This window comes from Garra rufa, chromosome 19 (genome assembly GCF_049309525.1).
Source record: "Garra rufa chromosome 19, GarRuf1.0, whole genome shotgun sequence".
Taxonomy (NCBI): domain Eukaryota; kingdom Metazoa; phylum Chordata; class Actinopteri; order Cypriniformes; family Cyprinidae; genus Garra; species Garra rufa.
This window is the reverse complement of record NC_133379.1, coordinates 30,707,026-30,851,204: the sequence shown is the minus strand read 5'-3', so window position 1 is coordinate 30,851,204 and position 144,179 is coordinate 30,707,026. Positions and strand designations below refer to the sequence as shown.

Genomic DNA, 144,179 nt, shown 5'->3' with positions numbered 1-144,179 from the left:
CGGATATCGAGTGAAAACTGCGCTGAGAAACTCTTTCAGTGGCTGCGGCGTCATGACAAGCATCTGCATGTTTATGCATGTCTAGCGTTTCTGGTCTCTGCCGTTTGTAAGCTCTTTCAGTAGCTGTGGTCTACTAAAAGCCTTAAAGACATCAGGGCTTAAGTGGAGAGAACAAAGATGCGGGATTTTAGGAAGTTTTTTTTATCCACAGGCATCTTCCAGTTATTTTCTCCTCTTCTTATTGCTATGAAAGCAGTGAAGACTTCCATTGCTTCTCTTGTTGCCCTTCGACTGAAAATTACAACTAAAAGCTGCACAATGTGGCATTGTATCAGTATTTTATTTTCCAAGTTGTGTCATGGTAAAAATAGCTCACTGAGTGCAACCACTTCACATTAAATGGAGAGCACAAATTCCTAGTATGGGTCACCATACTTGGCCTCACTTCACCTCCTTACATAATTGAAATAATGGTGCCCTCATTATTAGTCCAAAATATGTATACAATTTTTTAAAGTAACAACAATTTTTCATTAGTTTTCTACTATATATTTCAGTAAGAGACATAATTTATAATATTAAGCCATACATGTCGTAATACCCAGGGTTCCTTTTAACCATTGTTATTCGAACTCTAATGAAATCATTTTGTTTTTAAAGATTATTGAAGTACATTTTACAGGAAGATACTATTTACTTCTAATTTAATGTTTAATACTCTTTTTTGTATAATTGTGAAATTTACTAGCAAATTCTAAGTGAAAACTGTTTCTACACCAATTTTGTTTTTCAGAATGGCAATATTAAGACAAAATTGTGTTTTGATATTACAGACCATGTACTTGCAATTTAAATATAAAGTGAGCATATTAGCCAAAAAAATGCATGAATGCATACTTCAAAAATCCTCCTGAAAACATATCATCCTGGCTGTTCGCGGCATACTATAATTTGAGACACACTCTGACTACTGACTTTTGTTAGTATATCATGTAGCTTTCTATAACTAGCCAGATACATCTGAAACCAACAGGCAGTAGGCTATTTTTAAAGTTTTGGACAAGATTATGCTGCCACCTAGTGGTGACTATTCGAACCCTTTCCAACAATGACTGTATGACTCAGATCTTTTTTTACATTGAGGACAACTGAGGGACTCGTATGCAACTATTACAGAAGCTTCAGACGCTCACTGATGCTTCAGAAGTAAACACAATGCATTAAGAGCCTGGGGGTGAAAACTTTTGGAACTTCTTGATGAGGATTAATGTTATTTATTTTGTCTACTGGAAAACATGTAAGCATCTTCTGTAGCTTCTGAAGGGCAGTACTCAATGTTAAAATATGATATTTAGGCAAAATAAGAAAAATATACACATTCAAAAGTTTACACCCCCGGCTCTTAATGCATTGTTTTTCCATCTGAAGCATCAGTGAGTGTTTGAACCTTCTGTAATAGTTGCATATGAGTCCCTCAGTTGTCCTCAGTGTGAAAAGATGGATCTTAAAATCATACAGTCATTGCTGGAAAGGGTTCAAATACCTGACATCAATATCTCTGATTTCTGACTTCTGGTAGTATATCATGCAACTTTTTATAACTTCCCAGATACAACAGCTCTGACAGGCATCTGAAAACAATAGGCAGTATCTAGGCTATTTTTTAAGTTTTGAACACGATTATGTTGCCCTCTAGTGGTGACTTTACGAAGTGTTTTTGACAAAATTGAGTGCTCAAATAAAAAAATGTAGTGTTGGCACACAAAAACAACTCGCATCTAGTTATTATACAGGACAGTTATTGTAAATGATTCATTGACATGCAAGTTAACACTAAAATAGTGCTACTGGATGGTCTGTTTCAGTCAATATCATAATTAACAGTCATGTAAGAGTTCAAATCAGGCAGGTGTTTATCGACTGTCGTTCCTGTTCGCTGGTGTCTCTCTCTTTCCAATCAGTTCCGCCAAAATGCGTCTGCTGACCTACATAGACGGATGATGATTAGTCGCAGACACCACGGTTTAGCCGATGGCTGTTAAGTACCTTGTCAATGTGGCCCAAATTCAAGGGCAGGAAAAATCTGGATTTCCAATACATTCACTGGGATATAAAAATCCAAATGAATTTTACTGTTCTTTAAACCTCTAAATCCCCCAGTGTTGTTAACTCATAACAATATTAAAGCAAAGAGACTCTGGACTGTTTGATCAGTAAACTCTTTAACAGCAGGTTCCACCTTGGTCTAACATTCACTATCGCTTTAATTGTGCTCTTGGAATCTTTAAGACATCTCTGCAAAGGATTTCAAAAGGCCAGAGGTGATGGTGTAAGAGCAAAATGCTCTAAAAATTAAGGTAAACTAATAAGGAGAACACAGAACAGGCTAACATTTAATTACTATATCTCTGTTAATCAATAACGATGTAAAATACACTGGTAAACACTAAAAACATTCATACGCTCTTGTTTTTGAAGATATTTTTGGAAAGTAAAAGATCTATTTATACTTGACTATTTATAACCTGACACATGAAAAGCTACACTGTTATGCTGCACGTTTATGGTTTTAACATGTCAAATTCTTTTGTGCATGACTTCTGTGGTAATGGCGACTTTTCAGCTTATGTACAGTTGAGGTCAAAAGTTACTGTTAATTATTTTACCAAAATAAGAGGGATCATACAAAATGCATGCTATTTTTTATTTAATACTGACCTGAATAAGATACTTCACATAAAAGATGTTTACATATAGTCCACAAGAGAAAATAATAAAAATGACCCTGTTTAAAAGTTTGCATACACTTGATTCTTATTACTGTGTTATTACCTGAATGATCCGCAGCTTTTTTTTGTTTGTTTAGTGATCGTTGTTCACGAGTCCCTTGTTTGTCCTGAACAGTTAAAACTTTCTTCAGAAAAATCCCACAAATTGTTTGGTTTTCCAACATTTTTGTCTATTTGAACCCTTTCCAACAGTGAATGTATAATTTTGAGATCCATCTTTTCACACTGAGGAGAACTGAGGGACTCATACACAACTATTACAGAAGGTCCAAATGCTCACTGATGCTCCAGAAGGAAACATGCTTCATTAAGAGCTGGGGGTGAAAACCTTTGAACCGAATAAAAATGTGTAATGCATTTTTCTTATTTTGGCAAAATATCATCTTGTTTTCCCATTGCGTACTGCCCTTCAGAAGCTACTGAAGATACTTACATGTTTCCCAGAAGACAAAATAAGTCAAATTTACCCTGAACTTTAAATTTCAAAAGTTTTCACCCCCAGCTCTTAATGTATTGTGTTTCCTTCTGAAGCATCAGTGAGTGTCTGAACCTTCTGTAATAGTTGCATATGAGTCCCTCAGTTGTCCTCAGTGTGAAAAGATGGATCTCAAAATCATACAGTCATTTTTGGAAAGGGTTTGAATACACAAAAATGTTGAAAAACCAAAGAATTTGTGGGATGTTTCTGAAGAACAGCAAGCAGTTTAACTGTTCAGGACAAACAAGGGACTCGTGAACAACTATCACTAAACAAAAAAACACAGCAGGTCAGTAGTACATAAAAAACAATGTGCATTTTGTATGATCCCTCTTATTTTGTTAAAATAATTAACATTTTGCAGATTCTGTAAACTTTTGACTTCAACTGTATGTCGCTAAAGATCACACTTTAAAAACAAAACTCTACCTATGATTGCAGTATTACAATAGATTTGAAAAAAGACTGCTGTTCTTTCAGCTAGAGCAGCACTCACATGGAATTACATTAGAGCCAAGGCAGCACACAGACATACGCGTGCACGCTTCTCATCCATCTGATTAAATTTAGTCATGAGCCTCTGCCACACGAGGAGAGAGAGAGAGATTAAGCATTATGCTCCGACAAAACCAATAGAAATGGTGAGAGAGGAGAGAACCAAGAGCAAAAGCACATGAGAGATTTTATTTGATGAGAGAATCTGCGGTCTGAACCATCAACATCATCTCCTCTTTCATGACGGCATTAGTCACAGGCAGAGGGTTCGAGGGTTAATGAATGCACAGCATTTGGCTTGAGAAAACGGCTGTGTGTCACATGGCTCACAGTTTGTTGATGCACCAAAGCAAAGGCCAGATTAGACAATAGGTGCTAAATAAATCGTGACACAGTCGCCAGAAGGTTGGTAGGGTGGGTGCGTGACTGTGAAAGGCTTCATACCGTGGTGGTGGTGGTGATGGCGGGGGCTTGTCCTGTGAGCAACACAATGTCCTGCTTCGTCTTCCTCCAATGGGGAGAGGCAAGGGCCACAGTGGGAGGAGCCAGGCTTGCAGAAGTGCCGCCCCTTTCTGGCACAGTCGATGTGATCGGGACACTTGCTCGCTGAAAATATAGAAAAAACATGTTGAAAGAATAAAAAAAAATGTCTTAAGTAGCATGGGTATATTTGTTGCAATAGCCGAAAATACATTGTATGGCTCAAAATTTATGGCAAAAATCATTAAGATATTAAGTAAAGATCATGTTCCATGAAGATATTTTGTAAATTCCTACCGTAAATATATCAAAATGTAAATTTTGATTAGTAATATGCATTGCTAAGAACTTATTTTGGACAGCTTTAAAGGTGATTTTCTCAATATTTCGATTTTTTTGCACCCTCAGATTCTAGACTTTCAAATAGTTGTATCTCGGCCAAATATCGTCCTTCCTAACAACTTTGCCCTGAAGCAAGTCACATGTCATGTGTTTGAATATTAATGTGTCTTAAAATCATGCAGTAGTGGAGCAGGTGTTAATGGCAGGTGAAGGAAATGTTGTTCATTAAAAGTCATAATTTCCTCTGAAGGCACACCAGCATTTAGTCACCTGTGATGTTTTTTTAATGGTGGTGTTTTTTCCACAGGTAGAGAATATCATGTCCCTTTAAAAATTCATAATGATGTTCATTTGTCACTTCAAATTATGACAAAGATTCAGGAAAAAAAAAATACACAGTGAGGAAAAAAGGGGAAAATTTATATCACTAAACGTTATATAAAATACTTGCATTGTATGTATAGAACAAAAACAAGTCTCTTTAAAATGAAAAGAAAGCCTTTTACATCTGTTGTTTACCGAACAACAGAAATAATACTGATTAAAATGTATACTTTCTTTTTTCAACTTTATTACTTTTATTTAACAATTAAAGAGACATTTTATATAATTTTTTAAAAAAATCCATATTTTTTATTTTAACTTCTATTTAACAAAGAATCCTGAATTAACATTTTATTTACTAAAATATAAATCAGCACAACCATTTTCATTAAATTTCATATTTATAAATTAAAAATGAAATTTTAAAATATAATAATATAGAAAAACTGTTATTTTAAATAGTACAAATATTTCACAATATTACTGTTTTTACTACATTTTTGATCAAATAAATTCAAGCTTGGTGAACACAAGAAACACAAAAAAATAAAAAATAAAAAGACTAGTATACACTACCAGCCAAAAGTTTTTGCACAGTAGGATTTTTACTCACTCATCAAGCCTGCATTTATTTGATCCAAAGTCTAGCAAAAAACAGTACAATTTTGAAATATTTTTACTATTTAAAATAACTGTTTTCTTTTTTAACATATTTTAAAATGTAATTTATTCCTGAGGTTTCAAAGCTCAGTTTTTAGCATCATTACTCCAATCACATGATCCTTTAGAAATCATTCTAATATTCTGATTTGCTGCTCAAAAAACATTTACTATTATTCTTATGTTGACAACAGAGAGAACTTTTTCAGGTTTCTTTAATAAATAGAAAATGTATCTGAAATAGTAAACTTTTATAACATTATAAATGTCTTTATCATCACGTTTGATCAATTTAAAGCATCTTTAATAAAAAATTTTTATAATTTCAAATAAATAAAGTTACTTTATATTGTACAAATAACTCAAAAATGTACTGTTTTTACAGTACTTTAGTTCAAACAAATGATGGCTTACTGTTTTTTACTGTTTAAAAACTTTTGACTGTTAGTGTATATCCATATATTTATTTTTAACTTTAGCCAAACCTGAAAACTTTCACATCACACATACAAGGACAAAACCTAAGAACATGACGTAAAAGCATCCCGCAGATGCTGTCGATAGAGCTCAACTTGTATTAAACCTTAAAATTCCTTGAACCTTTGAAAACATTCAATGGTAACTTTAACTGAAGTACCGAATGACATCAATGCTATTGAATTCATTCTGCCTCATATCCTTGACTGACTCTCAATCGCTCGAGAGACTCTAAAGTCAGTCATCGGTACAAACACGCTTGAATGACTCAAATCGGTCCACAGACGCAATCATAATCTCAGCTCCTTCTCTTCAATGGTAATTTTTTATAATATGATCTCCTATTCTCCATAAATCCCTCAATTTTCTGTCTAATTCACCCTATGGGGGTGCAGAAGGAAACTGGGTCAGCAGCAGGTGTGTGTGCGCCGTGGCGGTGTTTGGGGATTTCATTGTGGATCAGAGTAATTTTAGTATCGTTCATATACTATTAGTTAGATTTTAATTTTTGCTTTTATTTTAATATTACTTTAAGTTTTGGTAATTATGTTGTGTTTTTGACATATTTATTTGTTCTTGTAGTTTTTATTAATTTTTTTAAAATTATTTTAGTATTTCAACTAAAATAAGAAATGTCGTATCGTTTTTTTATATATATAATTTGTAGGGCTGTCAAACGATTAATCACGATTAATCGCATCCGAAATAAAAGTTTATGTTTACATACTAAATGTGTGTTTACTGTGTATATTTATTATGTATATATAAATACACACACATACATGTGTAGATTAAAAAAATATATGTATGAATAGATATACTTGAATTTAATTTAGATTATATATAGAATTATAAATATTTTATATATAAATCTAAAATATTTAGCTTTAATAAACATGTATGTGTGTGTATTTACATATACATAATATATACACACACATATAGTATTTAATCATAAACTTTTATTTTGGATGCGATTAATCGTGATTAATTGTTTGACAGCCCTAATAATTTGTTTAGTTTATTAACATTTGTTTTTTTTATGATTATGTGATAGCTTTAGTCTTTAAAATAAAATAAAAACAAAAGAAAAAAGAAAAACTATACTTGATGGCAATTTGGCGATAAAATAAAACAAAACAAACCAATGAAATACAATAAAATCTACTTCATTGGGAATTTGGCAATAAAAAAATAAAATAAAATAAAATAAAATAAAATCTACTTCCCTGGGAATTTGGCAATAAAATAAAAATTAAAATAAAATCTACTTTATTGGGAAATATGGAAATAAAATGAAAAAAAGGAATAAAATAAAACAAAACAAAATCTACTTCACTGGGAATAAAATAATAAAACAAAATAAAAAAATAAAACTATACTTTACCAGGAATAGAATAGACCAGAATAGAATAGAATAGACTAGAATAAAAAAATAAAAAATAAATAAAATAAAATCTACTTCAATGGGAATTTGACAATAAAATAAAATGAAATAAAATAAAATGAAATAAAATAAAATAAAATAAAATAAAACTGGGAATTTGGCAATGAAATAAATAAAATCTACTTCTCAGTGAATTTGGCAAAAAAAACAAAAAACTACTTCACTGGGAATAAAACAAAATAAACTAAAAATAAAATAAAATCTACTTCACTAGGAATTTGGCAGTAAAATAAAATAAAATAAAATAAAAACACCTCAGGAATATTCCATTGCTTAACAACCTGTGAGCTCATGTCATTGTAGGAATTCCTTAAAATGCTATATATTAAAGCTAAAAAGCAATTTAGGTTTTTTTCTTCCAGAACCCTGGTGAGGCACTCCAAGCAAAACATCAAGTAATTTTTTTTTTAGCTGGCGAGAGTAAGCACTTCAGTGCTGTGTGCTGACTAGTTCTCTATCCGTCACTCTGACATCATCTGACAGACGTGAGCAGGAACTCAACCTTATGACACACGTTCAATCCGGTAGAATTTCAATGAGCGTGAAGCATCATCAAACAATCATTCACCATTCATCCCTAAAGGAGACTGCAGCTTAACTGGACTGTGAGACTGGACTAATGGTGTAAAACAAACGTGTCATTTTCAAATGGCTTTCAATGATGCTTTTTTTTTTTTATTATAGTGACATTTTTATATTCACAGGCCTCCTTGAGGACGATGTGTTTCCAGGCAACAATACTTTTTTAAAAGAGCTGTTATGAAAGCATAGAAGTGCCCTACCAAGGCAAATGCTTTCATACACCACAGCAGACATGAACATAGACACACATATGTTTTGGACAAAAGATTTTGGCCAAAAAAAATATATATATAATAAAATAAAATCTACTTTGCTGGTAATTAAGTAAAAATAAAGTAAAATCTACTTTGCTGGTTATTTTGCAATAAAATAAAATAAGATAGGATAAAATAATAATAATAATAATAATAATAAAAAATCTACTTCACTGGGAATTTGGCAATAAATTAAAATAAAAACAAATATAAAAAATAAAATAAAATAAAAATAAAATAAAATTAAATTAAATTAAATTAAATTAAATGAAAAAATAAATAAATAAAATTAAATTAAATGAAAAAATCTACTTAACTGGGAATTTGGCAATAAAATACAATAAATAAATAAATAAATAAAAAGAATAAATAAATAAATTAAATAAAAAAAATTAAATACAAATCTACTTCACTGAGAATTCGGCAATAAAATAAAATAAATAAATAAATAATATAAAATGAAAATAAATAAAACAAAATTTAAAAAAAAAAATCTACTTCACTGGGAATTTAGCAATAAAATAAGATAAAATAAAATGTCCACTTTACTGGAAATTTGGCAATAAAATAAAATAAAAAATCTACTTCACTGGACATTTGGGAATAAAATAAAATAAAATACAAAAAATTAAATTAAATAAAATCATTTCATTTGGGAACTTGGCAATAAAATAAAATAAAATACAAAAAATAAAATAAAATAAAAATGTACTTCACTGGGAATTTGGCAATAAAATAAAATAAAAGTAAATAAAATTTAGCAATAAAACAAATACAATTTAATTAAATAAATAAATAAAACTAAATTAAATTAAATAAAAATTACTTCACTGGAAATTTGCTAATAAAATAAAATAAAAATGTACTTCACTGGGAATTTGGCAATAAAATGAAATGAAATTAATGAAATAAAATAAAAAATAAAATAAAATAGAATAATAATTAAAAAACTACTGGGAATTTGGTAATAAAATAAAATAAAATAAAATAAAATAAAATAACTCCACTTTCAGTGTCACATGATCCTTCAGAAATCATTCTAATAGGCTGATTTGCTGTTCATTATAATTTGCTATGTATTATTACCAATGTTGAAAACAACTGTTTCTTTCTGTCAATTCCTGTTTATGTGACATTCTGCATATAAAAATCAATATTCTTATCTTCAGATGTGTGCTGGTGGCGTGGTTAAAGCTACGTGGTAGGCATTTAGATCGATCCATGAAAGGCCATTAGTTTAGACTATATCACCATTGTACCCTTTATCAGATGTTGCTGCTCAATATGCATTGATTTGTGCTCATCACTAGTCATAGACCTCATTACTCTCATTAGTCTTCATAAAACACCACCAGATTGCTTTTAAATCTGGACGAGGAGTCATGAGAACTGAGAATAACTGACTAATGAGGTGCAACTGTATGTGTGCATGTGAGAGATGCTCATTCCTCTAAACACCCCGCTGGGCCGCCCACCTCCAGCCGGTCATAGACATTAATTTACACAATCAGCCACAAGCTCAAGCTGCGCTTGGAAATAAGGAGGAAATTTGGAAGCAACAGGTTTTTTAAGCTACACTGCAGTAAATTGACTTCTATTTAAGTAACTACCTGTATTATTTAGCTCAATGTTTGTTCCCAAATTAACCAAAAGAAGATATTTTGAACTCTTTTGGCCAATCAAAGTCAGTGGGGTTTGAAAACAACATTGGGCACCATTGACTTACTGAATAGACAAAAAAAAAAAAAACACTAAGATCTCTTTTTAAAAAAATCTGTTTTTGTGTAGGATCCCATTCTTTTAGTCTACAGGGTTGCAGACTATCAAAGACAATAATGTTTCTGGTTGGAGAAGATGCTTTGATCGCCAGTCCTTTTCTGCTCATCAAAACATCAATGACATAACACTGATCAAAGTCAAACCTGACAGACCACTTATAATTATATTTGCACTCTTTGAAGAACCAGCTAACAGAAATAAGACTGCATTCATGAGGCAAGAGCACTAACCAGTGTATCCCACTGGAGACAGAGCCATTTCTAAAGCAAACTATATATGTGTATATTTTGTACTCATAAAGTTAAAAGACATTTGCACTTGGTTTTGAAATAAGAATTTGAAAAAAGAAAGAAAGTAATGTTTAAATTATTTAGGAAAAATTAATAAAATTACTGCATTACTGCATGTTTATGTAATACGACAGCGTCTTACTGCTATGTAAAAGGAAAAAAAAATGGAAGATTACAGGATTAAAGTCATAAATGTTCCGAGAATAAAGATTAAATTACGAGAATAAAGTCAAAATATTATGAGAATAAAGTCTGAATATTACGAGAATAAAGTCGGAAATGTTTTGAGAATAAAGTTGAAATTATGAGAATAAAGACAAAATATGATGAGAATAAAGTTGAAAATGTTTAGAGAGTAAAGTCGGAAATGTTTAGAGAATAAAGTCAAAATTACAAGAATAAAGTCATAATATTGTGAGAATAAAGTGTAAAATTTTTAGAGAATAAAGTCGGAAATTACGTGAATAAAATCAAAATTACGAGAATAAAGTTGGAAATTACGAGAATAAAGTTGAAATATTATGAGAGTAAAGTTGAAATATTAAGAGAATAAAGTGAGAAATTACGAGAATAAAGTCGAAATTACGAGAATAAAGTCGAAATATTACGAGAGTAAAGTTGAAATATTAAAGGAACCGTATGTAAGAAATTTATGTCAGTTAATCATAAAATGGCCCTGACATGTCACTAGACATTAAGAAATCATGTTCATTTCAAATACTTATAACACTGACAACAGTGGTCCGGCCAGGATATTGTCATTTAAAAGTGAGAGTTGCAGCCCTCAACTGATGTTATTGTTGTCATTTTGTGTTTTGGTCTGAGGCTCCACCCTCCAGCTATCTACCAATCACGAAGTCAGTAGAGTTTCGTGAGACGGGTTGCCAGCTATGCTCTAGTTAGTTACAGCTGCTGCTAAGAACGAGTCGGATAAAACATGTATAAAGTTACGAAACCTAAATGACCTCGTTATGAATCCGAAATACGTCGTGACAAAGTCTGAAATAAAACAAGGATTTGTATAGGAGATGCCTTTGAAAGATGGAGACGGCTGAAAACGGAGAAGAATTTGAAGATAGATGCCAACGTTGCTAATTTTCTCCTTGACAGGTAACGTAAAGATTCATCTATGTTTGGCTAACTTTGCTTCCGTAGGCTACACAGTGGATTTTCTGCGGTCGCCCGTGCTAAATGCGTTCATAAAAAGCTTTATATCGCACCACGAGCAGGGTATGAAAACATCTATGTTCCGACTGAAATGTGGTATTACAGTACATCTTTACGAAATATTTGGCTAATCGCCATCTGTAAATTTTTGCGATACATAATTACTTCGCAAAACATCTCTTGTGAAGCATAAACATAATTAACAGAAGAAAAACAAATTTCTGTGTAGGACTCGTCACTTGCCATTGGAAGCTCCTTGTAGCAGCCTACTCCTGCAGCTTAGCTGGCAACCTCGAGTCAGGGGGGAGCGGGAGGGGATAAACTGTTCTACAGTATTTTGAAAGTGATTGCAGTACCAGTTTTGGCCACAATCCTACATACGGTTCCTTTAAGAGAATAAAGTCAGAAATGAAGAGAATAAAGTTGGAAATGATGAGAATAAAGTTGGAAATGATGAGAATAAAGTTGGAAATGATGAGAATAAAGTCAGAAATGAAGAGAATAAAGTTGGAAATGATGAGAATAAAGTCAAAATGTTGAGAATAAAGTCGAAATTACGAGAATAAAGTGAGAAATTACGAGAATAAAGTTGGAAATGAGAATAAAGTTGGAAATGAGAATAAAGTTGGAAATGATGAGAATAAAATTGGAAATGATGAGAATAAAGTTGGAAATGTTGAGAATAAAGTCGAAATTACGAGAATAAAGTCGAAATATTACGAGTAAAGTTGGAAATGATGAGAATAAAGTTGAAAATGATGAGAATAAAGTCGAAATATTACGAGTAAAGTTGGAAATGATGAGAATAAAATTGGAAATGATGAGAATAAAGTTGGAAATGATGAGAATAAAGTTGAAATGTTTTGAGAATAAACACAATGTTTTGAGAAGAGTCTAAATGTTTTGAGAATAAAGACGAAATTACGAGAACAATGTCGAAATTTAGAGAACAAAATTGTAGTAATAAAAGTTATAATATCTGAGTATAGCTTGTGCATGCAAATAATTTTTTTTATTTGAAAATGAATAAATAAATAGATAATATAATAAATCAGCATTACTACAAGATTATTCAAAAGTATTTTAAAAGGTATAGGTATTTTCTATTTGTAAATGATTTAATTAAAATACTTATAAAAATGGCCTTTCTACATTTATGTTGTTATGTAATCTATAAAATAGTTACTTTTTTTGTAATAAAAATTTTACTAAATTTTAAAGTTGAAGTAAAGTCGAGCAAGTGCAAGATGAGCATTTGTGGTTAGAAAGTATATAAATTTGTATTTAAAAAAAAAAAAAGAAGACTGATTGTTTCGCTAGATAAGATGCTTATTCCTTGACTGGGATCATGTAGAGCCATTTGAAGCTGTATTAAAACTGCAATTTGGACCTTCAACCCGTTGTTTTCCTCAAAAACCTTCATTTGTTTTCGACTGAAGAAAAAAAGACATGAACATCTTGGATGACATGGGGGTGAGTACATTATCAGGAAATGTTCATTCTGCAAGTGAACTTCTCCTTTAAAATAACAGCAAAACCTCAAATCTTCTCAGTTGACTATGAAGAAACATTTTGCCAAAACATCTCTGGTCATTTGCTTGGCCAGGGAAAAAGCACACGATTACATAAGTAAGATCGACATATCATAAAGCTGGATTAAAAATGAAAATTTCTAACCATCTGCTGCTGGCACAGAAATCATTAACCGAGCTCTGAGCGGGAAGGAAGCCAACATCAGCACAGAAATGCAGCACGGGCGCTTACGTGGCAATATTGACAGTTGCCATTTACTTTGTGAGGTAGGATGCGACCACAAATGTTTAAAAAAAAAATCTGTTAAGAAGCCATAAAGTAAATCTAATATTTTCAACTGGTTAATAATTTTGAAGTTGTGACAGGAGATCTTATGAACAGGAAAGTGTGGATGGATAAAGGGAAACTCCCATTGTGTGGACTTCCTGTTGCTCCACTTAAAGTCAAGCTAAGTGCCAGTTCTTTTGCCTGTTTAATTTGGCTCTCTTCCATGACTGCAGATACCCATGCTTCAAATAAAGTCATGTTATCAACCCAGACTTGAATTTTCTGAGGATGCAATGCATTCAAAAGCAAAAGTCACAGCAGCAACAACACACAAGGGTGTGTAGGCACCAAGCGTTTGCTAAGGTGTTCAGTGTTTAGGGTGGTTGCTTTCTGGTCCAAGTCAAACAAACTCATCGGCAGGTTTCGATCACATTCAGGAATCTATTACAGCTTTTATATTTTTATAGGAATTTTCACCTGTTTTCATCATGTTTTCGTGATGTGATGCATCATTAAATACACCTACATTCTCATCTCAATATCCTTGATCTGAAAATAGACCTTAAGAGTTGATTCTGTGAGACACTCCTAGCTTATCCGTTTCCATCCATTTGGTGCTTTCTCACTCTTGGTACTTATTAACTTCATGGGAATGGGCTACAATCTCTGCTGCTATGGAAACTAGGTTGTCCGGCTAACACCCTCTATGTTGTAAGGTGCTAACATGATTACATCTGGATGGCACAGAACGGTAACTATAACTGGGTTACCTTTTAAATGCCAAATGAAAAAATCATGGTAAAAGAATATGATAATTCTCAAAGGGGGCACGAGATGAGAAATTAAATTTGCCTTGATCTTTTGGCATATAAGAGGTTTTTGTACTTTGTAACATCCTGCAAGTTTCGAAGCTTAAAACGTTGTCCTCATTATAAACAGAATTTACAATAGAAGTCAAAAGTTTACATACACCTTGCAGAATCTGCAAAATGTTAATTTTACCAAAATAAGAGGAATCATATAATCATATAATAATGCATGTTATTTTTTATTTAGCACTGACCTGAAAAAGATATTTCACATAAAAGACATTTACACAAAGTGCACAAGAAAAATGTAGATCATTCAGGTAACAACACAATATTAGGAATTACGCGTATGTAAACTTTTGAACGGGGTCATTTTTATAAATTCAACTATTATTTTCTCTTATGGACTACACTTTTGACTTCAACTTAGGGGTGAAATATCAGAAATCAAATTAGTCAGAAATATCACGATTTATGATTTTATCACGATCCTTTGTCATGTTGGTTTTACTATTTTGCAAGTTGTCTGAGCAGTACAGCCAAACTAATTTCCCTATTTTAAAACCAAAGCCTCACATGGTCACAAAATTAAATAAAAAGAATGGCAGATGTTTAGGCCAAATTGAGTGAAGATAAAATTCTGTCATTTTTTTAATCTCTGTTATTAAAAAATAAGAACAAAGATAAGCTACATGTTACAAATACACATAATATACAAATAAAATAAACTTTAATTTTCAGGTACCGTAGGTGTATTTAGCAGTAGCATTCAAGAAAATGAATTAACAAATATAAAAATAAAACACTATATATATAAATTATACACTGACTCTTATTAAAGCAACTGTATTAAAGTTCTTCAGTCAAGAGCAGTGAGTGACTTTTCTTTGTGTTTTATTAGCTTAGATCACCCAAAAATTATAATTCTGTCATCATTTACTCACTCTCGATTTTTTTAAACGTAAAAACTGTTGAACATAAAACTTATTTTAAAGAATGTAGGTAACCAAACAGTTCTGGGTCCCCAGTTACTTTCATAGTATTTTATTTATTTTTTCCCTCACTATCAAAATTTATTCTTTTGTGTTTAGCACAAGAAAAAAAAATTAGTAGAGGTTTGGGACAAGTGAGTGAGCAATTTTTTTGGTGAACTATTATATGTAATCCTTCTGTGAAGTCCAGTATTCGTGAGTCAAACGAGAAAGATAGCTTAGTCCAGTAATCAGGTGCTTAAAATAACTGTTTTCTGTTTTCACATATTTTAAAATGCAATTTATTAATTCATTACCCCAGTCTACAGTGTCACATGATCCTTCAGAAAACATTCTAATATGCTGATTTGGTCCTATTATTATCAACAGTTTAATAGTGTTGACTGTATTCTATGCAGTTTCTTAATTCTTTAAGTTAATAATTTGAATGAATATGTGTGATAGTGAAGAAGTGTAGTAGAGTGGGCACTAGGCAGGCTTCCACTCCACATTTGCACAGAGTAACTGATAGTGGCTGATTGTAGGATCATTTTAATACTTTAATTCTACAGCAATAAAATATCTGATTGTGGGATTTCTAGGTACAGCAAAAGGGACGTGTGAATATGCTGCAGATGGAAACTAACTAGAGACCCAAACCAGCCTATTAAAAAGATAGTTCACCTAGAAATTAAAAATTTTTCATCACCCTCCCTCATGTTGTTCCAAACCTGTAAGAACTTCGTTCATCTTCAGGGCACAATTTAAGACATTTTTGATGAAATCCGAAGAGCTTTCTGACTCTGCATAGAGGGTTTCTGACCATGTTCAAGGTTCGGAAAGGTAATAAGGACATTGTTAAAATAGTCCATGTGAAATCAGTGGTTTAACCTTAATGTTATGAAGCTACGAGAATACTTTTTGTGTGCAAAGGAAACCAAAATAATGACTTTACCCAACAATTTCTTCATAAAATGTAAAAAAGGTTGAACCACTGACGTCACACAAACTATTTTAATAATTCCCTTACTACCTTTCTGGGCCTTGAATGTGTCAGTTGCATTGCTGTCTATGCAGGGTCAGAAAGCTCTCAGATTTCATCAAAAATATCTTAAATTGTGTTCCGAAGATGAACGAAGGTCTAGAAGGTTTAGAAAGACATGAGGGTGAAAACTATTGACAGAATTTTCATTTTTGGATTAACTATACCTTTAAGTTTTAAAAATGAAAATTCAGCTTCACACATCCTTAGTGCTTAGTATCCTTACAAAATTATGAAATAAATACAGATCAGAAATTAATAAATGTATCTGGAAAAGTCTCAAGTATTGAACACAAAAGAGTTTGCGCTACATCAGACTGTGCTTCAAGAGTCTGAGGGTCTCGTCTAATCTGCCTGGCTTGGATCCTAATTATCATTAACGAAACCAAATAATGACACACACCCTCATTAGTGAGCGAAGTGCAGTGGACCACAGGAAATGAGAACCCAGATTTACACCCACATCTTTCAATAGCCACATTCAGACATTAAAGAGCCCTGCGATGAAAACCACCCATTTGGTCTACAGCACAGAAAGAACCTGGGTAGGTCCCAGCTGATTAAAATGTACCTTCCGCAACCAAGTTGCCACCTAAGTGTGTACTTAAATGGGTAGACTTAAGGGTGAATGTTTGCTTTGTGTTACTAAGCACTCAAAGGTGTGTTTGAATTTTATAGTGCATATTTAAACATGTAAACCATGTTTGTTTGTGCCTTAAGAAGTACACATTTTGAGTCTCACCCACCAGAAAGCAAGATAATATGGCCGCAGCTGCTTGGTTCTCACATGGTGGGGTTTGTATACAGTGCGTGGCCTCATTCAGGGATCTGCTGCAGAGATAAGCCGCCGCTCTAAAATGTGCGCTCTGCAAATCATCATTGTGGCAACAACAAGCTGCTTCCAGATCTCTGTTGAGCCTTCGATCCTCACGTTCCCCTGAGACAGCAAGTGCAGGGTCCAATTCTGCGGTTACCACAGCAACGCAGCTAACCTTTTCTCAATCCACTCCATCACCTCCGAAGAGAGCAATGCAGCACTCAGACACCTCACACGATCCAAACACTTCTTATGTAAGTGCATTACGAAGTGAGAACTGCAGCGTAATGGAAAGAGATTGTGAAACAGCAGGGTCCATTTTTATATCGCTTTTGCCCTGTGCTTTATGAGCAGCAGGGTTAAGGTGGCATTTTAAGGTTCGGGTTTCAAGTCTAAATGTCTGACAAAGAACTCAAGTGTTTATCAGATTGGTATGCTATTGTGCACCAACTAAAAGGCCTGTTTTCCAAAAGGCGGCAATTAACAGAGCTTAAAAATCTAAATAAAAGCGGGCTCAAGGCATAGCCTTGTTGTACCTCAAACCTTACACTTAAATGCAAAACACTTCCGTGTTCTGAGTGAGTTGTATGATTATAGGAGTTCAAATGTAACAAAATACACTTCATGGGCATAGACTAACTAGGAACATTTTCTTTAAAGAAAATAAATGTCTTTGTAGCACAATGTTTGGTTGAATACCCTGCCAATGTGATTAGCTGTTAGTAAAAGTTTTTGAACAGTAAGATTTCTAATGTTTTTAAAGAAGTCTCTTCTGTTCATCAAGCCTGCATTTATTTGATCCAAAGTACAGCAAAAACTTAAATATTTTTATTATTTAAATTAACTGTTTTCTATTTGATTAATTTATTCCTGTGATTTCACAGCTGAAATTTCAGCATCATTACTCCAGTCACATGATCCTTCAGAAATCATTCTAGTATTCTGATTTGCTACTCAAATTTTTTTTTGTTATTATTATTTTGTTGAAAACAGCTGCGCAGAATTTTTTAAAGGTTTTAGAAAGTTCGGAAGAAAAGCATTTATCTGAAATAGAAATCTTTTATAAATGATCACTTTTGACCAATTTAAAGCATCCTTGCTTAATAAAAGTGTTAGTTTCTAACCCCCCAAAAAATTTATAAACAATAAAAATTATTTTTAATCACTGACTCAAAACAGCATAGAGTATAATGTTACAAAAGTTTTTATTTCAGATAAACGCTGATCTTTGGATCTTTCTATTCATCAAAGAATCCTGAAAAAATTTCCTACTCATCTATTTTAAATATTAATAATAATAATAATAATAAAAGTTTCTTGAAATCAGCATATTAGAATGATTTCTGACGGATCACGTGACACTGAAGACGGGAGCAATGATGCTAAAAAAAAATTAAGATTTGATCACAGGAATAAATTACATTTTAAAATATATTCAAACAGAAAACAGTTATTTTAAATAGTAGAAATATTTCACAATATTACTGCTTTTGCTGTACTTTGGATCAAATAAATGCTTGGTGAGCAGAAGAGATTTCTTTAAAAAACATTACAAATCTTTTGATTTGACTTTTAACTGGTAGCGTATAATTTTAGCTGCTTGTTGGTTGTCCGAAGTGTAACTAAATGCTGTTTCATAGGCTTTATATACCAGAAAACTATGAAAACATAAAATGGAAATTAAACTTTGAATTTCCTTTGTATAAAAAAAAAAAATAATAATATCGCAAAGACAGAACTTATAGGACTACTTTGCCAAGTCCGAGATTATTATGGTAACTGCAAATGCACTCCTCAAACAAACACATCAATTGAGGGTTGCTTTTTTATAAACAGTCTCCAGGTTGCTTTGTTCACCTGCGTGAAACAAGCTTGATTATCACATGCTCTGGTCACCATCTGTGAAATGACTGCATGTCTAGCGGCTCTAACCACAGAGCTGTCTTTCTCTGTGTAGTATGACATGCTATTCTGTGGTGATCAGAACAACAGCCTGAGGGTGGACTTCAATGTGGCAGCTCCTTTCAGAAGTCACACGCTAGAGAACAACAAACAATCTAGTTTACAATGGAAAACATGCATAAACATGTTTAGGCACTAACACATGAGATAAGAGACTCTAAACATGTTACAGAACACTGAAAACCCTTAGAGCAATATAGCAGGTAAGAAAAGATAAAATTAGCACATATACAGTTGAAGTCAAAACTTTTTCAACTTGAACTTCTGGGAAATTCTGAAGGGTAGTACTAATTGAAAAAAAAAAATGATATTTAGGCAAAAAATGAAAAAATATACACATTTTCAATCTGTTCAAAAGTTTACACCCCCGGCTCTTAATGCATTGTTTTTCCTTTTGAAGCATCATTGAACGTTTGAACCTTCTGTAATAGTTGCATGAATAGTAATAACTGTAATAGTTGTCCCTCAGTTGTCCTCAGTGTGAAAAGATGGATCTCAAAATCATACAGTCATTGTTGGAAAGAGTTCAAATACACAACAATGTTGAAAAACCAAAAATTTGTTTTTGGGCCTGAAAGACTTTTCTGAAGAACAGCAGGCAGTTCAGTAACTGTTCAGGATAAACAAGGGACTCATGAACAACTATCACTAAACAAAAAAACAGACAAAAAAAACACAGCTGTGGATCATTCAGGTAACACAGTATTAAGAATCAAGTGTATGTAAACTTTTGAACGGAGTCATTTTTATAAATTCAACTATTATTTTCTCTTGTGGACTATATGTAAATGTCTTTAATGTGAAAAAACAACAACATACTTTGTATGATGATTTTGCAGATGCTGCAAGGTGTATGTAAACTTTTGACCTCAACTGTATATAATTTTAATTTTTATTCTTTGACATATACAATTATATCTAGCAGCTGAATGAGCTAGGGATGTTCACTGTGCAAATGTGTGTCAATGAGAAAGCGATTGCGAGAGTGTTGTGCCAATGTCCAGCTGTTGTCATTCCCACCGGGGTCTGAAAAAAAAAGCTTGGACAGATAATCTCTGCTCATGTTCTCCATAATTACTGCACTCGCATCTCACAGTCCAGCTCACACACAGCACACTATGAACCTCTTAGACTGATACAACGAACATTTGAGTCATCAATCAAGACACAGGATCGAAAAGCATAAAACAAAATATATGACTTCCTTCAATAATATTTACAATAAAGTGCAAACGAGTCACCAGATGCAGAATAAGAGAGGTATGGATCAAATTTTTTACATTTTAATTTCTAAAAATGTGTAAAATATAAAAAACAGCAAAACAATTGGGTGCTTGCCAAAATTCTAAAACTAGTTTTAGCGAAAAAAAGAAAGAAAAGAAAATATGTTCAAAAATGCAGATCCACCAAAACTAAAATTAAGAAGCTTAAGTTTACCTAAAAGGTACACCACTCTCCCACATTCAACTTAATTAAGTAAAATTAAAATGTAATTTACAAGTACAAGACTCTGCATATCAGTTATGAATATGTTAATGCTTCTGCAATGTAAGCATTATATTAAAACATGCAAATACATTGAGACATGATGGTTTTTATGCAATTGTATTTAATTTAAATATATATTAAGAGGTCCTTGGCCTTAAAATAGTTTTAAGCAATTGTAATAGGAGACCAAAACAGCCACAAGGAAATCCCATGGCATTTTCCTTTCCTCCTTCCACTTGTTTAACCAGATTAGGGTTGACAAAGTATAAAACCTGTTTTTTTCTGGCAAAAGTAATTTTCAAAAGTGTAATAAAGAATAACCCACATATATAAATTACAGAAATTCACAAACATAGATATTTAAACTCAAAATTAGCTTTGGAAATCAAGAATATAACATTTAAATACAAATTGAACCACTTTAAATAGTGTTTTCACACCATATACTATGAAGTCCATAGTAAATATTTAACAACAAACGGTCAATAATAAATAAAAAGCTCACAAAAGCTGTTGAGCCACTACCATATGTCAGACAGACAGACTCTTACCCGGCATACTCGCACCGACGGCGGCGAGGATTACGCAGATCAAGACCCCGGGCAGGAGGAGGGAGGCCCGGGCTCGCCGTGCGCTCCGGCTCGGGGAAAACAACATCCTTCACTGCGCTTCTCAAGTCCGGGACAGCAGATAAAAGCTCCGGAGTGTCATTCCCACATCTGTGTGGGTCGAATGGACGTACAAGACCGAGAGAGACACAAACCGGCCCGAATAAAGATGGGAGCGTCAACTCAAGAAGAGCGTTAAGCCGCTGCCAGTGTGATACAGAGCTAAAGATAGAGGAGAGAGATTGCGGCAGGAGGGAGGAGGAGGAGGAGGAAAGAAGGAGGACCTCCGTTGATAGACACGCTACAGGAGAGATTAGAGCAACTACGTTACATGCAGCAGCGGGAGGATGAATGAGGTCGTGACGCAATGACGCTGACGTGAGTGCTTCTCTCAGGTGAGGGAACATTTTGTTATCGAAATAAAAGATATTTAAGTTATAAATAAAGAATTAGGCTATTTGTTCAGGATTATCATACTATAATTTGTCATAGTAGAAATTTGCCATTAAAGGAGTAGTTCACTTTCAGAACAAAAATTCACAGATAATGTACTCACCCCCTTGTCATCCAAGATGTTCAAGTCTTTCTTTCTTCAGTCGTAAAGAAATGATGTTTTCTGAAAACATTTCAGGATTTCTCTCCATATAATGGACTTCTATGGTGCCCCCGAGTTTGAACTTCCAAAATGCAGTTTAAATGCAGCTTCAAAGGGCTCTAAATGAGCCGATGAAGAAGGGTCTTATCTAGCGAAACGATCGGGTATTTTCTAAAAACATTTACAATTTATATACTTATTAATCTCTACACAGAGTACACACAGAGCTAGACAAGACGAGCATTTGAGGTTAAAAAGTATAGCCTATAAACTGTCATTTTTTCTAGAAAATAACCGATCGTTTTGCTAGATAAGACCCTTCTTTCATCGGCTGGGATCGTTTAGAGCCATTTGAAGCTGCATTTTGGAAGTTCAAACTCGGGGGCACCATAGAGGTCCATTATATGGAGAGAAATCCTGAAATGTTTTCCTCAAAAAACATCATTTCCTTACGACTGAAGAAAGAAAGACATGGACATGGATGAGGGGGTGAGTATATTATCTGTACATTTTTGTTCTGAAAGTGAACTACTAGTTTAAAGGAATAATTCGTCCAAAAATTTAAATTTGCAGACATTTAGGCTACCCACCTGCAGGCCATCCAAGATGTAAATAAGTTTGTTTCTTCATCAGAACAGATTTAGCTCAGACTACTACTACTTAGCAGTGAATGGGTGCCACTGCCGTTAGAATGAGAGTCCAAACAGCTGATAAAAACATCACAATGATACACAAGTAATGCACATGACTTCAGTCCATCAGGTAATATCTTATGAAGTGAAAACCTGTAAATTTGTAAGAACCAACTCCATTATTAAGACATTTTTAACTTTAAAATGTTGCTTCTGACTAAAAAAGAGTCCATATCTAAAATATAGCTTTCTTCAGTAAAAAAAAACAAACAAAAAAACATCTGGTCTGAATCAGAAGAAAAATGTAATCATTTACTCATTTACAAGCAAAGTCCAAATTCTAAACAAATAGGTTCGTGGATTTTGACGAGAGAGGACAGCAGGGGATGGGCATTTTTGCTGGAGGAAGTGTTTTTATGGATTATGGACCACCAGAAGTGAAAGTTTAACATTTAGAATGCATTAATGATGGATTTGTTTCTTACAAACACGGCACCTTTTACTTCAAAAGATGTTCATTGTTGGACTGGAGTCGTAAATTATTATTTTGTTTATTATGGTTTTCTGCTATTTGAACTCATTCTCACGGCACCCATTCACTGCAAAAGATCCATTGGTGAGCAAGTGACGTAAAGCTACATTTCTGATCTGAGGGTGAATACATTTTTTCATTTTGGGGTGCATTGTTCCTTTTATTCCTACAGCCTTTAAAAAGTAAAAATGTTCAATGGCAAAAATGTACAAAAGTGTAAAATCCTTGTTTTGTAAATAATAAACTGTCTTAAAATTACAAATGTAAAACACATGGCAGCTTGCCCCAATCTGACATTTATGATAAATACTCTTGAGAGAAAACAGTTTACCTAAAAATTACATTGTTTATCAATTATTTATTATCATGTTTATGAAGCATGTAGAATTTATCCTTACTGATAGTGACACCTAGTGGCCAAAGTTACCACATGCAAATTGTTAGTTTTTTCCCTCATGCATTTGCCTCTTAAAGACATTTTTAAGGATGGATGGATAGATGTGAATAAGATAGTTCACATAAATGACGTTTACATATAGTCCACGAGAGAAAATAATGGTTGAATAAAAATAACTGTTGAAAAGTTTACATATGCAAATTAACATTTTGCAGATTCTGCAAGGTGTATGTAAACTTTTGACTTCAACTGTATGTACATACATACATGTACAGGCACAAAGGCATTTTTTTCTGCATTATTTATTATGCATTATTTTCTTGCTCCCAGTCTTGGGTATCCTGGGCTGTTGTCATCAGATAGCTCAAGGTCCTTGCCTGAATACTGACAGAGATAATAAATAGGTATTAAATGCTGGAGAGGTTTTTTATCACCTTCATATTCAGTGATCCACAACCTTCAAGAATCAAATGTAACACTAACAGTGAGACTTGCAAGTGTTCTGAGAAGTAGATTTCTCAGTTCTAAGGGACTTGTTCAAGGTGCGTGGTCTGGATGGAGGGAATTTATACTGAGGACGAGCCACTGCTAACCAAAGAGATTCAAGACAAAGCAGACATGAATTACTAAGGAGGAAATTAAAACTTACAAGGTGCATGAACATATTAAGAAGATTTGTGGGGCTTGCTTACCTGTGAATGAATCCAGTCCTCGGACAGAATGACAGGTAGGACGCATGTGGGAGGCCTGAGAGTTTTCTACAGGGGTTTCATAGGTCAGTTTTGGTAGTGTCAACTGCAAAAGCATGATGCCAGAAACAAAATCAATGCAACACTGCTAGTCAAGCAGACTGTAACTTTCACTGATAAACCAATAAAGATTTTTTTACCACTAAAGTGGGACCTGCAAGTGTTTTAAGATACCTCTGTTTTGCTTGGGAAAGACGTTAGATGTCTGGATGGTCGGAATTTGGCCAAAAAAGGAAGAGCCACTATGGATTAATTAAAAAAAGGAAAAGGAAATTAATAGGCTTTTTGCACCAAGTGCAACTCTAAATACTAAGGAGGCATACAGAATAGACACATTCATCCACCTTTTTCTTCCCTTAAGCGTGGGCACAGCCATTAGTAAATTTTATAGGTCTGGCTTCCGGTCTCATCCGTGTGCAGGTAATTTTAGCTGTACAAAACAACTTTTTTTGCTGCTTGATATTGCAAATTGGTGTGCCTTACTATATTAATTATGAGCACACTGGGTTGTAGTCCAAACAGTTTTACTGTTTACTCTACATGTTATTCTTCTCGTCGTTTCCCTATAGCGGCTAATGAACCGGTAGTCTCACCCATAAGCTTACTTCCGTCCTGAAGCAAAGGGTGAATAAATATGTTATATCTAACAGAGTGATGTTAAAATATAATTTTATAACTTAAGGAGATAATGTGGATCACACTCACCTCTGGGTTGCTCCAGACCTATGAAAGAAGGTCCAATAGGGGGCGCAGTTTTTGCTAATGTCAACTGCAAAAGCACAATACTATTGTAAGAGGATTCACTCAAAACATATCCCACTATATCAACGATATAAAATTGATCGGGTATTTTAGAAAGCACTTTTCAAGTTCAACTTTTTGCCTAACAGCACTAAAACTATCTTTAAACAATTAATTATATCCTGACTAAAATGTGAGAGGTGTGACTTCGTTTATCAAATACGCAAACATTTTCTTACCTTTTCGTTCCGACCTCCTCTCTCCACATCAGGCATTTTGTTAGCTAAACCAATAAGAAGTTACAAGTTTAAAATGTAACATATGGTCCTTAAAAAACAGGAAGAAGAAAAAAAAACTCACCTGAAGTTCTAATACTAACTCCGTAGCAAATCATTTCTCTGTAAGTAAAATTATACAAATATTTAATATGTACTACGAATGCGAGTCGAGAGATGTAGTTGATAGGCTTACAATTGTACCTGATGGACTCGTTTGCAAAAATATATGATTTCGATGAGAACGATAGATAGATCATAGATAGATAGATAGATAGATAGATAGATAGATAGATAGATAGATAGATGTTGATATTATCGAACATAATTTTTTAAATCCAGTTTAAAAGTTAATGTTTCCTTTTGACAGAAGAAGAAACTTACCTGAACTTTTGACTTATACTTAAAGCAAAATGAATTTATGCTGTTTGTGTGTTTGAGTAAAATATGTAGACAGACTCGTTTGTAAGACTAAAAAACAAATCTTCAGAATCAATTCTGTATGACGCCACAATGACTGAATACGTCGTTACCTCAGTGAAAACCTATTCAAAAACACACAAGAAATTGATTAAACAACTGATTAAAATACTGTTCATGTTATTAGTTTTGCTATAATTAATGCATGTAATTCTTGAATATAATTTTTAAATAGAGGGTTTGCACTTCCGTCACGATTTGGTCAGTTCACATGATGCGCGGCCATTTTTGCCATACTTGGATGTAAACAGCATGGATACCTTGACAAACTAAAGTTAATAGGTGGTAAGGATAATGTACAAGCAGTATTATTTAAGATATTAGCTTAATATTTCACCTACCTGACCGCAAAAGATAAGAACAAATACGAATGTTGTCAAGATTCTTGGTCTGAAAATCCTGGTTCAGTTTTATCAAGTCCACAGTCAATGGACCCACACCACATGCCCAAACCATCACTGACTGTGAAAACTTCACCCTGGACTTTAAGCAGCTTGACTTTTGTGCCTCTCCGGTCTTCCTCCAGACTCTGGGACCTTGATTTCCAAATGAAATGCAAAATTTGCTTTCATCTGAAAACAGGACTTGGGACCACTGGGCAACAGACCAGTACTTTTTCTCCTTAGCCCAGCACAGACGCTTCTGGTATTGTTTTTGGTTCAGGAGTGGCTTGACGCATAATCAAGCTTTTTGGAGATGATGATTTTATTTGCCAGCAGGATTTGGCACCTGCCCACAAAGCCAAAACTACCGGTATCTGGTTTAATAGCCATGGAATACCTGTACTTGATTGGCCGGCAAACTCGCCAAAAAAACAAAACAAAACATGACAATAATAGACCATTTTCAGCAGCAATAATCAGCAAAATATGCATTTCGTTTAGTTCAGTGCAGCCAATATGGCCGATTGATGTGTCGTGAAAACACTCTATATTCATATAGCAAAAAATAGACAATTTAGGGTCATAACCTTGATTTTAATGGCAGGTACTAACATGTCATCAGTCAATACAAAACAGCTATTAAAAAGACGCTATAAAAATCTCATTCTGTCACAGCAACAGAATATTACATCACTTTGGCCCTCGAGAAATGCTTCAGCTGACCCAGCGAACATCTTCATCTCAAGTAATGTATAGAAAATATCTTAAGAAATAAATATAATCCCATCTATTCTGTATTATACCCACACAATAAAGTGAATCAGTCATAAGCCCTTTGTGAAACAAGAGGTACACAGGTTGACATCCTTTTGAAAACAGCCATCAGTGAGGTGTACATTGTAATTAAGACTTGAAATGGAAAGGTCTGGGGCTGATATAACCATTCTTTTCAGATTGTATTACACTCTGAGCTACATTACAGCTGTGTGACACTCAACGCAAAGGCTAGTCTAATAACATTGATGCATTTGAAATATGCACAGATGACATGTAGAAAGCAATTAATCTAGTGGAAGCAGCACCTCTAGTGTGACAGTGAAGCTGTGGGACAACAGAGGCTGTTGGAAATTACAAAATCAGAGACAAATCTAAATCTATATGAATAATTGTCATCACCCCAACTGCAGAAATATATGTAAATATCACTATAATCTGCCTTTGTTAAAATGCCTTCAAGACAGATGCATGTTTTTGGTAGAGGAAAGGGCAACTCTCTCTCAAAAACATACAAACATACACAAATACACAGATTTAGTATTGGCACATGATGAGACATAATGATAAAGGCCACTGTACATGCCTTCCACACACGTGCAAACACGTTCAAGTCATATATCTTTGATTTCCCTGATGTTTCTGCATTGAAAACTGTTTTACTGGTCCATTCACTCTCATTTAAACACTGTTTTTGGGGTTTGGTCATAGAAGCCCTGTGTTAAGGATGTCCTGAAGACTTCAAGACATTTACACTTTAAGGATGAATAAAAACAAACACAAAAACGCACAGGACTGAGAACCAGTGATCCGCAGTGAAAGAAAAAGACAAGGAAAAACATTCAAATTAAGTCCACATAAAGTGGCGTGAGAGAATCTTGTACACCTCTTTAATACCCAAAAACAATTGCTTTTCAATTGTAGACAATTGAGAAGAATCTATTGCAACTACCACGATATCAGAGAGACCGCTTCACGCGTCGTACCATCTCACTCTGTGCAGATCAATATAGTTCCAACTAATGCAAGATAAGACCATCTTGAGCAGGGGAGGACTTGTGATTCCCCTGTGAGGAGCTCAGATGGTACAGTCCAGGCATTTTCCATAGCACAGCCTGCATTTTCTGATCCGAGGTTTGGGGACAGGGAGCGAAAGCCCTGTGTTTTGTGAAGCGGACCGTGGTCACGGCCGATCCCGCTGTCAGGGGTTGGTCTCTGGGTCTTTCTGCGGAGAGCTGCAGGTCTCCTGGATTTCCCCTGTCAATGATGTGGCTTCATTGTATGTCTCTGTGGCAGTGTCGCTTTGCTCCAGCACTAGCTGGATGGTAGTGCTTTCCAGCTCACCCTCAGTAAGCTCTCCTTCCTTAGCTAATCGGAACTTAATATTTAGCTTCTCAGGTTTTTCTAAATGGAAAGATAAAATAACAAAGAAAACAAAAATTTAAGGTCATCTCAAAAATTGGCTTGTATCTTTAATGTATAAATTGTACAAAGGTAAAAGAGAAATATTCATGTTATTTAGCAAATGGTTTGTGGGAAAATAAAATAAATGTATATATACTATAAATAAAACTGTTTTAAAAAAAATAATAATAAAAAATATTAAATAAATAAATAAATGTGTGTATTTATATATTATATATAAATAATAATCATATAATGCAATAATATAGGAACATTTCACAAATATAAATTTATACAATATAAATTTGATTTATTTTTATAAAATAAAAATGTAAAAAAAATTTTTTATAAGATATATATAAATATACAAAAGAAAATATTAATAAAAAGAAAATTAAATTTAAATTAAATAAATACATCATATATAATATATAAATTTACTAAATACATTTTTTATAAAATAAATAAAAATAAAATATTTATAAATAAACTTATAGTATATATTTTATAGGAAACAGAAATGTAAAAGAATTACAAATAATTTTTTTTTATTTATAGTATATATATTCTCATGTTATTTAAATAGATAAATAAAAAAAATTATTAAAAAAAAAATATTACAAATAAAAAAATGTAAAACAGTATATTTATATTTATTTATTTATTTGCTGACAAATGTGAACAATTTAAGAGTACAAGAGTAATCGATATTTGGTAGTTTTGGTCTAATCAAATACCTTTTCCTAGTTGTCTCTCTTTGGGCAGCAAAAGAACGTCCACATTGTGATGTTCTTGCAGAGCAGCAGTGAGTGTAGCTCCCTCTTTGCTGAAGAGGAACACCAGGGGAACTGTGATGTCATCTGTAGGTTCGCCATCTCCAACCATCTGGAACAGTGGCGTCTCAGCACTGCTGCTGCCCTCTCTGTGATCTGTGAGAACATTCAGGGTCCAGATTCTAAGACAGTACAGAGAAATCAGGTGCACAGTCTGCAGGTAACATCACACTAGATCTCACCAATGAAGATGACTCCGGTGGCTCCTGCTTCCTGAAGGCGCCGAGCTTTGGCAGCAAACATGCAGTCCCCTCTCAATGCCAGTGCTATGCGTCCCTGCAACTCTACTGCATTTTCGATTGGGCCACATGCCGTAAAGGGAACACTCTTTACAATGCTGCCTTTCACCTGAGAGAAAGACACAGAAGAGACAATTACTAATTGTGGTAAATATATGATATACCTGCAGGGAGCTCAAGAAGTTTGCATATGGTTGCTTACCCCATGCTCTTGTTTGGTAAGATCCACTCCAAACTTTGCTGGACCAGCCGTAAGGACCGTTCGACCCAAAAATGGAGGGGAAATGAGCTGCACAATTAATGGTACAACTTCCTCATGCTCAGGGGTTTGGCTCACCTCAGCAACCAGCTTTAACTTGTACACACCTTTCTGAAAGTCCTATGGAAAAAGAAACAGACAGATGAATAAACTGACACAGGAAAAAAAGGAAAAAAAAAATCAGTCCAACGGTTAGTCCCAGTCAGGGCTCTGAACCGGTTTAAGGAACGAAAACGAAAAACGAAAACAAATGACATTAAACAGGAACAGGAACAAAAACGAAAACAAAATCAATTTTAATCGTTCTGAACAGAAACAGAAACAGAAATTCCGAATTAACCGGTTAATAACGGTATTTTTATCGTTCTCCTTATTATATCAATTTGGCAGACCAAAAACATGAATTCAAATTGTGTGCGCAAATGAGACGGTGACGCATACACCATGAAATGCCCGCGAAGCAGACGTCATAAGCAGAGCCCTTTCTGATGCGACGAGCTTAAGGTTACCAAGCACCTGCTGTTTCATGTGCAAAGGTATGTTTAGGTTTAAGTTATTGTAGCCTAATTAAAACTTGTAGTTAAAATTGTCTATTGTTTTTAGTTCTCTTTTGTTTGAGTGAAAATAGCCTATAATAGGCTATGCATATTAGGTAAGGAATAATTAAGTCAACAGGTTTTTATCGCAGATTAAGCCGTGTGGTCAGAATGTGAAGCGGATGGTCTTGAAGGGGCTTATTTCGCTATAGTATTATCAAACAAGAAAATTGTTTAAAAAAAATGATTAGCTCATTTGTAACGCGTTTCCAGGCACGGCCGTAGCCAGCTATGAGGTCACCGAGGTCTGGCCATTGGTCATTTTTGTATATTCAAAAATAAAATGCCAAGCTCTCTGAATGATTATTAAGCCGTTTAAACCACCTCATATCGCATGAGTGTTTGCAATTCATGTTGATGCGAGAAGCTAGCGCAGTGAACGGGGCTTGAGAGCGCGTTGAGTGAGAGCGCGTGTGCAGCCTCCGTTTGTTGCCAGATCCACCTATTATACGTGTATTTTTCCAATTTAGTGTGACACTTTGGGACGTTTATAAAGTGGAAAGTGGAAAGTTGAACGTTAGTTTTACTGATATATTAATCTTGTTTAAAAAACACAAGCTTTGAACTTATTTCGGATATCTTTTTCTCTCTTTTTGTAATTGCTTGTTTTTCGTAGCAATATCTGGCAACATTGTACTTTCATGAAAAAAATCTTCTGACGCTAGGCTATATCAAAGACTATAGAATACCATCTTACCATTTTACCATTCTTAAAAGGACTTTGGCTATATGTAGTGCATTTGAGGGTGTTAATATAGCACAATTTTTTTAACACCTTACTTCGGACCGCGCTAATTTTCAAACCCTGGTTGTGAACTCGTTTACTTTCGGTTTTAAAGACAAGAAGTTCAAATGACACGAACACGGAATTTGGTTTAATCATTTGTAAACATAATGCCAAACATGTTATTAAAAGGCACACACTATCTATCTATCTATCTATCTATCTATCTATCTATCTATCTATCTATCTATCTATCTATCTATCTATCTATCGTGCTGTGCAATAAAATAACGTTATTAACCGGTATTTTTTCTAGAAAACCGTTCTCGGAACGTATTGTTTAATGAGGAACGCAAGAACAGAAACGTTATAATATCGATTCTGCTCGGAGTGAACCGAATGGATTTTTTTTCCGTTTTTAAGCCCTGGTCCCAGTGTTATTTTTTTTTTAAATACAGCTGAAATAAAAATAAAAACTGAACAAATAAAAAATTTAATTAGAAATAAAAAAAAACGTTTTTTAGTTGAAATATTAAAATAAATATTAAAACAAATAAATGAAAGCTCCGCTCAATAGAAAATTTAAAAGCACATTAAATGACTAAAACTAAAATTAAATATTATTCAAACTGTTAATAAATAATATAGTAGTATGTGTTATACTAAACTAATTTTTAGTTGAAATATTAAAATAAATATTAAAACAAATAAAAAGAAAAACTAATGAAAGCGCAATAAAAATAAAAAACACATGAAATTACTAAACCTAAAATTAAAAACAACTGAAAATATGAATTCAAACTAATACTAATAAACACTACATCAGTATATAAGTTGAGATAAAAAACTAAACTAGTTGAGATGAAATATTAAAATAAATTTTAAAACACAAATAAATTAAACTGTTAAAACTAAAACCAAAAGTAATATTTTTAATTAAAAAGACGATTAAAACCATTTATAAACACTACAATAGTATATGTTATACTAAACTAGTTTGTATTTTAGTTGAAATATCAAAATAAATATTAAACCATAAATCAAAGCTCAATATAAAAAATAAAGTACAAAATTAATAAAACTAAAATTAATTAAAACTGAAAAAATGAAATTAAAAGACAATACAACCTATTAATAAATACTACGATGGCATACGAGTTATACTAAACTAGTTAGTGACATACTTAGCTGAAATATTAAAATAAATATTATAAATATTCACCTGAGACGCTAAGCCTTGGCTAGCGGAGACCAGCTCAGTAAGGGGCGTTAGAGAAATGCCCATGCTTTTCAGAAACTCCACTGGCTCCAGGTTCGTGTCATGAAGAGGCAGTTCAATCCCCCTGTGTTGAACAACAAAAAAAAAGAAGTTAGGCCCTTTTCTCTCACATGCTGCTCTAAGATAAACCTGTAACATGTGACCTACCTGACAGGTGAGGCCTGCTGGGGTCTTCCCACACCAGTGAGGTATTTATAGCCATCCCTGATGGTCTTGGCAAAGGTGGGGTTGTTAGGGAACAAGGTCTGAGCACTGGGGCACGAGTATGAAAATAAATCGTCTTCACGAGCTTGAGGTTCCTGAAAAACGCACAATGATATTAAGACACATTTTTATGCTAAATCTAGGATATTGCATTAAAAAATCTAAATCAAAGTCCAGTTTGAGAATAAGGTGAGCTCTTACCGTGTTGTTAGTATGGCAGGGGGGTTGGGTCGTAGACAGAGATACTGGGAGCAAATGAGCCTCAGTAGTGAAAATATAATCATCAATGTCTATAGGCAACTGACTCTTCTCTGAGAAGAGCAGGTAGAGGTACTTAAACATCTCAGCCAGGAAGAAGGAATCCATCCTTGAATGAAAAAAACATAAAAATGAACATTTTCAAAATGAATCTACATAAACGAGGATGCAAACAATATGGAAGAATTACTAACCTGTCCTCATGCGTTCCTGTCCTCACATCCTGTACGGCGGCGAAGCCACAAGGGACCCGAGCGTGAGTGTTCAGCTTCTCCACTATAGACTGGCCTACTTTCAAATAGTAAGGATCACCTGTGGCCTGGAAATGAGGCAGAAAATGTTATTTCAGAACATTGAAGACAAAATAACTAGTCTGACAAGACAGTGCAAGTCAACTGTGACCTTAAGCTCTGTTCACACTGACAGCGAATAAATCATATTCAGCTGTATCAGGTGGTATACCTACTTTGTAAAGGAAATATGTGCTTTCAGCAAACTCCGGTCTCAACGGGTGCTGGCCCCAGTGAACTCTGAACTCTGTGGTAAAGGCCTGTTAGACAACATAAATTGTAGGGAAGGACGTGAAGGATTAGTATTGAAAATATTGTAATATATTGTATATAAATATAATATTGTAAGTAGTGAACGATAGTAGAGATTGAAAATGTTTAATTACCTCAGGGAGGAAATTGTGCTGTTTGGTCACTTGGTAAAGCATCTCATGGGTCTCTATGGCAGGTTTCAAGTCTCCTCTCAGAACCTGAAAGATTTTGGTATATTTTACTTATTTTAAACTTTATATTAAAATGCAACTTTAAATGTGGCTACTTGTGCTTTTTACTTGACAGAGAGTTGTCTAAATGTAACTTTGTCATGCCAACCAATGGCTTTTGTTGACAATAAACATTAGTCAACCTTGAAAATGTATTTCATAATTAATAATGGACAATATATTACTGGTTACCTTGTTGTCATTATACCAATCTGTATTGTCACACAAAATACCAATAAAAAATCTGGAGTAAAATGTATTTAATTAACAATGGAATTATTTTGCATTAAATATTTGACTACTGTGTCATTTTCAAAACGATATGCCATTTAATCTCTTGATAAATGGGCACTTATATGTTGTAAACTGTTTATTTTAGTATTATTTATATGTGATCATGGACCACAAAACCAAGGTCATATATAAGGTTATATTTTATGCATCATAAAAAAAAACTACAAATAAGCTTTCCATTGATTTATGGTTTGTTATGATAGGACAAAGTTTGGCTGAGATACAACTATTTAAAAATCTGGAATCTGAGGGTGCCAAAAAAAACAAAAAAAAAAATTGAGAAAATTCCCTTTAAAGTTTTCCAAATTAAGTTCTTAGCAATGCAAAATACTAATCAAAAATTACGTTTTGATATATTTTTGGTAGGAAATTAAAAAAGGAAAATATCTTCATGGAGCATGATCTTTACTTAATATCCTAATGATTTTTGCCATTAAAAAAATCTGTAATTTTGACCCATACAATGTATTTTTGACTATTGCTACAAATATACCCGTGCTACTTATAACTGGTTTTGTGGTCCAGGGTCACATATACTATTATAGTATTTAATAATGTTTTAAATTTTATTTTATTTTTGTATTTTCAGTATTTATTGTAATGGTTTAGGTTTTGTTAATTCTATTAATAATTAATTAATTTCTCATTTCTGTCTAAAAAATGTAAATATGAATGGGAATATACAGTTGAAGTCAAAAGTTTTTGTACACCTTGCAGAATCTGCAAAATGTTAATTATTTTACCAAAATTAGAGGGACCATACAAAATGCATGTTATTTTTTATTTAGTACTGACCTGAATGAGATATTTCACATAAAAGACGTTTACATATAGTCCACAAGAGAAAATAATAGTTAAATTTATAAAAATGATCCTTTTCAAAAGTTTACATACACTTGATTCTTAATACTGTGTTGTTACCTGAATGATCCACAGCTGTTTTTTTTTTGGTTTGTTTAGTGATAGTTGTTCATGAGTCCCTTGTTTGTCCTGAACAGTTAAACTGCCTGCTGTTCTTCAGAAAAATCCCACAAATTCTTTGATTTTTCAGCATTTGTGTGTATTTGAACCCTTTCCAATGATGACTGTATGATTTTGAGATCCTCTTTTCACACTGAGGACAACTGAGGGACTCATATGCAACTATTACAGAAGGTTCAAAAGCTCACTGATGCTTCAGAAGGAAACATGATGCATTAAGGGTGAAACCTTTTAAATTAGAAGATCAGGGTTAAGTTAACTTATTTTGTCCTCTGGGAAACATGTAAGTATCTTATGTAGATTCTGAAGGGCAGCACTAAATTAAAAAAATATTACATTTAGGCAAAATAAGAAAAATGTACACACCTGTTCAAAAGTTGTGGATCATTCAGGTAACAACACAGTATTGAGAATCAAGTGTGTGTAAACTTTTGAAGGGTCATTTAAATTCAACTATTATTTTCTCTTGTATGTAAACGTCTTTTATGTGAAATATCTTATTCAGGTCAGTTGTATGATCACTCTTATTTCAGTAAAATACTTAACATTTTGCAGATTCTGCAAGGTGTTCGTAAACCTTTGGCTTCAACTGTACTTCAGAGATGTTTGACTCATAAGAATTTCTAGGGGTGCCAATAATTGTGGGAAACAAGCATTTATTTCATAATGTGAGTTTCCCTCTACTTTCAATTGTTTTACGTCAATGAAAGGTTAAAGGAAAGGTTTGTGAATTTTCTGAATTAAAAGACCCAAAAAATTATCATGCAGATTAATTTTTTTATAGAGGCCTTTGCTCATGTTTACCTTAGCTCATGCTATTTTCATCTTGGTAATCTTAACTAATAGAGAAGGAAAACCAACCAAACAAAAGACAAGATTTGGCTAAACACCTGGCCGTCCACTGAGGTAAGAGTTGTTAAAGACATTTGATAATCAATGAGCTTCTTTTTTTAGTGGTTGTATATTTGAATACATCACTGAAGAGCCAAAAACATGACTACTGTTCTTGCTTTCAGTTTCAACAACGCTGTAATTCAAAGCCATCTGGCCAATGAAGTCAATAAACATTCATTTTGGACCCTGACTCCAACTGATCTAAATAAAAAAAAATGAGCCAACATGGAATAAAGGGGATGAAGAGGTGAACCTGTAGTCCAGGGAAGAAGGCGAGCAAGGAATCCATCCAGCTTCGCACATTTACGGTGGGGTTGTGCATGTGCACGTTGAGCAGCAGAGGAGGCTGGCTGATGTACTTCATAATGGCACTATAGTGCTGTTACAATAGACAAAGAAAGTCACATGTACAGATAATAGATGTAAAACAAGCTCTGTTTGACTAATAGAGGCTGGATTATTTTTGGAGAATAAAGAGCCCTTACTGTGTTGAATCTCTCAAGGTACACCTTGTCTCCAAGAAGAATATAAGCTTTCATCAGGTATTCATAATAAGAGTCGATTCCAGCGCCAACACCACTATCTGTTGGGAGAAACAGAGAAGGTACTGATGTGAATATCACCTGTATAAGAGTCACAGTGGTTATGTGGGATATTTTTTTCAATGTGAAATAAATAGCGCCAGTCAAAGGGTTCACCTCTGCGAACCCAGTCTCCGTTGTGGATATTGATCACAGTGCCGACAAGGTCACTTCCTCTTTGCCGCTTTTCCCAGAGGACGTCCATAGCTTTCCTAGCGTGTTCCTACATTGGATGCAAATTCAACAACTTCTTAGCACACGCTTCTTAGTGCCTGAGGGTTAATCTGTTTTTAGTAAGAAATTGTGCTGGATGTTTACCTCAAATATTGGGTCCCCGGACAATCGGCTGAGAGCTGCGAATTCCAGAATCATGGTGCCTGCGCAAGCAGTGCAAGTGTCTGACTCTGTTCCTGTACGAGAAAGGGGGTTGACGACTCCATAGCGCAAATTTACCTGAAGGAGGATATGAAAATTCTTTAAATATGAATAAAAAAATTTAAAGGAAATTTCGAGTCGGGATACACTACCGGTCAAAAGTTTTTGGACAGTAAGATTTTGAATTTTTTTTTTTAAAGAAGACACTTCTGCTCATCAAGTCTGCATTTATTTGATCCAAAGTATAGCAAAACCAGTAAAAAAATAAATATAATAAATATATAATTAATATTTTTACTATTATTAAAAATAGCTTTTCTATTTGAATATATTTTAAAATGTAATTTATTCCTGTGATTTCAAAGCTGAATTCTAGAATTCATTCTAATATTCTGATTTGCTGCTTAAATATTTTTTATTATTATGTTAAAAACAGCTGAGTAGATTTTTTCAGGTTTCTTTGATGAATAGAAAGTTCAGAAGTACAGCGAGTATATATATATATATATATATATATATATATATATATATATATATATATATATATATATAAATAAGGTTTTTACTTCAGATAAATGCTGATCATTGGATCTCTCTATTCATCAAAAAATCCTGAAATAAAAAAACATTACAAATCTTACTGTTATAAAACTTTTGACTGGTAGTGTTTAAAACAATGTGGAACCATTCTCATGTAGCTTTTGTGTATCAATAATACCAAAAAAATATTTTGATCAAATAAAATAGGCAAAAATACATGTCTAGTGTTATTGGATTCATGTAATATTTTACTCCAAAATTTTAAAAAAAATATATATATATATTTTACATAGTGATGAAACATATTTTTTCTAAAAATCCAAACTTTTTTGCTTATATCGTAGTTATTCAAACTACAATATTCTTCTTGTCTTGTCATTTTAATTAGCATAAAATTTTTATACTGCTATTAAGAAAAAAGATATTTTGAATGTGGATATAAACTATATGCAAGAGATGCATTTCACCTCCAAATTCAAGGATATTTTGCCAATTTTCAGCCAGCACTGTCTTGTTACAATGTCAGTTATATAATATTTGTAAATGAACAATGTGTACTCTTGCCTGCACACAGATGTTTATTTGTCAGCAAATTTCTGCCAGCAGACTTTTGGCAGCCTCAGGGCTTCTGTTTAAACTACAAATCATACTACTGCATGTTTGTATCCCCATTAACGGACAGTTGAACTGATAGATTGTCAGTGCCAAAATGAAAAGTGCGTTACGTGTGTATTAAAAGTGCATTAACACTTTTTCTCTAGTCATGTAGCACTGATTTCAAAATATCAAAATTTTATTAACAGCCATCTTGCCGGCAGTGAATTACACCTAAATTATTCAAATATCAATAGTGGTGTAGTTACCCGAGGAAAAGGAAGGCCACTGGTGGTGTTAAAGGCAGGCAGGAGGCGGTAGCCCAGTTCTTTGGCCATGTGTAGCAATTCATCTCTGTACCACTGCATCTTCTCTCCTCGCTGCTTTAGAACATCTGCCATCACATGTGCACCCAACAAACCACTGGAAGAATGGAGAAATTTGATCAATAATGCATTTTATGAGCCTGAAAACCTAATTATCTTCAAAACTTGTAAATTCGCTTTAAAATCTACTGTATTTCTGATTTAAAACTCAAAGGGAAAGTTACCCAAAAATAAAAATTCTGTCATTAATTACTCACCCTAATGTCGTTCCAAACCTGAAAGACCTTTGTTCATCTTCAGAGCACAAATTAAGATATTTGTCATGTTCCTTGTCCCAGAAACTTAGTAAGGATATTGGTAAAACATGTGACATTCAGTGCCCTCCACTAATATTGGCACCCTTGGTAAATAAGAGCAAAGGTGACTGTGAAAATAAATCTGCATTGTTTATCCTTTAGATCTTTCATTCGAAAAATCCACAAAATTCTAACCTTTCCTTTAAGTAAAACGATGGAAACTGAGGGAGAAATCTCATTAAGAAATAAATGTTTTTCTGTAGTTCACGTTGGCCACAATAATTGGCCCCCCTAAAAATTTGTCTAAGTAATGATCTCTGAATGATATTCCCATTAATATTACAATTTTTTTTTAGCACACCAGGGTGGCTAGGATTATAAAATTGTTCAGTCATGATGACTTTCTGTTCCACAGTATTATAAATATGAGGAACAAAGGCCAAATTCCCTTAATCATCCATCACAAGATGTAAAACCAAAGAATGTAGTTCTGATGTGCAGAACAAGTTTGTTGAGCTTCACAAAATAGAAAGTGGCCGTAAGAAAAGAGCTAAAGCATTAAAAATCCCCATTCGCACCATCAGGGCAATAATTAAGAAGTTCCAATCAACTAAAGATGTTACAAATCTGCCTAGAAGAGGACGTGTCTATATCATCCTAATGCATGATAAGGAGGAGAGTTTGAGTGGCCAAAGACTCTCCAAGGATCACAGCTGGAGAATTGCAGAGAATTGTTGAGTCTTGGGTCAGAAAGCCTAATATGAAATGATCAAACAGCCCCTACATCACCACATGTTGTTCCAGAGGGTTTCAAGAAAAAATCCTCCTGGCTCACCCAAAAACAAACTCCAGTGTATTCACTTGTCAGACATGATTGGAACTTCAAACAGGACTGGCTTCTATGGTCAGATGAAACTAAAAATGAGCTTTTTGGTAGCTAACCCTCCAGATGATTTTGGTGCAGACATGGATAAAAAAAGTACCCCATGTCCATGGTTAAAAATACTGCTGGGTCTTTAATGTTGTGGGCCTTTTTTTCTGCCGGAGGTCCTGGACATCTTGTTTAGATACATGGCTTCATGGATTCTATTAAATACCAGCAGATAAAATGAAAAACCTGACTGCCTCTGTTAGAAATCCTATAATGGGCCATGGTTGCATCTTCCAGCAGGACGATGATCCAAAACAAACATCAAAATCAACACAAAAATTGTGTCACTGAGCACAGAATGAAGCTTCTACCATGGCCGTCCCAGTTCCCTGACCTGAACCCTGTTTAGAAACTAAAGAGAAGAAGCACCAACATGAAGCTGGGAAGAGAGAGATTCTGGAGAATCTAGAGAGATTCTGTTTGAAGGAATGCCCTCTGATCTCTTGTCAGCTGTTTTCCAAACTCATTAGACATAGTTGGAGAAAACTCAGAACTGTTATCTTGGGAAAAGGACGTTGCAATAATTGGGTGCCAATAATAGTGGCCAACATGAACTAGAGAAAAACACTTATTTCATAATGAGATTTCAGCCCTAGGTTCTATTGTTTTACTTCAATGACAGGTTAGAATTTTGTGAATTTTTTGAATGAAAGATCAAAAGGATAAATTATGCAGATTTATTTTCACATCCACCTTTGCTCATATTTACCAAGGGTGTCAATATTAGTGAAGGGCACTGTATAACATCAGTGGTTCAACTGCAAATTACATAGTTACGTGAATACTTTTTGTGCACAAAGAAAACAAAAATAACTTTATTCCACACTTCTTCTCCTCCAAATAATGTCTCATGGACTGTTTTACGTCCTTACTACCTTTCTAGGCCTGGGAACATTTCAGTTGCATTGCCGTCTATGCAGAGTCAAAAAGCTCTCAGATTTCATCCAAAATATTGTAATTTGTGTTCTGAAGATGAACGAAGGTCTTACGGGTTTGGAAGAACAAGAGGGTGAGCAATTAATGAAAGAATTTTCATTTTTGGGTGAACTATCCCTTTAAAGGTAAACATATCCTAAGCCAGGGAAACATCATGACCCGTACCCCAGAACACGGATATTGGTCTCGAAAACGGAGACGACTATGTCATTGTCCAGTCTGACATCTCTCACGGTCTTCTTCACAGCCTCCTCAAACTCATCCAGTTTGTTTAACAACTGCTCAAAACACAAAACAAAAGTTTAAAAGCGTCCATTATTAGGTCTTTTGTATTGTTGTAGTGTTAAGTTCATTAAGTGTCAAGTTTTAGTCAAATCATAAAAAAGTAACTCACCACAAGTGTATCTAAAGTGTCTATTAACGTTAAAGAGAACCTGTAAAGAGAAAAAGAGATGTTATTAATATCCTAAAAAAATCAACACATTGATCTGTATTGAAAAACTGATCCAAGCCATGTTTCAGATGTCTCAGAATCTTTGAAACTAAATATAGCAACCTGACTAGTCATATTTTGAGAAACTCAAGTAATATGTGCAGCAAATGGTACATTTATTTCTTTGACAGACTCATCACAGTTTGACTTACTTTCCCAGAGAGTCATCAATGTCCCCTCGATTGGGTTCCAGCCCCCTCACCCTTCCTCTACAGCTGAGGGGCATCAACTCATCTGCTGGGTAGGCATAGTCCTGAAAACGAATGGAAGGAGAAACGATGCATTAATTTTCACAATTTTAACTATTTTTGAATTAAAGATGGTGAAATCTGGGTATTGACTCACCATGTAACTATTATAGGCATGATCAAACATCTCTAGAATTTGGTCCCTAAAAAACAAAATAAAAATGTGAGAGTGTACAGCAAGAAATGTCCATGTAAACTCAATTCTGTCCATGTAAACTCAACTTCAGCAACTGTTGCAGATGTCACCAACTTCAACAAGTCTGCAACAATAAAATGCCTTTTATGCTGTTTTATGCGATGTGTACACTACCAGTCAAAAGTTTTTGAACAGTAAGATTTGTTTTTTTAAAGAAGCCTCTTCTGCTCAGCAAGTCTGCATTTATTTGATCCAAAGTACAGCAAAACTGTAACATTTTGAAATATTTGTACTATATAAAATAATGTTTTCTATTTGAATAAGTTTAAAAATGTAATTTATTTCTGATCAAAGCTAACTTTTGAGCATCATTACTCCAGTCTTCAGTGTCACATGATCCTTCTTCAGAAATCATTCTAATATGCTATTTTGCTGTTCAAGAAACATTATTATTATTATCAATATTTAAAACAGTTGAGTAGTTGATGAATTGATTATTTGATGAATAGAAAGATCCAAAGATCAGCATTTATCTAAAATAAAAAGCTTTCGTAACATTATACACCGTACCGTTCAAAAGCTTGAAGTCAGTATGTATATATATTTTTTTCTTTCGGGGAAATAATTTATAGAAATTATTGATTTTATTAAACAAAGATGCTTTAAATTGATCAAAATTAATGATAAAGACATTTATGTTACAAAAGATTTTTTTTAATTTGTAATGATGCTAAAAATCAGCTTTGAAATCAGAGGAATAAATTACATTTGTAAATATTGTCAAATAGAAAACAGCTATTTTTAATAGTAAAATATTCTGCTTTTGCTGTACTTTGGATCAAATAAATGCAGGCTTGGTGAGCAGAAAAGACTTCTTCAAATAACAAAAATCTTACCGTTCAAAAAGATTTGACTGCTAGTGTATATGGATGTATGTGCATATAGTATAGTTTTTTCCCACAATTTGACATTTATAATGTAACCAAAGATTTCAAATTCAAATAAATGAGGTACTTCGGAACTTTCTAAAAGAATTCTGAAAAAATATATCAGCTCGGTTTGCACAAAAATATTTAACACCACAATTGTTTTTACATTGATAAGAAAAAAAATGTCTTGAGCAGCAAATTTAGAATATTAGAATGATTTCTGAAGAATCACGTGACACTTAAAACTGGAGTAATGATGCTGAAAATTCAGCTTTGATCACAGAAATAAATTGCATTTTCAAAATACTGAAACAGAAAATACTTTCAAGTGTCATAACATTTCACAATATTACTGGTTTTACTGTACTTTTAAGCAAATAGATGCCTTCTTGAAGAGACCTAAAACGTAGATATATGATGGAACCACATAATTAATATCATAACAAGCATATCAAATGTCTGCTACTGTATGTCCACACCCTGGCATTTCTCTGAAAAGGTACTGCATCTTGCTTAAAGACAGACCACACCTCAGCCGTTTAAAACAAGAATTGGCAAGAGCATCAGGCTGAATCGGTTAACCTAAGTAATCGTTTTGGTCAACATCTTTGTGTTTTGTAGCAACCCTCTCCCTGTTCAAACACAATACAACACTTAACCACTTAACCAAAGAGGTCATGTATGGATTCACAATGCAAGAACACATAATTGGTGTACTAACATAATTAGTGTCAGACAAAACCAAAATGACATGCAATTAGAGACGTCGATAATGTTTACCATAACATAAAGCATTACAGCCTGTTATCATCCTCTAGGCATTTGTAAGTCAGTTAATAGTATGAGGCAACAAAAATGTTTGTCTAGTGGGTTGGAATCAGAGTCACCAAATATATACTTCATATACTATCTTAAACACACACACATGACAATATAATACAGCTAACATAATCATACGACCATCAATTATCAAAAAAAAACATGTATACTTAATATGACATGTCAGTCAAGAACATGCAGTCCACTCACCTGATTTTGGACTTTTCCTCTGCAGTCATTGCTTGTCCATCTTGACAAGTGACTCCAATCAAAAAGCAAGAGAAGATCAGCGCTGCCAGAGCCATGACAAACGCACCACAACTATGTTTTCCTCTCCTGATCCAGTTTCCCCCCATTTAAAGAGGTATATTCTCAACAACTCCCCCTTAAAATCTAGCTAACACTTTATGTACAGTAACAACAGGCCTGTCAATGTTTAATCACTTCTTATCTCGTCCTATGAGTTGATTTAACTTTCCTACATTAATGGTCGTATTTAACAACTTCCAGGAAACGAGTGAATATGAACTTTGGATAAAAGCGACTGACACTTTATTTACAACACTGCCTTTACTTGTCGAGCTAACGACGGCTAGCTAGCAAACTTGCCAACGAATGCACTTCCCAGCACTGCTTTTGATCTCGTTAGTCCTTCTTGAAATTTCTGGATTTATATCCTGTCGAACTGACTCCGTCCAGCTCCTGATAATCTCCATCCCATCTAGATTTAGCCCCTCATTTCGCGGAGTTTAGTTTAGCCGACTGATCAGCCTCATCCGGGCGCGAGCTGATGATATCATCAGCAAGCGCTGTCAAGCACAGCGTTTATTAAAGCCGTTTTTATTTATTGCTTTATTCGTTGTATTATAACAGATTTGTATTTAAATACATCAGCTATATATTTGAAGCAGTTATAAATCTCGCATCTGATTGTTTACCTTGTATTTATTATTTTAACACAAATAAAACAAATGCACAGACCTTTCGTATTCATAAACACCGTATTTAACATGTTTTAATAGACGTTAAATTGCATTTATAAAATCATTTAGACTGCTATTTCGTTCTAATTAAGTTTTTTGTCATTTCCGCATCGCACTGAAAGGACTTCAACTCCCATAATCCTTTTCGGCACATATAAATAAAACCTCGTGATGTAACGGCACTCTTTTGTTGGGGCTCGGTTCTTCTCAGCTGTTTGGCACGTAAAAATGAGGCGACTGAGATGCAGGTGGTAATGAAAGTTGTATTTTGGCCGTGAGGTGAGGGTCGTTTAATCTGTCTTACATTTCCCTGAGCTCATCTTTAGAGAACTGCACGCGTGTTCAACATGAATGTAAGTTGGACTGTCTGTCTGCTGACAATGACATGTATATGTAAGTTCATTGATTTTACGCATTTAAGTATAATCAGTTTAGCACTGCTCTTCAAAATAAGTATGGACTTCTTTAGGTAATAGCCTTTATAATGTCATTGAATGTTCTTGCATTTTATGCTATCATTTACATATAAATAAATGCATCTGTATCTGAAACCTTGTTATTAGGTAAAGAAAGATTAAATTGTTGCTGTTTCTTATTATATGGGTATGGATTTTTCTTTTTAATACACTAAGGGGTTGTAATACTTAAGGAAAGTTCTTTCAGAATAAGGAAATTACATTTATCATCATTTTTAGCCCTCTATTTTGGGAACTGACAGCTTTATTCATCATTTACTTCGATTACATTCACTTTTATTGCTTTAAATAAAAGTAAAGGTAACTATAAGGATGTTATTCTGTCTCATCTCCTTTTGTGTTCCATGGACAAAAGTAGTATGTTTTGCAAATTTGTAAAAGCTACCAGTCAAAAGTTTTTGAAGAAGTGTCTTCTGCTCACCAAGCCTGCATTTATATGATCTGAAGTACAGCAAAACAGTAAAATTCTTAAATATTTTTACTACTTAACTGTTTTCTACTTGAATATATCACAATGTCTTTTATTCCTGTAATCAAAGCTAAATTTTTAGTATCATTACTCCAGTCTTCAGTTTCATGCTGCTATGTGTAGTTTGGGATTGGTATGATTTAAAAAAAAAAAATGTTTTTGAATGTCTCTTCAAGGAGGCATTTATTTGCTTAATAATACAGTAAAGCCAGTAATATTGTGAAATATTATGACAATTGAAAGTGTTTACTGTTTCAGTATTTTGAAATGCAATTTATTTCTGTGATCAAAGCTAAATTTTCAGCATCATTACTCCAGTCTTCAGTTTCATGATCCTTCAGAATTCATTCCAATATCATAATTTGCTGTTCAAGAAACATTTTTTTAGTATTACCAATATTTAAAACCCTTAAGTTCATTTTTATTCAGGATTGTTTGATGAATAGAAACACCCAAAGATCAGCATTTGTCTGAAATAAAAAGCTTTTGCAAGAAATTATAGAAATCTAGCAAGAATGCTTTAAATTGATCAAAACGGATGATAAAGACATTTATAATGTTACAAAATTCACCAAAGGAACCTGAAAAAATTCTATTCAGATGTTTTCAACATAATAATAAATGTTTTTTAACAGCAAATCAGAATATTAAAATGATTCCTTATGGATCATGTGACTGGAGTAATGATGCTACAAATTAAGCTTTGAAACCACAGGAATAAATTACATTTTCAAATATATTCAAATAGAAAATTTTTACTGTTTTGCTGTACTTTGGATCAAATAAGTGAAGGCTTGCTGAGCAGAAGAGACTTCTTTAAACAACAATAAAAATCTTACTGTTCAAAAACTTTTGCAAAATGGTAAAAACAATCCTTTTCACTTATTTTTACACTGAAGTTGACCAGGCAAATAAAAGATGTATTCATGTGAGAGCTTACACAGCTGCTCCAAGTCAAGATAACACTGGCAAGTTCTTGATAGGGCGCAAATGTATCAAAAGCCACTTGTCTCCAGAACAGAAGATATGCAGTGCCGGACACAATGTGTACAGGAATTCTCCACTGTTTGGAATGAGTTGAATGGAATTCCTAAATTTTGCTTCTGAAGACAGAACTGTAGATTTACTCATGATTATAGCAAGATGTGGAATGTTGTTGTTCTGGAGCGTAACAGGGACCTCCTTGTCTACTTTCTGCACTACCTGCAGAACACTTGTTAGTACAAGTTTTAATGTGTCACTCTTCATGGTGCTTTTTCTCTGTAATGTGACTGTCACGAGTAAATAGCATGGCTTCCTCTACCACCCTTTTATGACGTCTTTCAACATTCACACCTGCAGAAGTATTGTGAAAAGCGAAAACCTCAAAGTCAGCTGTCATTCCATTCTAGCTTCTAGCTTGAGCTACTAGGGTAATTTTAAGCAAATCAAGCCAAAAGCAAAGCTTGATGGCTTTGAATACTTTCGATGTGGATAGTACTAGTTAAACAGATGTTAAGGATTGAACATCACAGACTGGTAGGATTGGATTACCTGTTTTGACAAGGTAGTGTTTATGGACTCTTCCCACGGGATGGGTTGACAGTCAACCCTCAATGGAAACTTGTCACTAATTACAAGCCTGCTCATTATGCTCTTGTGTTTTGTTTTTTGCAGATGCACTTTGAAGGATCCAGCAATGTCACGTTGCTGTTTGATTTCTGGGATGTGCGTGGGCCCGCAGGTATACGGTTTTACAAACAAGATCAAACATGATCATACAGAATGCATACATGCAGAATGACCGTTTATACCAAACCATATTGCTTTCTTTTTTTACTTAAATGCAAATGTTGTATAACCTCTTACATGCAAAGATGGCGATTATTGACAACCTCAGATTTTTGTTGTTTCACTTTCACAGCAGGTTAAAATATCACGCTGCTGCTTTATCTGGACAAACTGTATCATTAAAAAGAGGAAAGACTCCAGCTTTGTTATTTGACCACTGTTTTTTATAAAACTAGGTAGCAAAATACAGGTTATATAGGTTACAGTATTTTCTTAATTTATGTCAGGTGTGCAAAATAATAAATCATATCTAGTCAGAAAGACTCATGAGCTGCAACCTTTTGAGTTTGGGTATGTCACTTGTGTCCCCATGTTTTCATTACATTCATTTTATTTTAGATAACTTAAACTAAAATTACTTAAACATTATTTATACATTTAAGCTGTTTTTTTAATGTAATGTTACTATTTTATTTTTTATTATGCTTAAAAAGATTTAACATTTTATTTTTGTGCCTAAGACAAAAACTAAAAATAAAAGATGAATTAAAATGATATAGACATTAAAAACGGAAAAATAATAAAAATGACAAAAACACAACAAAATTACTAAAATGTTTAACAAAAACGAAACGAGAAAATATAAATATGAAAAATAAAAATCAATGTATTAAAACAAACTATAATAGTAGTTATTTTAAATATAAGCTGCGGTTTTTCATGTAATGTTTCTATTTTATTTTAATGTCAACTTCAAGTTGTTCCAAACCAGGGTTATTATTGTTCACTAAAACTAATAATATAATATAATATAATATAATAAAATTGTTAATTGAAACAAAACAAATTAGTAAAAAATAAATAATACTTAAAAAAAATTAACACATTTTATTTCAGCCAGTGGCCAAGACAACATTTCTAATTTTGTTTTAATAAAACGAAAACCGAAAAAAAGAAAACATTAATAAAATCTATATAGACATTAGAAACAAAAAAACTACTAAAAAAAATTAAAAAACACAACAAAATCACTAAAACTAAAATGAAAAAAATTTAAATATTAATGCAAACTATAATAGTAGTTGTTTTACATTTAAGCTGAAGTTTTTCGTGTTATGTTTCTATTTTATTTTATTTTTTTGTTTTTAATTTTTAATTTAATTAAATTTTAATGTCAACTTCATGTTGTTCCAAACCAGGGTTTTTATAGTTGACTAAAACTAATAATATAATATAATATAATACAATATAATATAATATAATATACAAAAAATGTTAATGGAAACAAAACAAATAAAAAAAAGTAATACTTAAACAAAAGATATATACATTTTATTTTAAGCTAGTGGCCAAGACAACATTTCTAATTTTGTTTTAATAAAGCGAAAACCGGAAAAAGAAAACATTGATAAAATCGATATAGACATTAGAAACAAAAAAACTAATAAAAAAAAGCAACAAAATTACTAAAACTAAAATTAAAATATTAATGCAAACTATAATAGTAGTTGTTTTACATTTAAGCTAAAGTTTTTTATGTTATGTTTCTATTTTATTTTTTGTTTTTAATTTTTAATTTAATTAAATTTTAATGTCAACTTCATGTTGTTCCAAACCAGGGTTTTTATAGTTGACTAAAACTAATAATATAATATAATATAATATAATATACAAAAAATGTTAATGGAAACAAAACAAATAAAAAAAAGTAATACTTAAACAAAAGATATATACATTTTATTTTAATCTAGTGTCCAAGACACCATTTCTAATTTTGTTTTAATAAAGCGAAAACCGGAAAAAGAAAACATTAATAAAATCGCTATAGACATTAGAAACAAAAAAACTAATAAAAATGAAAAAAAAAAGCAACAAAATTACTAAAACTAAAATGAAAAATTTTTAAATATTAATGCAAACTATAATAGTAGTTATTTTACGTTTAAGCTGAAGTTTTTTATGTTATGTTTCTATTTTATCTTGTTTTTAATTTTTAATTTAATTTTAATGTCAACTTCATGTTGTTCCAAACCAGGGTTATTATAGTTGACTAAAACTAAAAATATAATATAATATAATATACAAAAAATGTTAATGGAAACAAAAAAATAAAAAATAAAAGTAATACTTAAACAAAAAAAATTATACATTTTATTTCAGCTAGTGGCCAAGACAACATTTTTTCATTTCGATTTAATAAAACTAAAACTGGGAAAAAAAAAAAAAAAAAAATATATATATATATATATATTAATAAAAATGATATAGACAATATGAAAATAAACTATAATAGTACTTATTTTAAATGTAAGCTGAGTTTTTTTTTTATATAGTATAATATTAAAAAAATTATAAAATAATTTAAAAAAGTAATACATTTAACACATTGTATTTCAGCTAGTTGCCAAGACCATTTTGTGGCCATTTTGATTTAATAAAGCTAAAACTGAAAAAAACAACAACATGAAAACAATATAGACATTAAAAATAAAAAAGTAATAAAAATGTCAAATACAAAATTAATAAAATGAAACTGAAAAATATCAATATAAAAACATTCCAAATATAATTACAAACTCTTTTGATATTATTTAAACAACAGGTAGACAATATTGAGTTGTATTTTCAGGATGCATTTTGACTGGTGGTGTGGTGGCATAGTGGTTAATGTGAGGTAGAAGAAAAAAATGTGCAGATTCAAAGCCTGCAAGGTATTACGGCTTCACATAGAGCCTAAAAGCATTAGTGTTATCTCAAACAGGTAATGGTGAGCTGAAAAAGTGGGCCAGTCAGTCAGTTTTGACATCAGGCTCTTCGGGTGTGTTGTGTAGACTGTAAAAGTTTAGTAGATGCATGCTCACAATAATGCCGTGGGAACCCCATAAACTACAGCTTCCTGATTTGGTTTGTTCCCTATTGGTTTCAGTTCCACTGAAAGGAGTCAAACAGTTAATGTGGTCATTGATATTATATGAATATTAGGATTGCTAAGATTTTTTTCTCCGTCTTGTATGCTTACCAAGGCTGCATTTATTTAATCACGAAAGCAGCATTGCTGTGAAATATTATTACAATTGAAACTAACTTTTTAAAATATTTTAAAATGTAATTTATTCCTCTGATGCAAAGCTGCACTTTCAGCATCATTACTCCCGTCTTCGGTGTCACACAATCCTTCAGAAATCATGCTAATATGCTGATTTGCTGTTCAAGAAACATTTATTATTATCACTGTTGTAAACGGTTGTGCTGCTTAATTATGTGAAAACAGTGATGCTTATTAGTTTTCAGGATTTGTTTTACAAATTTTTAATGAAATTTAAAGAACAGCATTTACTTGAAACAAATCTACATTATAAATGTCACTTTTGTACCAACCGAATGCATCAATTTTTTGTTAATTTATTTTTAACATTAATTAAAAAATGTTTAATATAACAATTGATTTAAAGATATTTGGTTTGATATTAATTTAACATTTTATGTGAACATTTACTTTTAACCATTATTTTAGCTGTATAAACCTGAAATATTTAAATAGTTTTTAAACTGTACGATTTTTAATTTTTTTATTATTAATAAGTCTCTTCTGCTCACCAAGCCTGCATTTATTTGATCCAAAGTACAGCAAAAACAGTACAAATATTTTTGGAACCATTTGTACTATTTGAAATATCTTTTTTCTATTTTAATATATTTTAAAATGTAATTTATTCACGTGATTTCCAAACTGGACTGATTTTTAGCATCATTACACCAGTCTTCAGTGTCACATGAACCCTTCATTAATCATTCTAATATTTTAGTTTTCTGCTCAAAAAACTATTATTTTTATTATTATGTTGAAAGCAGCTGAGTGGAGGTTTTTTTTTTTTTTTCAGATTTCTTTGATTAATAGAGTTCATTAATGTCTTTATCATCTCTTCACAAAATCTATCATCACAAAAGTTTTTTTTATTTCAGATAAATGCTCTTTGATCTTTTGAAAATGATCTTTGGATCTTTCTATTCATCAAAGAATCCTGAAGAAATCTAGTCCACTCTAGATTTCTGGATAATAATCATAATACAAAATTGCTGTTTTCTTGAACAGCAAATCAGAATATTAGAATGATTTCTAAAGGATCATGTGGCACTGAAGACTGGAGTAATGATGCTGAAAATAAACAGGAATGAATTACATTTGAAAATATATTTAAATAGAAAGCAGTTTTTCAAATGGTAAAAATATTTCAAAATTGCACTGTTTTCGCCAGACTTTGGATCAAATAATTACAGGCTTGGTGAGCAGAAAAGACTTAAAAAGCATTAATAACATTAAAAATGATAGTGTATTTCTATATAAACCTTTTGATCCTCACACCCCTTTAGACAACCCAAGTTAACCAGAATTTTCACTTTTAATTTTAAATTAAAGTTGCATTTAAAGTTAAACTAGCTATTTAAAGTGTAAAAAAACAGCCATAATGTCTCTCTCTTGGTTTCTGTACAGGGATGGTGCTGTCGGTTCTTGTAGTTCTAATGCTCACCGTGATCTACGAGCTTCTGAAAGTGTGGGAGGTCTCTGTCGGAAAACAGAAGCTATCCTTCATTTCACATCCACCCGCTCCGGTGCCATTCTCACCTGAACCGTCATGTTGTGCCCCTGTCATGAATTATCAAGAGGGAGGCTCTTCTCTGACCAACAGCCCCTCTGAGATCTCATTAGCTCCCACCGAGAATACAACCACCACTGCTGACACCACCGCTGCTACTAAGAAGAGGTAATGCTCACAACACAGAACCGGGAAAGCATTTTCCAAGAACTCTCATGACGTCAATCATATCAATCAATATAATTGGCCAGGTGGAAAGATAACCAATACGTTGTTGATTATTTATACCTCTTTTAGGTCACTTCCAGAATGAAAAAATCCGATAATTTACTCACCCCGTGTCATTTTAGATGTCTTTCTTTCTCCAGTCGAATAGAAATTGAGATTTCTGAGGAAAACATTCCAGGATTTTTCTCAGTATAGTGGACTTCAATGGTGGCCAGTGGGTTGAAGGTCCAAATTGCAGTTTCAATGCAGCTTCAAAGGGCTCTACACGATGCCAGCCAAAGAATAAGGGTCTTATCTAGCGAAACGATTATAAATGTATATACTTTTTAACCACAAATGCTCATTTTGCACTAGTTCGATCACACACACGACATAAGCTGCGTGTGCAAAAACTCCCATATATTGCAAAAAAGTGTTTTCTCAGGCATTTCGAAAAAGGAATATTTCGCAAAACACCAATGGAAATGTTTTTTACAGGTCACATTCAATTAAATATAGCCTAAATCCCACAAAAATTAATTTCCATGACTTATCGTGAGAGGAAAAAAATTACGTTTCTGTCGCATAACATCGGTTAATGGAAACACTGTCATTTCGCAATACTTTTTAATCGACATTAATAAAATGGTGGCAAAGTTTTGCGCAAATCTGTAATGGAAACGCAGCTAGTGTCAGTACCAACTTAGTTTATTACAAAGCTAACGTGCAAAGAAAGTCAAACGCCCTTTACAAAAAAAAATGTAAAACAGCGATTTCGGATGAAATCAGAGGAGAAAATGAAAGTTTTTTTTATTATTTTTTTTTGCCCTACCCTACCTTTTTAAACCAAAGTACGCAGATGAAGAACTAATCGCACATCGGAGCATTTGTGGTTAAAAGGTATCAATTTTTTTAATCGTTTTTAGAAAATGACACTTATTCCTTGACTGGGATTGTGTAAAGCCCTTTGAAGCTGCATTGAAACTGCAGTTTGGACCTTCAACCCATTGGCCACCAGTGAAGTTCACTATATGGAGAAAAATCCTAGAATGTTTTCCTCAAAAACCTTAATTTCTTTTCGACTGAAGAAAGACTTAAACATCTTGTATGACATGGGGGTGAGTAAATCAGGAAATTGTAATTCTGAAATTGAACTAATCCTTTGATGAATCTCTGATCCCTAACAAATGTCCATTTTGTCTCTTTCCGTCTTTAGCTGGCTTCTACACTGTCTCCAGACCGCCATACACATCCTGCAGGTGACGCTAGGCTACATGCTTATGCTCTGCGTCATGTCCTACAATGTGTGGATCTTCATGGGGGTCATTGTGGGATCCGTCTTGGGATACTACGTGGGATGGCTTTTTCTCTATTGAATAACATTTGAGAAAAGATGAGAGACCAAAAACACGAGGAGGCATCTCGAAATGTTGGTCTGAATCGACTGGGGACTCTAGATCAAGAGCAACAGGAAACATTTTCGATTTTATGATGCCAGGTTTGTGTGGTCATGATCAGTTGCACACTTTCGTTGATAAAATGTGCAAGAGAACCTTTTTTAACCATTATTAAAAGGGTTCACCCAAAAATGAAAATTGGCCCATTATTTACTTGCCCTCAAGCCATCCTAGGTGTATATGACTCCCTTCTTTCAGACAAATCCAATCTGAGTTATATAAAAATTATCCTTGCATTTCCAAGCTTTAAAATTGCATGGGTGGGTGTTTCTCTTCAACAGGTCAAAAGAAGTCCAATAAAGTGCATCCATCCATAATAAAAAGTGGTTTTCCTTTGCTAAAGTAAGGAAACTTTGCTACCTTTGCTCCTGTACGCAAACGTTGGTTTTGTACAACAGTGAGTGCAAGCTAGATTAAGGTGAATATTATTTTTGAATATGGATGTTTTTCTCACAAAAAAATGCATCAATTTGCTACAGGAGGCCTGGAGCCGCTTTTTATTATGGATGAACGCACTTTATTAGACTTCTTTTGACCTGTTGAAGAGAAATGCCTGCTTATTGCCATGATGAAGCTTGAAAGAGCCAGGACATTTTTTAATATAACTCTGATTGGATTTGTCTGAAAGAAGGAAGTCATATATGCCTAGGATGGCTTGAGGGTGAGTAAATAATGGGCTAATTTTCATTTTTGGGTGAACTCACCCTTTAGGGCTGTATTTTAAACATCATGCATGATTTATAAAATTGGTTAAAAGCCAAATTCTTAAAATGTTTAGAGCTTTGATTTTAATCCTCATTGGGAATGCAATATCTTATGTGAAGAACTAAGCGTTATGCCCAAGTGATTTTACCTTTGAGCTTGTACGATGTGAACTCTTGTTCAAACAGTTAGCACTGTACTAAACAGTAATTGAACTACTGATGTAATACATTAATTTTCTGTTACACAAATGAATGTTTAACTTCTCTTCTCTGAGATTTGCTTCAATTTAATTGTTGGTTTTCTGTTATTTCTGGAAATCATGCTAGTTTTGAACCTTGTGATTGTTGTGGGTCGTAGTAAACTTCCTACATGAGTCAAAATCAGGCATTCTTGTGTCATGCTGGAAATTACTGCTGAATAGCAGAACAAGCAATGGTTTGAACAAAACCACTGGTTAAAAAGAGAAATGCAAATCGTGTGGCCTTAGTTAATGTTCACCAGCAATACAGACACATGGAAACTGACTGACTGACTGAGAGCAGAAATTGGAGACCTACAATCTTCACCGCAATGATTTAAATGCACTATTAGTAATGTTCCTCCAGGCATCCTTTTAGTTTTTTTCCATTACCTAATTGTTTTTAAACAATATTTGTTTTTTATTGTTGAATGTATTAAAGGTTTTGACTACAAGTCATTACTTATTCTGTCATTAATTACTCACCCTCATGTTGTTCCAAACTCATAAGACCTTCATTCATCTTCGGAACAAAAGACATTTTTTGATGAAATCCGAGCGCTTTCTGACTCTGTACAAAGACAGCATAGCAGTGTTGCCAAGTTTAGCTGTTTTAACACTGTTCTTGTGGTGACCCCAATAACGTAGTGTAGAGTGGGGAAAAACACCCCCTACTGTTTTACCAAAAATAACCACAAGATGAAATCAAAATACTATTTTATTCTAACTATGGACTATGCTGACAAGAGTGACGTAAAAGTTTTTACCATGAGAAATGGCTTTCACAGTAAATTATCTAATTTTCAGCAGTAATAAAAAAAAGTGTTTTAAAGCTTGTTTTGTAGAACATCACAGTTATATATGTGTCCCAGGACCACAAAACCAGTCATAAGTGTAAATTTGTCGAAACTGAGATTCTTACGTCATCTGAAAGCTGAGTAAATAAGCTTTCCATTGATATATTGTTTGTTAAAATGGGATAATGTTTGTCTGAGATACAACTATTTGAAAACCTGGAATCTGAGGGTGCAAAAAAATCTAAATATTGAGGAAAATCGCCTTTAAAGTTGTCCAAATGAAGTTCTTAGCAATGCATATTACTAGTCAAAAATCAAGTTTTTATATATTTATGGTAGAAAATTTACAAAATATCTTTATGGAACATGATCTTTACTTAATATGCTAATGATTTTTGGCATAAAAAAAAATCAATAATTTTGACCCATACAATGTATTTTTGGCTATTGCTACAAATATACCCCAGCGACTTAAGACTGGTTTTGTGGTCCAGGGTCACATATGATATGAGAACAGAAGGGACTGTAGATGTGGTATGTGTTATTTAATAAAAATATAATTATATTTTCACAATGACAATTTTTTTTTTCTCAAACATAGTCAGTGGGCTAAAACAATGGGCAATTTGTTGTTGTTACTCTGCTCTGAACATCAAATCCTTTGTTTTCCATCAAGGAATTCTAACTAGTTGGTTGAATAAAAATGTTTGGATTTTATATTTAAGAATTACCTCAAGTTAGCACCAGGTAGCTAGTTAGCTAGCCAGTTAGCATCATCTAACAAAATGTTTCAAATAGGCTATTATAATTTTTGTAATTTATAATTATTGATTATATTCGTTTTAATTTTAAACTAAACCTGCCTGTACTGTATTTTTGTTAAAAATCTAATAACATGAAAACTCTGGACATTTTGCATACTTAATTTAAAATATATATCATTGTCACTAAAACTATGATAACTTTCCTGAACACATTTAACTTTTTACTCTTTTTTTTCACAGAAAAAAATAATTACACAGTTCTTAAGGGGGGTGTTTTCACCCACTCTAATCCAATATTTATCCCCTGGAATAGTTTTACCTGGCAACCCACCAAAAACAAAAACAATTTTTACTGAGGACCCCCTCGAAACACTAATGGGGGTTTGGTTGTCAAAACCTGGCAACCCGGAGAGCAGTGTTGCCAAGTCCGCTGTATTCAAGTGGAATTGGGCTACTAACACCGTCTGCGGGTTGAGGCGACCCCAATAACATGATATTTTCACCCCCGGGGTCCGTTCTTCATACCTCGCTAACTCAGTTAGCTGGATTTGATTGTTGACGATTTGGCATGATCTTGGATTGTTTGGTTCTTCGAAGCTCATCCTGGACTTGCTGTCATAGCAACAGGTGCGCAAGCTTAAACCTGCTCGGGAGCAGGCTTATTTCATGTAAACAGGATTTTGGCTGCGCTCCTGGTGGGTTACGATTGGTTGAAATGACGAGGTCACATCTGGGGCCTCATTTATAAAACTTTCTTACGCACTGATTTGATCTTAGAGTGTTCGTACGATCAAATCCACGTCAAAGTACAGATTTATAAAAACCGTCTTTGACGTGGAAAAGTACTTATCTCCACGTCAGATTCCAGCTTGGCATACGACCGTTTCCTTGTGGTAATGCCTGGTATTGCAGATAGTTCAGCCTCACTATAATTTGATTTCTTGCGCTTCTTTTTACTTGCCATTTTCACAGAGTTTTTGATTTAGGAATGAGCTCATTTTATATGTTAATTAATAAAGCAGGGGCGTTTTGACGGCGGAACATTCAGCTGCACACAATTCCACGATCATTTGTGATTTATAACCGAATGACTGGCGTACGCATGGATTTCGTGGTACGTTCGTTTTCTCTGAATCGCTCTTACGATCAAATCAGAAAAGTTCTTAGATAAAATCAAGGATGTTTTTTACGCAAATCTTTATAAATGAGGCCCCAGATTGGTTAAAGAGCACGACTGACGCGGACTGACTCACGTGGGAAAAGAAAATAATTTTGCAAGAAAGTGTAGAAAATAATTACGACGATTTGCACTACTATATATACACTACCGTTCAAAAGTTTGGGGTCAGTAATTTTTTTTTATTTTTTTTTTTATAAATTAATACTTTTATTCACCAAGGATGTATTGAGTTAATAATAAAAAAAATATTAAAAGTTAATAATAAATAATTTACATTGTTATATATATATATATATATATATTTATTTTTTGAATAAACACTGTAAAACTTGTTATTCATGAATCCAGGGGAAAAAAATCACAGGTTCCAAAAAATATTTGCAGCACAACTGCTGATATTAGCCAACATTGATCATTCTAATAATAAATCAAGGATCATGTGACACTTAAGACTGGAGTAACAGCTGATAAAAATTCAGCTTTTCATCACAGGAATAAATTCTATTTTAAAGTATGTTAAAACGAAAAAACATTATTTTATATTGTAAAAACATTTTGCAATATTACGTTTTTTTCCCCCTGTATTTTTAATCAAATAAATGCAGCCTTGATGAGCATAAGAGACTTCTTTAAAGACTATTACAAGTCTTACTGACCCCAAACTTTTAAACGGTAGTGTATATAAAATTTAAATAAAAATAACATATCAAGGAAAAAACATGTAACATGGTCAGCACTAACGCATTTAATTTGTCTGCTACTTTTTGCCAGCCCTCTCTCCTTGCTTTTGCAGACTTTGAGGTGTTTCCAAAAAAATTGCATTTGAACTCATGAAAAGCGATTTTCTTGCAGGTGGATTCTCTCCACATGAAATGTACGCGCTTTCATTTGCGCACTCAGAAACATAAGAGCATATGACAACGAATGTAAATCAGTATTTACATGGCATAACAGTGGAAAATGTATTTGTCTCGCATGTCCCGCAAAATCACATCTATGACCCGCAACAGATCTGTCCCTAAGTGGGCGCATTTTGTTGTGAAAACCTGGCAACCCTGACAGCAAGGGTCCTACCTCCCTACCACGGTCAAAGCACAGAAACGTAGTAAAGACGTCGCTAAAATAGCATGTGGCATCAGTTGTTTAACCGTTATTTAATGAAGCTACGAGGATACTTTTTGTGCGCAAAGAAAAAAACTTTGACGATTTCTTCTCTCCCGGGACAATCCGCCGACATTATCGACACACAGCACCACGACGAAATACATTCAATTTGTAAGCAGAAAAAGGCGCAATAATTTGACAAACTAACGTTAATAGATGGTAAAGATACGTACGAGCTGATATTAGTGATATTAGACAAATAGTTCACCTACCTGACCGGAAATGATAAACACGAATGTTGTCAAATTCTTGCCCTGGAAATCCTGGTTCAATTTGGCCTTCCACAAACTCCTTTGGTTTATTATTTTTTTTCTTCAGTTTTTTTGCACTCTTCTCCTTAATTTGTTATAAGTTCTGGCAGTCTATAGTACTCAAAATGTTTTTCCCTTCTGACCAATTAGTACAGCCCAAAACATGACAATATTTGACCACTTTCAGCAGCAATAATCAGTTAAATAAAGAAGTTTCTTTGCTTCAGTGGAATTATTTACATTTAGTGCCGCCAATACAGCCGATTTATAACATTGTAAAAACACTCTGTAAGGTAACATTTTGAATGAATTTGCACAACATACACATTTCAAAATAATAGTCATTTATTTATCCATTGCTGCCTTACAAATGAAACAGAAGATGTAGCAACTAATCACAACACCTTTAAAATAAATAACAGAAAATAACCAGTGAAATATTTGTGTGGAGCTAAAATGTTGCTTCGTTTAGATAATTGAGCAGAAAACATTAAAGCATAAATACATCCAGTAATGATCAACCATTTTGTGATTCTAGGAAAAAAACAAAAACAAATCCCGGCTACATGCCAGAGCAAACCTTTGCCCTCCTGTCCTGTATGAACTAAGATATGAACTGATTTTAAGGATTTTTCCACGTATACTCTCATGAAGCTCGGAGCACATAAACTGATCAAGTATGTGAATGTGGGTCTGTGAGCACAACACACAATGCATTCTAATGGAATAAGCTCACTTTAAATATGTCTCAACCACAAAGAAAAGTCTACAAGCATTAAAAAGCAAGCTTTAATGTATTTGAATGCAGTTATTCCATAAGTGCTTAATCACGCTGCGTTATTAAATGTACAATTAGTGTTTGAATTAACAATTAACGGAAGGCAAGAAAATAAAAAAATTCAAATGGCCCCCATGAAATTTCACTGTAGTTTGAATAGTTTGCATTAGTTATAATCTAACCCTTCTCGCTCCCTGCAACCTCTAACAAATAAGCACAGGAACCGGAAATTTTAGTTAGTTTATGAAACCTCTGCCACATAATAGTTAGTGTGGGAGTCATGAGTTACATAAAATTAAAAAGGCACACAAGATCATATAAATCTGTGTATATACTGTATGAGAATATTTAATAGATATATAATATATACAAATTTCTCCTTGGGTGAACATCCACAATGTCTAAATTAACTGGGAAAACAATAAAACGAATTAAAAATAAAATAAAAACAAAAGTTGGCTGAAATATCAACCATAAAGTGTTGCACAAAGTAAACGCTTTCAGTTTCTAAAATGTGTTTTGTATCTCACTGCTGGGGTTTCAACTTCCGATTCCTCTTCTGAAGCATCGCAAGACTCTTTGGCGTCTAAATCAATGCTGGTTTTCACTCCCTCCACCAGAGTTAACATCACCTGCTCTGGGTCCACCTCGTCGTCCTCTGTGATTGGCTGAGGCTCCACTTCTTCTACATTCTCATTGTCTGGAGACTGAAACCCGCTGTCGTCGTGATGAAGAGGGCTTGAGTTGGTAGATGTTTGAGGGAATTCTCCATCAGAGTCAATGGCGCCTTCGCTCAGGTGCTCGCTTGGGTCTTCCTGGATGGCGATTTCGATCTGTTGAATGGCGCTTTCGATGGCGGATGGCGAGGCGCACTGCTCCTCTTCCAAAGTTTCTTCGATCTGCTTGGTATCTAATTCTTTGTCAACTTGGTTTGGTGACTCCCTTGGCACCATCTCAGTTATCGTTGTGATGTGTTTCACCTCATCTCCTTCATCCAAAGGCAGCGTCCCGTTGGTTAACTGCGAGCCGTCTTTTTCGACAACTTCCAGAACTGGGTTTATAAGGTCTCGGATTTCATTGACGCTGTCTGGGGAACCTGGTGCTTCTTCGATGGGTACTGGCTGTATTGGGTTCACAGGTTTTTCTGTTTCAACATCTTGTTCTGCCTGTCCCTCATTCTCTTCTGGGATTCCGTCCACTCCTGGTACTTCCAGGCAGGACTCGTATGGCAGAGGCATCCCGTCTAGGTGGATCATGGAAACGATTTGTTTGCGCTTCCTGTTGAAATCGCCGCCTTGCTTTTCTCCTTTTACTCCTCCGAATTGACCGGCCCAGTCGATGGTGTCCTCTCCGAGCAGGTGGAGGTTGGGGTCGCTGTTAGTCAGGACCATGCTGTCTCTGTATAGGTTGTGCCTTCGCTGGACCGCAGCTTCCTTTACAGCTGTGAAATGAAAAGGTTGAAAAACACATTGCAACACTGTTTTATAAGTAGTAGGGTGTGGAGGTTGTGTTATGTTGCGGTGAAAGGGCTGCAGATGCTCACCCATCATGATGTCCTTGCTGACTGACTGCAGGACCACTTCTTCAAAGATGTTCTCGACTAGTATGAATCTGGAGAAGTCCTCAAAGATGAGCTCTTTGAACTTAGGCAGATCCTAGACAAAAAAATACATATGTTTTTTTCATATAAAACACCACCTTTAAATTATTTTTTTTATATTAAGTAATTAAAATAAATTCTTAATAATTAGGCTCCATCTATAAATTAACAAAAGATCAAGAAATCAAACTAATTTTATGGAATAATAATAAACTATCTGAATAAAAATACTACTACTACTACTGCTTATGATTGGCTATTATTATTCAAATGCATAAATGTTAAAAATCATGTTAATTAAACCATGAAAAATAAAAATCTTGTTGCTAATAATAATAATAATAATTTTTATTATTATTATTATTATTATTATTATTATTATTAATGACTATTTATGACTGGCTGATTTATTGTTATAGATTTATTATTAATGCATTAATAAAAAAAAATCATTAAATAAAATGTTGCTAATAATAATAATAATAATAATAATAATAATATTTATTATTATTATTATTTTTCCATTTATGACTAGCTCATTTATTATTATTATTAATTTATTATTAAAACTAATTAAAAATATTAATGACTACATATGACATGGCAAGTTATTTTTATTCATATATTAACATATATTAATAAAAAAAATCATTAAATAAAAATGTAAAAATATTTTTTTTTTTACTAATAACAACAACAATTTATGACTGGCTAATTTATTATTATTAATATGAATTCATTATTAAAATCTATTATTTTTTGTAAAAATCATGTTATTTAAAAATTTCAAATAAAAATATTGTTGCTAATAATAATAATACCAATAATTATTATTATTATCATTACTAATAATTAATTTTATTTTTAATGTATTATTATTAATTTATTATTAAAATGTATTAATTAAAAAATGCTAATTAAACTTATAATAATAATAATAATAATAATAATAATAATAATAATAATAATAATAATAATAATTTTTATTAAAAAAAAGTTACAACCACAACAATAGTATATTATTTAAATCCTATTTGGTTAAAAATACTACCATCACCCTCATTATTATTATTATTTTTTATTACTACTACTTACTACTACTACCCCCTGCTACCACTACTACTATTACTACCATTATTATTATTATTATTAGCAACAATCAATAGATTTTAATTTTTTTTTTAAATTAGCATGATTTTAAAATGAATACATTTGAATAATAAATTTATAATAAATAACCCAAATAATAATAAATAATAATAATAATAATAATAATAATAAATATTTGTTCCCACATTTTTTATATGCGTGGCATTTTATCTGTTTTAGTGACATTTTTGGCCTGAGCCCTCACTAACATCTGAGAAATATTGAGAGTGGCACAGTAAGAAACAAAAATAAAAAAACGTTAGAACAACGCCACTTCTAAATGTCACAAAGAGAGGCTAATTCTTTATACCAACCGGTGAACAGGATGGGGAGAGCTGTTTCAGCATGTAGGGTATGATGATTTGAAGCAAAGCCTCCCTGAAGAACTTCTTCCTCACTGTGCTGCTGTCATAGTCATATTTCTGCAGATTACAAACAAACACATTTAAAATAAAGGTGGTTTTTAAAAAAGCGATGATCCAGAAACTGTAACAAAACCCATTTCAGCTTTGAATGGCAGAGAAAAGACTCAACTACTACACTTACTTTGAGTACTCTGTCCTGACAGCGCTGGATGGTCTTGCAGAGATCCTCCCCGCTGTGGCCGTCTAGACTCTGATGGACCAACTGCTCAAATGTGTGCACGCCGTTGTCCATTTGCTACATTCATAAATTGAGACATTTTAGAATGAATAAGTGACAGATTCTCATCAACTCTGATGGTATATTTGTTAACTTATGTATTTCTAAAGGAGATAGATAGACGACAGAAAGATGAGAGATAGATATTAAGAATCAAGCGTATGTAATCGGTGTTGTTGCATGAATAATCCACAGCTTTTTTGTTGTTGTTGTTTAGTGATAGTTGTTCATGAGTTCCTTGTTTGTCCTGAACAGTTAAACTTCCTGCTTCAGGTCCCCCAGGTGTTTTTTCAGCTTTTTGTATACTTGAACCCTTTCCAACAATGATTGCATGAATTTGAGATCCATCTTTTCACACTGAGGAAAACTGATGCAGGTTCAAACGTTTATTGATGCTTCAGAAGGAAACAAGATGCATTTAAGACCTGGGGGGTGTACACTTTTGAATGGAATGAGGATGAGTAAATGTTTCTTATTTTGCCTAAATATAATTTTTTATTTAGTACTGTCCTTCAGATGCTACAGAAGACACTTGCATGTTTCCCAGAAGACAAAATAAGTTAACTTTACTGTGGTCTTCAAATTCCAAAAGTTTTAGCCCCCAGCTCTTAATGCATCATGTTTCCTTCTGAAGCATCAGTGAGCATTTGAATCATCTGTAATAGTTGCATATCAGTCACTCAGTTGTCCTCAATGTGAAAAAAATGGATCTCAAAAGCTGTCAAGACAGTGTATAATTAGAATTTCTGAAATCTCACTGTGAGTCTCAATTGCTAATATACCTGCAGTAACAGGTTTTACCTCAAGGTGGCAATAACAATAAACTGCTTTCTCTTTTAATTTGCTTTTGCCATTTTTCTCATTGATTCATGTTCTTGGCCTCACTGCTAAATTGATGTGAACGCTTGTTTATTTTGTTGGCAGGCACCAGAAAAATAATGCAGGCTTGGGAATGATTTATATCAATTTCAAGTGCTAGTGGCAAGTACTGCAAAACTTCAAGAAGTTTTAGATATTCAAATTAAATATTTAAAAATTAAAAAAAGGAAAGACCTGTCTCATGAGGATCTGAGCTCTCTGAATGAACACTGACGGGCTGGACACGTCACATCTCTGCTGGAGGCCTTCAAGGTTCAACGCCTCCATCTTCTCATAACAGCTCTGCATTTTCACCGGATGGAAGGCCAACATCGAAATCTTGTCCATATGCTAGGAACAAGCATGAAGAGAGGTTTTTGAGTTAACTATTGCTTTAAAAAGGATATGTTAACATTGTTAATAAGCGTCCTGCCTCACCTCTCCCAGTTTGTCCTTGCTGCTTTCATTCATCGTGTTCTTGCTGACCTCCACCAGCTCACGGAAGAGGATGTCACGCACTTCAGAGAATCCTCTGCTTGTGGGCTCCATGAGGGCCTCCAGGATGGAGTGGATATACGGCTGTACCTTGCTTCTCACAAGCTGTTCGACACGAGGCAACACCGAAGCTTTGAAAAGAGGATTAGACAAATATTAGCACATAAATTTAATGTTAAACTCATGTTTTTGTTTAAATCACACGTGATTTCATGAAAACTGAAGCTTTAAAAGCATAGTTCACCCAGAAATGAAAATTCTGTCATTAATTACTCTCTCACGTCATTCCAAACACAAGATTTTTTTTATGAAATCCGAGCGCTTTCTGACCCTGCACAGACAGCAATACAAATACCACGTTCAAGGCCTAGAAAGGTAATAAGGACATTGTTAAAACAGTCCATGTGACATCAGTGGTTCAATCTTAATTTTATAAAGCTACGAGAATACTTTGTGCACAGTTGTTGAGAATTATGTTTTAGAACCAAAAATGTGTTCTGAATGTTTGTATAAAATCAATATTTTAAATCTCATGCAAGCAACAATATCTTGAATTTAGTGGGTATACGTATATGTATCAATTTTGGTGACAATTTTTGACACAATCCCACAATAATTTCTGACCCGGTATAACAGTATTGGCGGTTCTCAGCCAGGGGACTGGGGACCACCATGGGGCCTCAACAAATCACCAAGAGGGCTTCAAGATGACGTAATTACTTAAACACAAAACAAGCATTAAACTTAAGTAAAACAGGTAAGATCCAAAATAATTCTTAGTATTTTTATATATATATTATAAATATACATCTTTATAGTCATGCTTCAATTCAATCTGCAATTCCTGATTATAGTTAACAACAACAACCTGCATACTATGCTCCTCTATTTGTACATTCTACTTGTCAATAGCGCCTATAAATTATGTCCACAATACTTTCATCTGTAAATAATTTCCATAGTTTCTCCCTGTACATATCTCCTATTAGTGCACTTATAACTTATAAATTATACCTATATCCTGCACTTGCTGCTTATTGCACTCCTGGTTAGACCTAAACTGCATTTCGTTGCCTTGTACTTGTACATGTGTAATGACAATAAAGTTGAATCTAATCTAATCTAAATGCTAAACTCTAAAATATTGGGGGTGAGTGGAGGAGGGCCTTTAAATATTGTGTTGGACAATAGGGGGCACTGAAGTCAAACATTGAGATCTAATGGTATGAATCTTATAAATGTATTTATTAGATATTGGTATACCCAGAGTTGCAACCTTGACTGGTCTTGAAACAAAATCCCAAATCCTCAAGACCAAGACCATCAAAAAACTTGAAGTCTTAAAGAAGTAGTTCACTTCCAGAACAAATAATTACAGATAATTTACTCCCTTGCCATCCAAGATGTTCATGTCAACACTGTGTATTCTGGTTCAAGACAGTTAGGGTAGGTCAAAAAACTTCTCCAACTTCAAAATCGCCTTACATCGATGTTTTACCTTTTTTTGTAAAGGCCATTTAATCATCTTTGCACGTTCACTTTGTAAACACTGGGTCAGTACTTCTGCAGTGATGTAGGGCGATTTTGAAGTTGGAGGAGAAAATGAAATGGGAGTTTTTCAACCTAACTGTCTTGAACCGAAATACACAGAGTCGACACAGAGCTAGACAAGATGAGCATTTTGGGTTAAAGACTATATAAATTGTAATTTTTTTTTTTTTTTTTTTTAGAAAATAACTGATTGTTTTGCTAGATAAGACCCCTTTTCCTCAGCTTGGATCCTTTAGAGCCCATTGAAGCTGCATTTAAACTGCATTTTGAAAGTTTAAACTCAGGGGCACCATAGAAGTCCATTATATGGAGAGAAATCCTCAAAAAACAATTTCTTTACAACTGAAGAAAGAAAGACATGAACATCTTGGATGACAAGGGGTGAGTAAATTATCTGTAAATTTGTGTTCCGGAAGTGAACTTCTCCTTTAAGACTGGTCTGGAATACTACAACACTAGTCAGAAAGCTGTTGGAATTCATCATATATATCTTAATTTTTGTTCCAAAGATAAACAAAGGTCATACAGGTTTGAAACAACACAAGGGTGAGTAATCAATAACAGAATTTTCATTTTTGAGTAAACTATCTCTTTTAATTTATGTAAAAAAAAAATCAGAGCACATGTGAAATTCCACATGTGAAACTCATGTTTGTTTTCACATTGTGAGAGACATCCTGACCTACAAGGGACTTTTATGTTTAAATATGTTGTGTCTCACTCCTCAAATTGTTTCAAAACAAAGAACGCTTTAGAAAAGACTCAATTATAAAAGCTTAAGGCTGATCACAATGACTCATTATGGCCCCGGTATCTGTGAACAAGTGATTGCAGGAAAGCACCTGTCCCATGTGTCAAAACAACCACTATTATTCAGAATAAAGGAGCCTCTACAAACACACACAGACTCTAAATTTAGAGATTTGTACTCCAAAAAAAAAAAAACAACAACTCACAAACAAGATCATTTTTGCTCATGTTATTTGCAATGTGCTATGGGTGGAACACAGTCTTAACCACAAATGACACAAGAAGAATGTAGTACTCTTGCCAAACCTACATTATGGCAGGACAGTCGGAGCTTTTTAGGTTATAGCTGAACTACGTTAGTGAGACCGAATTCCAGTGAAAGAGGCATCACTGAAATAGTGCAGTGATAATAGGGTAGGTTAAATTAAATTGTGGCATAATCTGTGTATTAAATTAAGTCATTAATTGCAGAGTGAAAATTATTTGTAATACTGAATCATCAGAACACACCAAAAACACTGATGATATGATTGTTTTCAAAGCACTACACTTTGAAAACATTCATAGTATTTAAGATCTTAATTGTTGTGAATCAGGTAATGTTTCTGCTAATTTTTGCTCTTCCCTTCCCTTCTTTTTTTTTTTTTTTCTTTGCATTAGGGCAATATCAGAATTTTGTGGCTATGTGTAAAACACTCTAAAGGGAACATTAGTCATCTCCACAGAGGAGGATGGATTGCTTCTCTTACCACGGATCTTTCCAGAAACATGCTCTTTGGACGTGATGATCTGGTCCATATCTGTGCGTAGAGCAGAGTCCAGACGGGGGCGCTCCACTTCACATACTTGAGCCAAAGCTTCGTGTTGAGTTTTTGTTTGTGACAGCACCTGCCTGTATACTGCATCTGAGATCTGACAGGGTACACAAACAAATGATAAACAAACCGCAAAGAAACAGAAGCAGATATACACATACATGCATAAATTCATTCCTTATTCCAGTGAAAAAAAATAAGTTAATAAGGGCTCAACACTACAGTGGGAAAGTGGGTCAGTGGGGAAAGTCTGCAGGTGTTCAGGACATTTGCTGATCACGTGCATTTGTTTTTAAGCCTTACAAATCTATACTATTAGGTTGTGTAATGTATTGAACTGTATTGAATGTTACAAGATTGTAAAAATCTAGCTGGCTTCTTCTGGGCACAGATAAGTTTTTCGGAATTGTGAAAGTTAAGAGTCACGGAAGCATCAAAAAGAGCTGAAAATATTAAACCAATTGGTAAGGTTTCCTAGTGTATTTATACATTAAACCAATATGTTTATTTATAATATATAAACACTAAATATCTTACTGTTCAAAAACTTGTGACTGCATTTATTTGATCCAAAGTACTGCAAAAGCAGTAAAATTTTAATATTTAAAATAACTGTTTTCTATTTGAATATATTTTAAAATGTTACTTATTCCTGTGATTTTAAAGCTGAATTACTAGCATCATTACTCCAGTCACATGATCCTTCAGAAATCATTCTAATATTCTGATTTGCTGCTCAAAAACATTGTCAAAAACAGATGAGTAGAATTTTACAGGTTTCTTTACAGAATAGAAAGTTCAGAAGAACTTCATTCATATCATGAATGAATATGATGAATATAATTGATATATTCATCAAGGAAATGTTTCTTGAACAGCAAATCAGCATATTAGAATGATTTCTGAAGGATCATGTGACACTGAAGACTGTAATATTTCTGTGATTTCAAGGATGAATTTTCAGCATCATTACAGCAGTTTAAAATATATTTAAAAAAGTAAACTTTTTACTGTTTTTGCTGTACTTTGGATAAAATAAATGCAGGCTTGGTGAGCAGAAGACACTTTTGAATTTTTTTTATCATCAAATGTAAATTTATGTTCCAGTTACATTTTCAAAGTCACTTACACTATCAGAAAAATATATATTTTATATTTTACATTAACAATGTAATCAATTCTATTTATTAAAGCAAAGTATGAATCTCATTAAGTTAGTATTTATTTTAGCATTTTACATTTATTCCAAAATAAAAACTCAAGGCAGTAACAATTTAAACAATATATTTTTGTTGCAAAGAATGTTCAGCTATTCTTTGTAACAGTAAACATTTAACAATTTTAGAATTTTTCAGATCATCAGTCAGCAAAGCTCAGTAAATATTGGTCACAGACATTGAGATTTAATTTTTATAGATGTACTTTACCATTACATTATACTGTATTATTATTGTGTATTACATTTTTGCAATAGTGTATATTTTGTATTATTAGTTTATTTTTGTCCTACAATTTACTTTCTCATCCAATATGTTGAGAAGGCACTGCCATAAATATATATCTTGGCAAATATATATAAACATATTTATTCCAACAGTGATACTTCTTTAAAGCTTGAAAAAATGGAATCTATTATTATAATTTAATAGATCTATTATCTATTGCCAAGAGAAGCATTATGCAATTATGAAAATGCTTTGCAAATATTTGTGTAAAATCATCCTGAGATATTTTCTACAACTTCAAAAAATTTACATATGAGAACCAACCAGCATCCAGTCCCTCTGTCTCTGTTGAAGTTTTCCTTTCAGCCTAGGTACGATCTGATTCTTCAGTTCAGGGTGCAAAGTCTCCATCACCAGGTTAGCAAGTATCTAGACACAGAAACGCATACAGTAAATGGTTACACATCAGCTGGAAGAGCCATTTAAATAATGATGGTGAATTTGAATACTGCTTAAGAAACTGATCAGACAGCGTCGAGACCATCATTATCTTCATGCTAACAGCTCAGAGGTTTTGCATGCATATCTTCAGTAACTACGCCATCACAGACTGCTGACTGTACAATGTCAAACTATCAATTCCTGAAGCACAATACTTTATCATTCAAATCCATAAGACAGACGCCCATCACAGATGGCCGCTTTGTTCACGTTCACTGCAGTGCATGCAATGACAGTCAAAACAGAAACAACCTTTGATGCTGAAAAACGTGTCTGCACAAATAAGTCCACTCTTTTCATGTGTGTTTTTAGGGATCGGTTTATCATAAATAACACACCACAAACATAACACGTTAACTGTGTAAATATTAGGATTAACTCACTTTAATGTTGCCTGATATCAAATAGTGTGTTTGTTGAAGAGAGAAAAAGAAAGAGAAAGGTCATGAAGTCAGCGGAAGGGGCTTCTTTACGACCTGACTAGCTGACTGACATTTATTAGCTGGTCACCTGTAAAGCATCCGGCCACACAGTGCACATAAAATGTCACACTAATTTATGTGAGTAGTAGCTAATTAAACTCAAATTACTGCTATAGGCTTGGCTGAACAAACTGGTATTAATAACTATATGATGAACTTAATGTAAAGATATTTAGGTTAGCGCTACTTAAGGTCAAGTTCTTAAAGAGCAGGTCAAATGGTTTTTTAAAGTGTCATAATATTGTGTAGTAGTCCCTTACAACAGGTTTAAATGCATCCAGGTTTTCCAAAATTTCTCAGAATATACATCTATACATAGAGTCATTTGTCAATGATTTTGAAACAGTTCGTTTGAAACAGCTTTGAGCGTAATGTTTGTAAACCCCTCCCTTCTATAAGCCTACTCTTCTCTGATTAGTCAGCTGGTCAAGCCTGTTGTGATTGGCACAGACAGGAGTGCTTGAGCAAGTTAGCGAATGCTACCATTTGTGTTGCCAAGTCTGCGATTGTTTTTGATGTCAGGGAGTAGAAGTGATCACAATAACGTCATATTTAGCCCCTGGAATGTGAATTTACCAGGGGAACCCCAGCAAAAAGCTGATATTTTACACCCAAAACGCGATTAGGCTAGTTTTGAATAGCAACTGTGTGGGTTTTGTTGTGAAAACCTGGCAACTCTGAGCATCTTTATATAAAACAATAATATAGTGCTCTAACCTATTCTTAAAATAAATGACATTAAAACATTTTAACTTATACAAGCGAATCATGCCCACAGCTAAATTTTAGCTGCTAAACTGTAAACATAAGACAATAAAGGTGGATACGTTAGCAGAGGGCGAACGTGACTTGAAGAAACCTGACATTTTGAGCACTCACTTGAAAATGTAAACATAACGTATCAATCATACTTAAAAGGTTGCAGTTCAGAGATGCTTGTTAGTCCAAATAAAGAAGATTAGAAGCCAAAGAAGGCAAAAGCCAAGATTAGAGAAGCAGTCCTTAGTAAAATGATGAGCACAAAAGGAAAAAATTAATTTTAACCACTGATTCTTTACATCATAATCTTTCGTCAATGAAAACAAAACAAACTTGCTTTCACAGCGCAGAACACAGCGTCTTCTCGACATGATGTGAACACATTAAGCAAGGTTGCCATGTTTTCACAACAAAACCCACCCAATTGCTACTCAAAACTAGTCCAAAAGTAAGAGTAAAATACATGTTTTGTGGTGGGGTTCCTCTGGTAAAATTAGCATTCCAGGGGCTAATTATTACGTTACTGGGGTCGCTTCAACCAGCAGACATAACAAACAACCCACGGCAACAGTATGAAAGTAGCCCAATTCCGTGTGAAAACCGAGGACTTGGCAACACTGGGTCAGAGTGTTCGTATTTTGCGGTTCGGATAATGCTAATGTGTTACCTAGTGACTAGTCTCAGCCTCAGACATCACTCCCATGGAACGTTGGCTAAACGTCTGATGCATATGGTACACTTAACTGGAAACACTTCAGGAATTTCAAAGTCGTCATCTGATTAGTTGAATTTGATCAGATTTCCGGAAGACGCGAGTGTCGAGTTTATTTTCAGTCTGCGCGGAAACAAATCGCAGATTGATATACTCTGTGTTTTGCTAAGAGGTGCTTATGCAGACGCCATTGTTGTTATACACTTTTGCAACATTCGCGAACAAATTACTGACTTACTGCTTGTTCTCCCTTTTCTTATTTAACTTTAAACGCAGGTTATTTCAATGGCTCACTAGTTGCACGCCAGTCTGTTGTTGTGGGGGCATTTCCACACCCCGAAACGTGACGCTGAATGAAACGAACTGTGATTGGTTGTTTGATATGTCAGTCAAACTGCCTTATGGGCGAGCTTTGGCCAATGAAAGCTGCCATGGAGTCAGTCTGAAAGTCAGAACATTCGAAAATATTACGATTCGTTAAGGTGAGTCGACTCTCTTTTGATAGAAAATATCTTTATGTATAATGGACTTTTTGATTAACGACTTTGCAAACTGTTTACATTGAAGGATAGCTACATTACAAACTGCAAAGCTTCTGAATTTTGGAGATGTAAATAGTACAGAATTACTCACACCCCCCTCTCCTCACCCAGTTTCCATAGTAACGCAGGGGCCAGGTGGGCAGTAACACCACGCAGACCCCCTGACAGAAAAACAAAAAACAGACGGCCCACACCCAGCAGTAATAACAGCCCACGCAGCCGTTTCCAGTGTGGTGTCACATCCAGGCTGACCGTGACGCCCTGTAACACCGCTGAGGGCGGGATGAAGAGAAATGACCGTGTCTCTTGTGCATGTGAAATGTCAATACCTTCTTTATTTAAAACTGGTAGTACCTTTCCCTGGGGTAAGTGTAAGAACAGAGGCATTAATTGGCCTTATACACACACAAAACACAAAAAGCTCATTCATAAGAAACATTTCCTGGGTGTGTTCTGGAAGGAAGCAAAAAAACAGCGTTTAAAGTCCAAAACAAACAATTTCTTAGGAAGGTGCTTGTGTGCTTTTGAGGGGATATTCTTGGTTTAATTCAACCTAAGCTATAAAATGTAACACCTCTGTTGATTATGACAGAAAATACATTGTGTCTTTTCTCATTTGGTAAAAACACACTTAAAAACTCCTTAACAATAATTCACAATAACTGACATCTTGTGACTAATAGTGACGCACCAGATTTGAATGTGCACGAAATGAAAGGGATTTCAATGCTATTGTGGAGTAGACGATGTTCAATAGCATTTAATAACTTAAATTTTGATCAGCTTGTTGCTGAAAGCTATGAAAAGGTTATTGAATTTAGTGCAAAAATAAAAATTGTATGTGGGGATGCACTGATATGGATTTCATTATTTGTATTGCAAGTGGAAAAATGCTTTTAAATTTTAAAAATAATTTCTTAAACTTATCAAAATTGTGACCCTGGACCACAAAACCAGTCTTAAGTAGCGCAGCTATATTTGTGGTAATAGCCAAAAATACATTCTATGAGTCAAAATGATCGATTTTTCTTTTATGCCAAAAATCATTAAGATATTGAGGAAAGATCATTTTCCATGAAGATATTCTGTTAATTTCCTACCATAAACATATCAAAACTTAATTTTTGATTAGTAATATGCATTGCTATGAACTTCACTCGGACAAATTTAAAGGCGATTTTCTCAAAATTTTGATTTTTATGCACCCTCAGATTCCAGATTTTCAAATAGTTGTATCTCGGCCAAATATTGTCATATCCTAACAAACCATACACAAATGAAAAGCTTATTATTCAGCTTTCAGATGATGTATAAATCTCAATTAAAAAAAAAAAAAAAAAAAAAAAAAAAAAAAAAAAAAAAATGACCCTTGGAAGTGAACAAAGGAACTAAGAGAAAAACTTTATATCATAAAATGCTTCTGGTGTACTGGAAAGCTACTGTAATAGATAAAAAGAAAACACTATTTTCCATTATGGAAAATAAAGGGTAGGTTCACCCAAAAGTACAAATTTTCATTAATTACTCAGCCTTATTTTGTTCCAAACCAGTAAGTCCTTTGTTTATCTTCCAAATACAAATTACGATATTTTTGATAAAATCCAAGAGCTTTCTGACTCTGCATAGACAGCATAGAATGTTGTAGCTGTGTTGCATTGCTGTCTATGCAGGTTCAGAAAGCTCTTGGATTTCATCAAAAATATCTTAATTTGTATTCCGAAGATGAAGAAAGGTCTCACGGGTTTGGAACGCCACGAGGGTGAGTAATTAATGACAATTGTCATGTTTAGGTGAACTATCCCTTTAGGGGCACTGCATGGTTATGTGTGTGTGTGTGTGTGTGTGTGCATGAGAGAGTGTGAGGTGTGAGGACAATCAGCACCCAATCATTTTAATGATTGCCTGTTTGCATTTTATTCAAATATGTGTGCGTACGTGAGAAAGCGTGCGAGAAAGACATTCCTAAATCTATTAGAAACTAAAGGTTATTTCTAGCACATTATGACTAAAATGAGACTGCAGGATAAACCACACAGACCTGACCATAACTCACCCCCCTAATGACACATTCTCAGCTGTCTCTCTGCTCTGCGGTTTAGACGTTATTGAGGGTTTGTGCTGCTCCAGAGCACAGTAGAGGCCCTAAATACAGAGTGATCAGACTGATTCATCAAGAAGTCTTTTAGAATTGGGCTGCAGGTCAGACAAAGATTGTATTTGGTATGTTTTTGCTTTTAAATGAGTTTGCGAGGGAGAAAAGGGTCATTCTTACGATGACACTCATTTAAAAAATTGGTCTGCCCTGAGGAACAACAATATGAAGTTCATGGAGGTTAGCCAGCCACAATGGGTAATCCACATATTAAAGTCTTAAAGGAAAAGTACAGCATGAGTTTAAGAGTCACAGACTTTCTAAGGGTCACAGAGCATGGAAAAGATCAATCTAAAAGTAAATACAGTTTTTTAGTGGATGAAATAATGACTTGCATTGTATATTAAAATAATAAAAACCGTAATGAAATTACAGGACTTTCAAGGACATTTCAAGCACTACTTCTTGATTTCAGTGACTTCAATTAGAGATCTATCAAACAATGATCTATCTTTCAAATAAAAAATAATAAAAAGAAATAAAAATATACTAATAAAATGGCAAAAATAAAGTGAAGCACATGCAAAATATTACTACTAAAAAGTATTACAAAGTATACTACACTTTTACTAGTTAAAACACAGTTAATTTTTTTAAGGGACTTGTATTTGTGTATACTTTTTTTTTCGGTTTTGTTTTTAGAATTGCCTTAATGGCGTGATGTTTTCTACGGTTTAAGAAAAGAAAAATCCGAAAAAAGACTTGTGAAACCGCTATGAAATCCTGATCTGAAACAAATGATTTGCGATCTATGCTCCGAAGTTCTGATCTAAATCAAATGATTTGCGATCCACGTTTTGAAGTCCTCATCTGAAATGATGGTTCTTGAATATGGAACTTCATGTATTGGATCATTTAGTTAGATCGGGACTTCAAATGCATATCATTTGAATTGAATCATTCAATATGCAAAATGATCCACAAACCCGTTCCAATCTAAATCAAACGATTTGCGAAACGCCGCCAAAGTTCTGATCTAAATCAAATGATTCGTAATATGCGATTTGAAGTCCCAATTTAAGTCAAATGATTCACAAACCTGCTCTGAAGTCTTGATACAAGTCAAATGATTCACAATGCACGATTTGAGGAAATAGTTTAGAAATAGTGAATCATTTTGCGATGCACTAGTTGTTAACTGATTCAGAGTTTCGAAAAGCTCTGTGTCACACATTGTTTTTTAAAAATCATTACAAGTGATGTCAAAATTCAAAAATGAAGTACTCTTTAAATTTGATCTGTTTTTTTGCTAGTAAAATCACTTGAAATTAATGATTGAAGTCACAAGTTAATCATTTGGAGCAGTTTCGGCGTAAATGACTCAATTGATTTGGTTCATCTGTTCCTCTTTTTACATTTTCAGCCATGTTTACACAACAGTGTCAGTACCACTAGGCTGACTTAACTTTCTAGTTTTCTGACATTCTGCATGAAAAGTTATGTGCTCATTAAAAAAAATTAGACTCTTATTTCATAGATACATTGTCTTTCAATAATTCAAGCACTTTTCAAGCACCTCTTCAGGAATATTGCCATTTTCAAGGGTTTTCTAGCCCTTAAATTTCAAAAAGTCAAGTTCAAGTAATTCAAGCACTTTAAGCACCTTGTACAAACCTTGTAAAAAGCTACAATATGGTCCCTATAGGAGTGTCAGTGACAGAGCCAATCTTGAAACCTTTACACCTCTCTTTACCTTCTAAAAATCCCAGCTTAAACAAACACCAGATGCAAGTTGGTTCGGCTTATTTTCTAGCTGGTCTAAGATTATCATTTATGGTCATTAGTTGGTCTAGATGTGTTATCAGCCAATTACCTGTTGTTAGGGCAAGATTAAACTTGTAGATCACTTTCATTAGGCTGGTTAGGGCTTGTTGATGAATTTAAAATAAACCTTACGCTGGTAGACCTAGTTTCGAACCTAGATTCTCTCAATCTCTTCACTGCTGAAGTTCTCAGTGAAATTAATATTGCTACTTTGAGAGTGTCAGCCACACCTGAGCCAAATTTTAGGTGCCCTCCCACCTGTCTGGGACACAGGATAAAGCCTGGATTGAGGACATTGAGGAAACTCAACCCGAACGATCCAAGGAAAACAGAAGTGCACTGGGATAAATGCTGTCTGAAATCTCCTTCCTCCTCTCAGTCTCATTCTTTTTCTTGGAATTTCAAGTTCCAAGACATTGTCTAAGGCCCATTAGATAGCAGAGAGTATCTTAAACTCACTTAATATACGGTTTATACAAATAGAACAATGCATTTTACATGAATGAGCTTTACCAACCTGTGCTTGGTTTCCACACATCATGTCCCAGGTGCCGTAGTGACCTTTGGCCTGTCTGTAGAGCCGCAGAGCATCCGTGAAAGCTGGTGTCGCTACCTTGCACTCTTCCGACAGTCCTAGAGAGGTCAAGACACATGACATGTTATAGAAGCAACTCCATGCTAAATTCACATGGTTTATGAAATTAAACATTCATGAAGGGTGTCCACAAACTTCTGGACATGTAATGAATTTTAAATGTTTGCAAACAAATCCAAAGTTTGCTCTAATAATATTAAAGTTTGACCGTTTAGTTTGGCCTCAAGAGGTTTTGAATATATTACTTGACTTCCAGAATATAACTTTTTTTTTTTTGATAATTTACTCTCACACGTCATCCAAGATTTCTTTCTTTCTTCAGTCGAAAATTAATTTAGGTTTTTAAGGAAAACATACCAGAATTTCTCCATAACACTTTATGGAGAAATTCTGGTATGTTTTCCTTAAAAACCTAAATTAATTTTCAATGGCTTCAATGGTGGCCAACAGGTTAAAGGTCCAAATTGAAGTTTCAATGCAGATTCAAAGGGCTCTACACGATCCCAGCTGAAGAATAAGGGTCTTATCTAGCGAAACAATCTGTCATTTTCTACAAAAAAAAAAAGTATTTATGTACTTCACGCATTAGGTAATTGCGTTCGAAAAGTTGTGCACAATTAGTTTATCATCTGTCTACTTCAGTTCAAGAAGGTAGGGTAGAACAAAAAACAACTTCAAATGTCGTCCAACATCGTTGATTTACGTTTTTTGTAAAGGGCGTTTGACTTTCTTGGGTCAATACTGGGTCGATACTTCCTCATACATCACATGTGAGCTTTCCAACATGGCTACGTAATGCATAAAGTCCAGCTAGTGCAAGATGAGCATTAAAAGGTTAAAAATATACAAATATATATATTTTTTTCAATTTATTTATTTATTTATTTTTTAGAAAATGATGATTGTTTCACTATATAAGACCTTTATTCCTCCGCTGAGTTTGTGTTGAGACCATTGAAAATGCAATTTGGACCTTCAACCTGTTGATCCCCATTGAAGTCCACTATACAGAGAAAAATCCTGAAATGTTTTCCTCAAAATCCTTTATTTCTTTTTGACTGAAGAAAGACAGACATGAACATCTTGGATGACAATTAAGGAGAAGTCTCAACAATCCTAACCAGCTTTTGATGTTTTTTGCTGGTCCAAGCTGGTGACAACTGGTAGACCAAATTGAACCAGCTATAAATCATGTTAAGTTGGTACAGCCTGGTTTTTCCAACAAGGAAAATGAATAGATTACCATTTTAATAAGAAGTTGAACTTAAGAAAAGGATCTGCACTAAAAGACTTCATCCTCACTTGGAGATCTTTGCATTCATTACGAGTGGAAACTACAGCTACCACCACTCAAGCAGAAAACCCACCATGACAAGACTTTTTGGAAAAACACTTAAATGGAGATATAATTATATGGTACTGTAGTGAATATGGATAATGTGCTCAATGTAGGACTGTTGGAGTAAAAGCTGCAAATCAGAGGTGATGAAAGACTTTCAGTTTGCCATGTAGATGATCAAACAGCACCAAACAGTCAATCTGAACAGCTGTTGTTTGGGAAGATTTGAGTCTTTCAGGGAAAAAAAGATAACCTTTTAAAGGTTGCTTTCCTGTTAGCAGCAGGAAATGTGTGATATCCATAAAGTTACACATATGGGCAAGGAAAGACAAACACAGATGGACATGAGCAATGGCAAGCTGCACAAACACTCACAAGACTAGAGCTAGTGATGGAGAGTGTGTATATCTGCGTACTGCAGTAAGTTTCAGATTGGCTGAACAAAGACAGGAAGTCAGCAGTGAGAGATGGAGGGATGGAGTGTGTAACAGTCTGTCAGGAACAGGAAATCCACTCAGCGTTCATTTTCCAGGACTCAGAGAGAGAGAGAGGCCGAGACAGAGAGCGAGACATACACAGAATGGAGGAAAGTAAAAAATAACTAGCTTTTCTTGGCATAAGCCCCATGAGAAAACACTAGATGCGTTTGTCAGCAGTCTGCTTGAAGAAAGTCCCTAGAGTTCTGTGCTCGATAAAACACAATAACCCTAAATCAGTATTAAACCCCCTTGTGCCCTAATACATCCACCAGTAATATCACCAGCAGACTAGAAACACCTTACATAAGTTAATTTGAATGTGGCTCACTGTGTGTGTGTTTAGCATCGGGTGAAAAAAAAAGAAAGAGCAGCACTCGTTTTCTCTGGCAAGCTGGCAGGGCTGAGAAACTCAACGCGAGAGTCTTGAGCAAAAATAGTACATATGGTAGAGTTTAGCGTGGGCCGCCTCTGGCATGGGGCTGCACGGTGGTTAGCCGAGACTCCTGGGATGGCTGGTTCCCAGGGTTCCTTTACCACCGCATGTGTGCACTCTTACCATTAACGTTTTGTTCACTGGAGCATTTCCCATTTCGGCTAAAAGCACACAAATACAAGTTTCAAGAAAAGAGTCTTATCTCTGAATCAATAATGAGAACCAAGAAAAACATTTTAGCTTTTTAAAGGACATTTCTTTCCAAATCTGGAGGAAAGCTATTTCTAAAGCTTTTATGAGTACACTACCAGTCAAAAGTTTTTGATGAACAGTTTGATTTTATTTTTATTTTTTTTAAAGAATTCTCTTCTGCTCACCAAGCCTGCATTTATTTGACTTAAAATACAGAAAAAGCAGTAATATTGTGAAATATTTTTTACTATTTAAAATGACTGCTTTCTATTTGAATATATTTTAAAACGTAATTTATTCCTGTGATCAAAGCAAAATTTTCAGCATCATTACTCCAGTCTTCAGTCACATGATGTTTCAGAAATCCTTCTAATATGCTGTCCAAGAAACATTTATTATTATGATCATCAATATTTAAAACAGTTGAGTAAATTTTTCTTCTGAACTCAGAAAACCAGAAAAAAAGACTACTCAGCTGTTTAACATAATAATAATAATAATAATAATAATAATGTTTTTTGAGCAGCAAATCAGAATATTAGAACGATTTCCAAAGGATCACGTGACTAGAGTAACGATGCTAAAAATTCAGCTTAGCAATCACAGGAATAAATAATATTTTAAAATATATTCAAATAGAAAACAGTTATTTTAAATATTAAAAATATTTCAAAATTTTACTAAAGTTTTTGCTGTACTTTGGATCAAAAACTTTTGACTGGTAGCGTACATACTAATTATTTTTATGCTATTATTATTATTCACATTTTTTGTTTGCATGTTTAGTTTCAGTATGAAGTGAGTGTACTTACAACAGAATGTTTCTTTTTAGTTTAAATGTGCCATATAAAAATGTTAAAAATTTTTAAATATCTTTTGAATTTCAAAGAAATAAATGCTTTTAGAACATAAAAATTTACACCCCAGTAAAAAAAAGACCTATTAAAACTAAGCAGGACGAAGATTCATTGTGCCAGACTGTGATTAACATATTACACAAAGACCTATTTAAATTAATAAATGATTCATTTAAAAATAACCAATTTAAAATGATGATAAGTTAACTATTACAATAGCTAATTATTATTATAGTAATAACTATTATGTTTACCGTAATTATATTGTTTTTAATTACAAAATGAATCATAGCTAAAGGGATAGTTCACCCAAAAATGAAAATTACCCCATGATTTACTCACCCTCAAGCCATCCTAGGTGTATATGACTTTATTCTTTCAGACGAATACAATCAGTCATATTTAAAAAAAAAACACCCTGGCTCTTCCAAGCTTTATAATGGCAGTCTAAGATTGTGAAGCCCAAAAAGTATGTCCATACATCATAAAAATTATTCCACATGGCTGAAAGGCAACTCTCTTGTGCACGAGTGTACAATAGTTAGCAGAAGCTAGAGATTACAGCTTACACAGTTTTAAATATAAATATTTATTTGTTTTTATTAACCATGTGGAGTACTTTTCATAATGTATAGACAGTTTTTTGGGCTTCAAAATCTCAACGTCTATTCACTCTCATTATAAAGCTTGGAAGAGCCAGCATTTTTTAATATAACTCAGATTGTATTCGTCTGACAGAATAAAGTCATATACATATAGATGGCTTGAGGCTAAGTATATCATGGGCTTAATTTTCATTTTTGGGTAAACTAACCCTACTTTCTATATAGCGCCAGATCACAATAGAAGGTTACCTTTCCTATAGAACAGGTCTATACTTTTATTGAACCAACTAAATAGCCTTATGTTATTTAACCCATTTACACGATGACATGTCATTTCTGTATCTACATGGTCAAAAACACAGACGTGATCGCGTACTCTATAGCGTGGAATTCGTCGATTTTTAGATGAATAAATCAAAAGTTGGTCTGTCACTTAATTCGAATTGTGATATGGACTAGTGTCTGTAAAAACTGAAACGCAAAAAGACCGTTTAAATATGAATCCTGCATGTTCCGTTTTTGATTAACCACTTAATTGTAGAAAAAAAAAATACTACAATTATTATTAAAACTTCAACTGAATATAATTTTTCCTCCATGTATAAATTGTAACGGTAAACCTTTGTTTGTTTGCCAAAAAATAAAAGGGTTTATTTTTCATTTGATTAAAAAATAAATAAATGTTTATGCTTTCATTTGATAATCAGAAAAATTAGAACACACAATTTCTGAAAAAAGATTGTAGAGCCCTATTGTTCAAAATAGGGCTGCACGATATTGGGGAAAAATTACATTGCGATATATTTTTTTTCTTGCGATATATATTGCGATGTGTACAAATTCATTTATGTTCATCAGGTTGTTTTTAACTGCTTAAAAATCTAATAATAATTCAAGAATAATTGGGGTAATTTTGTAAGCATTTTCAAAGAATAAAAAAGTAAAAGTACAGTATAATCAAAACCCTGAAATAAAATACTTTTTAAAGCTTATTTTGGGTAGTTTCATAAACAGTTTGACTCACCTTATTCACTGTCAATTCAGGCAAATCAAGGCTCTAATATGAAATTAATAATGAATGTTTCTTTTACCCTGATGAAAGGGAAATCAGCTTCTTCCTTTCACGAAAAACTTTAAAAGCTTAGCCAAGATGGAGGAACAGCTGATCATAGCTGTTACAGGGATAACATTTTTTAGCAGCAGAGCTACTGCAAGCAATTTTTAGTTTTGGAAATCCATTTATCTTTGTTTATTTATCTTTGCTGAAACTTTCACGTCTTTAGGAGAGCGCGGGTCATGGTTGCTTAGCAACGGCAGACGCCACTCTGCCACTCAAGTAAAGTTACAGAGCGCTTTGGAAAGAAGGAGAAAGTGACGCGCCTAGCGTTTTTAGGCGCGACATGTGAACGGTCCTTTAAATTCGTAGTGTTTCCGCGAGTTGTGGCAACATCTGCCAGGCACTCCCGACAAAGCACCCGTTTTTGGTCAGCAGCATCCTTTTTGTATCCAAAATACTTCCATATGACCGACGTTGCGTTTCTTTTTGCGACCAAATCTTCCATTTCGGCGCTTTTCTCCCGTCCCGCGCTCATTTTGCCATGCGCACGCAGAGACTGCATGCATGAAGTAGGTGAAGCAACTTGTGCATTGTAGTTTTTAAAGAACCCTTAAATATGAGTTAATTACTTTATTTTAGACAAATAGAATTCCGTGAATAGAAAGTTTAGAAATATAGAAAGTACATTTTAAAATCAGACACACAATTTTTTTTGCCCTGCATCGTGACTGCCACAATGTGTACATCGCGATGACGATGCTGAAACGACCTATCGTGCAGCCCTAGTTCAAAATGTTGAAAAATATTGAGTTTTGGACTTTTGTTATTACACAAAGTAGGCTAAAGTACCGGGAAAAAAGTAACGTTGGCTACCGGCACCAAAGCTGTAAACCCTAGGGAAAACACTGAACTTAATTTTTGTACACTCAGTTTCTAAAAAAAAAAAAAAAAAAAAAAAAAAAGAAAGTAAAAAAAAAAGATCTGTCATAATTACAAAAGAAATAGAGGTTGGGGAAATTTGCAAAAAAATGCATGGTCCATTTAACACACATGTGAGATGCATAAACAGAAAAAAAAAAAAAAACACTGGCATTACATTGAAGTCACTACTTTGCAGGTTCACATGTGGGCGTGAACTAAACAGTCAAAGTATGCCTATTACTTAGCGCAAAGGGCTGTTATTAAATTTCAGCTGAATTCAAAGCGCTGTGTTTGATTTTGTATTGCAAATGTCAACAGTGTCTACAAATCCACATATGAAGCTGACATTCACCTCTACTTTAATTTTAAAACCTGTTTGTTTTCTTTCTGCCATTGGGCTCCACAGCATGTCGTCATAATGGGTGTGATGATATGATTGATAACCAACTGTTCTAGTTGCCAATGAGACGAGCACGACTACAACAAAACAAATGACTAACCACCAAGACAGGCTGTCAGAACAATGACTAGAATACAATTACTAGAAGAATGTTCAGAATGCAGAGTTTGCATTCAATCACCAATGTTTGAAACTCCATCTATTTAGTCCCATTAGGCTAGACAGATCAATTAAAACATGCATTGAGTTCATACACAGCCTTCATTTTTACTATCTGTGGTTTGCTTTATCTTACAGTAGCTCTATGAAAGGCCTTTGTTTATAATTCATCTTGATTTCTTTCCAGTGCTGTAATAAAACCCAAGTGCTTTGAGCACCTGCTGTAATACCACAGCTTTGCATGCGGGTTGATCTTCTGTTTCCTTCTGGTAACCCTCCAGCCAAAAACACAGAGCTGCGTTCTCACGTATGCAGAGCAACTACCTCATGTCATCTTAGACCCTGGCTTCAGGCAGGTCTCAGGGATTTTGCAGAGCCCTTCCCTGCTGCCTCAAAGGCAAATGACATTCCCTATGTAACTTCAAGCACTTGTGACTTTGTTTTGGGCTGTTACCAAGTCAGGCACTGTACCTCACCTTTAGGATCTTGAAAAGCCTGGAGGCAACGGTAGACATCTCACAATGTTTGCTGTACATATTGATCTTGGATATCGCTACAAGTTAATTTTAAATCAATACTCGAATCAGGCTGAGAAACAATACTTCTTTTTTTTAAGATGCCTTGTGATAGTCAACCCTAATTAAAGCACATTACTCATCTTATTGTGTGTAAATTATAGTTCAAGTAATAGAAAAGTAAATGATAGCTTAATAATCTTCCATTATGATTCACCTATGCTTTTGTTTTTTGGTGAATCACATAGGCCATGCAGACTATTGGTTAATATCCACCTTATTTTTCCCGTAAGAGTGGGTGCAGCAATTTGTAAATATGTCTGGCTTCCAGTGTCATTCACTTTTAACTATGTTTAGCTGTACAAAATAGCTTGTTTTGCTGCTTGATATTGGAAACAGGTGTGACTTACCATATTATTTTCCTGCATTATCTTAATTATGAACACGCTGCAATTTGTTATTCTTCTTGTCATTTCTCAACAGCAGCTAATGAACCAGAAGTCTCAGACATTCACTGAAAACCATTTACTTCTGCATTCAAATATAAGGTGGATAAAGCAACTGTTTAGGCTTAACTGTTTTAGGCTACCTTTATACACAGTTGTTTTCTTGCCAATAGTATAAGTAGTATTTAAATGGAGCAAACATAACCATTTGGAAAAATCAAGAGGCTCAAGGTTATACTAGCCTTTTAATCTTCAAAAGCCTACTTTTCAATTCCCAATGGATAAAAATCTAGCCCAGCCCAACATATTTTCTCCAGTTTGTGTCACAAATATGAAAAATATACCAGAATATGGAATGGCAGTCAAATAGCTTGCATAGTTTCTGCAGGTAAATCAGCAGGAAGGTCACTGTATGTAGCCCCTAGCTAATGTGTGACTTGAAGGTCCCATCTTTAAAAAAAAAAATAGATCTCTGACTGTGGAGAGCACAGAAGTTTGTGCTTCCTCAAAGTGGACAGACAGATGACACATTGAGTCTTACACAATAAAATTGTCTTAAATAAAATCAACTAAAAAAATAAAATAAACAAAATTGAGTCTTATGAGACACATTACCCTGGTTTCACAGACAAGGCTTAAGCCTAGTCCTAGACTGAAATGAAAACTTTAACTGAAAGAAACTTGCACTGACTGATCTTAAAATGTATCAGTGTCTTTCGTTCTGGATGCACACCAGTAATGTTTTTTTCTAAGCACACTTACATAAATTACTTAAATGTCCTAATTGAACTATGGCCTAATGCTGGCTTAGTCTAAGCCCGGTCTGTGAAACCAGGCCACTGAGTTTAAAAAATACAAAATTAAGTCTTATGACACATTGAGTCTTACATGACAAAATTTAGTCTGAAACGCAATTATATAAGTATTATTATATATGAAATTAAATAAAATGACGAATGAAACATTGAGTCTTACATGGCAAAATTTTGTCATAAAACAAAATACAAAAAATACAGAAGTCTTATGACACATTGAGTCTTTAGGGTGAACCCTAACAAAATTTAGTCTTAAATTTAAAAAAATAAAATAAAATACAAAATTGAGTCTGACATATTGAGTCTTAAATAAAATAAACAATAAAATAACAAAATTAGGTCTTATATGACACTGAGTTTTATATGGCAAACTGAGTCTTAAAATAAAATAAAATGCAAAATTAAGTCTGTCACATTGAGTCTTATATGACAGGGCTCGAAATTAACTTTTTTACTTGGTAGCACTGGTGCTCCCAACTTCAAAAAGTTAGGAGCACATAATATTTTTTTTAGTAATGCGCCGATCTTGATTCTTCTTGGTCGATTCTGATTGCAGATGTTTTACAAGCAAATGGGCTGATTCTGAAAGCCTTTTTTATATATTTATTTTACGCCTTAAGCAAGGGACAAGAATGAATGATAATATGTGACCCTGGACCACAAAACCAGTCTTAAGTCGCTGGGGTATATTTGTAGCAATAGCCAAAAACACATTGTATGGGGCAAAATTATTGATTTTTCTTTTATGCCAAAAATCATTAGGAAATTAAGTAAAGATCATGTTCCATGAAGATTTTTTGTAAAATTCCTACTGTAAATATATCAAAATGTAATTTTTGATTGGTATTATGCATTGTTAAGAACTTAATTTGGAGAACTTTAAAAGTGATTTCAGTATTTCGATTTTTTTTGCACCCTCAGATTCCTGATTTTCAAATAGTTGTGTCTCAGTCAAATGTTGTCCTATTCCTAACAAACCATACATCAATAGAAAGCTTATTTATTGAGCTTTCATATGATGTATACATCTCAGTTTTGTAAAATTTAACCTTATGACTGGTTTTGTGGTCCAGGGTCACATATGAGTACATGAACAAGATGATTGTTTTCTCTATTATAGGTACAGCCATTTAAATTAGAGGCAACCACTGCATTTTTAAACAATCTACAGTATAAACAACAAAAAATAAACGACACTTCTTTCTTAGTCGTGTAGGCAATAAATGCAGCCATAATCATAGTAGGCTACTCCTTCAATATTCAAAGTGCAAATAGAGACCGAATTTTTCAAGCATGATAGAGCTATAGACACTACACAATTTATTATAGCCCACATACTAATAACAGCCTAGATATTTTATGGAGCCTAATTTGCGCGCATTGGGGAGTCACTCTCTAAACGTGGGGTATTAAAATTGCTGTTGAACACGCGTGCGTGTTTTACTTTTGGTTTCATTTTAACGATCGTGGGGAACTCTCGAGGGCACGGAGCGTGCTTTCTACAATACAAGAGATTACTTTAACAAAACCATTTGAAAGTGGGAGGACACAAACGGGGATTTTGAAAAGCGTGTCCCGAGTGGAAATTACGCCCCTAGCTGTGCGAGTGCAACTCTGCCGCCGAGTTATCATTTGATGTGAATGTATGCCGTGTTGGACAGTATATTGAGACGGAGGCAGCAGAATTGTATCTGACAGAATGTACGCTGTAGCACGAAATATAGTATATTTCTTCAAAAGCAGATTGGGGAGACCTTTTAATTGTCCACAATCAAAAGAGAGAACGGCGAACCTGTCACTGCATCAGCTCACAACAGTGCAGTCGGTAGGATAGCGAAAGTTTTGTAAAGAAATGAAACCAAGTCGCAACACAACAATTTTTCGCACTCGCACAAATGCTCCCAAATATATTTTGAGGTCGCGCAGATTAAATTTTGGGAGCATATGCGACCAAAATGGTCACAGTTTCGAGCCTTGTATGACAAAACTTAGTCTTTAGAATAAAACAAAATTATCTAAAATAAACATAAAATTGAGTCTTATGACAAAATAAATAAAAATAAATAAATATATAAAGTCTTATATGCCTCTTTAGGTCAGGCTGAGTGACATAGCTTTACTTTTTATCAGACACACCCCTAAATCATATTAGCAGCCTCTCATCACAGGGCTCTAGAGTGCGACCAATTTGGTCGCACGTGCGACCTAATTTCTCAATGGTGCGACTAAAAAAAAACAAAGGTTGCACCGGTGCGACCAGCCGATAGAGGGGGAATAAACGAAACTCCGTCACTCTTAAAGTCTCCCTGTTGCTCAACATCAGACACACATTAGACCCATATCGTTGTCTAAAACAATCAGAGATGAAGGACAGATCCCGCCCCCCCTCTGATTGGCCGTGGTCCAGATATTCCTGTACGTTTGAAAATGCATGTGATGCAGTCAGGATGTCTCTACATTGTCAAGCGTTTACAATGCCTCCTCCGCAAAAACACGGACTGGATCGCGGACTCCATTCATAAAAACCGAATTTACTATGTCGCGGAATGCCACGTAATACGTTGATTTCTGGATTGATAAATCAAAAGTTGGTCTGTCACTTAATTCAAATCATAGACTAGTGTCTATGAAAACTGAAAGGCAAAAAGACCGTTTAAAATGAATCCTGCATGTTCCGTTTGCCTCTATGTATTAATGGTGGAGACGTGTATTTTTTTTTTTTAACTACACGCGTATAGGCTACTGAAGCACGCGTGACGCTCCCGCTAATTTTTGGCATTTGCATCTCAACTCAATCTCCAAACCTACTGTGTCACTTTTACCGTTTCATTTGAGAAAGCATCATATCATACTGTACACACAGAAACTTCACGGCAACCTGTCAAAATAAAAGTACGGTTTAACATGAAACAGAACAATATTAGTCCTGTATTACTTTTGTACAGTATAATGTAGGTGTTTATATATTCCCATTTATAAATCATATATATGTTTGCCAAAAATTAAAAAGGTTTATTTTTCATTTGATTAAAAATAAATAAATGTTTATGCTTTCATTTGATTATGAGAAAAATTAAAACAAGAATTTCAAAAAAAAAAATAAAAAAAAAATTGTAGAGCCCTATTGTTCAAAATGTTAAAATAGAGAGTTTGACTTATTTTTTCACTGAAATGTTTTCGTTATTACACAAAGTATAGGGTAAAGTACTGGGGAAAAAAAATATGCTTCAAATAAAGAACTTTATATTGACCAGATTGTTAGTTAATCATTTACAAGTCAATATTGCCTATATGGACAGGGATTAAAAAAAAAAAAAAAAAAAAATAAAAAATAAAAAAAAATAAAAAGTAAAAAAAAAAGTGAACTTGTAAAACTGCGGTGTTAAATGTGATGCGGTTGAAAATTTGGGTGCACCTAACTTTTGTGCTGGTACACCTAAGAAAAAAAGTTAGGCGCACCAGTGCAACCAGTGCAAAAAGTTAGTCTAGAGCCCTGCATCACATCCCAAAGAGATACCAAGAGGTATTTATACAGTTATATATCTGCGCCAATTGTATGGAATCTGGTTTTGAAACCTTATGTCATTATCATTTGTGATCCACAAAACTAGCAATTTGCCGTCATGTCTTGACAAGCCTAACTGAGAGTACCTCTGATCTATCCCAAGGCCATATGGGAAGGTGTTGACATGGTCAGAGGACGTTCAGTTAGCAGTCAACGTCTGGCAACATGTTGGAGCTATGCTGCTCTGCTAGTTGTGCAATCCTGATATCAGCCAATGAATACAATACTTCCTTTTATTAGTTCATCAACAGCTATAGTGCGACATTTTTCAGACACGCTTTTAACATTTGAATTACTTTATACACAACTTTTGTAGTTATTTTAAAAATATTTTTTGATTTGCACCATTCAAATAAGTCTCTTATGCTCAAGGTTGTATTTGTCAAAAGCACAGTAAAAAAAAAAAAAAAAAAAAAAAACATACAAAAAATATATATTTTGCTATGTTTTTATATTAATGTGATAAAATATACTTTAAAATATATTTTTAAATACTTTAATTTAATTCCTGCGATGGCAAAACTGAATTTTTATCATCCATAACTCCATAAGTCTTCAGTATTATTTGATACTTATTAAACTCTAAAAAAAAACAATAAAAAAAAATAAAAAAAAACACTTAAAATATTGTTGTACCCTTTATTAAATTTAAATTTAAACCATTTTGGAATAAGATTCCCAAGTAAAATTTCCTGGAAAGCATGCTCAGTGCATTCTAATGACGAATTAACGATGACGTCATAAACAAAGATCATTAAAAGTTCACTGTACTTGCATGGGATATTTAACATCAGTTAAAATGACAAAAGGAACATCCTCCACACCTTAAAGCAATTTTCAAAGCATTTGACATTTCAAGCTGTGTCACAAACACTTTTTTCCCCCCTTACAAACACAGGCATAGACACACACCCTGCTGTGTGATTTGAAATATGATGGTAAGCCAGAAGACAGGTGATTTGTGAGGGTGGAGTTGAAGGTAATGTAATACTATGAATTTTTATAAAGGCATGCAGAGATTTCTCAGCATATTTAGCTAGAAACGCTCTTTAGACTATGTTTGACTGACAGGGGAGGAAAGATTAATCTCACAGGTCAAATCTCACTGTTCATTCATCCCTCATTGTGAAAGAAATTATTATGCAGTAAATGTTCTGGAAGAGTTATATTATACTGGAACAAACTACAGCAACTATCTCATGAAAGTATGTGTCTTTTGTACACACAAATCAACAAATGAGCATTAACATGTGACCTACTGTTTCCTGCGATTGTGATATAGGTGAAGAAGATAAGATAGGTCTTTTTAAACATACACTCAGCAAAAGAGAAACACACATGACATCGGTCTAAAAACAGTACGAATGCTTTGTGATGTTGACTCACCGTTGTTGCTGTGTCTCACACAGTCCTGGAAGACAGCGTGCCACTTATTCTGTTCTTTCTCTGTCATGACACAGAAGTAGTGATGGCGAGCGTACGGATGCCAAAGGATGATGGGAAACTGTGTAGGACATTTCAGAAATGGGGCACTGGCAGTTTTGGCCTTTGTATCTAAAACAACAGATCACAAAACATGAACATGATTACAAATTTTATTTTAAATATTACAAGGATGTGTCCAGAGAGCTCATTTGGCATTTATCATGGAGAAGAAAAAAAGCAGCATATTATGATATTAAAAAAAGAAAAAGAAAGAAACCAGCATTTATCATGAAAAAAGTATATTATGATATCAATCAATCATTATCCTACTTCAGAGTTTTTAAAAATGGAAAAATTTATATTTTATTAAATTATTTGTTTTAAATGCTACATTTCCTACAAGTAACCTACTTCATTGACTTAATTTTGAAAAAATGAAAAATTAAGTTTTAATTTGATTTTCCCCCTATAAACTTTAAATATAAACTTTATAAAGAAGTCTAAAAAAAAATTTAAAAATATATTCAACTATTTTTTCCCTTAAATAGCCTACTTGATGAACTGAAGTTTCCAAAAGTGAAAAATTAATGTATTATTAAATTGTTAAATATCTATTTTTTCCTAAAAACCTAGTAATAAAAAACCTAGCTAACAAGTTATAAAAATGGAAAAAAGGAATATTATTATTATTAATATTAATAAATTATTATTTTTTATATTTTAGCCTTAATAACCTACTTCATAAATTAAAGTTTGAAATTTTTTTAAATTTATATAAATTCTTTATTTTTTTCCCCCTCAAATAACCTAATTCATAAAGTAAACTTTTTAAAATTGAAAATTATTATTGTTTATTTTTTTTTACCCAAATAACTTAACATAAACTGAAGTTTTAAAAATGTATATTGTTTAAATATTTTTTTCCCTAAATAACCTACTTCATTAACTAAAGTTTTCAATATTGAAAATGTATAATTATTAAATTATTATTTTTAAATTATGTATTTTCCTAAATAACCTACTTCCAAAACTGAAAAATTAATATATTATTAAAATGTTAAATATCTATTTTTTCCCCCTAAAAACCTACTTCATAAAATGAAGTTATAAAACTGGAAAAAATGAATATTATTATTAATATTAATAAATTAATATATTTTTTAATATTTATTTTATCCTTAATAACCTACTTCATAAATGAAAGTTCGAAAACTGGAAAAATTAATATATGAAATAATTTTTGAAATATTTGATTTTTTGCATAAATAACTTGCTCCATAAACTGAAGTTTTTTTAAACTATTATTAAATTATTATTTTTAAATAATTTAATTTAATTTTTATTTTATTTTATTATTTTGTTTATTATTTTATATATATATATCATTAAAATAATATTGTGCATGTCCATTAAGATCTTTGGGAATTCCAGCAGCATTTTTTTTATTATTATTGAATAAACCAGTTTCTCACCATTCAGGCTATTGTTGATAAGCCCCAGGTATTCTTCCATAGAGGTCAGGGCTCTGTACCCAGCACAGTTAATGAACCCTTTGGAGTGGAGACCTCGATCATGCGCCTGTAGAGGAAACAGACATCCCAGAATCACTGTGCAGCTGGGGAAATGACAAACGTGTCCACTAACAGCAAAACACTTCGGATTTCGGTTAGGTCCAGTAATGCGAGATTAACATTCAGATCATTTTTCATTTGTTTACATTTAATTATCCGAGCCGGGCGTGTTTGTGGTGAAAGCTAAAAAGCTAAAAACCTCAGCGGTTTACACTCACCGCTTTGCTCTCAAACAAGCTGATGTTGTAGGAGTCGCCCACATACAAAAAGCGACTCCTCCATTTCTTGCTCTCCTCCAGATACTGAAACAGACTTCCAGAGAAGATGGACTTGTTCTTCAGAGGGTCCTGTGGTGGGAACAAACACATTGTAAATGAATGTAAATCAAAATCATTTTGCTAGATGAAAGCATGACTAAACAAAACAATGAACGTTGTTTCGAAGACCAACGCGAAACACTCCCAACAGTCTGGAATAACAATAGGCCAACTCGAGACGTGTTTATATAACACAGATCTGAGCGATTCAGCCTAAAATAAGAAATGGGCGGAGCTACTGGTACATAAAAGACATTCAAGCTTGTGTTATGTCTACAATCAAAACCACTGCTTTCTGCTAATGGATGCTGCACTTACCACTGCTGGGTGCACATGCCTTTGAACACGGTTAATCTGTTAATCTTTGAAACTAAATGCAAATAAATGCAGACAGATATTTACAAATCCAGCTGTCTTGGCTCATAACAATTGGGGGACTTTAAAAATAAGAGTGCACAAGAGTTTTTCTTGGCCATGGTAATGGAGTAGAGATCAAATGGCTTCATGGACAATTGATAATCGGGAAGGGCAGGAGAGTTTGGATGCCAATATAAATGGAAAGTGTTCACAATTGAAGGCTGATGAGTTTTTAACTTTCTAAGAACTGGTTTCAGATTTGGAATTGGTTGACAGATTTTTCCATTGCGGAAAAGCCGGTTTCAGCTCCTTAGACCGGTCTCAACTCAGAAACAATTATTATCAGAGTTCAGGAGGGTGGGATAACATCCATATCAAGTAGAGTATTTAAAACAACAATACGCCTTATTCAGCCAGCCGCCATTTTGAATCGAAAACGAGGCTGTGAGGGATAGCAGTCCAGCAGCGCCCACTGTGGCGTATTGTTGCGTACCGGGATGTAGATTGTATAACCGTAAAATAATACGTCATTTCACATTTTTCCACAGGACAAAGAACTCTAGAAAACGTGGATTGTTCGACAGGACATATAACCTAACTTTCAGGTAACAATATTGCATTTATTTAAGAAAATGACTGTGGAAAGACTGCTAATTTCTAATGTGAGCATGTTTATCTTCCTTTAAACGCTTATACAGAGTTTTTCAAATGATGTTATATAGATTAAAATGCTTAATGGTTTGTGTTAAGAGTCTGCAGCTAGGTCATAAGCGTCTTCCCGACCTTTATTATGAAATTACGATAAACATGACATTTTCCTTGTCTAAAGCAAGACAGAAACAAAAAAATAATGTTCTGAATATCATTTTGCGATTTTAAAAGGGGTTGACATCAAACACTACATGGCAAACTAATAAATAAATGTTATCTTTTGATCGCTTTGCATAAAAATAAACTTTCTACCCACTGTTTTTTGTATGACTTAACATGTTGTCTGAAAGAGGCTTACGATCTAACTGCAGGCTCTTAACACAAACTATTAAGCATGTTAATTTTTAAAACGTCATTTAAAAATAATATCTTTTTCATTTACGATCGCAAGGTTTTCTTTTCGTGAGGTCTTTGAGTTCAGGTAAACACAGACGGAGCTGAACCCTCCTTAAGCTTCCTAATTCCAGTCAGTGTTTTTGAAAAACAATCCTGAGTAAAACGTTGAGCACACTCTTGTGTTCTTTGTAATCTATACAAAATGGAGATATTTAGATTAGTTGTTGTAGTAAAACATAACATTTTAGCTCTGCGTAAACTTTTAAAGGAAGATAAACATGCTCACATTATAAATTAGCAATTAGCCAACCGGCTAGTTTCCACAGTCATTTTCTTAAATAAATACAATGTTGTTACCTGAAAGTTAGGTCCTATGTCCTGTCGAACCTTAATAATACACATTTTCTGAAGTTCTTTGTCCTGTGGAAATTAGTGAAATTATATTTTCTCTTTATTTTTATGACTAAACAATCTACGTCCCGGTACGCAACAATATGTCACAGTGGGCGCTGCTGGACTGCTATCCCTCACAGCCTCGTTTTCGATTCAAAATGGCGGCGGGCTGAATAAGGCGTATTGGGAACGCCCAGGGCGATGTACATTCAGTTGATGGATACAAAGTTCCCATGCATTGGACAGTAGCTCCAGCCACTTAAAGGAGAAGTTCACTTCCAGAACAAAAATTTACAGATAATGTACTCACCCCCTTGTCATCCAAGATGTTCATGTCTTTCTTTCTTCAGTCATATAGAATTAGTTTGAGGAAAATGTTTTAGGATTTCTCTCCATATAGTGGACTTCTATGGTGCCCTGAGTTTGAACTTCCAAATGTAGTTTACATTAGAGATGCACCGATTGCAATTTTCTTGGCCGATTCCGATTTTTCAGTAAGTGTGACCTGCCGATTCCGATTTTTGTCGATTCCGATTTTTTTTTTTTTTTAAGAACTGTAAAGAAACCATAGGCCTATACAGAAATATTTTCTTTAATTAAATTTTATAATAAAATAAATTCTCAAACATTACAGGATCTTCTTACAACAAAATAAAGTGCTTTGTGCCTTCGAAAAAGGTATAAAATTAGTTCCTGTAACTAACATAGTATAGTTATAGCAAAAATCTTTTCCTCAATGTATTTTTTTATTTTATAATAAAAGAAATGTATAAACATTACAGCATCTTCTCATATAAAAATAACTTTAACAAAATAAAGTGCTCTGAGCCTTGAAAACATTAGAAATAAAATATAAGTATCAAAGCAGGCATACAAAAATCTACTTTTCTTCAATGAATTTTATATGGATTTTTTTAACACTAATTACAGGATCATCTCACAACAATAACTTTAATAACAAAAAGTGAACTGTGTCTTCAAACAGGTACAAATAACAATGCTCGTATTAAATACTATTACTTGAGCATTAATGTCAAATTTTTCTTGATAAAGAGAAGCATTTCTGCCTCGTCACCAGTTAATTCAGCGGTACTACACTTCGTAACATTCATTCACATTTGCGCTACGCCACCGCATACAGCGTCTTCACACACAGATCAAACTTACTGGAGAAGTGTAACATAAATGCATCTGTAAATAAATACAAATTAAATTCACGTCGTGCACGCTTTACCTTCAAATGGAACATATGCTTGCTTCAAACTATTCGTGTGTGAAGACGCTGTATGCGGTGGCGTAGCGCAAATATGTGAATGAATGAAAGTGTAGTAAACGTCAACGGATTTCGTGGTTTGTGGTTGTTCCCTCACGTTGTATTTTGGCCTTATAAATGTTACAAACTGCGATCTTTGTGTCATCTTCACTCACACCAAAGACATGTTTACACGCGACTGTGACTGCGCGCGCGTGGCTGTGACGTAATTGCATGCGCCGCTGACAATAAAGGGATCGGCTAGGAATCGGCAAGAGGAGAAATTGACCGGCCGGTCACCGATCCGGGCCGATCATGCGAAAATCGGCCGATTCCGATCACTAGCCGATCAATTGGTGCATCTCTAGTTTACATGCGGCTTCAAAGGGCTCAAAACTATTCCAGCTGAGGAAGAAGTGAAGCGATTGGTTATTGTATAAAATAAATGACAATTTATATACTTTTTAACCTCAAATGCTCATCTTGTCTAGCTTGGAGTAAACTCTGTGTATTCCTGTTCAAGACATCTCATTTTCTCCTCCAACTTCAAAATCATCCTACATCGCTGCAGAAGCACCAACTAGGGGTGGCACGGTTCACAAAACCCACGGTTCGGTTTGTATCACGGTTTTAGAGTCACGGTTTTCGGTTCTGTACGGTTGTTGTTATTTTTTTCTTTTAATCTTTAACACTCCAGAAATGTACTTCAGCATAACAGCTTAATTATCCAAAATTTAGGATACAGTATTAAAAAAGTTATGTAATCATGCATAAACTGAATTTGACTTGACTTTTTGGGACCATCTCTGAGGAAAGCTAGGAGAGATTTCAATGTCTTCTCTCTTGATTCATTTATTTGGCAATAACAGGAGAATGTGTATTGCTCTCTACAGGAATTTATGTGCTTTTTTTGCACATAAGGATTGAACTGAAGAATTAACTTGCATTTATCAAAGAGCCAACTTCAGTGTAGCTCTTACAAAAATAGTATCTTTTAAAAGAAAAAGAGAGGAACTCTTTAAGCTCTGTCTTTTAAACAAGTTATTGTTTGGTTCATGTCATATGACCTGCGGTGCGCTTGCGGCATACTGAAAAGTTGAGATATTTTTATCTCGATGCGGCGCAGACGCGCCTGGAAAAACGAGCACGTCGCTTCCATTATGAGCGCGCATACCGTGCGTCCACATTTGAAATAACGAACATGAGCGCGCAAAAGACGCTACATGTGAACGGCCCCTTATACGACGCTGGCGCATCCTCCAACTCCGGGCAGCCTTCGTTATCTCTCCAACTTCCCATTTCTACACGTGACGTAACCTGCAGCACACCACTTTTACAGTCTGTATGTCCACACACACACACACACCTCTTATTTCGCGCAAAAAGGACACTCACTATGTGCACGAGGCTACATTGCGCATGCGTTGAACCGTGTGACGCACACACGCACCGAACCGAGACGAGCGAACCGAACGGTTCGTTTTTTTTCCATGTACCGTGCCACCCCTAGCACCAACCCAGTGTTATCAAAGTAAAAACAAAGATGATCAAACGCCCTTTACAAAAAAACAAATAGAAACACCATAGAAGTCCACTATATGGAGAGAAATCCTGAAATGTTTTCCTCAAAAAACAATTTGTTTGCGACTAAAGAGAGAAAGACAATTATCTGTATTTTTTGTAAACTCCTTGTGAACTCCTCATTTAAAGGGGACATATCACAAAAAAATCTGTATTTTTCCCATGTATAAGTGATATAATTGGGTCCCTGACCTAGAAACCCAGAAAATGTGAAAAAGTACTAGCCAGTAACTTTGTTTTGGTCAGTTTCACTCAAGCATGTGAAAAAAACCAAGCGTGTCAGATTTCGCTCCCCTTGTGACGTAGAAAGGGAATCTTACAATAACATGCCTGCCCCTTAATCTGCACGTTTCCACCCTAGTTGGCACCATTTTATTTTCATAAGTAACAATGGCGTACTAGTTCTAACCTCATGGCAAAAGTTAGCGTTTTTTTTTTTTACATAAAATTGTGTGTATTTGACGGTTTAAGTGCAATAAGACATGAAAGAGAGCTTAGTTTAGTACTCACATGCCGTGTGACAGCCGCTTTCTGTGCACATGCTTAGAATGTGCGCACTCATATTAGAAGTTAAAACTGATATGGATATAAAACGCAGGATTTCAGTCTGATAGACTTGGTAAATCAAAACCAAACAGATATTTTTTGGCAGAATATCTGAGGTACGAGCTGTAAAGCCACGGTCCTATTCTGGAAAAGGAGGTGGGGAACAGCAGCCAGTTTGCATTTAAAGAGGCATGCATGAAAACAGTGTTTTTATGCTTTCACTCAAAATAAGCTTTTTCAAAATAATACAGTCACTGATATGGGATATTTTAAGCTGAAACCTCACACATTCTGAGGACACCTGTGACTTTACAATATTATAATGTTTGGCAGTTGCATCAACACAATCTACTCTTTTTTTACAGGGGTAAAGCACAATAATGCTTCATTTGTGGGCAAGTAATACTGTCAGTTACACCATCCTTGTACTCAGTGGAAATGTGTGCTGGCACCAGCACCAGCATCATTTAGGTGGAAAATGGCTTAGAAAGCAACGTCTACCCAATATCCTTTGATTCTGCAGTCAGTGGAAAGTATTTATACGTTTTTGTGTGTGTGCGCATTTGCTATTCAGGTCTTTGTTACAATTATTTAACTTGTGTGAAATCTGCTCCACTTCCTCTTCGCCGACTCCATGCCGATAAGCATGACCACAAAGCCTTTAAAATGAGGGAAACATAGCATAGCAGAGCCAAAAAAAAAAAAAAGTAAAAACTGAAGCAGGAAGGCTTCTGATCTCTTTTAACTTGGAGCTTGCAATATTTTTTGCCATACTGAACACTGACAATCTTTCCCAATCCCTCTGGGATCTACATGACTGGACAGACAAACAGCAGAGGTGGTTTTACCTTTCTATGTAGTAGTTGTGTCTGGGTATTCCCTCCTCCTTCGATCTCATAGCGCACACTGTTGAACAAAGCCACGGCGTACTGCTGCTCGTAAAACCTCCCAAACTCTGCCATCACAGCACTGGTGCGGGCTAAGTTGGAAAAGAGACACAGGAATGTTAGATTTAAAGAAAAAACACAGCACAGGAAAGAAATGATTACTTTACAGCTGCAGAGTGCACTGCAAATTGCAGGTTCCATTTGTTAGAGGTTACTCTAGGTCAAATAGCAGTATAAACATTTAATCACCATCACCAAATATTGTAAACCAGTTCAGTTAGTTTTAGTATTTTAGCTGAAAATTGTTCCCAATAGCAATTAGGTAAGATAACAAAGATGCAAACACAAAAAAGAAAAATGTATAGCACCAAACAAAAGAGAGCTGTAACTTGATCCAAGAATTTTTGTTGACTAGTACTAAAGTGTGAAATACAACAAGTGAGAGTCTACTGTCAACCTCCCATCATTAGTTCATATCAGTGTGGGGGGGTTTGAAAGAGTCATGATTTTGCCATGTTTGATTATTAAACCACATAACGCTGCAATTTACAATTGAGGTTAAAAGTTTACATATACGCCTTGCAAAATGTTAATTATTTTACCATTACAAGAGGGATTATTCAAAATGCATGTTATTTTTTAATTTAGTACTGACCTGAATAAGATATTTCACTTAAAAGATGTTTGTGTATAGTCCACAAGAGAAAACAGGGGTGTAAACTTTTGAACAGAATGAAGATGCATTTTTCATGTTTTGCCTAAATATTTTTTTTTTCATTTAGTACTGCCCTTCAGATGCCACATAAGTACTTCAGATGCTACAGATACTTACATGTTTCCCACAAGACAAAATAAGTACAATTTATTTACCCTGATCTTCAAATTCAAAAAGTTTTCACACCCATCAATGCATGTTTTCCCCTCCTGAAGCATCAGTGAGCATTTGAACCATCTGTAATAGTTGCATATGAGTCTCTTAGTTGTCCTCAGTATGAAGAGTTCTCAAAATCATACAGTCATCACTGTAGAAGGTTCAAATACACAAAAATGCTAAAAAAAAAAAAACAAGAATTTGTAGGAGCTGATGGATTTTTCTGAAGAACAGTGGTCAGTTAAACTGCTCAGGACAAACAAGGGACTTATGAACAACTATCACTAACCAAAAAACAAAAGACACAAAACAAAACAATATAACTGTATGTAAACTTTTAAACGTGGTAATTTTTATAAATTTAGTCCACTATTTGGACTACATGCATTCTTGCTTATTTTATGTAAAATATGCTATTTAGGTCAGAACTAAAAAAATAACATGCATTTTGTATGATCTCTCTTATTTTGGTAAAATAATTAACATTTTGCAGATTCTGCAAGGTGTATGTAAACTTTTGACTTCAACTGTATTTAAATGAATATATAGTCTGTATGCTTCAAAGTCTTATATAGTATATATACAAATTTTATATGCATATCTATTTTTATAAAACGGTAATTTAATTTAAATAAGTTAATAAAATAATTTATTCAATACACAACCATATTAAATGTAAGGGAAAAATAATAATACTAACCAATATAATCATTTTTTGCAACCCTCAATATTACAAAAGCATAACAGTTATATGGAAATATATCTTATCTTAAATTGCTGATCCTGAAATACAATAGGACTACAATACAAAAGGTGATCAACAATACATGGAAATTCTTTATAAAGAAAAAAACAGTTGCAAAAACAGTCAAGTGTGGAAACACACAAACACATGGACACAGTATGAACATAAACATGGAGAATGAAAAGACCTGAGCCTCCAGGCTTATCAAAGCTTTATGAAAAGAAGATGGTGCTATTAAGATGAATTTGCTTATATAAAGAGCCCAATAAATGGAAAAAGTGAGGCATGATTGGAGGCGATCACATTTGAATGCCATATTCAAAGCATCTTGGTCTAGTTTTACCGCATGACGAGAACCTTAGAGTTTGGATGCTGATGAAATCTAGCACGTGTTTGAATATATGCAACAGGAGATGCTTCCACAAAACCAGGAAGGAACAACCTGACAGTGACGGAAAAGGAAGAATGTGAGAAGGGTTGTCAACTGAAATAGTACAGCTCTTTAAGTGCACATGGCCTATTCCGGTTTACTGTACAGTAAGTCTCCGCAGGAAGGAATCTCTTCACTTACACCTCCTTTCTTAAGCACTCCATCAGATTAGAAGCTTCTTGTTACAGGACATTTGAACATGAAAAGCATGTTGTTGTGTTTGCATGAAAGCAGCAGCCGGTGTGTCTGTGAGGGCAGACCGTTCTCTAGCAGACCCGCTATTGTATTAAACTAGAATAACTTGTAGACTCAGTTTGCTTTGACTCAGTGTTGACTATTGCACAGTGTTCATTCACATGTATATTTGCAGAAAGTGCTTCTAGACGCTCGGTCGGCACAGGCGGAACAGGTGCTGGCTATGGTTCGCTGGAAAACATCTTATCAGCATAAAACTGAAACGTAATGGTGTTGTGAACACTGCACATCACGTCACTCATTACATCTTAAGATGGGTTTTACTCTAAAATGCTCCAGAATGCTAGGTGGTCCATAGAAAGAAAAAAATATATATTTTCCTCAGTTTTTCCAATTATTTCTATTTATTTTATGCATATTCAATGGCATATAAAACATTATTTATTGATGCTTCATGCTACAATACTGCCATAAGTCAGTCTTGCAATTTCAAATAACTTCCAATTATACATAAAACAATCTTTTCATTTAATTTTTATCCAAGTTTTTTTTACATTAACTTTTTTTATTGTCACATATTTTCTATTTTTTTATTATAATTTTATTGTGTGTTTTTTAGAATTTTTACAAGTTAATAGTAATACATTTTTTCCATTTTCACACAAACTTTTTTCTATTTTTTATAATTATGTATAACTTTACAATTATATATAAAAAATACATAATTAAAATATTAAATTAAAAACAATAAAAATGTTAAAATATTTTACCATTTAAAATAACTTTATTTGAATTTTTACATTCTATCAATGTCACACAATATATTATTTTTTCTATTTTTGTAATTATAATTTTATCATGTTTTTGTATTTGAATTTTTACATGTCTGCTTACATGGTAATTTTTAGTTAATTAAAAAAATGTTTTCTGTTTTTTAATTATTTATATTTTTATATATATATATATATATATATATATATATACCAAGATTTAGTTTCTTTTACAAAGAATAATAATAATTAAATAACTGTATTAAGACACACCAAGAGAGTTATGATAATGCAGACACTTTAAAAAAAAAAAAAAAAAAGAAAAAAAAAAAAAAAAAAAATGCTACTAACAATGCCATAAGTCATTCTTGCAATTTCAAGAAATGTGACCAAACCACATAAGGGTACATACCCTTTCCATTGGTGTATGATTTGTTAGGATAGGACAATATTTGACCGAGATACAGCTATTAGAAAATCTGGAATACAAGGGTGCAAAAAAATCTAAATTTTGAGGAAATCGCCTTTAAAGTTGTCCAAATGATGTTTTTGCAAATAAAGCAATGCATATTTTTAATCAAAACTAAGTTTTGATATATGTACGGTAGGAAATTTACACAAAAAATCTTCATGGAACATGATCTTTACTTAATATCCTAATGATTTTTTACATAAAGTTTAAAAAAAAACTGACTTCTACAAGTCAAACTAATCCACTCATTGACCATAAAAACCATAAAATACCAAAATCTGACAAACATCCCCTCCCACATGCACAGTCAGCAGACGAACCCTTTACCGTCTATGAAACTGAGGAAGGGAGGGAAAGACAAGGGGGAGACAGATAAAACAAAAGTCTGAGAGCATGAGGACACCTCCTTATTACTCCAAGACATGCTCATACTTGCTCTCACTCTCTCAGAAAACATCCAGCCCTATTAGTCAAATAGTTCACGAGGGAGGTCTAGAGATCCCTAAAGGAATTTCCTGTGTTCAGAGTTCAACCTCCTGACCTCCTGTCCATCTACCACAAACATCTTCATAACTGCTCTCGGCTTCATAAAGGGAGAGTCTATGAGGGTGGCTAGAATTTGTGAAGACCAAACATCTTCCCACAGTAGTGGAATTTCAAAAGGGCTGAGTCAGCAGATAGACTCAGCATTTAATGATATCAGCACATGCGTCCATGTGATCCACCTGCATTCATCTTAGAAATTTTTCTCTGAAATGAGCTCAGAACGAGACGATCATTTCATTACGTGCCAACTCAACAAGTGACTCAAGCCTATCATCAGCGAAAGATCCGGATTGGTACTTCAGACACATACAATGAAACCCATACTTGCTAACCAGTCCTGACTTGTTAGAGTATGAGTATGTGTGTGTGTACATACAAGATTGAGGTGATCCAAAATTTCCAGTCACAGCCAAAAGAGCTTTTGTTTTCCCATAATAACTTTAGGAAATTATCTCACACTGTGTTCGTTTCACTCAAACTGGTTTTTCAACAGTGTTCCGCAACTGAAAATTGTTCTAAAATAACACTCAGGCTGCATTTATCAAGTCGGTTTTCATCCAGAGATAGTTTCTATGATTGACATGAGGGAAAAAGACAAGAAGCAGCTCCGAAACGCAGTAACCACTACTGACGTCACAAATTATGGACTGGTAACATTTCATTTCCCACGTGTCAGGTTGGGAATGCTGGATAGCGATGAAGTATGTTAGTTTCTAGGAAATAAAATGTTGTAAACAATTGCGGCATTGCACGCCTTGAAGAATAAAGCTGTTTAATGACAAAAGCGTGTATGTAATTATTTCCCATCGTGCTTTGGAGAGGAACTAATATATGCTTATGGAAGGATGTCTTTACAGGTAGAGGATATAACCAGTTCTCCAAACCAGCTAGAGGAACCATAATGCAGTTAAAATACTTTGTAGAAGCTTCATATGGGATAAAAATAGAAGGGCATTTCTCAAATTTACTATTAGCAGAAAATATCACTTGTGGACAGAGAACTATTATTAAAGATACTGGGGATACTATTAATGGCTAAAGAATGGTGATGCCAAAACATTGAACGCCTAAGAAACGTTTATAGAGTGGGAAAACATCCATTTCAAAACAGGGTTAGCAATATCAAAACTGTTTTTAAAACAAATATTACTCAAATGTTGCCTCAAAAGGTTATTTAAACCTGCATGTGTATACTTGAGGCTTTAGGGGGCGTTTAAACGCGACGCGTTTAGCCTAAGTTACTTTTAATTGTTGGTTAGTGTTGCGTCGCGTTTTTTAGGACGCCGTGTCAAATCAATTTGTCATGATTTACGTTAGTCAACCTCATGAGCTTTTACAAACCTGTATGACTTTCTGTATTAATTCTGTGTAAAATATAAGTAGTTAGGAAAAAGTTGAACTGAAAGTCTGAGTTTATTTTTGAGTTAAAAACGCGTCTTGACTGCTGCGATTCATTTGGCTTTTGTTTTTGAGCGCGAACGCGTCCAGGTTTCTCCGGTGTAAACGCGTCTGTTAAAAACCTAATAAAAATGTGGCTGCTGTGTCCACGTTAACTAAAGCCAAGCTTTTTACTTTATATCATCTACTGGTAGCTCTACTGTACAGAAAATGACTTTATCCCTTTTATAAAAGTAATACAAACGCGTTTACCTGTAATCATCTCCCGCTTGCCTTCATCCAGGTTGGTAGAAATCACATCACCCATGATGGCGATTTAGATGACAGACAACAGGTATCGAAGAAAGTTCCTTTGGAGCTGAAACGGAGGAAACACTACAGAAATGTGTCTTCCAGATAAACCATCCCTGGTTGTTCAGAGCGGTGTGTTCATTTTGACGTGACTTCACTGACTGTGTGACGCCCTCTGTGTGAGAAACAAGACTCATTTAAGCTTGTTGAGTCAAATGAGTGACATTCAGAGGGTGTGGTTTATACCGCCTGACACACCCAACTTCACAAAAAACCTTCTGTTGTATTTTTTTTTTTAATCAAAGCTGATTTTAGAGTCTGATATCATCAGGGATTTGCTTTTGTTATATGATGGGCTTTACTACGTATTTAAATTATTTGTATTTACTTTTGTATTTTAATTTTATATTAGAAAGAAAACAAGTTTTGGGCTCTAAATCTTTAATGAAGTAAAAAATATTTTATTTAGTTTATAGTCTGGCATGGCAGATAGATAATATAATTTCGTAAAAACGACAGTTTAAAATACTAGTATTAAAAATATGACTTTTATTAAATAAATAAAATATCTTTGAAATCTTGTTAAGTCAAAGGAAAGGGAGGAAAAGGCAAAATTGAATTTTCTAAAAAATATATAGTACAATTTTATATAATACATAATATATATAATTGTATACAAAACATTTTAAACATTATATTTTATAATATACAATTTATTATATTTATGTGTATAAATATTAAATTTTTATACACACACATTATATACGTGCGAACGTGCAGCACATAACGGCGCTTGCTAAAAATATACAATATATAATATATACAATAAAATACAATTTATTACATATTTAATTGTATAAAATTTTGGTATTTTATTTTATACATACACATTATATATATATATATATATATATATATATTGCGTTGCATAAAAAAAATAAAAATATTTTATTCAATTCATATAATTTGTATACAATTTTAGTAATTTATTCAATTTCTTAATGTATAGAAATTTACTATATATATATATATATATATATATATATACTATATATTTCATTTTTTTGTAACTTTTGATTCTATATATATTTAATTGTATTAAATATTTTTATGTATTTTTATACACACACACTATATATATATATATATATATATATATGTATGTATGTATGTATGTGTATATACATATATATATATATATATATAGCGTGTTTGTGTATACAAATTAAATAATAAATATTTTATACAATTTGTACAATTTTTATACTTTATTATCATATATATTTATATATACACTACATTATATATATATATATATCAGTGTTTCCCCTACCATTATCTTAGGGGGGCGCCGCGCCACCCCAACGGCACCCCCCGCCCCCCTTGAACGTCAAGTTCATTTTATTTTGGATATAGCGCCAGATCACAGTTTAAGTCATTTAAGGTTATCTTTCCTATAGAACATGTCTATACATTGTTCTTTTATTAAACAAACTAAATAGCCTTATGTTATGTATCTTATTTACTAGGGTTGGGTCGATAGACGATGCCATCGTCCATCGCCGATGGCCAATAGACATCACGATGCTGAGCCGGCATCGCGATCCTCCGCCCCGCCCCCGCAGCGCCCCGCCCCACCCCCGCCGCAGCAGCAACCCGCTCACGAAAAACACACACTTAATCCCTTTAAAGCCAAATGAAATGCATGCTTTCAATTTCTGCATCTTTACTTATTTTATTATTATTATTATTATGAGGAAATAATAACAAGGAAGTTGTTAGTGATCACAATACAAATTACAGTGAACTCCTAACAAATTACATGAAAGTTCGTTTACATTAATAAATGAGGCATACAAAAACAGCAGAAAAAAATCAAAATAATTTGAATTAAATTAGATTAAATAAACTACACCAAATATGCCCTTTTCATGGTTTTACCATAATGAACAGAGCTTGGAACAAAAACAAGAGAATATATTTTTTTCCATCGAAATACGAATGTACAATACAAAGCCTAGTATACATTATAAATAACAGTTTATAATTCAAATACATTGGGAATATGGAAACACTTGGATTTGTGCCGAAAAACAGAGGTACGTGAGCCCAACGCGCTATTTTTAGTTTCGCTTTGTTTTAGTTTCTTAACTTTATATATTTTGTTTCATTTCTGTTCTGTTTTAAATACCTCTACATTTAAATCATTCGTTTTGGGTCAGGCGTCAGGGTAACTAACTTATAGCTATGTTTATAGTGTTTATAATGTTAATACATAATATTTCGCTTGATTTGGTATTATTTCTAATATTACCCTTTCTCTCTAAACATTCTGCTGCTCAGTAAATGCGTTTGGAGAGACTGGGTTAAGCAGTAAGCAAACAATGAGAGCGTTATTGAACTTAAAAAAGCTGACTGGTCGAAAATATGTTAAGGACCAACACAAATGCATCTATATAAACCCGCGCTTGCTCTTGTCTCGTCTGCACGCACGCACTGTCACGATCTAATGCACTTGTTAATGCCGGATCTTTAAAAACAAATACCGGAACGCAAAAATCCAAAATCGGACATTTTCCAGAACAGGATCAGGCTCAAATTAAGCACTGGTGGACACGGTAGGCTACAATTAATTAATTCGTTATGAATAAATTATTTAACAACAACCATCCCTCACCCCCGCCCCCCGCAGACGATGCCATCGTCCATCGCGATGTTTCACATTAGACATCGTACGATGCCAAATTGGTCGACATCGCCCAACCCTATTATTTACACAAAAGCATTTCATTTCTGTCTCGCGGTCGCGCGTTTACAATGTCTCCTCCCCGAAAACACAGACGGGTTCACGGACTCCATTCATAAAAACGGAATTTACTATAGCGCGGAATGCCACGGAATTCGTCGATTTTTGGATTAATAAACCAAAAGTTGTTCTGTCACTTTATTCAAATCGCGATATGGACTAGTGTCTGTGAAAACTGAGATGCAAAAAGACCATTTTAATATGAATCCTGCATGTTTCGTTTGCCTCTGTATGTATGAATGGCGAAGACGTGTTTTTTTTTCTATACGCATACTGAAGCACACGTAATTTTGACATTTGCATCTCACATGAACAGATAAACTCAATCTCCAAAGCTGTCACTTTTACCGTTTCATTTGAGAAAACTAGCATCATACCATACTGTACACAGAAACTTCACGGCAACTTGTCCAAATAAAAGTACGGTTTAACATGTAACAGAACTATATCAGTATTGTATTACTTTTGTACAGTATAATGTAGGTGTTTATATATTCCTATTTAAATAATTTACATAAAACAATAAATATACGATGAAAAATAAATATTACAACAAGAATAACCACTTAATTGTAGAAAAAAATACTACAATATTTAAACGTTTTAAACTGAATATAATTTTTCTTCCATGTATTGATTTTAACAGTAAACCTCTGTTTGTTTGCCAAAAATTAAAAGGGTTTATTTTTCATTTAATTAAAAATAAATAAATGTTTATGCTTTCATTTGATTATCAGAAAAATTAAAACACACAAGAATTTCTAAAAAAAAAAAAAAAAGCAAAAGATTGCAGAACCCTATTGTTCAAAATGTTAAAATACAGAGATTTGGACTTATTTTTTCACTGAAATAAATGTTTTCGTTATTACACAAAGTAGGCTAAAGTACTAGAAAAAAGTAACTACCGCATACGCCCCCCCCCCCCCCCCCAAAGCGGGAAACCTAGGGGAAACACTGTATATATATATATATATATATATATATATATATATATATATATATATATATGTATGTATATAAAAATACAATACAAATATTATATATATAATTTATTACATTTTTTTCTAGTCTGGCATGGCAGATATATTAAATAATATAATTTCCTAAAAGCATCAATTTAAAATACTAGTACAAAATGTTTTGTTTTTTAATTTTTTTTAAAAAAATTTTTATATATAATATTATTATATAATCTGCAGAAAAATAAAATAATATCATTTCCAAAAAAAAAAAAACAGTTTAAAAATATAATTAATAAAAATACTTTCCTAAAAGAATGTTTTAATATGAATAAATTCTAAAATATTTTGAAATATTGATATATTGAATAATAACCTATAATAGTAATAACATTTACTAAAAAAAGTTTACAATATAATTATATTTTAATAAAACACAAGTTGATTAAAATGCAATTTATAAAGTAAGCAATTTAATTGTAATATATATGCTAAACTGATCTAGTTTCATAAATAAAGACGATTATAATTATTTTGATCAGAAAATATTGACAAATGTTATAAAAAAAAAATACAAACCATCCAAATAACCACTGTCACTTAATATTACTAAAACAGTTAAATGGCAAAAAGTAAAATACGATAAAGTTGAGTAGACGTTTATCGCCCTCATGCGGTCGTAATAACTAAATGCGCCTCTAGATCCAACATGATCACACCTATGATAGCCAACTGTACATGACAACAGTAAAATGTAAACTATTATTACAGTGTATCTGTATTTAATATTTTAATTAATATTCTAACAACTTAATTTTTTTGTTTGGTAAGTGAAATTAAAATTCTATGTAAAATATTAAACCTTCATAATTGCTTGTCTAATTAAGCGACCTGATATTTTTGTCACGTAGCGGCCAATGAACAATGGAAACAGTTGCAAGGATATTTTACAGGCTCCACTGATCATCCAATGAACAAATCAGCGTGAAATCAAGAAAGGATTCACTTTTATGTGTCTGCGCCCTAAGCGTTTGGCGAACGCGCAGCACATAACGGCGCTCGCTCGCTCGCTCTGTCTCTCGGTAGCATGAGCGCATGTGAGGGAGGGGCGGTTACGCAGTGACGAATCTCCGCAGTCAGCTGCTGTGAATGCGCAGCACCGCTCCGCTCTGCCAGAGACAGCAAGAGGAGGAGAGGGAGGAGAAGATACAGCACACGGACGAACACTCAGGAGCATCATGGCACCAATTGGATTAAAGGCGGTCGTTGGCGAAAGTAAGAGCATCATGTTAATCCTCGGCTACTTTGGTTTAATATTCAACCATATGTGCGTGCTATACCGTTGCATGTGTCATTAGTGTTCCTCAGCGTTTGGTTCCCCCTGGATGCGGCTGGTTGTTTCCCTGCCATTGTGCTGAACGGGGAGGACATTACTCTCGGGATGTTGCGGATGCGCATTGTGCATCATGACACGAATATGTTTTAATTTTCACTGTATGGTGTTTCAATTATTAATACGTGACATGAGAAACAGACCAACACCAAAAAAACCAAGATGCACCAGTGTAATCACAGGAACGCCCTTATCCTGCACGTACGTTGGGAATTACGCAGGGTTTTGTCGACAGACCTCCTCGGTTTTTTATTTTATTCTGCTCGGTTTGTTAGTTATACGCGTGATGTGGATAGAAATGAAGAGATGTTTGCATAACTCTACCTCTAGTTCTAGAGATGAGCTTAATAAATGCGTTTTGGCCAAGCCTCACCCCTGTGATTGATCACCAGTGCATTATATTCCATTGCGTAAAGCTCCAGCTGGTGAACTGATCTGCCCAGGAAGTGCCCGTGCTTTTAACATGAATGCAGCTGCCTCGCATCTCCAGATGGATCGTTAAATGGCGGAGTTGTTCATGTTCGCCTGTATACGGGAAAATGAGAGCAGCAAATGCGCATCCCTCAGATGTGTAGCTGGATCTGTCATGTGTAGTGCATACTAGCTGAGAAAGCGTTCAGGAACAGAATGGCGTTTAGTAGACAGATCGATAGCGGTTGTGGGTGCTTTGTTTTTAGAGAAATATTTAGCTTATGCAGCAGGATATATGGAAATAATAGTTTCCGAAAGATTAATTAAATATAGTATTACGACTGCAAGTGTATTTTTTAGATATTAAGCGCTGTATTTTCTCGCAGAAATTGCTGGTAAATTTCACAAATGGTTAAGAAAAGGGTAAGTAACGCATTGAATTAAACGTGAAATGTTGAAGTAGGACTGAGCGTTATCTTAACGTTTTTATTTTTACTTTAAACATTAACACTGTAATACATGAAATGTTTCTAAAAGCATTTCAAATAAATAAAAGAATACATAAATAGGTGTCTGATTGTGGCAAAGTTCTTAAAATACCCATTTATTTATTTGAAAAGCTTTTTAGAGGTATTTAATGTATTTTATTTGTTAAAAAGCCTAATACGTTTAAATATATTTGGTACTCTTTGCCATTTACCACTTTTTTCATATAAATGTAAGAGTAATTTTCTTATATAAATATATAAATACATCGAACAATGCAGTTCATTAAAAATGTGTGGCATATATGTTTTGCAAATGTAGTTTGGCATATTTTATTTTTAAATTATTAGAAAATGACATATTGTTATATTTTAATTTTTGTAATACATAAAATGTTTCTAAATGGCATTTCAAATAAATACATGAATAAATATGCACTTGATCATGGCAAAGTTCACCTATTTATCTATTCATGTATTTATTGTATGTATTAATGCTTTAGAGAGATTAATGTATTTTTTTTTGTAAAAACGCCTAATACATTTAAATATATAATTTTTTCAATTTCATTCAATTTTAAACAGTTTTTTATTAATAAAACATACTTTATTAAAACATGTTTTAATATAAATAAATGCACAAATATTTTGATATTGTTGGGTTGGATAAAATAATGTAATTTATAAAGTAAACAATTTAATTGTAATATAATAAAATGGAAAATGTTTATAAATTAATTTAAAAAAATTAAATATATACTGTATGTGTGCGTCTTTATACATAAATAGCACACACATATGTGACCCTGGACCACAAAACCAGTCATAAGGTTAAATTTGACAAAACTGAGATTTATACATCATATGAAAGCTCAATAAATAAGCTTTCTATTGATGTATGGTTTGTTAGGATCGGACAATATTTGACTGAGATACATCTATTTGAAATCAGAAATCTGAGGATGCAAAAAAATCAAAAAGACTGAGAAAATCACCTTTAAAGTTGTCCAAATTAGGTTCTTAACAATGCATATTACAAATCAAAAATTACATTTTGATATGTTTACAGAAGGAATTTTACAAAAAATCTTCATGGAACATGAACTTTACTTAATTTCTTAATGATTTTTGGCATAAAAGAAAAATCAAAAATTTTGACCCATGCAATGTATTTTTGGCTATTGCTACAAATATACCCCAGCGACTTAAGACTGGTTTTGTGGTCCAGGGTCACATATATATTATATAAACAAAAACTTTTATTTTGGATGTGTTTAATCACGATTAATTGTTGCCCAGCACTAACTAAATTATTTGAAATATTTCCAAAACCATCCTTTTCATCATCTTGTACATACTTATTTGTCATTGACTCATATTACGCCCACATCATTCAGCAGAACCGCATTAAAATTTTCATTTTGTTTTGTTTGTAATACATCAGTTAATGTTGCTGAAACTCCTTATGCTAACTCCAAACTGAAAGCCCAAAAAAAACATAATAGTGAAAATGCTGTTGCATTGTCCAGTCCAAATGAAAGGCTGATGCACATAATCAATATTGACTGAAACCCGATCATTAGAAGGCATAAACGCTCCGAACACCTGCCCTGGATTCTGTCTTCCTCACACGCGGGATGATGGATTGGTTTTCCTGTGGTTTGATGTGCTGTGGGTGTATGTGTGTGTTGGTTTCACCGTCTTCTCCAGGGACATGAGATCCAGTACACATCATACAGATCAGACACAGGGTCAGATAGAGAGCAAAGCCATAAAAGGAAGACTGGCCAAATGCACATAAATCCATTATCGGTTTTAATTTGTTTTTATCTTTAAAATATGCAATATTGACAGGGAGCTGTACATATGCACTGCAGGATGTAATGTAAGGGACAGCAGGAGTACACATGGACAGCATCTGTGTGAATGACTCACAGTATTTGTCTAAAGGGTCTTTCATAAGCGTTAGTCTAGCTCTAAATGAACCAGTTCTTTTGTTAGCCTGCCTGTTTGTCGATCCATTTTCATGAATTGAGCTTATACTATGCCCCACTTACCAGATTTAGTCAAATTACATTCAACATTCAGCATTCAGGGAAACATATTTTCTTGATATTCTTGATTTCGAGTAAATACAAAAGCCTACACACACACTTATATAGCCTATGTGTACGAGTGATAAAGACCACCCATAGTCGTATTGTTCTATCGTCAGCCTGTGCGATTGCTGATACATGATATTATCATGCTAATTTATTTAATTACTTGGTTTCATAGCCGGAGAGTGAACTAGTCAGCTAAAAGCAGCTTAATGTTAGTGTATTAATATTTTTAACACGACCGATTTTATTTAACATGAAAACAATTCAATAAAAACACTGTAAGTTACTACTTATAATACTTACATTTCCTCAGTTATTCAAACAGCGGCTACAGAAAACGAGCAAAGAACATTTACATGATCAAAAACACTCGCGTTATAATTAGTGAAACTATCTACATTTGTATGATTAATAAATAAATTTCTTTCATCTGCACTTGGTTGTTTATGATGAGAGAATTCGCGAACTGAGCATAATTCAGTCAGCCTCAGGGAGCCCGCACTGAGCAACAGAACTCAGGTGATTCAGCGATGACTCAGCCGAACGCTTCTGATTGGCCATTCCATTCATAAACTCAACGAAATCGTGTGTGATTGGTTATAACGCAGAACACTGTTAAATCACGGGAAAAGAAATATAATGTACAAATAAGCGCTAATATTAATTAGATAATGCTAGCCTGATAATAATAATAATAATAATCATCATCATATTGGTAGCTTCAAAGGATTATCTGAATATGGTCAATACACAAACAGTCTTTTCAACTACACAGTATTATTTCTGTCTAACAGTCATTCCTGTTATCACCATGGATATGACAGAATAATAGTTCAGATATAAACACTGATGTCTATGGTACTGATCAAAATAGAGCAAATCCCCTTTTGAACGTAACTAGTTTTTCAAATAACATTTGTGTTGATTGCATTGTTTCGCCACTAGTTGGCGTAAGTGACTGTTACAGGGTTAGTTCACCTAAAATTAAAAATTAGCCCATGATTTACTCATCTTTTAGGTGTCCTAGGTGTGTGTGACTTCTTTCAGACAAATCCAATTGGAGTTATATAAAAATTATCCTGGAACTTCCAAGCTTTAGAATGGCATTGGCAGGTGTTTGTCTTCATCAGTCCAAAACAAGTCCAATAAAGTGCACCCATCCATAATAAAAAGTGACTTACATGGCACCGGGGGGTAAATAAACTCCTCCTGTAGCATTTTTGTAAGAAAATTATCCATATTTTAAATGTAAGAATCACTTAAATCTAGCTAAATGAATCACTTAAATCTAGATGAACATCAGAGGTGATGAACCAAAACAAGTTCAAAACAAGGATTTAATGTTATAAACCAAGAAGAGACTGGTTTTCCTTTGCTAAAGTGAGGAAACTGCTTCCTTTGCTCCTGTAAACAAACGTTGGTTTTCACGAGACTTACTGACACATGCGCAACGCCGACATCCGACGTCATCTGCCTGGAGCTGCTTCCGGGTAAGACCAGTTAGCGCAAGCTAGATTAAAGTGATGATTACGTTTTAAATATGGATATTTACGCCATTATTAATCTTACAAAAATACATCGATTCACTACAGGAGGCCTTTATTCACCCCCCAGAGCCATGTGAGGCACTTTTTATTATGGTTGGATGCACATTATTGGATTTTTGGACACCTGCCTATGCCATTCTTAATTAATTTTTTTATATAACTCTGACTGCATTTGTCTAAAAGAAGAAGGAAGTCATATACACCTAGGATGCCTGAAGGGTAAATAAATGATGGGCTATTTTTCATTTTTAGGTGAACTAACCCTTTAAAAAAATGTATTTGTCATTGAATCATTCATTCAATAAATTCGTTCAAAAAGCGCAATTCATCTAGTAATAAAACAAGTGAAGAATTTATGAGTGAGTCATTAAATCATATTTGAAACAAACAAAAAAAATCATTCTCAATTTATAGAATCGTAACGCTCTAACTTTGGTGTTTATGATGCACGAACGTGATTCAGCGATGACTCATCTGAACGCTTCTGATTGGCCATTCCATTCATAAACTCAACAGAATCGTGTGTGATTGGTTATAACGCACAACACTGTTAAAACACGTAACCAGTACTATGATAGAAACAATATTAGATAATAATACTAGCCTGATAATATTAATAATAAACGTCTTGATAACATCAAAGGCATCAACAACAGGCAATATCTCTTGTCTATCGTCAATACACAATACTATCGTCTGTTTATTTAACATAAGCTGAACTGAAACGAGAGTCCTTGATCACAGTGTGTATTCTGCGTATGGCTAGTGAAGAGAGGACAGTCATTGTGCCTTGCGGCAAACTGTAAGCGTGTGATTCATGCTTCACTTAAACGGAATCCATAATTCCTTTAAATCTCGAAGAGAACTCCTTGCCTTTCACGCCAGCGTATAACACATGCTATGTATTAAGAAGCTTTTGTGACAACGGACATAGTTTATTGTTTTCCATTAACAGAGCTGGGGAGTGGCCTATGGATCCAGAATGAGGCTCTTTATTGTTTTAGAATTGCATTCGATAGCTACTGACCAAGGTTTCTCCTCCAGTCAAATACACAAGCAAACCTATCTTCACAGCATATATATACAGAAGAACAGACACACAGGATAAAATCAGCAGTTAATGATGATTAATTCTAGTGTGGATGAAAAAGAATGAGGGGTTAAATGAAGGGCAGAGTGAAATTAAAAAGGGAGTAGCAATGCAAACTAGATGTTACATATTCTGAGAACAGTGTAAGCAGTACTAAAAACATCTTAAACTAGTCCGGGGTTGATTTGAAAGGGGTTTGTGCAATTTTCAAGAACGTCTAAACCGTCTTCTTTGGTCTTGACGTTTCTAAGAGAGCTTGTCTGTTCAAATACTCTATTCGGAGACAATAAAAATAGTTTTTTCTTTTAATTTATCATCTGTCAGGGAACAGGTGCATCTTATCTCTTAGTATCAAGTATCAAGCACCATTAGTAGCAAACCAACTGGAGAGAGGAATGATTTACATTAAAAGAAATAGGTTTCTGTAGTATTTTTGATGTTTGCTGACAGCGACTCTCATATTTTTAATCCCAAAGCCCGATTCTGGCAAGCCATGAAATGTGTTAAAGACTGCTATATAAATCCCATTGTCTATTAGTCTACTGTACACCAGCATGGCTGTCTCCGTTTCTGAAATGCACCACTAGCCAGTCATTATCCTTGATTGCACTCGCCCTGACATTTGGGTGTTGCATTAGCTTTGTGCAAGGGTGCACAGACCTGTGTAACATCTCTAGTCTCTGCAGGCGGTTGCATATTGTACCAACGGTCGAAATGAATTATAGATTTCTATTTAGATCAGCCATGAGCCTGCAATTGTACAGTTTTGTATATTTTCTCCCTGGTGGTTAGTAATGGTACGATCTGGTTTAGGATGATTTTCATATTTAGGTTAATGGTAAAAAATAAAGATAATGTTTAGTTCAAGCTCTCAGCTGAGTCTACTGGAATACATTATCCAGAATTCCTCCCATTCAGCCCCGGGTTTATGGCTTTCCTATGAAAATGAGTTTGAGTGGAGAGCTCTGGGAAAGATAAATCAGACCTCAGGATAAAAGATGCCGTCCTGCTGAGACAAACAGAGTGCTGCAATGAACAGCTATAGTATAGTACAAAACATACTGTAAAATACAAAACATGCAGATGGTGATGAGGAACAGACTTTAATTTTGAAATGTGAAATATAAACATTTTTAGTTTGAAACTGTAGCATGTTCAGATTTCCAAACAAACAGCAGTGTAGGTTTTTGAGATCATGTACAATGTGATATGATATATTTCTGAAGAATATATCCTGTTGTATCAAATTACTTACAGTAAGGGATGCTCATTATATTAATACCACGTCTATAATGATTTTTGCGTTTATTGGTATCAGTTGATTATGGATATTTATGTGCATGTTAATTTCCCTATATTTACATTTACATTACCACTGCCATCATCAATTTTTTTTATTTTTTTTTATTTTTTTAAATGCATTAAAATATTATAACAATTACAGTATTATTGTAATAATAATTGTAATCTTTGGCAACTCGCAATTTTTTTTTTTTCCTTTTTATGTCTAAATTTTATTTTATTTTTATTAAGACAAAAGTATAAAATTTGAATACTGGCCATTTATTCTTTGCTAGTAAATAATATTGAAAACATTTTCAGTATGAAACTTTAACATGTTCAGATTTTCAAACAAACACCAGTGTAGGTTTTTGAGATCATATACAATGTGATATGATATATTTCTGAAGAATATATTTTGCGGTATCAAATTACTTACAGTTAGGGATGCACATTACAATAGTACCATGTCCATTATTAGTAAATATTTTTTATATAATAACATCAATAAAATGCATAACACAAATATAAATAAAAATTAAATGTATAACAATTAAAAATAAAAATTTTAAAATTTTAAAAATAAAATTGATAACAATTGCAATAATTTATCCAATATTATTTATTCAAATATCTTTAATAACAAATCTTTAGCCAATCATACAATTCATTTAAATTCTTTCTAGTCTAAATTTTATTTTTGTTTTAATTTTCTTTACAAATACATAAATAAAATGCATAACACAAATAAAAAATAAAATATGTAAAAAAAAATTATGATAATTTCAATAATGTGTCTAATATAATTTATTAAAATAATTTAAATAACAAATCCTTGTCTAAATTTTTTTTTTACAATAATAATAAAATGTATAACAAATAAAAATAAGAATATGTAAAACATTATAATCACAATAGTTTATGCAATGTAATTTATTACAATATTTTTTCATAACAAATCCTTAGCAAATCACAAAATTAATTTAAATTCTTTGTCTAAATTTTTTATAATTTATTTAAAAAATTTTTTTTTACAAAAATGTGTACAAATATTATAACAATTAAAATAATTTATTCAATATAATTTATTAAAATAATTTTAATAAATCTTTAGCAAATCACAAAATTACTTTCAATTCTTTCTCGTCTAAAAATTTTTTTTAATTGATTATTTAGGCAAAAGTTTTATAGGAAAAAAACATTTTAATACTAAAAAATGTATCCTTAATTTGTCATAATGAATACAATTGCCATCATTTATAAAGTGTTTTTTTTGAACAATAACACAAATAAAAATAAAATGTGTAAAAATATTAAAACAATTACAATAATATATATTTTTTTTAATTAGTGTTATTAAATATTCACTTTATAGATGTTGTTAAATTATTTCAAGTAAATTTTTAGATAAAATAAACATGAAAATAAATATGCACAATTAAATATCCAAGATCATCCACTGCAAAAATACTACATAAATGAAACAAATTATTATTATTTATTTACAATTATAATTACTGGCATATCTGAATCATCTTGAATTATAATATTAAGCTAGGATAGGCCTGGCATGAAGGAAGAGAGTCTTTTCAGCATCACTATTCGTTCCTCAGAAAGCTCTTCTGTGCATTCATTGAGTGGGTGTATTGCGTAGTGACTCAGCATGCTGAAATTCTATACCAGCAGGACAGCATCCGAGTCAATGTGTGTGTGTGTGTGTGTGTGTGTGTGTGTGTGTGTGTGTGTGTGTGTGTTTGCTCTGTCCTTGGACTCTGTGACGTTGGTTGGGTTTTAGTGGAGCATCTTCTGTCTGTTACACAAGGACAATATTGGATAGTCACCTTCTCAGGGGCATTATCTGACACTATGCGCATAGACCGCACTGCAGTATAGACGATGCTCAGACAACACCAGTTCGCATCAAAAAGGCTCTATATATTAATATAAAACTCTTCAATAAGAAACGAATGATTCAGTTTCGGCTTGCAATCCTACGCAGAAGATAATAATAGCAAACCTTGGCTGAAAAATAAGAGAAAAACACCAAGGTCACTGATGCATACGTAGAAAACATGAAAATAAAAGGATTCTAGGTTTACTTCTCATATCAGAAAATCAAAGCAGATCCAGAAGGATAAGGAAAAGCATAGACTGTCTCTTTAAGGTAAATGGTCGTAAAATTCCCGAGAGACTGAGCATAAAAGTGGGTCATGAAATGAGAGTGCCCTGAGGGAGCCTGGGAATATAGAGGGTTAAATTTGCAGCGATGAGCAGTTACACAGTTTTTTGCACTGACCAGTAGTACAGCTGGGTGATATTGCTATTCGACTGCAATATTTATCTCATTTGCTCTGAAATAGCCCACAAGGGAGATTTTTTAATAGAGGAACTATCATTTTGAACAAATGGCTGGTAAAATACTGTAAAAATAGTAGACATAACCAGTAGTCAAACACACTCAACCCTATGTATCATATTCTAACATTCTTGCTAAAGCCGTCTTTGGTTACAGCTGTAATATATAGCTTCATTTAACCAAACATCTACTTTTATCACAAACTAAAGCTTGTGCTTAATTAAGACATCTACATTAAGGTTAAATATGAGATGAGACTCCAGTTGGTGTACTCAGGAGAGAGGTTCAGTGTTTAAGTGAAAGTGCGTACCATATAATCTGAGAGCTCTTATGAGGGCATCTGCACTGTCCTTTACCTTCTTTGTGGCGTGATGGGGAAATCAGCCTGACATGAATCCGGAGAACATGTGAACCATGTGCTTCAAAGCCTAGTTCAGTTTTGATACTGAGTGGAATCTAAACAGAAAGGTTTATCATTAACACACACAAAATACAAATGTATGATACCATTGTAAACTCTAGTCTGCTGTTGGCCAAAATGCTTATTTCATATTCTGTTTAGACCGCTTTAAATCACTTTATCATGAAATTTAGCCTTATATCACTTGCTGACTAAATGGATCATCTGCAGTGAATGGGTGCCGTCAGAAGAGTCCAAACAGCTGATAAAAGCATCACAATAATCTACAAGTAATCTACATGACTCCAGTCCATCAGTTCATATCTTGAAAAGTGAAAAGCTGTTGTTTGTAATAAACAAATGTATCAAAACATTTTTAATGTCAATTGTTGAAACATGAGAAATATATTAATATAGCTTTCTCTAGTGGAAAAGTCATGACGGCATTTTAGTGCCACGTAAGTCAAAATATTGCATGAATAAAGTCAAAATATTTTGAGAATAAAGTCAAAATAGATTTAAAAGACAACTATTTTTTCAACCTTTAGAACGTTTCATTGTTGTTTTTAATTAAATACATGTGAGGAATGAAAGATTGGATGCCACAGAGTTTTTGCAGAGTAGGTGGTGGAATTTTTACAAAGGAAACAGTCTAATTTAATGAAACAAATGTCTCATTGTAACAGAAAAGATGATGGATTTACATGAATACAGCGATTTGTCATAAAACATTAAAGAGCGCGAAAAACATTATTGCAACACATTGTTTGCAGGGCTCTAGAGTGCGACCAATTTGGTCGCACGTGCGACCTAATTTCTCAATGGTGCGACTAAAAAAAATCAAAGGTTGCACCGGTGCGACCAGCCGTTCGAGGGGAAAAAAACGAAACTCCGTCACTCTTAAAGTCTCCCTGTTGCTCAACAACAGACACACATTAGACCCATATCGTGGTCTAAACCAATCAGAGATGAAGGACGGATCCCGCCCCCCCTCTGATTGGCCGTGGTCCAGATATTCCTGTACGTGTGTGTACGTTTGAAAATGCATATGATGCAGTCAGGATGTCTCTACATTGTTAAGCGTTCACAATGCCTCCTCCGCAAAAACACGGACTGGATCGCGGACTCCATTCATAAAAACCGAATTTACTATGGCGCGGAATGCCACGTAATACGTTGATTTCTGGATTGATAAATCAAAAGTTGGACTGTCACTTAATTCAAATCGCGATATGGACTAGTGTCTATGAAAACTGAAAAGCAAAAAGACCGTTTAAAATGAATCCTGCATGTTCCGTTTGCCTCTATGTATTAATGGTGGAGACGTGTATTATTATTTTTTAACTACACGCGTATAGACTACTGAAGCACGCGTGACGCTCCCGCTAATTTTTGGCATTTGCATCTCACATGAACAGATAAATCTCCAAACCTACTGTGTCACTTTTACCGTTTCATTTGAGAAAGCATCATATCATACAGTACACACAGAAACTTCACGGCAACCTATCAAAAAAATAGTACGGTTTAACATGAAACAGAACAATATTAGTCATGTATTACTTTTTTACAGTATAATGTAGGTGTTTATATATTCCTATTTATAAATCATATATATGTTTGCCAAAAATTAAAAATGTTTATTTTTCATTTGATTAAAAATAAATAAATGTTTATGCTTTCATTTGATTATGAGAAAAATTAAAACAAGAATTTAAAAAAAAAAAAAAAAAAAAAATGGTAGAGCCCTATTGTTCAAAATGTTAAAATAGAGAGTTTTGGACTTATTTTTTCACTGAAATTTTTTCGTTATTACACAAAGTAGGGTAAAGTACTGGGGGGAAAAATATGCTTCAAATAAACAACTTTATATTGACCAGATTGTTAGTTAATCATTTACAAGTCAATATTGCCTATATGAACAGGGATTAAAAAATAAATAAAATAAAAAAGTAAAAAAAAAGTGAACTTGTAAAACTGCGGTGTTAAATGTGATGGTGTTGAAAATTTGGGTGCACCTAACTTTTGTGCTGGTGCACCTAAGAAAAAAAGTTAGGCGCACCAGTGCAACCAGTGCAAAAAGTTAGTCTAGAGCCCTGGTTTGTAAGTTGAGAATTTGTTTTATATTAAAAGTAAGGCAAAAAGCTTATTGCTATTATTGGGTGGCTGGTGCACTACTAATAGGCATAATGAATGCAATTGAAGATGTGAAATATTATTTCTAAGCATACTCTCAAGGCAGGCTATACTCTCAAAATATTATAACTTTAATTGCTACGATTTAAATCTCGTAATTTATTATTCTCACAACATCTCAACTTTATTCTCTAAATATTTTGACTTTATTCACAAAACATTTCAACATTATTCTCGAAAATTCTACTTTACTCTCAACATTTTGACTTTATTCTCTAAACATTTTATCTTTATTCTCAAAACATTTGGACTATTCTTAAATATTTAGACTATTCTCAAAATATTTTGAATTTATTCTAGAAAATTTCTACTTTATTCTCTAAACATTTTGACTTTATTCTTGTAATTTCGACTTTATTTTCTAAACATTTTAGCTTTATTCTCAAAACATTTCGACTTTATTCTCGAAACATTTCATCTTTATTGTCAAAACACTTAGACTATTCTCGTAATTTTAGCTTTATTTTCAAAACATTTTGACTTTACTCTCAAAACATTTAGACTTTATTCTCAAAACATTTCATCTTTATTGTCGAAACATTTGCACTTTACTCTCGTAATTTTTAATTTATTTTCGAAACATTTCGACTTTATTCTCGAAACATTTCGACTTTATTCTCGAAACATTTAGACTTTATTCTCGAAACATTTCGACTTTATTCTCGAAACATTTCGACTTTATTCTCGAAACATTTCGACTTTATTCTCGAAACATTTCGACTTTATTCTCGAAACTTTTAGACTTTATTCTCAAAATATTTTGACTTTATTCTCGAAACATTTAGACTTTATTCTCAAAACATTTCGACTTTATTCTCGAAACATTTAGACTTTATTCTCGTAATTTTGACTTTATTTTCGAAACATTTCAACTTTATTCTCAAAACATTTTGGCTATATTCTAGAAAATTTTTACTTTATTCTCAAAACATTTCAACTTTATTCTCAAAAGATTCCAACTTCATTCTCGTAATTTCAACTTTATTTTTGTAATATTTTGTCTGTATTCTCGAAATATCATGACTTTCATCTAGTAATCTTAGATTTTTTTTATTTTTTGACATGGCACTATAATGTGTTGGTTGACATGTCTGGAGTCGGTTAGATTACTTAGACTATTGTGATGTTTTTGAACAGCTGTTTTTACTCACATTCTGACGGCACCCATTCACTGCAGAGGATGCACTGTAATGCTAAATTTCTCCAAATCTTTTCCGATCAAGAAAAAAACTCATGTTGGATGGCCTGAAAGTGATTACATTTTCAGCAAATTTTCATGTTTGGGTAAACTATTCCTTTAAATGTTTTATTCTGTGCTAACTAACGCACATATACATGGAATTTACTTTTTGATTGAATTATAATTATCTTGCAAAGCGTCACTTTCCAATCCAGCTGATCTGACTGAACACAGTGACAAATAGCTGATAGACTGCGGTACATTTTATTACCCAATACGAGGAGGAAAAGAAATAAATGGAGGTCATTTACTGAGACCTGGCCTGCAGTCTTTATGTACAGTATGATTGAATCTAGTTTATTTCTACGGCGCTGCAAGAATTCATCTCGGGAAAAGGTTACGGACCAGTGAGGAAGCAAAATCAATACATTGAGAAGTCTGTAAAAGAATGTATAAAATGCATGCATGCAATTTCTGATGTTCAAATGCATACTGATTAGTATTTCAAGCATATTGCAGAAGCCTTGGATGAGGCCGTTTGACATTCATTTTGTCCTCTGTATTTTTTCCCTTCACTCGCATCAGTAACCCCCATTTGTACAGTAAAATGGTTTTTACCTCAGTCCTGGAGGCTGAACATGGACAGAAGTGAACTGAGGCCAATGGGGGGTTGTGCTGATGTCACATGACTGGATGAAGTGTCCTCTGGAGACAGCTGAGAACGACCTAACCCAGCATATACCTCGGAAAGGGTGTGCACTTGGTGTTATTTGCAGTAAAACTAGTAGTAGAAGAACACGAAGAAAACACAAAAAATATATTTTTTAAAAAGTATTCAATGGAAAATATTGGAAAGCGAGTCTGTCAGATATATAAATACATTAAACAAACATTATTTTAGTATTATTTACATACTATTTAACATTTAGTACTTGTTTTTTATACAATGTAGTGATTTGTGATATTTTAAATAGCTTTTTCTTTTTTAGACATTTTTAGTTTTTTATTTTAAATTTAGTTTAGATTCAATTTAGAATATTTACAGTTAAGGTCAAAAGTTTACACCCCCCTTTCAGAATCTGCAAAATGTTAATTATTTTACCAAAATAAGAGGGATCATACTAAATATGCATGTTATTGTTTATTTAGTACTGACCTAAAAAAGATATTTCACATAAAAGATATTTACATATAGTCCACAAGAGAAAATAATAGTTGAATTCATAAAAATGACCCTGTTCAAAAGTTTACACCCCCTTGATTCTTAATACGATGTTGTTACCTGAATGATCCACAGCTGTGTTTTTTTGTTTAGTAATAGTTGCTAATGAGTCCCTTTTTTTGTCCTGAACAGTTCAGTGCCTGCTGTTCTTCAGAAAAATCCTTCAGGTCCCACAAATTCTTTGGTTTTCCAGCATTTTTGTGTATTTGAACCCTTTCCAACAATGACTGTATTATTTTGAGATCCATCTTGTCACACTAAGGACAACTGAGGGACTCATATGCAACTATTACAAAGGTTCAAACACTCACTCATTCTCCAGAAGGAAAAACCATGCATTAAGAGCCGGGGGGGGGGGGGGGGGGGTAAATTTAAATTATTTTGTCTTCTGGGAAACATGTAAAATGTTCTGTAGCCTCTGCAGGGCAGTACTAACAAAAAAAAAAGTGATGTTTAGGCAAAATAAGAAAAAATTACACATTTTCATTCTCTTCAGAAGTTTTCACCCCCCGGCTCTACACTGGTCATTTTACATTAAATTAGGAATTTAAAAATGATTTATTTGCTACATTCAGTGGTGGACAGTAACGAAGTAGTTGTGATTCGTTACTGTACTTAAGTACATTTTTTAAGTATCTGTACTTTACTGGAGTAGTTTTATTTTGAGTAACTTTTACTTTTACTTCACTACATTCCAAAGCATAATATCGTACTTTTTACTTCACTACATTTAATAAAACATGTCGTTACTCCTTATGATATATTACGTGCTCCGAGACGCAGAAGCAGTGTCTGATTAATGAACAAACTGATTCTTTTCAATCGGTTCGCAAATCGCCACAAACAATTCATTCACGAATTGGACTGATCCAATTGCAGCTGTTCAAACTCACTGATTCAAACGAGCCGTTTAGAGTGAGTCTCCAATGAACTGAATTCACAAATAAGAACCGGGAGATCTTGTGAGCGCGCGCGACTGATGCTGCGAAAAGTAAGATATAATGTCGAGTTTTAGGATTAATTATTGCAACTGTCAGTTGTTTGCGAACTAAATCTGCTGTAAAGGGTGATGTATTTAAGCCCGCTGAAATGATTAAATGCAGACACATCAACAACATCGTCTCTTTTTAGGTAAAAAAACCGAAACATTAAAATAACACAGATTATAACTCATAACGTTACACGTTCATATTCCTCGCTGCTGTAACCTTAACAGTTTTATTAAAATGCTACGCATTTAGCCCTATGTGACGTCTGTTTTTATATTGTTTATTAACGGTATACTTTTTTTATATTGTTTGAATCAACTAGCCTAGTAGACAGAAATAAATGTTTATTCATAACCACACTGAAAATAAGTCAATATTGTTAGCTGATGCTAACTGTCTAGCCAACAAGCTTGCTGGTGCTAAGTTGAGGTAATTTTCAGATATGAAGTCCAAATATTTATAATCAGCCACCTAGACAGATTAACGTACATCTGAGGGAAAAGAAAAGATGTGATGTTCAGATGGTAACTACAGAAATGATCAAAGTGGGAAGTGATGCCCTCTGGGGACATTTGGCCAGGGGTGTTTTTACACCACAGACAATGTTTGAGAAAAAAGAAAAATATTATGAAATTATAATTACATTTTTCTTCCTAACTTCAGGCCTTATTCTCATATCATTTATAACTGTGCCGTTCCGCAAAATAGCAAGCTTTAAAACACTTTTCTTACTGGTGAAAATGTGATGGTCAAATCAGTTTTCTTACAGGTAACGTTACAATGCAATGTAAGCTTCACAGTGAACATTACTCTTGTCAACGTAGACCATATCAACAACAAAAATCTATCTGGACTCCATATAGGCTAGTGGTTATTTTGGGAAAAACCAAGGCTTATAGTAGGATTATAAAAAAAATATATATGCTAATATAAATTTATAGCCTTTATAAAATTGCAAAATATGTCAGTACTTTTTTACTTAAGTACACAAAAAATGTAGTACTTTTGTACTTTCACTCAAGTAAAATGGAATAAGGAGTACTTTTACTTTTACTGGAGTAATATTCTATTATACGTATCTGTACTTTTACTCAAGTACTTGATTTGTGTACTTCGTCCACCACTGGCTACATTGTATTTAAAATTAAACTGTCGGCTACTATTTATGTTGGATATTGGCTTTAGTTATTGACAAACCCTTAACAGTCAACCTCTAGATTGCATCCCCTGCTGAAAAAAACAGCTAATACCAGCCTAGGCTGGTTGGCTGGTCTTAGCTGGTTTAAGCTGGAAGTAGCTGGTTTTAGCTGGTCTCCCAGCCTGGCCAGGCTGGTCAGGCTGGTTTTAGCTGGTGGTTTCCCAGCGTGACCAGCTAAGACCAGAATGACCAGCCTGGCCAGGCTGGAAAAGTGGCCAAAACCCCTCTAAAATCAGCCTGCCTTCCAGCTATGACCAGCCTAGGCTGGTTTTAGCTGTTTTTTTCACCAGGGTCTACACTATCATAACAATTCTTAACTGAATTTTCATAGCATAAAGCATCATCTTCGTGTAAAAAAGACAGAAAAAGCAATTAAAAATGAGATGCTAATGAAGCTCCGCTGAGGATTTGAATTACATAAGCTATTCTGAATTCTGCTGGCTACAAAGAGAAACATCCTACACTTTTTGGTAGGTTTTGTTTGTATCTAAGGCTTTCTAAGCTTGGCTTGGCTTTTTATAAGTGAAGTCACACTTTATTTATGTTTTTCTCTTTTCCACCATGTCAGAAATTTGATAAATATGTTTTCATTGGCTTTGCTTCGCTCTCAGTTTGATTAGCCTTGACCCTCATTCACGTAAATAGCTACTGGAATTGATGCTAAATCTCCCGTTAGCTAAACCGCTTGCTAATCTCTTCACCACATTCACTAAAACATCCCTCGTGTTTAAACATCCATAATCCATCTGGATTGGGCCAGGATTCAGTGTTTTCATCCACAGAGGAGCTTAACTCTGTATCACTGCACCGGCACAAATGTCAAACCCATAAAATCACCCAGAGCGCCTTTATTCTGACACTACAACCAGATGGCTAGCTTTGCAATCATGCTAATATTGGTCCTACTGCACAAACATGGTCGCCTTCGCCCAATCCCTGCATGATGGGATTACTTACATCAGAGTGAGTATGAGAGATCAGCCACAGAGCAGAAACAGTAGAGATTCTACACAGATTCAATTCTCAACGATCGCCCATGTTCATTTAACATTGTCTGTAAAGTAGCACAATCTTGGCATCTGAACAGAGGGAGATTCTAAAGATAAACAGATTCAATTTGCTGCTATGGCAAACGCTGTCTCTGTCTAACATCTGATAGAACCCGCGCTTTCCAATCTGCAACAAATGCACTTTACAAGGAATGGTGCACATGAAAGTTTCCTTTCTGTAAATACAGATTATGGCTTTCATTTTTCTGTGGAGCATCAGCATAACACTTCATTAGCACAAGATAATGGGAAAAAAATCTAATGAAAAAAGTTGTGACTTTTGCTAGTAATTGTGAATTGCTTTTTCCTCATAATTGCCACTTTATACCTGACAGTTGGTGTTTTTGTCTATAATTGTGACTTTATCTCTCTCAACTGGTCTTTTCTTCTAGTAATTGTGACTTTATATTTCACAATTTTTCTCATAATTGTCATTTTATGTCACAATCTAAATTTTTTCTCATAATTGTGGCTATATTTCACGCTTTATAGTCTGGCTTTATATTTCACATTTGCTTTTTTTCCTCATCACTGTGACTATATCTCACAATTGGTGTTTTTTTAAGCAATCGATCATTTAATAATTGTTTTGTTTTCTCAAAATTAACAATTTATTTCTCCCAATATGACTTTATATCTCACTTTTGTCATTTTTTTTCTCACACTTGTGAGAGTTCAGATGTCACATTTAACTTTTTTTTTTTTTACATATTTGTGACAATATCTCACAATTGGCCTTATTTTCCCTATTATTTGGGATTTTAGATCTCACACTTGTGTATTTATATCTGTGAATTTGACTTTATATCTCACAATCAGTGCTTTATTTCACATAACTGTGACTATATCTCACAATTGGTGGTTTTGTCTAGTAATCGGCCATCTCATAATGCTGTTTTTTCCTCATAATTGACATAAATTGATCAGTTTGACTTTGTATATCTCACATTTGCCATTTTCTCTCACACTTGTGAGTTCAGATCTCACAGTTAACATATTTGTGACTATTTCTCATAGTTGGCCTTTTTTACCCTATTATTTGGGATATGGTTCTCACACTACCATATTTATATCTGAGAATTAGACTTTTTCATCACACAATTTTGCCTTTTCCCCCTTAAAATTTTGACTTTATATCTCACAAATGCTATTTTTTCCTCACAATATCCACTTTTTCCACATATTTGTGACTATATCTCACAACTGGCCTTTTTTCCCTATTATTTGGGATTTTAGATCTCACACTTTCATATTTATATCTGAGAATTAGACTTTTACATCTTACAATTTTGCCTTTTTTTCCCTCATAATTGTGACTATATCTCACAATCAGTACTTTTTTTACATACATATGACTATATCTCACAATTGGTGTTTTTCCTAGCAATCGACATCTCATAATTGCAGCTTTTTATCCTCATAATTGCCATTTTAGTCCTCGCAATATGACTTTATAGTTCACAAATGCCATTTTTCCTCACAATAGCCCCTTTTTTTCACATATGTGACCCTGGACCACAAAACCAGTCTTAAGTCGCTGGGGTATATTTGTAGCAATAGCCAAAAATACATTGCATGGGTCAAAATTTTTGATTTTTCTTTTATGCCAAAAATCATTAGGAAATTAAGGAAAGATCATGTTCCATGAAGATTTTTTGTAAAATTCCTACTGTAAACATATCAAAATGTAATTTTTGGTTTGTAATATGCATTGTTAAGAACCTAATTTGGACAACTTTAAAGGTGATTTTCTCAGTCTTTTTTATTTTTTTGCATCCTCAGATTTCTGATTTCAAATAGATGTATCTCGGACAAATATTGTCCTATCCTAACAAACCATACATCAATAGAAAGCTTATTTATTGAGCTTTCATATGATGTATAAATCTCAGTTTTGTCAAATTTAACCTTATGACTGGTTTTGTGGTCCAGGGTCACATATGTGTTACTATATCTCACAATTGGCATTTTTTCCCTACTAGTTGGGATTTTAGATCTCACTCATGTATTTATATCTGAGAATTTGACTTTTACATCTCACAATTTTGCTATTTTTCCTTATAATTGTGACTTTATATCTCACAAATGCCATTTTTTCCTCACAATATTCACTTTTTCATATTTGTGACTATATCTCACAACTGGCCTTTTTTCCCTATTATTTGGGATTTTAGATCTCACACTTGCATATTTATATCTGAGAATAAGACTTTTACATCTTACAATTTTGCCTTTTTTTCCCTCATAATTGTGACTATATCTCACAATCAGTACTTTTTTACATACATATGACTATATCTCACAATTGGTGTTTTTCCTAGCAATCGACATCTCATAATTGCAGCTTTTTATCCTCATAATTGCCATTTTAGTCCTCGCAATATGACTTTATAGTTCACAAATGCCATTTTTCCTCACAATAGCCCCTTTTTTTCACATATGTGACCCTGGACCACAAAACCAGTCTTAAGTCGCTGGGGTATATTTGTAGCAATAGCCAAAAATACATTGCATGGGTCAAAATTTTTGATTTTTCTTTTATGCCAAAAATCATTAGGAAATTAAGGAAAGATCATGTTCCATGAAGATTTTTTGTAAAATTCCTACTGTAAACATATCAAAATGTAATTTTTGGTTTGTAATATGCATTGTTAAGAACCTAATTTGGACAACTTTAAAGGTGATTTTCTCAGTCTTTTTTATTTTTTTGCATCCTCAGATTTCTGATTTCAAATAGATGTATCTCGGACAAATATTGTCCTATCCTAACAAACCATACATACATCAATAGAAAGCTTATTTATTGAGCTTTCATATGATGTATAAATCTCAGTTTTGTCAAATTTAACCTTATGACTGGTTTTGTGGTCCAGGGTCACATATGTGTTACTATATCTCACAATTGGCATTTTTTCCCTACTAGTTGGGATTTTAGATCTCACTCATGTATTTATATCTGAGAATTTGACTTTTACATCTCACAATTTTGCTATTTTTCCTTATAATTGTGACTTTATATCTCACAAATGCCATTTTTTCCTCACAATATTCACTTTTTCATATTTGTGACTATATCACAACTGGCCTTTTTCCCTATTATTTGGGATTTTAGATCTCACACTTTCATATTTATATCTGAGAATTAGACTTTTACATCTTACAATTTTGCCTTTTTTTCCCTCATAATTGTGACTATATCTCACAATCAGTACTTTTTTTACATACATATGACTATATCTCACAATTGGTGTTTTTCCTAGCAATCGACATCTCATAATTGCAGCTTTTTATCCTCATAATTGCCATTTTAGTCCTCGCAATATGACTTTATAGTTCACAAATGCCATTTTTCCTCACAATAGCCACTTTTTTTCACATATGTGTTACTATATCTCACAATTGGCATTTTTTCCCTACTAGTTGGGATTTTAGATCTCACTCATGTATTTATATCTGAGAAATTGACTTTTACATCTCACAATTTTGCTATTTTTCCTCAAAATTGTGACTTTATATCTCACAATCAGTGCTTTTTTCACATAACTGTGACTATATCTCACAGTTGTTTTTTTCTAGCAGTCGACCATCTCATAATTGTTGTTTTTCCCCCTCACAACTGCCAATTTTCTCATGCTTGTGACTTTAGATCTCACAAATGCCATTGTTTTCCTCACACTAGTCACTTTATATCTTACAATCAACACCTTTTTTCACATATTTGTGACTATAGCTCACAATTGGCCTTTTTTCCTTTATACTTGGTATTTTATATCTCACACTCGTGTCTTTATATCTAAGAATTTGACTTTTACATCTCACAATTTTGCCTTTTTTTCTTGTAATTGTGATGATTATTGTAATTGCCTGATTACAGTGTTAATATTACCTACATGACCAGTTTAGTGAGAGGCATGCCAGTGAATTTTGATGTAACAGATGCCAAAAAAGCTCTGGTTAAGGAAAAAGCAAGAGAGAGATAATCCATTTTAGTAGAGGACCAGCGGGCACAGTCAGGCTCAGGTGTGAGCACACACATATATACCCACACACAACACAACAGTGCCAGAGGCTTTGCATGGCAATGGAGCAGGTGTGTAAGATGATAAAGTGAGTGATAGAGAGAGATATACATTGTGCCAGCACCAATACCTTCATATTTTTGATCATGTGAGATATTTATCTGCCTCCTACACATCAGTAGCCATTAACATCATTTATAAACCGACACACAAGCTGATTCCTGTCAAATATAAACCAGTGCTTTGTTGTGTATGACTCAGACACATTTGCAGCCCTTAATTGCATAATGATTTTATGTCCTTTGATTAATCTAGAGCTGTTTTAAACAAAGAACTATTAAATTAGGCAGCTATTTACAGTAAATCTAAAACAAGATACATACATTAAAGAGGCTGAAAACAGTTTTTTTTTTCAGAGATGCATTAAATTGATCAAAAGCAACAGAAATTACATTAATAATGTTACAAAATATGTTTATTTGAAATAAATGCTGAATCCTTTATCCGTTTCCATAAAAATATTAAGCAGCACAACTGTTTTTAACACTGATAATAATAATAAAGCACCAAATCAGCATGATTTCTGAAGCAAAAACTGAACACTGGAGTAATGGCATCACATTAAGAAATTACATTTTTAAATATATTAAAAATAGAAAAAAGTGATTTTAAACCAGAATAATATTTATCACTTATACAGCATTAATTAGTGGTTAAAAATGGATATGACTAGTCAAAGATGTGTATGAACCACTTATATAAGATATTTGATCAACTTCTTTTTTCTTCCTACAGAGATTATGAATGATGTCATCAAGAAGGTGAAGAAGAAGGGAGAATGGAAGGTAAGACAAACTCCTTCACCCCGTCACCATAGCAACCACACTATCCTTATGTCACCGCACCACGGTTTCAATCTTTCATTGAGTCCCCGAGCCGCAGACAGGAAATCAGTGTGAATAATTAAGCCCAAACAATTTCTTCCATCTTGTTTTGCCTGTATCACACCACATGCATATTTATTTCAGTGCTCATATTAATAAATCACAGTTTTCACTCTGCCTGCATAAGCAGCATGGTACTGTGGGTGAAACGAACCTTGCTGTTGCAAATATGTGTGTTTCCGAGACTCTTTCATCATTTCTGTTCTCTGTTTTTATCTGTAGGCTTTGGTGGTGGACCAGCTCAGCATGAGGATGCTGTCCTCTTGCTGCAAAATGACTGATATCATGACAGAGGGCATCACTAGTAAGTCAATCCTGTTTTTGACTGAAAATGAAGAAAAAAGGTCACCTTTGTTTCCCCAGTTTATGACCAAAAGGTTAAAGCAAAAGATTCACGATCCGTGCTCTGAAGTTCCGATCTGAAGCAAAAGATTCACAAACCTGCTTCAGAATCCTGATCTAATTCTAATGATCCGCAATCCATATCCGAAGTTCTGATCTGAAGCAAAACATTCATGAACGCGCTCCGAAGTTCTAATCAAATTCTAATGATTCGCAATACACACTCCGAAGTTCCGATCTGAAGCAGAAGATTCACAAACATGCTCCGAAGCTCCGATCTGTTTTAAATGATTCGAGATATGCACTCTGAAGTTCCAATCTGAAGTAAAAGACTCACAAACCTGCTCTGAAATCCCAATCTAATTCTAATGATTTGCGATCTGTGCTCCGAAGTTTCGATCTGAAGCAAAAGATTCACAAACCTGCTTCAGAATCCTGATCTAATTCTAATGATCCGCAATCCATATCCGAAGTTCTGATCTGAAGCAAAACATTCATGAACGCGCTCCGAAGTTCTAATCAAATTCTAATGATTCGCAAATACACACTCCGAAGTTCCGATCTGAAGCAGAAGATTCACAAACATGCTCCGAAGCTCCGATCTATTTTAAATGATTCGACATATGCACTCTGAAGTTCCAATCTGAAGTAAAAGACTCACAAACCCGCTCTGAAGTTCCGTTCTGAAGCAAAAGATTCACAAACCTGCTCTGAAATCCCAATCTAATTCTAATGATTTGCGATCTGTGCTCCGAAGTTTCGATCTGAAGCAAAAGATTCATAAACCTGATTCGAAATCCTGATCTAATTCTAATGATTCGCAATCTGTGCTCTGAAGTTCCGATCTGAAGCAAAAGATTCATGAACGTGCTCCGAAGTTCTGATCAAATTCCAACGATTTGCGCTCCGAAGTTCCGATCTGAAGCAAAAGATTCACGAACCCACTCCGAAATCCCAATCTAATTTAAATAATTTGCGCAGTATGCACTCCGAAGTTCCGATCTGAAGCAAAAGATTCACGAACCCACTCCGAAATCCCAATCTAATTTAAATAATTTGCGCAGTATGCACTCCGAAGTTCCGATCTGAAGCAAAAGATTCACGAACCCACTCCGAAATCTCAATCTAATTTAAATAATTTGCAGTATGCACTCCGAAGTTTCGATCTGAAGCAAAAGATTCACAAACCTGATTCGAAATCCTGATCTAATTCTAATGATTCGCAATCTGTGCTCTGAAGTTCCGATCTGAAGCAAAAGATTCACGAACCCACTCCGAAATCTCAATCTAATTTAAATAATTTGCAGTATGCACTCCGAAGTTCCGATCTGAAGCAAAAGATTCACGAACCCACTCCGAAATCCCAATCTAATTTAAATAATTTGCGCAGTATGCACTCCGAAGTTCCGATCTGAAGCAAAAGATTCACGAACCCACTCCGAAATCTCAATCTAATTTAAATAATTTGCAGTATGCACTCCGAAGTTTCGATCTGAAGCAAAAGATTCACAAACCTGATTCGAAATCCTGATCTAATTCTAATGATTCGCAATCTGTGCTCTGAAGTTCCGATCTGAAGCAAAAGATTCACGAACCCACTCCGAAATCTCAATCTAATTTAAATAATTTGCAGTATGCACTCCGAAGTTCCGATCTGAAGCAAAAGATTCACGAACCCACTCCGAAATCTCAATCTAATTTAAATAATTTGCAGTATGCACTCCGAAGTTTCGATCTGAAGCAAAAGATTCACAAACCTGATTCGAAATCCTGATCTAATTCTAATGATTCGCAATCTGTGCTCTGAAGTTCCGATCTGAAGCAAAAGATTCATGAACGTGCTCCGAAGTTCTGATAAAATTCCAACGATTTGCGCTCCGAAGTTCCGATCTGAAGCAAAAGATTCACGAACCCACTCCGAAATCCTAATCTAATTTAAATAATTTGCAGTATGCACTCCGAAGTTCCGATCTGAAGCAAAGGATTCACGAACCCACTCCGAAATCTCAATCTAATTTAAATAATTTGCGCAGTATGCACTCCGAAGTTCCGATCTGAAGCAAAAGATTCACGAACCCACTCCGAAATCCCAATCTAATTTAAATAATTTGCGCAGTATGCACTCCGAAGTTCCGATCTGAAGCAAAAGATTCACGAACCCACTCCGAAATCTCAATCTAATTTAAATAATTTGCAGTATGCACTCCGAAGTTTCGATCTGAAGCAAAAGATTCACAAACCTGATTCGAAATCCTGATCTAATTCTAATGATTCGCAATCTGTGCTCTGAAGTTCCGATCTGAAGCAAAAGATTCACGAACCCACTCCGAAATCTCAATCTAATTTAAATAATTTGCAGTATGCACTCCGAAGTTCCGATCTGAAGCAAAAGATTCACGAACCCACTCCGAAATCCCAATCTAATTTAAATAATTTGCGCAGTATGCACTCCGAAGTTCCGATCTGAAGCAAAAGATTCACGAACCCACTCCGAAATCTCAATCTAATTTAAATAATTTGCAGTATGCACTCCGAAGTTTCGATCTGAAGCAAAAGATTCACAAACCTGATTCGAAATCCTGATCTAATTCTAATGATTCGCAATCTGTGCTCTGAAGTTCCGATCTGAAGCAAAAGATTCACGAACCCACTCCGAAATCTCAATCTAATTTAAATAATTTGCAGTATGCACTCCGAAGTTCCGATCTGAAGCAAAAGATTCACGAACCCACTCCGAAATCTCAATCTAATTTAAATAATTTGCAGTATGCACTCCGAAGTTTCGATCTGAAGCAAAAGATTCACAAACCTGATTCGAAATCCTGATCTAATTCTAATGATTCGCAATCTGTGCTCTGAAGTTCCGATCTGAAGCAAAAGATTCATGAACGTGCTCCGAAGTTCTGATAAAATTCCAACGATTTGCGCTCCGAAGTTCCGATCTGAAGCAAAAGATTCACGAACCCACTCCGAAATCCTAATCTAATTTAAATAATTTGCAGTATGCACTCCGAAGTTCCGATCTGAAGCAAAGGATTCACGAACCCACTCCGAAATCTCAATCTAATTTAAATAATTTGCGCAGTATGCACTCCGAAGTTCCGATCTGAAGCAAAAGATTCACGAACCCACTCCGAAATCCCAATCTAATTTAAATAATTTGCGCAGTATGCACTCCGAAGTTCCGATCTGAAGCAAAAGATTCACGAACCCACTCCGAAATCTCAATCTAATTTAAATAATTTGCAGTATGCACTCCGAAGTTTCGATCTGAAGCAAAAGATTCACAAACCTGCTTCAGAATCCTGATCTAATTCTAATGATCCGCAATCCATATCCGAAGTTCTGATCTGAAGCAAAACATTCATGAACGCGCTCCGAAGTTCTAATCAAATTCTAATGATTCGCAAATACACACTCCGAAGTTCCGATCTGAAGCAGAAGATTCACAAACATGCTCCGAAGCTCCGATCTATTTTAAATGATTCGACATATGCACTCTGAAGTTCCAATCTGAAGTAAAAGACTCACAAACCCGCTCTGAAGTTCCGTTCTGAAGCAAAAGATTCACAAACCTGCTCTGAAATCCCAATCTAATTCTAATGATTTGCGATCTGTGCTCCGAAGTTTCGATCTGAAGCAAAAGATTCATAAACCTGATTCGAAATCCTGATCTAATTCTAATGATTCGCAATCTGTGCTCTGAAGTTCCGATCTGAAGCAAAAGATTCATGAACGTGCTCCGAAGTTCTGATCAAATTCCAACGATTTGCGCTCCGAAGTTCCGATCTGAAGCAAAAGATTCACGAACCCACTCCGAAATCCCAATCTAATTTAAATAATTTGCGCAGTATGCACTCCGAAGTTCCGATCTGAAGCAAAAGATTCACGAACCCACTCCGAAATCCCAATCTAATTTAAATAATTTGCGCAGTATGCACTCCGAAGTTCCGATCTGAAGCAAAAGATTCACGAACCCACTCCGAAATCTCAATCTAATTTAAATAATTTGCAGTATGCACTCCGAAGTTTCGATCTGAAGCAAAAGATTCACAAACCTGATTCGAAATCCTGATCTAATTCTAATGATTCGCAATCTGTGCTCTGAAGTTCCGATCTGAAGCAAAAGATTCACGAACCCACTCCGAAATCTCAATCTAATTTAAATAATTTGCAGTATGCACTCCGAAGTTCCGATCTGAAGCAAAAGATTCACGAACCCACTCCGAAATCCCAATCTAATTTAAATAATTTGCGCAGTATGCACTCCGAAGTTCCGATCTGAAGCAAAAGATTCACGAACCCACTCCGAAATCTCAATCTAATTTAAATAATTTGCAGTATGCACTCCGAAGTTTCGATCTGAAGCAAAAGATTCACAAACCTGATTCGAAATCCTGATCTAATTCTAATGATTCGCAATCTGTGCTCTGAAGTTCCGATCTGAAGCAAAAGATTCACGAACCCACTCCGAAATCTCAATCTAATTTAAATAATTTGCAGTATGCACTCCGAAGTTCCGATCTGAAGCAAAAGATTCACGAACCCACTCCGAAATCTCAATCTAATTTAAATAATTTGCAGTATGCACTCCGAAGTTTCGATCTGAAGCAAAAGATTCACAAACCTGATTCGAAATCCTGATCTAATTCTAATGATTCGCAATCTGTGCTCTGAAGTTCCGATCTGAAGCAAAAGATTCATGAACGTGCTCCGAAGTTCTGATAAAATTCCAACGATTTGCGCTCCGAAGTTCCGATCTGAAGCAAAAGATTCACGAACCCACTCCGAAATCCTAATCTAATTTAAATAATTTGCAGTATGCACTCCGAAGTTCCGATCTGAAGCAAAGGATTCACGAACCCACTCCGAAATCTCAATCTAATTTAAATAATTTGCGCAGTATGCACTCCGAAGTTCCGATCTGAAGCAAAAGATTCACGAACCCACTCCGAAATCCCAATCTAATTTAAATAATTTGCGCAGTATGCACTCCGAAGTTCCGATCTGAAGCAAAAGATTCACGAACCCACTCCGAAATCTCAATCTAATTTAAATAATTTGCAGTATGCACTCCGAAGTTTCGATCTGAAGCAAAAGATTCACAAACCTGATTCGAAATCCTGATCTAATTCTAATGATTCGCAATCTGTGCTCTGAAGTTCCGATCTGAAGCAAAAGATTCACGAACCCACTCCGAAATCTCAATCTAATTTAAATAATTTGCAGTATGCACTCCGAAGTTCCGATCTGAAGCAAAAGATTCACGAACCCACTCCGAAATCCCAATCTAATTTAAATAATTTGCGCAGTATGCACTCCGAAGTTCCGATCTGAAGCAAAAGATTCACGAACCCACTCCGAAATCTCAATCTAATTTAAATAATTTGCAGTATGCACTCCGAAGTTTCGATCTGAAGCAAAAGATTCACAAACCTGATTCGAAATCCTGATCTAATTCTAATGATTCGCAATCTGTGCTCTGAAGTTCCGATCTGAAGCAAAAGATTCACGAACCCACTCCGAAATCTCAATCTAATTTAAATAATTTGCAGTATGCACTCCGAAGTTCCGATCTGAAGCAAAAGATTCACGAACCCACTCCGAAATCTCAATCTAATTTAAATAATTTGCAGTATGCACTCCGAAGTTTCGATCTGAAGCAAAAGATTCACAAACCTGATTCGAAATCCTGATCTAATTCTAATGATTCGCAATCTGTGCTCTGAAGTTCCGATCTGAAGCAAAAGATTCATGAACGTGCTCCGAAGTTCTGATAAAATTCCAACGATTTGCGCTCCGAAGTTCCGATCTGAAGCAAAAGATTCACGAACCCACTCCGAAATCCTAATCTAATTTAAATAATTTGCAGTATGCACTCCGAAGTTCCGATCTGAAGCAAAGGATTCACGAACCCACTCCGAAATCTCAATCTAATTTAAATAATTTGCAGTATGCACTCCGAAGTTTCGATCTGAAGCAAAAGATTCACAAACCTGATTCGAAATCCTGATCTAATTCTAATGATTCGCAATCTGTGCTCCGAAGTTCCGATCTGAAGCAAAAGATTCACGAACCCACTCCGAAATCCTAATCTAATTTAAATAATTTGCAGAATGCACTCCGAAGTTCCGATCTGAGCAAAAGATTCACAAACTTGCTCTGAAGTTCCGGTCTAAATAAAATGATTTGCAATCCGCACTTTGAAGTTCCGATCTGAAGCAAAAGGTTCATGAACCCGCTCCGAAGTTCCGATCAAACACTATAAATAGACGCTGAAGCTGTGGCTGAAATCAGTCACTTGTTTATAGATTTAGTATTTTTTCTACGGTAAATAGCACATAGTGCACTATATAGGGAATAGGGAATGATTATAGGGAAAAGGGAACAAAGTCTGATGTCACAGTGTCAGTGCAAACCACAAAACGGACCCATTTGAATTTTACACAGAATGCTATAATTTATTAGCCTGGGTTTCCCCATCCTGCCTTGCGCAGCGCGATTTTATTCACGCTTCTAGTCTAGTCTGGAAACCATGGACCTAATTTTCACCTAAGATAGGGAACCAATCACAGAACGGGGAGGGAGCAGCAAGACGATGACGCCTTCTATGCGACTCACCGAAGCAGTTTGTTACTATGGATCCAGCATGGCAGCAGCCGCGAAGTTATCTTTCGTGTCTACACCGGACGCGAGCGGCGTGACCCGACGCGACAAATGACATTAGAACCTATTATGCTGTCTACACTGGATGCGGCGAGACATGGCAAATCCCGACAGTAATCTGCTGCCGCGTTCTATTTATGACGTGCTCACACAAAAGTTTAAATGATTTGCAACGGTCGCCTTGTCGCGTCCAGTGTAGACAGACTTTAGCTGTTGCGGCGCGGCAACTGTCGCGTCCGGTGTAGACACGGTGTAGTGTTCGTAGTAGTTTAGAACGCAAGTTTATTTTGAAAAAAAGAGCAACTTTTGGCGTTCGCTCTACCTACGTCATCCGGTATAATTGAAACGATTGGCTATGATGAACTACGCACAGGCGCATTTGATAGACATTCGTATCGCCCAATAAACGGCTCTGGACATTCGTAAACCACGCCTCAAATACGAGAAAATTAACATGTGGTTCCCAGACCACGAATCATGACGAAGTCATAACGTGGTCTGGCGTTAGCCAGGCTAATAATTTATAGTGATATGGATGAGATTACGACTGTCATACGCCATCAAATGCAGCTTTACTGAGCCATCAAATGTGGCTCCAAGCTGTGATCTAAACAAAATGCTATTGGCTATTAAAAAAAGGGGGCAGGGCTGGTTGATATGTCCTGCCCTGTCTTCCTGTTTCAGTTGAAATTACATCAGCACAGAATAACACTGCGTGTTTCAAAGCAGTGGACCTTTAATGAAAATACCCTCTATCAGAGAAGCTGCTTCTGTCACTGACTTGCTGTTTTTATGTTTATCTCTGCAGTTGTTGAAGACATTAATAAGCGAAGAGAGCCTCTTCCTTCATTGGAGTGTATTTACCTGATCACCCCAACTGACAAGGTACTCAAACACATTCATTTTGTGACGCTAATGAGGCAAATAAAGTAAAATAATACCTTCAGCGTAGACTTTCTCCTCGTGGTGTGGAGGCGGACCTTCACACTGTACACACTAAACATATGTCACTCACTAACACATATAAATATATATTTATACACACACACTGTATTTACACAGCCTACACAAACAGGCCATTTTGGTTACTATAACAACACAAAACACAGTCTTATCTAAAGCTTGTTGTATTTCTCTTACCAGTCTGTGCAGACTCTCATCAATGACTTCAAAGATCCCCATTCAACGAAATATAAAGCGGCTCATGTGTTCTTCACTGACTGTGAGTATCTGAGAATACTCCACTGTACTTCAAGTGCTCTGGAAGCATAATACACACTACACTATTAATGGGGCTATAGTCAAAACCAGACTGCTACACAATCAATCAAGAAGACAATGTTTTTAACAAATCTTACTTAAACACAGTGCAGTGTAACATCAGATATAAAGGTGATTAAGCCATTTTGTGTTCCTATGAATTAAACGACAGATGAATAAGCTTTCTTTCTTTTGTAGTTAATCATAAATCAATGTGCTGTTACAATTAGTCTGACAATCAATTATTGGATACTTTGTTTACAAAAGTGGGAAATATATCAAATAAAAAAAGCATTAATTGAACACTTAATATACATAAAATTACTAAATACAAGATAAAGATAAATATTTTGTATAAAAATGGTTAAAAAAAGAATTTACTATATTTTTATATATATAATTTATATCTTATTATATTCATACACTCTATATTATATTATTTATATATTACTATATTTTATTTTACATACATTTTAAAACTATTTTGCATATAAAAGTGTAAATATTGCAGCTGATTTTATTGGAGATTTTATTGCAGAAATATTGCAGCTAAAATTTTTTAGATTTTTTAAAATGACATTTACAAAATGACAAAAATGTATATACATTTGAAAATATACATTTGATAACTTTTTTGACATAGGGTTAGGGTAATAATTTCAAAATATATCCGCTGCAAAAATATAAATATTGAAATATTTAGATTTTTGCAGCTGATATATTTTTTAAATATTTTTGACATTTAACTTTTTTGACATAATTTATACATTACTATATATTCTTTTATATATAACTATTTTGTATATAAAAGTGTAAATATTGCAGCTGAATTTAAAGGAGATTTTATGGCAGAAATACTGCGGATTAAATTTTTTAACAAATATTTAAAAAATATTTCATTACATATATTTTACATATAAAAATTGTATATACATTTGAAAAAATATTTTTTGATACAAAAGTGTAAATATGCAATATTTTATTACTTGTGTTCTGGCAGCTGTTTTTTTTAATTGACGTACATACTTTTTTGACATTCAATTTTTTGTATATAAAAGCAAATATTGCAGATGATTTTAGGAGATTTTATGTCAGAAATATTGCAGCTGAATTTTTTAAAAATATATTTATCTTTAAAACAAATAACATATTTTATGTATAAAATTACAATTTGGAAAAAATATTTTACAATATTTTTATATTTATATTTTTGACATTAAACTTTTTTGACATATATATATATATATATATAATTTTTGGTATATAATATAATATTTAATATAATTCTTTAAAAAAAAGACATATTGTAAATATTGCAGCTGATTTTATTGCAGAAATTTGATTTTTTTAATTTATTTATTTGTACATTTAATTTCAGATATATTTTTCTATATTTATATCGTAATATTTTAAAATAGTGTAAGTGACATATAACATGTCAAAACTTCAGTAAACTGCAGTCGATGCTCAAAATGTTATGTCAACTACCCATGTGTTTCTTTCAGCTTGCCCGGACCCCCTGTTCAATGAAGTGGTGAAGAGCCGTGCCTCCAAAACCATTAAAACCCTAAATGAGATCAACATCGCCTTTCTGCCCTATGAGTCCCAGGTGAGTCATTTCATGAGTAGAGAGGACGAGACAGATAAAAATACATAGGAATAATGACTATCCATATAGAGAACAATCCAGAAGCAACTCAGTGAATGCAGAAATAGAGTGTTCCAGGACAGCTTTAATGCTGGGGGGATGCAGTCTGGCCCACAATGCATTGCTGCTTGGGCTGTCTGCTATGATTAATTCAGTGGAGTCAGAGGAGTGGTGCGTTTCTCCTGGCGTGATGCTGCAGCTCAATGCTTTGCAGACCCGCCTCATTCAGAAACACGTAATTGGCCGACACAGCATCCAGAGAGCACCTCGGCCAATCAAAAGAGGTTATGAGAGGGAACCAGCATCAAGGGGAACCCATCTGCTGAACAGAAGGATGGTCATGTGACCCTGCGTGTGCCGATAGGGGGTGGGGAGGGGTGGTTGTGAAGACCTTTACAGATAGACCGTCTGATACAGGCAGAGATACGGCACGGATTTGGCCACAGGAAACACAAAGGCAGGAAGGAAAGGAATGAAATTCGTTAACTTTAAGTTCATCCCTCAGACTAGTTTGCAAACAGGAAGTAGAGAGGAACACATTTCATGGCATTCTGTCACAGGTCTTTAGCATGTGACATGCTTACAAAATCCTTAAAAAGTGCTTATTTATAGAAGAATATGGAAAAACATATACACTGCCATTCAAAGTATTGGGGTGACTAAGATTTTTTTTTTTAAAGAAATGTATGCTTATTCAGCAAGGATGCATTATATTAATCAAAAGTGATCTTTTTTATTTTTATTTCAGTTTTATTTTTAGATATTTTAGTACATCAAGATAAACTAAATTAAAATAAGAATGTATGTTTTCTATAGTTTTCTAAAGAATAGTAATTCATTTTTATTTCAGTTTTTTTTTATATTTTAGTTAGTGGTGGGCCGTTATCGGCGTTAACGTGCTGCGTTAACGTGAAACTCTTATCGTGCGCTAAAAAAAATATCGCCGTTAATCTATTCTCAAATTTGGGTTGGGAGCTGGGTCTAAACTACGCAAGCTATGATGACTTTCACCTTGATAGTTTAACGCGGATGTATACCGAAGACTATAGAATATGGTCACGCGTTTAAGTCTCCTCCGCCAAAACACAGACGGGATCGCGTCGTCCTCCATTCATAAAAACCGAATCTACTATAGCGAAATGCCACGTAAATTCGTCGTTTTTTGGATTCATAAATCAACTGTTGGTCTGTCACTTAATTCAAATCGCGATATGGACTAGTGTATGTGAAAACTGAAATGCAAAAAGACCGTTTTAATTTAATTTGAATCTGTTTGCCTAGCTGTATGTATGCAGCTTTTACTACACGCATACTGAAACCCACGTGACGCTCCCGGTAATTTTTGGCATTTTCATCTCACATGAACAGATAAACTCAATCTCCCAAACTGCTGTGAGTGTCACTTTTACCGTTTCATTTGAGAAAACTAGCATCATATCATACTGTATGACACAGAAACTTCACGGCAACCTGTCAAAATAAAAGTACGGTGTAACATGTAATGGGCTGGGTAGGTGTTGACGTTAAAAAACCACAATCTAATAGGTAGAAAAAAATATTTCATTGTTAGTTAGTTAGTAAACACAAGTACATCTAATTGAACATAATTTATTTTCATCAACAAATTATCATAGAACAGCTTTATGAGCTTTATGATCCATTCTCAAAGACTTACTTTTAGTCATTATTTGGGTAGCACACATATTCTGAATGCCTTCAGCAGAATTCAAATTAGCCATTTTAATCTAGATTAATCTAGATTAATTCCAAGATTTAATCTAGATTAATCTAGATTAAAAAAATTAATCTATGCCCACCCCTAATTTTAGTACATCAAGTTAAAGTAAATAAAAAAAATAAAATGTTTTATATTTTTTTCTATTTTCATTTTAATTTAAAATTTTATCGTGTTTTTGTCATTTTAGTAGTTTTTTGTTTTTGTCTCAGTGTTTATTCATTTTTTATTGCAGTTTTAGTTTTAGATATTTTAGTGCATCAAGTTAAACAAAAATAAAATATGAAATGTTTTTGATTTTTCATATTTTCCATTTTAATCCTAAAGGTTTAGTCATTTTATTGTATTGTCATTGTAGTAGTTTTTGTCTGTTGTCTATAGTTTTTATTCATTTTTATTTTAGTACATTAAGTAACTAAATAACTAAGTAACTAAATGATAAATGTTTTATTCATTTTTATTTTAGTTTTAGTTATTTCAGCACATTAACTTAAACTAAATTTCAAAACGAGAAATGTTTTATATTTTGTATATTTTCCATTTCAATTTTAAAGTGTTGTCATTTTCATCGTTTTTGTTTTTTGTCTGTTTTCTATAGTTTCTACTTATTTTAATTTTAGTTTTAGATATTTTAGTACATCAAGTTAAACAATTTAAATGAGAAAGGTTTTATATTTTTTTATTTTCCATTTTCATTTTCAAGTCATTTTATTGTGTTTTTGTCATTTTAGTAGTTTGTTTTTGACTGTCAATGTTGTTTATAGTTTTAATTCATTTTTATTTCAGTTTTAGTTATTTCAGCACGTCAAGTTAAACTAAATTAAAAACTGTTTTGTATTTTCCGTTTTAATTTTAAAGTTTAGTCATTTTATTGTGTTGTCATTTTAGTAGTTTTTGTCTGTTTTCTACAGTTTCTATTTATTTTTTTCTGTTTTAGTTTGAGATATCTTAGCACATCAAAATGAGAAATGTTTTGTATTTTCCATTTTCATTTTAAAGTCATTTTATTGGGTTTTTGTCATGTTAGTAGTTATTTTGTCTATGTTGTCTATAATTTTTAGTAGTTTTTATTTCAGTTTTAGTTTTAATTATTTCAGCACATCAACTTAAACTAAATTAAAAAACGAGAAAATGAGAAATTGCCTTGTTGCTGAAATAAAAAGTTTTAATTTGATTTCAGTTAATGTTTATTTTAAGTAACAAAAATGTTTTATGGTTCTAAATTTAGTTTCATTTTTACTTAATGATATTAACACCGTTTGAGATAAACCCACCCCTAAATGGCATGTAAAAGCAAGCAAAAAGGTGCGAAATGTCAGCTGATCATTTTGCCTGTTCCCATTATTGAATGAATATGAATGTGTTTGTGTGTTTAGGTGTTCTCTTTGGACAACTCTGATGCCTTCCAGAGTTTCTACAGCCCTCATAAGACACAACTGAAGAACCCTGTGATGGAGCGGTTGGCCGAGCAGCTGGCAACTCTGTGTGCCACACTTAAGGAATATCCTGCTGTCCGATATCGAGGGTAAGGCACAAGAAACTCTAGAGAAACAGAGCACCATTAATCATCCTTGTAACTGCCATTTCACATATGCAATCATATTTATCCCTTATACACACACTTACAGCAGTGACTAGTGTAGAAGACGGATGCCCAGTCATCTCTGGATCAGATTGCAGGAAGTGTCTGCTCGTCAGGATCAACAGAGATGTCTCACGTTCTGTCTGTCTGCTCTAATACTCTGATTTTCTGTGCACAGGGAGTATAAAGATAACGCCACTCTGGCTCAGTTGCTTCAAGACAAACTGGACGCCTACAAGGCAGATGATCCCACAATGGGGGAGGTGAGTGGCACAGTTCAGTTATTGCACTGCAGGAGAAAGAGGAGTTGTTACATGTTCATATGATTATGCATGTACCCCAGGGGTAACGGAAGCAGCTTTCAGTGGGTTCTTGGATTTTGATTTTGTTAAATCCATAAAACAGAAATTATGACTTCAGAATATTAGGCCTGTCACAGATTAAAGTCAAAGAAATCAAGCATGAAACCAATACTGACTCTTTACAATATGTGTGTTATCTGTACCAATTAGAAACCGAAATCAGAGCTGTTTCTTTCAGCTTTATTCCTGCCCACATTATTATTATGTTTGTGGGTGGCTTTGTTAATCAAAAATGGCTTGTGCTGATCATGGAGCATTAGTACATTTTTAGATTTTTAATTTTTTAATCTCTTTGCAGGGTCCAGATAAGGCTCGCTCTCAGCTCATTATTCTGGACCGAGGTTTCGACCCTGTCTCTCCTGTCCTGCACGAGCTCACCTTCCAGGCTATGGCTTATGACCTGCTGCCCATCGAGAATGATGTCTACAAGTAAGTGAAACAAATACATATATTTAAACTTATTTATAAATAATATTTACTGGATTAAATTATAAAGATGCTTTAACTTTCAAAAGTGATGATAAAGACATTATAAATGTCACAAAAGGAGATAAATGCTGACTTTTTCAGATAGAACTGAATTTTCTATTCATCAAAGAAACCTGAAAAAAAGATCTACTCTGCTGTTTTCAACATCATAATAATTACAATATTTTAAATTAAACAACGTTGAGCAAATCAGAATATTAGTATGATTTCTAAAGGATCACGTGACTGGAGAAATTGTGCTAAAAATTCAGCTTTGAAATCACAGAAATAAATTATATTTAAAAAAAATATTTAAATAGAAAACAGTTATTTTAAATAGTAAAAAAAATTTAGATAGATGCAGGCTTGGTGATCGGATAATCTTAATCTTTCTGTTCAAAAACTT

The 144,179-nt window shown here is 33.9% G+C and overlaps 5 protein-coding genes across 7 annotated transcripts in view; 2 read left to right on the top strand and 3 right to left on the bottom strand.

The window, feature by feature from the left end:
• The window catches only part of npdc1a (neural proliferation, differentiation and control, 1a), a 106,603-nt gene extending 85,235 nt beyond the window's left edge, over positions 1–21,368 (bottom strand). Inside the window, exons 1-2 of the mRNA XM_073825160.1 lie at positions 21,005–21,368; positions 4,207–4,368 (exon numbers count right to left, since the gene is read on the bottom strand). Of these exons, the coding sequence (XP_073681261.1) occupies positions 4,207–4,368; positions 21,005–21,110 (268 nt within the window). The 5' untranslated portion in view covers positions 21,111–21,368. The remainder of the gene's footprint in view (positions 1–4,206; positions 4,369–21,004) is intronic.
• A 5,050-nt stretch (positions 21,369–26,418) lies between these two features.
• Positions 26,419–43,326, bottom strand: LOC141292427 (ER degradation-enhancing alpha-mannosidase-like protein 3). Its single transcript, XM_073824443.1, has 20 exons — positions 42,771–43,326; positions 40,774–40,819; positions 40,581–40,681; positions 40,330–40,369; positions 40,101–40,213; positions 37,716–37,869; positions 36,256–36,390; positions 36,055–36,160; positions 35,842–35,939; positions 35,610–35,735; positions 33,092–33,175; positions 32,882–32,965; positions 32,610–32,734; positions 32,359–32,524; positions 32,101–32,252; positions 31,897–32,017; positions 29,298–29,474; positions 29,039–29,204; positions 28,761–28,952; positions 26,419–28,023 (listed from the first exon to the last, which is right to left on the bottom strand). The coding sequence occupies exons 1-20, from the start codon at positions 42,914–42,916 to the stop codon at positions 27,821–27,823; spliced, it is 2,535 nt and encodes an 844-aa protein (XP_073680544.1). The 5' UTR covers positions 42,917–43,326; the 3' UTR covers positions 26,419–27,820.
• Positions 43,327–43,726: 400 nt separating this feature from the next.
• slc31a2 (solute carrier family 31 member 2) lies at positions 43,727–53,919 on the top strand. 2 transcript variants are annotated; one of them, XM_073824848.1, is made up of 4 exons: positions 43,727–43,896; positions 46,145–46,211; positions 50,751–51,021; positions 52,277–53,919. In XM_073824848.1, the coding sequence occupies exons 1-4, from the start codon at positions 43,891–43,893 to the stop codon at positions 52,434–52,436; spliced, it is 504 nt and encodes a 167-aa protein (XP_073680949.1). In that variant the 5' UTR covers positions 43,727–43,890; the 3' UTR covers positions 52,437–53,919. The 2 variants fall into 2 exon arrangements, with proteins under 2 accessions (XP_073680949.1, XP_073680950.1); XM_073824849.1 differs by having other exon boundaries at positions 43,727–43,936.
• Positions 53,920–57,965: 4,046 nt separating this feature from the next.
• On the bottom strand, positions 57,966–102,245 carry niban2a (niban apoptosis regulator 2a). The gene is made up of 14 exons (XM_073824654.1): positions 102,045–102,245; positions 96,327–96,457; positions 90,204–90,332; positions 89,887–89,992; positions 88,376–88,543; positions 75,129–75,244; positions 68,024–68,128; positions 66,189–66,351; positions 63,082–63,269; positions 62,839–62,994; positions 61,690–61,803; positions 61,458–61,565; positions 59,938–60,049; positions 57,966–59,835 (listed from the first exon to the last, which is right to left on the bottom strand). The coding sequence occupies exons 1-14, from the start codon at positions 102,097–102,099 to the stop codon at positions 58,895–58,897; spliced, it is 2,592 nt and encodes an 863-aa protein (XP_073680755.1). The 5' UTR covers positions 102,100–102,245; the 3' UTR covers positions 57,966–58,894.
• Positions 102,246–107,011: 4,766 nt separating this feature from the next.
• stxbp1a (syntaxin binding protein 1a) overlaps positions 107,012–144,179 on the top strand; it is a 54,258-nt gene continuing 17,090 nt past the window's right edge. For both annotated transcript variants that reach the window (XM_073825012.1, XM_073825013.1), the window contains exons 1-9: positions 107,012–107,123; positions 129,562–129,611; positions 129,933–130,014; positions 137,527–137,603; positions 137,862–137,940; positions 139,484–139,587; positions 142,738–142,886; positions 143,122–143,206; positions 143,604–143,734. In XM_073825012.1, the coding sequence (XP_073681113.1) occupies positions 107,087–107,123; positions 129,562–129,611; positions 129,933–130,014; positions 137,527–137,603; positions 137,862–137,940; positions 139,484–139,587; positions 142,738–142,886; positions 143,122–143,206; positions 143,604–143,734 (794 nt within the window). In that variant the 5' untranslated portion in view covers positions 107,012–107,086. The remainder of the gene's footprint in view (positions 107,124–129,561; positions 129,612–129,932; positions 130,015–137,526; positions 137,604–137,861; positions 137,941–139,483; positions 139,588–142,737; positions 142,887–143,121; positions 143,207–143,603; positions 143,735–144,179) is intronic.

What these genes read in the sequence shown, in the direction of transcription:
- niban2a (XM_073824654.1), bottom strand. Translation starts at nt 102,099, where the DNA reads ATGGGTGATGTGATTTCTACCAACCTGGATGAAGGCAAGCGGGAGATG. An exon ending in TGTGAGACACAGCAACAACG is followed by an intron (nt 75,245 to 88,375) that starts GTGAGTCAACAT and finishes TGACCTCTCTAG; the next exon opens with GACTGTCGGAAGAGTGCAAG. An exon ending in CAGCAAGGACATCATGATGG is followed by an intron (nt 59,836 to 59,937) that starts GTGAGCATCTGC and finishes TTCATTTCACAG; the next exon opens with CTGTAAAGGAAGCTGCGGTC.
- slc31a2 (XM_073824848.1), top strand. An exon ending in GGATGTGCGTGGGCCCGCAG is followed by an intron (nt 46,212 to 50,750) that starts GTATACGGTTTT and finishes GTTTCTGTACAG; the next exon opens with GGATGGTGCTGTCGGTTCTT. An exon ending in ACCGCTGCTACTAAGAAGAG is followed by an intron (nt 51,022 to 52,276) that starts GTAATGCTCACA and finishes TTCCGTCTTTAG; the next exon opens with CTGGCTTCTACACTGTCTCC.
- LOC141292427 (XM_073824443.1), bottom strand. Translation starts at nt 42,916, where the DNA reads ATGGGGGGAAACTGGATCAGGAGAGGAAAACATAGTTGTGGTGCGTTT. An exon ending in ACACTTTAGATACACTTGTG is followed by an intron (nt 40,214 to 40,329) that starts GTGAGTTACTTT and finishes TGTTTTGAGCAG; the next exon opens with TTGTTAAACAAACTGGATGA. An exon ending in CAGCAGGCCTCACCTGTCAG is followed by an intron (nt 32,018 to 32,100) that starts GTAGGTCACATG and finishes TGTTCAACACAG; the next exon opens with GGGGATTGAACTGCCTCTTC.